The sequence below is a fragment of the Nansenia antarctica genome (genome assembly GCF_963989245.1).
Source record: "Nansenia antarctica genome assembly, chromosome: 11".
Taxonomy (NCBI): domain Eukaryota; kingdom Metazoa; phylum Chordata; class Actinopteri; order Argentiniformes; family Microstomatidae; genus Nansenia; species Nansenia antarctica.
In genome coordinates this window covers 16,861,763-17,005,941 of record NC_137681.1, presented here as the reverse complement: position 1 = coordinate 17,005,941, position 144,179 = coordinate 16,861,763, and the positions used below count along the sequence as shown (strand labels likewise).

The following is a 144,179-nucleotide window of genomic DNA, read 5'->3' as shown; positions in this document are numbered from 1 at the left end:
ATTCCTCATTCGATTCCATGCATTACAATAAGCCTGTCCACCGATTTTCTACCTCCATGGTTGGAACCACGAGACTAGACACTACATGGTCATGGATGTGCCTAGGGACACAGCAAGCATGACCAGGGAAAGTTGTCTCCACAGGACCTGAAGCACAAAGCACCAATTCAGTTCAAGAAAAGAGAAAGAGTAGAGAAATGTATGCTTGTTACACAGAAAGTGTTAAAAAATAAAACTGACGTCATAATCTGCCCTCTAGGGCCAGCATCAGGTGCAGATCAAGCGTCAAGGGGGTTACTATCGTTGAACAGAGAATAGTGGCTTTAAGATGGCACAGACAAGGCTCGTCTGAAAGTAAAACATCAAAATATCGAGGGCATTAGTTATAAGTTACCCCTAATGGGCCAGCATCAGGTGCAAATGAAAAGTAACATTATTTTAAAAAAAATATTGACATACGGTCACTGAGTACTGCAGAGTACTATTTTTGTTGCTTTAATAAAGGCTGGCAGTCTTTAATTTAACTGTTGTTGGTGTGGACTATATACTGGGGAGGTATTTGAATGAATGAATGGTCTTTATTGTCATTGCTACAGTACAGGTACCAAACAACGAAATTTAGGAGGGGTGGCTCCCCTGGTGTTAGGAAGAAAAAAAAAAAATATATATATATAATATTCAGGGGTCAAAAAATGTATACAAATATCGGATCGGTATCGGTATCGCCGATACCCGAAGCCCAGGTATCGGTATCGGTATCGGTAGTGAAAAAGTGGGATCGGGACATCCCTAGCTAAAATGTTGTCAGCGTTCATGGACCAAATTGGATGTGTCGATCCATGGCGCTTCCAATTTCCTCACGATAAAAAATTCTCGTTTTTTTCACACGTCCACCATTCGTATAGCAGAATTGATTACTTCTTTATAGACAGAACACTACTTCCCTTTGTCAAAAACGTAGAATATTCAACCATAATTGAATCTGACCATGCCCCAGTACTATTGGATCTGTCCTTCCCACTTAACTACTCTGACCGCGCTCCATGGAGACTTGATACCACACTACTAACAGATAAAGAATTCTGCCAAATGATTTCAACTGCCATAGACAATTTCTTGGAAACCAATAGGGACGACACTGTTTCTCCCTCCCTGCTCTGGCAGACCCTTAAAGTAGTAATAAGGGGGGACATTATTGCATACACATCTAGGCTGAACAAAGCTAGGAGGCAAGAACAGGAGCAACTTCTCAACTCAATGATTGACATAGATCATCAATACTCTGACTCTCCCACCCCGGAGCTTTACAAAAATAAGCTGAATCTCAAAGCCAAATACGAGTTATTAACATCCGATAAGACAGAACGTATGCTGCTGAAATCACGAGGCTTTGTTTATGAGCATGGGGAAAAGGCTGGTAGAATGTTAGCGCATCAATTAAAATGTAAATCCTCTGACCAACAGATTCCACAAATTAAAAGAGAAAATGGGGAGCTTACAACTGACCCCCTCGAAATCAATGAGACTTTTAGGGCATTTTATTCCAAATTGTACACTTCTGAGGCACCCAATGATGATACCAATATGCAACATTTCTTCACAAATTTAAATGCCCCTGTTATCAACCCTGTTCATAAAGCAGAACTTGAACTACCCTTCCAAGACACCGACATTTATAATGCAATCACAGCTATGCAAAGTAGTAAGGCCCCGGGCCCTGATGGATACCCCATCGAATTCTACAAAAAATTCTCAACCAAATTAACTCCGCTCATCTTAGAAATGTTCAATGACTCAATGGATAATGAGGCCCTGCCACAGACGCTAACAGAGGCATTCATAACCCTTTTACCGAAACCAGGGAAAGATAGAACGGAGTGTGGTTCACATCGCCCCATCTCGCTGCTCAACAGCGATGTCAAGATATTAGCTAAAGCACTCGCCCGGCGTCTAGAGTCCGTCACAGACGAGGTGATCTCCCCTGATCAAACTGGCTTCATGCTGGGCCGCCACTCATTCTCTAACATCCGAAACCTTCTAAATGTCGTACATTCTCCTACGTCCGAGGAGGTACCTGAGGTGGTTCTCTCCCTGGATGCGGAGAAGGCTTTTGACAGAGTGGAGTGGGCGTACTTATTTGAATGTCTGAAAGCTTTTGGCTTTGGACCCACTTTTATTGCATGGATCAGACTACTATACTCATCTCCTAAGGCAGGGGTCGGCAATTAGGTTTGGCCTCGGGCCAATTTTTTTTTGAGCCACTAGATGGCGGGCCCGAACATAATCAAAGGCTAATTTAAGTAATTGATTGTTTTAAAATGTGACACGTTCTAATGCTTTGACTTTTCTTTCGACTGTACACATCGCTAGTCAACTAACACAGCTTGTTTTGTGAACCTGCTAACAATGTAAAGTAGTGTTCTAGTTAACTAGGTAGCTGTCCAATCCATTATGTTGCAGTATTTTGGCTTGATTAGCGAGTTTGTGTTGTGATTCTCAACAACGTTGAAACGTAGTTTCACACTTTTCCATATTTTTGAATAATAAATGTGTGGACTGACGATGTAGCGTAGCCTAACTTATTCTAATAATTATGTAACAGTTTCATTCTGATAATTATTCCCCCCTCCTCCCAGACAAGGTCACATTATTATTATTGGATTGGTTGTTTGCGTGCCGGGTGAAGTTAGCCAAACATTTAACCTGCTAGCAAGAGAAACATAATGTCACTCTCCAAAGGTCTAAAGAGGAAAGTTGACGGTGGAAACAGGGCATTTAAAGAGGAATGGACAGCGAACTATACGTTCATCCTACCTGGTTTCATCAATGCAAAGCCGTTGTGAGAGACATTTTCCGTGCTCACAATGTTCCCTTTCTATACGCGAGTCGTCCTTTTCGTCAATGAATGCGATAAAGACGCACGAGAGGAATCGATGGATGCATAAAAACCTTGAGAACTGCCTGTGGATTAAAGTGACGTCAATATCACCAGATATCAAGCAAATACTGACCGATGGGAGATGCTTTTTGTTTGCGCCGATTTTGTTTTCAATGTTTTTCAGAAAATTAAACAGAATTTGCGTTGTTACTGTTCATATGTGTGTTGCAGTCACATATACGTAAACATTACGTTTGAATGGCTTACTGAGCTCGTGTTATTTTGTTCAAACCACACACGGTATGTCGGCTATTTCAGCACCGTGACGCGTTGTCCACCTGCTTATGATTCACTCTGAGGGGTTCAGCGTCAGTGCGCTTCGGTGCACCTTGCTGCCTGATTGTCTGTCCCTGTGTCATTCACTCTCAACATGGATAAAAGTACAATAAGCATTATTCAGGTGGAGTTCGATTCTCTATTCGGACATTATAGGCGCTATATGTGGGACTGTCGGTCCGATATTATTATAAAAAAATAAAAAAAATAAAAAATAAAAAGTGGATTCTCAAAATAATCTGCTGGGCCAAATATTATTGGTGACGGGCCAGCAATGGCCCACGGGCCGCCTATTGCCGACCCCTGTCCTAAGGCATCGGTAGTTACGAACGGGAAACGCTCCACATTTTTCTCATTGTCGAGAGGGACACGCCAGGGGTGCCCGCTGAGCCCACTCCTATTCTCATTCGCCATCGAACCTCTGTCTATCATGTTAAAATCTTCTCCAATAATAAATGGAATTTCTAGATGGGGGAAGGAACACAAGGTGGCGCTATATGCCGACGACTTACTGTTGTATGTATCTGAACCGGTGCAATGCATTTCCCATATAGTTCAGATGCTGCATAGATTTGGTAGCTTTTCGGGATACAAGATCAACCTCACTAAGAGCGAATGTTTTCCAGTGAACAACCTAGATCTCGCAATCCCACAATGTGACTTGCCCTTCCATTTGTCTAAATCTGGCTTCAAATATTTGGGAATTAATATTACACGGTCCTTCTCTAAACTACATGAAAAAAACTTCACGCCCCTTGTTAATAAATTAAAAGATGATTTACAGAAATGGAGGTCCATTAATTTATCACTGGCAGGGAAGATCAACTGTATTAAGCATTAAGATGAACGTTCTACCCCGATTCCTCTACCTTTTCCAATGTCTCCCTATATTCCTCCCAAAGTCCTTCTTCTCGTCCATAGATAAGTCCATATCATCTTTCATTTGGGGGGGGTAAAGTCCCTAGAATACAGAAAAGACTTCTACAGCGACATCGGTCCCAGGGCGGACTGGGCCTACCAAATTTGCTTTATTATCACTGGGCTGCCAATATTCAGAAAATCATATACTGGGTCCATTCACCACAGCCGTCTTGGTGCGAAATAGAAAATGAGTCATGTCTTTCAACATCCCTCTCCGCCTTGATTACCTCCAAACTCCCTCTATCTGCCCCCACACTACACCTCTAACCCTGTTGTTGTTAATACATTACGAATATGGTCACAATTTCGACGCCACTTTGGTTTAAAAGATTTCTCCAACCTAGCCCCTATCTGCAATAACCACCTTTTTGTCCCCGCCAGAATAGACAATGCTTTCGCCTTATGGAAAAGACTCGGTCTCTCCAAATTTAAAGATCTCTATACTGAGGGCGTCTTCTCGACCTTTAATCACCTCTCTCAAAAATTCAACCTTCCCCGCTCAAGTTATTTTCGATACCTCCAGGTCCGACATTTCATTAAAAGTTTGGATCCAAACTTCCCAAATGCACCACAACCTTCTGCTATAGATGATATCCTCCAAATTCCTCCCAATCTAAAAGGCCTAATATCAAGTATTTACTCTAGCATATCATCCCTCGGAGACACTTCCCTCCACAAAATTAAAGAGAAATGGCAGGAGGAGCTAGGGGACGTAATACCCGATGACTCCTGGACTGAGGCTCTGACGAGAGTTAACGGGAGCACATCATGTGCTAGACTAGGCGTAATCCAATTTAAGGTCTTGCACCGAATTCACCTTTCCAAATCTAGGCTAGCCAGAATCTATCCTGACGTGGATGAGAATTGTAGCAGATGTCATAACGCTCCGGCAACGCTAACACACATGTTTTGGTCATGTCCCTTATTATTTGATTAGTGGTCAGCAGTTTTCAGGACCCTCTCACAGGCACTAGATCTGAACCTGCAACCTAACGCCTACTCAGCTATCTTTGGCATAGCGCCAACTGACCAACAGATTATTAACAAGCATAAAGACATTGTGGCATTTGCCACTCTACTTGCTCGACGGAGGATTTTGCTTTGTTGGACATCCCCCAAACCACCGAATTCCTCCTTATGGTTGACTGACCTTATGCTTCACTTGAAACTTGAAAAGATTAAATATACACTTAGGGGGTCCAAAGACCGCTTTTATTTCACCTGGAACCCAATAATATCCTATTTCAACAAACTAAAAACCCTCCCTGACAATGCAAGTGCGCTGGATGCTGAGTGATGACATATGTTGTGAATCTATTTATCAGGATAAACCCCTAGAGATACATCATCTCGTTCTAGAGAGGGACATATTACAATCATAACAGACATGGTATCACAGACCAACACGACCATCTCATCTATCCTCACTTACAAATGAATTGCACTTTATTTCTCTTTATCTCTTTGATTACTTACCTGTACTGTCTTCATTACCTATCACCACTGTTATTATTATTATTATTATTTATTGTTGTTTATTTATATCCTTCGTCCTGGGATGCACCACTTGGGATTTTGTGGGGGGGGGGGGGGGGGGGGGGGGGTTGGGACATGTTTGTGTTTTGTGTAAAAACAAACCAAAACTGAAAAGTATTATTTTTGTATATCTGTAACATCTCAATAAAAAGAAAGTAAAAAAATTATTTTAAAAAATAAAATAGAAACCATTAGACAAGGCGTTTTCAAGGCAAGCTCTTCTGTGTCAGGCAATTTAGAATGTTGAAGTTTTTCCAATTGTCCCATTGTGATGCAATAAGAAACTATTACAACATTTGCAACATTTGACAGTGCTACAAAAACACTGTGTGCATTGGCCATTGAGATAATATAGAGATATTGAGATATTGAAAGTACTGGGATTCATCTTAATTATGTATTTTCCAGTTTTGGATATACTGCCAATGCTGAGGTAGGTGTGGGATGCATTAAATGCTAATCAAATGTTGGTGGAACAACAGTCACAGTCACTTTCTGTAAGATTTCCCAAACATCAATACCTATGTTGTGTGTGCGTGTGCGTGCATATGTGCATGTGTGTTTATGTAACAGGGAGACTGAGGACCTGGACCTGAACATCCAGTGTGAGGCCTTTGAGGATTCCATGGCCGAGGATGCGGAGGAGATGGAGAGGGTGTACGGAGGCATCGACATGAGCAGTCACCAGGAGGTCTTCACCTCCCTCCTCACCAAAGTGAGCAGCTCCCCAGCCTCTGTCCAGCTGCTGTCCATCCTGCAGGCTCTGCTGCTGGTGGCTCCAGGACGGGGAGACGTGTGGCTGACCCTGGAGGCCCTGGCTGTCCGTGCCACTCTGCTGGCCCACGACTCACAAATGGACTCCGCTGAACGTTTGATGGAGCGCCTGCTCTCTTCCAAGAGACAACAGATCTCAGCCAGTCCCAAGACCAAGACCACCAACAGGGCAATCCAGACAGACTTGCTCGGCAGCACAACCAACCAATCAGACATGGCTTCCGTAACTCCCCCTCCTCCCCCTCCTCCCCCTCCACTTCCTGCTGCTACCCCAAACCCTCCTCCTCCCCCACCCCCACCCCTGCCAGGCACCACTTATGGTGCACCCCCACCACCTCCTCCTTTACCTGGGATGCCACCTCCTCCTCCACCACCTCTACCAGGGATGGGGCAGGGAGGTCCACCTCCTCCCCCTCCCCTGCCTGGTATGGGCCCCCCACCTCCCCCTCCCCTGCCTGGTATGGGCCCCCCACCTCCCCCTCCCCTGCCTGGTATGGGCCCCCCTCCCCCACCACCCCCTCCCCCAGGTATTGGAGGAGGTATTATTGTGCCCCAGAACGCTCCTCTCCCCAAGGCCAGCCGCTGTCCCACACTGCGCATGAAGAAGCTCAACTGGCAGAAGCTGCCCTCCAGAGTGGTGTCTGAAAGCCAATCCATGTGGTCGTCAGTGCAGTCTGATTCCCTGGAACCTGACTACTCCAGCATTGAGGAGCTCTTCTGTCTGCCAGTGACTGACTCAAAGGCCAAAAGTACCAACACTACGGTCAAACGAGAGCCCAAAGAGATATCCTTCATTGATGCCAAGAAAAATCTAGATTTGAACATATTCTTGAAGCAGTTCAGATGCTCACATAAAGACTTTGTAGCTATGATCCAAAATGGGGACCGTTCCAAGTTTGACGTCGAGGTGCTGAAACAGATGCAGACGTTACTGCCGGAGAAACATGAGATTGAGAACCTCAAGTCATACCAAGGGGAGATAGAGAAGCTGGCCGGTGTGGATCGGTTCTACCTCGAGCTCCTATCAGTTTCATGCTACACCATGAGGATCGAGTGCATGCTTCTCTGTGAGGAGACCCCTTCTGTGTTAAAGATGCTGCAACCCAAAGCTGAGCTGCTGGACGCAGCCTGTGAGAGTTTGAAGGAGAGCACCCGCCTTCCAAGTTTCTGCAAGCTCATACTTGACATTGGAAACTTCCTCAACTATGGGAGTCACATAGGCAATGCAGATGGCTTCAAGATCAGCACCTTGCTGAAGCTCACAGATACCAAAGCCAACAAGTCCCGTATCACATTGCTCCATCACATCCTGGAGGAGGCGGAGAAAACCCATGCTGACTTGCTGAACCTTCCGGATGATCTAGAGATCTGTGAAAAGGCTGCTAGAATAAATGTGGATTCTATTCAGGCAGAGTCGAGCTCACTGGTCAAACGGTTGAAGGGTTCTGAGAAAAAAGTGTCCTCTTCTTCTCAGGAGGATATCAAGCAGCAGTATCTCACTGCTATGAAGGGGAACCTGGAGGCCTGTGAGAAGCTGCAGGAGCTCTTTGCCTCCATCAAAAAGAAGAAGGAAGAGCTAGCAGAGTATCTGTGTGAGGACACGTCCCGCCTCTCACTAGAGGAGCTGTTCAACACCATCAAGACCTTCAGAGGACTCTTCCTTAAAGCAATCAAGGAAAACCAGACCTGGAGAGAGCAGGCCATCAAGGCAGAGAAGAGGAAGAAACAGCAAGAGGAGGATGACGCCAAGAGACCGAGGGGGGAGAACGGAAAAATAATTCGTAAAGCCCCCCCAGTCCAGGAGGAGGGCTGCATCATGTTGGACCACCTGTTGGCTATGATGAAGGGCAATGCACTAAGGAAGACCACCAGGGCCCAGGCAGACAGGGGCAGCCTGCCCTCTAATGACAAGAAAAGGGATAGCACCCAGCCTGAACATGCCAAGCTTGAGCGATCATCAGCCGTAGATACCCAATATGGCATAGAAGTGGACAAGGTGGCATCAACCATTCAGCAAGGATCGCAGGACAGACTGCCACACACAGGGGAGTCCACATCAGGCCTTCCAACAGGACTCAAACTGGATTAATCAGAGACCATCGCCCCCCTCAATCCTGGATTGGATCCCCTGCTCAAGGAGGGATCTTCAGAGAGAGATGAGGGCATCAGTGGCGGCTCCTGCCAAATCTCTCAGGGGGGGCAATTGTTGCGTTGATGGTTAAGGTGACACGTTCAAGGGTAAATTCACCTAAATCAGCGGGCTTAAATAAATTGACTCTCACAGCCAAAAAATAAATAATAAAAATAAAAAAAAGCTCTTTGGTCTTGCCCATTGTGGAGAGGTTGGGGTCTGATTGATTGAGTGTGTGGAGTGTGTCTTTTATAAAGGTAACGAGTTCAAACTGGTGCAGTTAATACAGGTAATGAGTGGAGAATAGGAGGGCTTCTTAAAGAAAAACTAACAGGTCTGTGAGAGCTGGAATTATTACTGGTTGGTAGGTGATCAAATACTTATTTCATACAATAAAATGCAAATTAATTATTTAAAAGTCATACAATGTGATTTTCTGGATTTTTGTTTTAGATTCCGTCTCTCACAGTTGAAGTGTACCTATGATAAAAATTACAGACCTCTACATTCTTTCTAAGTGGGAAAACCTGCAAAATCAGCAGTGTATCAAATACTTGTTCTCCCCACTGTAGTTACCGAAATAAAACACAGATCAAAAGATTTAATGTACGATTCAAGTAGCCGATGTCCTTGACAACTGGTAAATGTGGTGGAGCAGGATTTAGCTTCTCTGAGGAGTTAAGTAGAGAGAGCAGCCTGTGGCTGTGGAAAGGATTGGGCTTAAATTGAGGATACACTAAAACGTGAAACTGACAAGCGCCAAAAAAGCTCCCCTGCCAGTTCCTGCCAACAGAGACTTGTTGAGACCAGCGTGCAGGGGGTTGGCACGGGTTCACACCGAGGCTGGTTGAGGCAGAAATCGAAGGACGTCGTGTGTTTTTATATTCCTCATTCGATTCCATGCATTACAATAAGCCTGTCCACCGATTTTCTACCTCCATGGTTGGAACCACGAGACTAGACACTACATGGTCATGGATGTGCCTAGGGACACAGCAAGCATGACCAGGGAAAGTTGTCTCCACAGGACCTGAAGCACAAAGCACCAATTCAGTTCAAGAAAAGAGAAAGAGTAGAGAAATGTATGCTTGTTACACAGAAAGTGTTAAAAAATAAAACTGACGTCATAATCTGCCCTCTAGGGCCAGCATCAGGTGCAGATCAAGCGTCAAGGGGGTTACTATCGTTGAACAGAGAATAGTGGCTTTAAGATGGCACAGACAAGGCTCGTCTGAAAGTAAAACATCAAAATATCGAGGGCATTAGTTATAAGTTACCCCTAATGGGCCAGCATCAGGTGCAAATGAAAAGTAACATTATTTTAAAAAAAATATTGACATACGGTCACTGAGTACTGCAGAGTACTATTTTTGTTGCTTTAATAAAGGCTGGCAGTCTTTAATTTAACTGTTGTTGGTGTGGACTATATACTGGGGAGGTATTTGAATGAATGAATGGTCTTTATTGTCATTGCTACAGTACAGGTACCAAACAACGAAATTTAGGAGGGGTGGCTCCCCTGGTGTTAGGAAGAAAAAAAAAATATATATATATATAATATTCAGGGGTCAAAAAATGTATACAAATATCGGATCGGTATCGGTATCGCCGATACCCGAAGCCCAGGTATCGGTATCGGTATCGGTAGTGAAAAAGTGGGATCGGGACATCCCTAGCTAAAATGTTGTCAGCGTTCATGGACCAAATTGGATGTGTCGATCCATGGCGCTTCCAATTTCCTCACGATAAAAAATTCTCGTTTTTTTCACACGTCCACCATTCGTATAGCAGAATTGATTACTTCTTTATAGACAGAACACTACTTCCCTTTGTCAAAAACGTAGAATATTCAACCATAATTGAATCTGACCATGCCCCAGTACTATTGGATCTGTCCTTCCCACTTAACTACTCTGACCGCGCTCCATGGAGACTTGATACCACACTACTAACAGATAAAGAATTCTGCCAAATGATTTCAACTGCCATAGACAATTTCTTGGAAACCAATAGGGACGACACTGTTTCTCCCTCCCTGCTCTGGCAGACCCTTAAAGTAGTAATAAGGGGGGACATTATTGCATACACATCTAGGCTGAACAAAGCTAGGAGGCAAGAACAGGAGCAACTTCTCAACTCAATGATTGACATAGATCATCAATACTCTGACTCTCCCACCCCGGAGCTTTACAAAAATAAGCTGAATCTCAAAGCCAAATACGAGTTATTAACATCCGATAAGACAGAACGTATGCTGCTGAAATCACGAGGCTTTGTTTATGAGCATGGGGAAAAGGCTGGTAGAATGTTAGCGCATCAATTAAAATGTAAATCCTCTGACCAACAGATTCCACAAATTAAAAGAGAAAATGGGGAGCTTACAACTGACCCCCTCGAAATCAATGAGACTTTTAGGGCATTTTATTCCAAATTGTACACTTCTGAGGCACCCAATGATGATACCAATATGCAACATTTCTTCACAAATTTAAATGCCCCTGTTATCAACCCTGTTCATAAAGCAGAACTTGAACTACCCTTCCAAGACACCGACATTTATAATGCAATCACAGCTATGCAAAGTAGTAAGGCCCCGGGCCCTGATGGATACCCCATCGAATTCTACAAAAAATTCTCAACCAAATTAACTCCGCTCATCTTAGAAATGTTCAATGACTCAATGGATAATGAGGCCCTGCCACAGACGCTAACAGAGGCATTCATAACCCTTTTACCGAAACCAGGGAAAGACAGAACGGAGTGTGGTTCACATCGCCCCATCTCGCTGCTCAACAGCGATGTCAAGATATTAGCTAAAGCACTCGCCCGGCGTCTAGAGTCCGTCACAGACGAGGTGATCTCCCCTGATCAAACTGGCTTCATGCTGGGCCGCCACTCATTCTCTAACATCCGAAACCTTCTAAATGTCGTACATTCTCCTACGTCCGAGGAGGTACCTGAGGTAGTTCTCTCCCTGGATGCGGAGAAGGCTTTTGACAGAGTGGAGTGGGCGTACTTATTTGAATGTCTGAAAGCTTTTGGCTTTGGACCCACTTTTATTGCATGGATCAGACTACTATACTCATCTCCTAAGGCAGGGGTCGGCAATTAGGTTTGGCCTCGGGCCAATTTTTTTTTGAGCCACTAGATGGCGGGCCCGAACATAATCAAAGGCTAATTTAAGTAATTGATTGTTTTAAAATGTGACACGTTCTAATGCTTTGACTTTTCTTTCGACTGTACACATCGCTAGTCAACTAACACAGCTTGTTTTGTGAACCTGCTAACAATGTAAAGTAGTGTTCTAGTTAACTAGGTAGCTGTCCAATCCATTATGTTGCAGTATTTTGGCTTGATTAGCGAGTTTGTGTTGTGATTCTCAACAACGTTGAAACGTAGTTTCACACTTTTCCATATTTTTGAATAATAAATGTGTGGACTGACGATGTAGCGTAGCCTAACTTATTCTAATAATTATGTAACAGTTTCATTCTGATAATTATTCCCCCCTCCTCCCAGACAAGGTCACATTATTATTATTGGATTGGTTGTTTGCGTGCCGGGTGAAGTTAGCCAAACATTTAACCTGCTAGCAAGAGAAACATAATGTCACTCTCCAAAGGTCTAAAGAGGAAAGTTGACGGTGGAAACAGGGCATTTAAAGAGGAATGGACAGCGAACTATACGTTCATCCTACCTGGTTTCATCAATGCAAAGCCGTTGTGAGAGACATTTTCCGTGCTCACAATGTTCCCTTTCTATACGCGAGTCGTCCTTTTCGTCAATGAATGCGATAAAGACGCACGAGAGGAATCGATGGATGCATAAAAACCTTGAGAACTGCCTGTGGATTAAAGTGACGTCAATATCACCAGATATCAAGCAAATACTGACCGATGGGAGATGCTTTTTGTTTGCGCCGATTTTGTTTTCAATGTTTTTCAGAAAATTAAACAGAATTTGCGTTGTTACTGTTCATATGTGTGTTGCAGTCACATATACGTAAACATTACGTTTGAATGGCTTACTGAGCTCGTGTTATTTTGTTCAAACCACACACGGTATGTCGGCTATTTCAGCACCGTGACGCGTTGTCCACCTGCTTATGATTCACTCTGAGGGGTTCAGCGTCAGTGCGCTTCGGTGCACCTTGCTGCCTGATTGTCTGTCCCTGTGTCATTCACTCTCAACATGGATAAAAGTACAATAAGCATTATTCAGGTGGAGTTCGATTCTCTATTCGGACATTATAGGCGCTATATGTGGGACTGTCGGTCCGATATTATTATAAAAAAATAAAAAAAATAAAAAATAAAAAGTGGATTCTCAAAATAATCTGCTGGGCCAAATATTATTGGTGACGGGCCAGCAATGGCCCACGGGCCGCCTATTGCCGACCCCTGTCCTAAGGCATCGGTAGTTACGAACGGGAAACGCTCCACATTTTTCTCATTGTCGAGAGGGACACGCCAGGGGTGCCCGCTGAGCCCACTCCTATTCTCATTCGCCATCGAACCTCTGTCTATCATGTTAAAATCTTCTCCAATAATAAATGGAATTTCTAGATGGGGGAAGGAACACAAGGTGGCGCTATATGCCGACGACTTACTGTTGTATGTATCTGAACCGGTGCAATGCATTTCCCATATAGTTCAGATGCTGCATAGATTTGGTAGCTTTTCGGGATACAAGATCAACCTCACTAAGAGCGAATGTTTTCCAGTGAACAACCTAGATCTCGCAATCCCACAATGTGACTTGCCCTTCCATTTGTCTAAATCTGGCTTCAAATATTTGGGAATTAATATTACACGGTCCTTCTCTAAACTACATGAAAAAAACTTCACGCCCCTTGTTAATAAATTAAAAGATGATTTACAGAAATGGAGGTCCATTAATTTATCACTTGCAGGGAAGATCAACTGTATTAAGCATTAAGATGAACGTTCTACCCCGATTCCTCTACCTTTTCCAATGTCTCCCTATATTCCTCCCAAAGTCCTTCTTCTCGTCCATAGATAAGTCCATATCATCTTTCATTTGGGGGGGGTAAAGTCCCTAGAATACAGAAAAGACTTCTACAGCGACATCGGTCCCAGGGCGGACTGGGCCTACCAAATTTGCTTTATTATCACTGGGCTGCCAATATTCAGAAAATCATATACTGGGTCCATTCACCACAGCCGTCTTGGTGCGAAATAGAAAATGAGTCATGTCTTTCAACATCCCTCTCCGCCTTGATTACCTCCAAACTCCCTCTATCTGCCCCCACACTACACCTCTAACCCTGTTGTTGTTAATACATTACGAATATGGTCACAATTTCGACGCCACTTTGGTTTAAAAGATTTCTCCAACCTAGCCCCTATCTGCAATAACCACCTTTTTGTCCCCGCCAGAATAGACAATGCTTTCGCCTTATGGAAAAGACTCGGTCTCTCCAAATTTAAAGATCTCTATACTGAGGGCGTCTTCTCGACCTTTAATCACCTCTCTCAAAAATTCAACCTTCCCCGCTCAAGTTATTTTCGATACCTCCAGGTCCGACATTTCATTAAAAGTTTGGATCCAAACTTCCCAAATGCACCACAACCTTCTGCTATAGATGATATCCTCCAAATTCCTCCCAATCTAAAAGGCCTAATATCAAGTATTTACTCTAGCATATCATCCCTCGGAGACACTTCCCTCCACAAAATTAAAGAGAAATGGCAGGAGGAGCTAGGGGACGTAATACCCGATGACTCCTGGACTGAGGCTCTGACGAGAGTTAACGGGAGCACATCATGTGCTAGACTAGGCGTAATCCAATTTAAGGTCTTGCACCGAATTCACCTTTCCAAATCTAGGCTAGCCAGAATCTATCCTGACGTGGATGAGAATTGTAGCAGATGTCATAACGCTCCGGCAACGCTAACACACATGTTTTGGTCATGTCCCTTATTATTTGATTAGTGGTCAGCAGTTTTCAGGACCCTCTCACAGGCACTAGATCTGAACCTGCAACCTAACGCCTACTCAGCTATCTTTGGCATAGCGCCAACTGACCAACAGATTATTAACAAGCATAAAGACATTGTGGCATTTGCCACTCTACTTGCTCGACGGAGGATTTTGCTTTGTTGGACATCCCCCAAACCACCGAATTCCTCCTTATGGTTGACTGACCTTATGCTTCACTTGAAACTTGAAAAGATTAAATATACACTTAGGGGGTCCAAAGACCGCTTTTATTTCACCTGGAACCCAATAATATCCTATTTCAACAAACTAAAAACCCTCCCTGACAATGCAAGTGCGCTGGATGCTGAGTGATGACATATGTTGTGAATCTATTTATCAGGATAAACCCCTAGAGATACATCATCTCGTTCTAGAGAGGGACATATTACAATCATAACAGACATGGTATCACAGACCAACACGACCATCTCATCTATCCTCACTTACAAATGAATTGCACTTTATTTCTCTTTATCTCTTTGATTACTTACCTGTACTGTCTTCATTACCTATCACCACTGTTATTATTATTATTATTATTTATTGTTGTTTATTTATATCCTTCGTCCTGGGATGCACCACTTGGGATTTTGTGGGGGGGGGGGGGGGGGGGGGGGGGGGGTTGGGACATGTTTGTGTTTTGTGTAAAAACAAACCAAAACTGAAAAGTATTATTTTTGTATATCTGTAACATCTCAATAAAAAGAAAGTAAAAAAATTATTTTAAAAAATAAAATAGAAACCATTAGACAAGGCGTTTTCAAGGCAAGCTCTTCTGTGTCAGGCAATTTAGAATGTTGAAGTTTTTCCAATTGTCCCATTGTGATGCAATAAGAAACTATTACAACATTTGCAACATTTGACAGTGCTACAAAAACACTGTGTGCATTGGCCATTGAGATAATATAGAGATATTGAGATATTGAAAGTACTGGGATTCATCTTAATTATGTATTTTCCAGTTTTGGATATACTGCCAATGCTGAGGTAGGTGTGGGATGCATTAAATGCTAATCAAATGTTGGTGGAACAACAGTCACAGTCACTTTCTGTAAGATTTCCCAAACATCAATACCTATGTTGTGTGTGCGTGTGCGTGCATATGTGCATGTGTGTTTATGTAACAGGGAGACTGAGGACCTGGACCTGAACATCCAGTGTGAGGCCTTTGAGGATTCCATGGCCGAGGATGCGGAGGAGATGGAGAGGGTGTACGGAGGCATCGACATGAGCAGTCACCAGGAGGTCTTCACCTCCCTCCTCACCAAAGTGAGCAGCTCCCCAGCCTCTGTCCAGCTGCTGTCCATCCTGCAGGCTCTGCTGCTGGTGGCTCCAGGACGGGGAGACGTGTGGCTGACCCTGGAGGCCCTGGCTGTCCGTGCCACTCTGCTGGCCCACGACTCACAAATGGACTCCGCTGAACGTTTGATGGAGCGCCTGCTCTCTTCCAAGAGACAACAGATCTCAGCCAGTCCCAAGACCAAGACCACCAACAGGGCAATCCAGACAGACTTGCTCGGCAGCACAACCAACCAATCAGACATGGCTTCCGTAACTCCCCCTCCTCCCCCTCCTCCCCCTCCACTTCCTGCTGCTACCCCAAACCCTCCTCCTCCCCCACCCCCACCCCTGCCAGGCACCACTTATGGTGCACCCCCACCACCTCCTCCTTTACCTGGGATGCCACCTCCTCCTCCACCACCTCTACCAGGGATGGGGCAGGGAGGTCCACCTCCTCCCCCTCCCCTGCCTGGTATGGGCCCCCCACCTCCCCCTCCCCTGCCTGGTATGGGCCCCCCTCCCCCACCACCCCCTCCCCCAGGTATTGGAGGAGGTATTATTGTGCCCCAGAACGCTCCTCTCCCCAAGGCCAGCCGCTGTCCCACACTGCGCATGAAGAAGCTCAACTGGCAGAAGCTGCCCTCCAGAGTGGTGTCTGAAAGCCAATCCATGTGGTCGTCAGTGCAGTCTGATTCCCTGGAACCTGACTACTCCAGCATTGAGGAGCTCTTCTGTCTGCCAGTGACTGACTCAAAGGCCAAAAGTACCAACACTACGGTCAAACGAGAGCCCAAAGAGATATCCTTCATTGATGCCAAGAAAAATCTAGATTTGAACATATTCTTGAAGCAGTTCAGATGCTCACATAAAGACTTTGTAGCTATGATCCAAAATGGGGACCGTTCCAAGTTTGACGTCGAGGTGCTGAAACAGATGCAGACGTTACTGCCGGAGAAACATGAGATTGAGAACCTCAAGTCATACCAAGGGGAGATAGAGAAGCTGGCCGGTGTGGATCGGTTCTACCTCGAGCTCCTATCAGTTTCATGCTACACCATGAGGATCGAGTGCATGCTTCTCTGTGAGGAGACCCCTTCTGTGTTAAAGATGCTGCAACCCAAAGCTGAGCTGCTGGACGCAGCCTGTGAGAGTTTGAAGGAGAGCACCCGCCTTCCAAGTTTCTGCAAGCTCATACTTGACATTGGAAACTTCCTCAACTATGGGAGTCACATAGGCAATGCAGATGGCTTCAAGATCAGCACCTTGCTGAAGCTCACAGATACCAAAGCCAACAAGTCCCGTATCACATTGCTCCATCACATCCTGGAGGAGGCGGAGAAAACCCATGCTGACTTGCTGAACCTTCCGGATGATCTAGAGATCTGTGAAAAGGCTGCTAGAATAAATGTGGATTCTATTCAGGCAGAGTCGAGCTCACTGGTCAAACGGTTGAAGGGTTCTGAGAAAAAAGTGTCCTCTTCTTCTCAGGAGGATATCAAGCAGCAGTATCTCACTGCTATGAAGGGGAACCTGGAGGCCTGTGAGAAGCTGCAGGAGCTCTTTGCCTCCATCAAAAAGAAGAAGGAAGAGCTAGCAGAGTATCTGTGTGAGGACACGTCCCGCCTCTCACTAGAGGAGCTGTTCAACACCATCAAGACCTTCAGAGGACTCTTCCTTAAAGCAATCAAGGAAAACCAGACCTGGAGAGAGCAGGCCATCAAGGCAGAGAAGAGGAAGAAACAGCAAGAGGAGGATGACGCCAAGAGACCGAGGGGGGAGAACGGAAAAATAATTCGTAAAGCCCCCCCAGTCCAGGAGGAGGGCTGCATCATGTTGGACCACCTGTTGGCTATGATGAAGGGCAATGCACTAAGGAAGACCACCAGGGCCCAGGCAGACAGGGGCAGCCTGCCCTCTAATGACAAGAAAAGGGATAGCACCCAGCCTGAACATGCCAAGCTTGAGCGATCATCAGCCGTAGATACCCAATATGGCATAGAAGTGGACAAGGTGGCATCAACCATTCAGCAAGGATCGCAGGACAGACTGCCACACACAGGGGAGTCCACATCAGGCCTTCCAACAGGACTCAAACTGGATTAATCAGAGACCATCGCCCCCCTCAATCCTGGATTGGATCCCCTGCTCAAGGAGGGATCTTCAGAGAGAGATGAGGGCATCAGTGGCGGCTCCTGCCAAATCTCTCAGGGGGGGCAATTGTTGCGTTGATGGTTAAGGTGACACGTTCAAGGGTAAATTCACCTAAATCAGCGGGCTTAAATAAATTGACTCTCACAGCCAAAAAATAAATAATAAAAATAAAAAAAAGCTCTTTGGTCTTGCCCATTGTGGAGAGGTTGGGGTCTGATTGATTGAGTGTGTGGAGTGTGTCTTTTATAAAGGTAACGAGTTCAAACTGGTGCAGTTAATACAGGTAATGAGTGGAGAATAGGAGGGCTTCTTAAAGAAAAACTAACAGGTCTGTGAGAGCTGGAATTATTACTGGTTGGTAGGTGATCAAATACTTATTTCATACAATAAAATGCAAATTAATTATTTAAAAGTCATACAATGTGATTTTCTGGATTTTTGTTTTAGATTCCGTCTCTCACAGTTGAAGTGTACCTATGATAAAAATTACAGACCTCTACATTCTTTCTAAGTGGGAAAACCTGCAAAATCAGCAGTGTATCAAATACTTGTTCTCCCCACTGTAGTTACCGAAATAAAACACAGATCAAAAGATTTAATGTACGATTCAAGTAGCCGATGTCCTTGACAACTGGTAAATGTGGTGGAGCAGGATTTAGCTTCTCTGAGGAGTTAAGTAGAGAGAGCAGCCTGTGGCTGTGGAAAGGATTGGGCTTAAATTGAGGATACACTAAAACGTGAAACTGACAAGCGCCAAAAAAGCTCCCCTGCCAGTTCCTGCCAACAGAGACTTGTTGAGACCAGCGTGCAGGGGGTTGGCACGGGTTCACACCGAGGCTGGTTGAGGCAGAAATCGAAGGACGTCGTGTGTTTTTATATTCCTCATTCGATTCCATGCATTACAATAAGCCTGTCCACCGATTTTCTACCTCCATGGTTGGAACCACGAGACTAGACACTACATGGTCATGGATGTGCCTAGGGACACAGCAAGCATGACCAGGGAAAGTTGTCTCCACAGGACCTGAAGCACAAAGCACCAATTCAGTTCAAGAAAAGAGAAAGAGTAGAGAAATGTATGCTTGTTACACAGAAAGTGTTAAAAAATAAAACTGACGTCATAATCTGCCCTCTAGGGCCAGCATCAGGTGCAGATCAAGCGTCAAGGGGGTTACTATCGTTGAACAGAGAATAGTGGCTTTAAGATGGCACAGACAAGGCTCGTCTGAAAGTAAAACATCAAAATATCGAGGGCATTAGTTATAAGTTACCCCTAATGGGCCAGCATCAGGTGCAAATGAAAAGTAACATTATTTTAAAAAAAATATTGACATACGGTCACTGAGTACTGCAGAGTACTATTTTTGTTGCTTTAATAAAGGCTGGCAGTCTTTAATTTAACTGTTGTTGGTGTGGACTATATACTGGGGAGGTATTTGAATGAATGAATGGTCTTTATTGTCATTGCTACAGTACAGGTACCAAACAACGAAATTTAGGAGGGGTGGCTCCCCTGGTGTTAGGAAGAAAAAAAAATATATATATATATAATATTCAGGGGTCAAAAAATGTATACAAATATCGGATCGGTATCGGTATCGCCGATACCCGAAGCCCAGGTATCGGTATCGGTATCGGTAGTGAAAAAGTGGGATCGGGACATCCCTAGCTAAAATGTTGTCAGCGTTCATGGACCAAATTGGATGTGTCGATCCATGGCGCTTCCAATTTCCTCACGATAAAAAATTCTCGTTTTTTTCACACGTCCACCATTCGTATAGCAGAATTGATTACTTCTTTATAGACAGAACACTACTTCCCTTTGTCAAAAACGTAGAATATTCAACCATAATTGAATCTGACCATGCCCCAGTACTATTGGATCTGTCCTTCCCACTTAACTACTCTGACCGCGCTCCATGGAGACTTGATACCACACTACTAACAGATAAAGAATTCTGCCAAATGATTTCAACTGCCATAGACAATTTCTTGGAAACCAATAGGGACGACACTGTTTCTCCCTCCCTGCTCTGGCAGACCCTTAAAGTAGTAATAAGGGGGGACATTATTGCATACACATCTAGGCTGAACAAAGCTAGGAGGCAAGAACAGGAGCAACTTCTCAACTCAATGATTGACATAGATCATCAATACTCTGACTCTCCCACCCCGGAGCTTTACAAAAATAAGCTGAATCTCAAAGCCAAATACGAGTTATTAACATCCGATAAGACAGAACGTATGCTGCTGAAATCACGAGGCTTTGTTTATGAGCATGGGGAAAAGGCTGGTAGAATGTTAGCGCATCAATTAAAATGTAAATCCTCTGACCAACAGATTCCACAAATTAAAAGAGAAAATGGGGAGCTTACAACTGACCCCCTCGAAATCAATGAGACTTTTAGGGCATTTTATTCCAAATTGTACACTTCTGAGGCACCCAATGATGATACCAATATGCAACATTTCTTCACAAATTTAAATGCCCCTGTTATCAACCCTGTTCATAAAGCAGAACTTGAACTACCCTTCCAAGACACCGACATTTATAATGCAATCACAGCTATGCAAAGTAGTAAGGCCCCGGGCCCTGATGGATACCCCATCGAATTCTACAAAAAATTCTCAACCAAATTAACTCCGCTCATCTTAGAAATGTTCAATGACTCAATGGATAATGAGGCCCTGCCACAGACGCTAACAGAGGCATTCATAACCCTTTTACCGAAACCAGGGAAAGACAGAACGGAGTGTGGTTCACATCGCCCCATCTCGCTGCTCAACAGCGATGTCAAGATATTAGCTAAAGCACTCGCCCGGCGTCTAGAGTCCGTCACAGACGAGGTGATCTCCCCTGATCAAACTGGCTTCATGCTGGGCCGCCACTCATTCTCTAACATCCGAAACCTTCTAAATGTCGTACATTCTCCTACGTCCGAGGAGGTACCTGAGGTGGTTCTCTCCCTGGATGCGGAGAAGGCTTTTGACAGAGTGGAGTGGGCGTACTTATTTGAATGTCTGAAAGCTTTTGGCTTTGGACCCACTTTTATTGCATGGATCAGACTACTATACTCATCTCCTAAGGCAGGGGTCGGCAATTAGGTTTGGCCTCGGGCCAATTTTTTTTTGAGCCACTAGATGGCGGGCCCGAACATAATCAAAGGCTAATTTAAGTAATTGATTGTTTTAAAATGTGACACGTTCTAATGCTTTGACTTTTCTTTCGACTGTACACATCGCTAGTCAACTAACACAGCTTGTTTTGTGAACCTGCTAACAATGTAAAGTAGTGTTCTAGTTAACTAGGTAGCTGTCCAATCCATTATGTTGCAGTATTTTGGCTTGATTAGCGAGTTTGTGTTGTGATTCTCAACAACGTTGAAACGTAGTTTCACACTTTTCCATATTTTTGAATAATAAATGTGTGGACTGACGATGTAGCGTAGCCTAACTTATTCTAATAATTATGTAACAGTTTCATTCTGATAATTATTCCCCCCTCCTCCCAGACAAGGTCACATTATTATTATTGGATTGGTTGTTTGCGTGCCGGGTGAAGTTAGCCAAACATTTAACCTGCTAGCAAGAGAAACATAATGTCACTCTCCAAAGGTCTAAAGAGGAAAGTTGACGGTGGAAACAGGGCATTTAAAGAGGAATGGACAGCGAACTATACGTTCATCCTACCTGGTTTCATCAATGCAAAGCCGTTGTGAGAGACATTTTCCGTGCTCACAATGTTCCCTTTCTATACGCGAGTCGTCCTTTTCGTCAATGAATGCGATAAAGACGCACGAGAGGAATCGATGGATGCATAAAAACCTTGAGAACTGCCTGTGGATTAAAGTGACGTCAATATCACCAGATATCAAGCAAATACTGACCGATGGGAGATGCTTTTTGTTTGCGCCGATTTTGTTTTCAATGTTTTTCAGAAAATTAAACAGAATTTGCGTTGTTACTGTTCATATGTGTGTTGCAGTCACATATACGTAAACATTACGTTTGAATGCTTACTGAGCTCGTGTTATTTTGTTCAAACCACACACGGTATGTCGGCTATTTCAGCACCGTGACGCGTTGTCCACCTGCTTATGATTCACTCTGAGGGGTTCAGCGTCAGTGCGCTTCGGTGCACCTTGCTGCCTGATTGTCTGTCCCTGTGTCATTCACTCTCAACATGGATAAAAGTACAATAAGCATTATTCAGGTGGAGTTCGATTCTCTATTCGGACATTATAGGCGCTATATGTGGGACTGTCGGTCCGATATTATTATAAAAAAATAAAAAAAATAAAAAATAAAAAGTGGATTCTCAAAATAATCTGCTGGGCCAAATATTATTGGTGACGGGCCAGCAATGGCCCACGGGCCGCCTATTGCCGACCCCTGTCCTAAGGCATCGGTAGTTACGAACGGGAAACGCTCCACATTTTTCTCATTGTCGAGAGGGACACGCCAGGGGTGCCCGCTGAGCCCACTCCTATTCTCATTCGCCATCGAACCTCTGTCTATCATGTTAAAATCTTCTCCAATAATAAATGGAATTTCTAGATGGGGGAAGGAACACAAGGTGGCGCTATATGCCGACGACTTACTGTTGTATGTATCTGAACCGGTGCAATGCATTTCCCATATAGTTCAGATGCTGCATAGATTTGGTAGCTTTTCGGGATACAAGATCAACCTCACTAAGAGCGAATGTTTTCCAGTGAACAACCTAGATCTCGCAATCCCACAATGTGACTTGCCCTTCCATTTGTCTAAATCTGGCTTCAAATATTTGGGAATTAATATTACACGGTCCTTCTCTAAACTACATGAAAAAAACTTCACGCCCCTTGTTAATAAATTAAAAGATGATTTACAGAAATGGAGGTCCATTAATTTATCACTGGCAGGGAAGATCAACTGTATTAAGCATTAAGATGAACGTTCTACCCCGATTCCTCTACCTTTTCCAATGTCTCCCTATATTCCTCCCAAAGTCCTTCTTCTCGTCCATAGATAAGTCCATATCATCTTTCATTTGGGGGGGGTAAAGTCCCTAGAATACAGAAAAGACTTCTACAGCGACATCGGTCCCAGGGCGGACTGGGCCTACCAAATTTGCTTTATTATCACTGGGCTGCCAATATTCAGAAAATCATATACTGGGTCCATTCACCACAGCCGTCTTGGTGCGAAATAGAAAATGAGTCATGTCTTTCAACATCCCTCTCCGCCTTGATTACCTCCAAACTCCCTCTATCTGCCCCACACTACACCTCTAACCCTGTTGTTGTTAATACATTACGAATATGGTCACAATTTCGACGCCACTTTGGTTTAAAAGATTTCTCCAACCTAGCCCCTATCTGCAATAACCACCTTTTTGTCCCCGCCAGAATAGACAATGCTTTCGCCTTATGGAAAAGACTCGGTCTCTCCAAATTTAAAGATCTCTATACTGAGGGCGTCTTCTCGACCTTTAATCACCTCTCTCAAAAATTCAACCTTCCCCGCTCAAGTTATTTTCGATACCTCCAGGTCCGACATTTCATTAAAAGTTTGGATCCAAACTTCCCAAATGCACCACAACCTTCTGCTATAGATGATATCCTCCAAATTCCTCCCAATCTAAAAGGCCTAATATCAAGTATTTACTCTAGCATATCATCCCTCGGAGACACTTCCCTCCACAAAATTAAAGAGAAATGGCAGGAGGAGCTAGGGGACGTAATACCCGATGACTCCTGGACTGAGGCTCTGACGAGAGTTAACGGGAGCACATCATGTGCTAGACTAGGCGTAATCCAATTTAAGGTCTTGCACCGAATTCACCTTTCCAAATCTAGGCTAGCCAGAATCTATCCTGACGTGGATGAGAATTGTAGCAGATGTCATAACGCTCCGGCAACGCTAACACACATGTTTTGGTCATGTCCCTTATTATTTGATTATTGGTCAGCAGTTTTCAGGACCCTCTCACAGGCACTAGATCTGAACCTGCAACCTAACGCCTACTCAGCTATCTTTGGCATAGCGCCAACTGACCAACAGATTATTAACAAGCATAAAGACATTGTGGCATTTGCCACTCTACTTGCTCGACGGAGGATTTTGCTTTGTTGGACATCCCCCAAACCACCGAATTCCTCCTTATGGTTGACTGACCTTATGCTTCACTTGAAACTTGAAAAGATTAAATATACACTTAGGGGGTCCAAAGACCGCTTTTATTTCACCTGGAACCCAATAATATCCTATTTCAACAAACTAAAAACCCTCCCTGACAATGCAAGTGCGCTGGATGCTGAGTGATGACATATGTTGTGAATCTATTTATCAGGATAAACCCCTAGAGATACATCATCTCGTTCTAGAGAGGGACATATTACAATCATAACAGACATGGTATCACAGACCAACACGACCATCTCATCTATCCTCACTTACAAATGAATTGCACTTTATTTCTCTTTATCTCTTTGATTACTTACCTGTACTGTCTTCATTACCTATCACCACTGTTATTATTATTATTATTATTTATTGTTGTTTATTTATATCCTTCGTCCTGGGATGCACCACTTGGGATTTTGTGGGGGGGGGGGGGGGGGGGGGTTGGGACATGTTTGTGTTTTGTGTAAAAACAAACCAAAACTGAAAAGTATTATTTTTGTATATCTGTAACATCTCAATAAAAAGAAAGTAAAAAAAATATTTAAAAAAATAAAATAGAAACCATTAGACAAGGCGTTTTCAAGGCAAGCTCTTCTGTGTCAGGCAATTTAGAATGTTGAAGTTTTTCCAATTGTCCCATTGTGATGCAATAAGAAACTATTACAACATTTGCAACATTTGACAGTGCTACAAAAACACTGTGTGCATTGGCCATTGAGATAATATAGAGATATTGAGATATTGAAAGTACTGGGATTCATCTTAATTATGTATTTTCCAGTTTTGGATATACTGCCAATGCTGAGGTAGGTGTGGGATGCATTAAATGCTAATCAAATGTTGGTGGAACAACAGTCACAGTCACTTTCTGTAAGATTTCCCAAACATCAATACCTATGTTGTGTGTGCGTGTGCGTGCATATGTGCATGTGTGTTTATGTAACAGGGAGACTGAGGACCTGGACCTGAACATCCAGTGTGAGGCCTTTGAGGATTCCATGGCCGAGGATGCGGAGGAGATGGAGAGGGTGTACGGAGGCATCGACATGAGCAGTCACCAGGAGGTCTTCACCTCCCTCCTCACCAAAGTGAGCAGCTCCCCAGCCTCTGTCCAGCTGCTGTCCATCCTGCAGGCTCTGCTGCTGGTGGCTCCAGGACGGGGAGACGTGTGGCTGACCCTGGAGGCCCTGGCTGTCCGTGCCACTCTGCTGGCCCACGACTCACAAATGGACTCCGCTGAACGTTTGATGGAGCGCCTGCTCTCTTCCAAGAGACAACAGATCTCAGCCAGTCCCAAGACCAAGACCACCAACAGGGCAATCCAGACAGACTTGCTCGGCAGCACAACCAACCAATCAGACATGGCTTCCGTAACTCCCCCTCCTCCCCCTCCTCCCCCTCCACTTCCTGCTGCTACCCCAAACCCTCCTCCTCCCCCACCCCCACCCCTGCCAGGCACCACTTATGGTGCACCCCCACCACCTCCTCCTTTACCTGGGATGCCACCTCCTCCTCCACCACCTCTACCAGGGATGGGGCAGGGAGGTCCACCTCCTCCCCCTCCCCTGCCTGGTATGGGCCCCCCACCTCCCCCTCCCCTGCCTGGTATGGGCCCCCCACCTCCCCCTCCCCTGCCTGGTATGGGCCCCCCTCCCCCACCACCCCCTCCCCCAGGTATTGGAGGAGGTATTATTGTGCCCCAGAACGCTCCTCTCCCCAAGGCCAGCCGCTGTCCCACACTGCGCATGAAGAAGCTCAACTGGCAGAAGCTGCCCTCCAGAGTGGTGTCTGAAAGCCAATCCATGTGGTCGTCAGTGCAGTCTGATTCCCTGGAACCTGACTACTCCAGCATTGAGGAGCTCTTCTGTCTGCCAGTGACTGACTCAAAGGCCAAAAGTACCAACACTACGGTCAAACGAGAGCCCAAAGAGATATCCTTCATTGATGCCAAGAAAAATCTAGATTTGAACATATTCTTGAAGCAGTTCAGATGCTCACATAAAGACTTTGTAGCTATGATCCAAAATGGGGACCGTTCCAAGTTTGACGTCGAGGTGCTGAAACAGATGCAGACGTTACTGCCGGAGAAACATGAGATTGAGAACCTCAAGTCATACCAAGGGGAGATAGAGAAGCTGGCCGGTGTGGATCGGTTCTACCTCGAGCTCCTATCAGTTTCATGCTACACCATGAGGATCGAGTGCATGCTTCTCTGTGAGGAGACCCCTTCTGTGTTAAAGATGCTGCAACCCAAAGCTGAGCTGCTGGACGCAGCCTGTGAGAGTTTGAAGGAGAGCACCCGCCTTCCAAGTTTCTGCAAGCTCATACTTGACATTGGAAACTTCCTCAACTATGGGAGTCACATAGGCAATGCAGATGGCTTCAAGATCAGCACCTTGCTGAAGCTCACAGATACCAAAGCCAACAAGTCCCGTATCACATTGCTCCATCACATCCTGGAGGAGGCGGAGAAAACCCATGCTGACTTGCTGAACCTTCCGGATGATCTAGAGATCTGTGAAAAGGCTGCTAGAATAAATGTGGATTCTATTCAGGCAGAGTCGAGCTCACTGGTCAAACGGTTGAAGGGTTCTGAGAAAAAAGTGTCCTCTTCTTCTCAGGAGGATATCAAGCAGCAGTATCTCACTGCTATGAAGGGGAACCTGGAGGCCTGTGAGAAGCTGCAGGAGCTCTTTGCCTCCATCAAAAAGAAGAAGGAAGAGCTAGCAGAGTATCTGTGTGAGGACACGTCCCGCCTCTCACTAGAGGAGCTGTTCAACACCATCAAGACCTTCAGAGGACTCTTCCTTAAAGCAATCAAGGAAAACCAGACCTGGAGAGAGCAGGCCATCAAGGCAGAGAAGAGGAAGAAACAGCAAGAGGAGGATGACGCCAAGAGACCGAGGGGGGAGAACGGAAAAATAATTCGTAAAGCCCCCCCAGTCCAGGAGGAGGGCTGCATCATGTTGGACCACCTGTTGGCTATGATGAAGGGCAATGCACTAAGGAAGACCACCAGGGCCCAGGCAGACAGGGGCAGCCTGCCCTCTAATGACAAGAAAAGGGATAGCACCCAGCCTGAACATGCCAAGCTTGAGCGATCATCAGCCGTAGATACCCAATATGGCATAGAAGTGGACAAGGTGGCATCAACCATTCAGCAAGGATCGCAGGACAGACTGCCACACACAGGGGAGTCCACATCAGGCCTTCCAACAGGACTCAAACTGGATTAATCAGAGACCATCGCCCCCCTCAATCCTGGATTGGATCCCCTGCTCAAGGAGGGATCTTCAGAGAGAGATGAGGGCATCAGTGGCGGCTCCTGCCAAATCTCTTAGGGGGGGCAATTGTTGCGTTGATGGTTAAGGTGACACGTTCAAGGGTAAATTCACCTAAATCAGCGGGCTTAAATAAATTGACTCTCACAGCCAAAAAATAAATAATAAAAATAAAAAAAAGCTCTTTGGTCTTGCCCATTGTGGAGAGGTTGGGGTCTGATTGATTGAGTGTGTGGAGTGTGTCTTTTATAAAGGTAACGAGTTCAAACTGGTGCAGTTAATACAGGTAATGAGTGGAGAATAGGAGGGCTTCTTAAAGAAAAACTAACAGGTCTGTGAGAGCTGGAATTATTACTGGTTGGTAGGTGATCAAATACTTATTTCATACAATAAAATGCAAATTAATTATTTAAAAGTCATACAATGTGATTTTCTGGATTTTTGTTTTAGATTCCGTCTCTCACAGTTGAAGTGTACCTATGATAAAAATTACAGACCTCTACATTCTTTCTAAGTGGGAAAACCTGCAAAATCAGCAGTGTATCAAATACTTGTTCTCCCCACTGTAGTTACCGAAATAAAACACAGATCAAAAGATTTAATGTACGATTCAAGTAGCCGATGTCCTTGACAACTGGTAAATGTGGTGGAGCAGGATTTAGCTTCTCTGAGGAGTTAAGTAGAGAGAGCAGCCTGTGGCTGTGGAAAGGATTGGGCTTAAATTGAGGATACACTAAAACGTGAAACTGACAAGCGCCAAAAAAGCTCCCCTGCCAGTTCCTGCCAACAGAGACTTGTTGAGACCAGCGTGCAGGGGGTTGGCACGGGTTCACACCGAGGCTGGTTGAGGCAGAAATCGAAGGACGTCGTGTGTTTTTATATTCCTCATTCGATTCCATGCATTACAATAAGCCTGTCCACCGATTTTCTACCTCCATGGTTGGAACCACGAGACTAGACACTACATGGTCATGGATGTGCCTAGGGACACAGCAAGCATGACCAGGGAAAGTTGTCTCCACAGGACCTGAAGCACAAAGCACCAATTCAGTTCAAGAAAAGAGAAAGAGTAGAGAAATGTATGCTTGTTACACAGAAAGTGTTAAAAAATAAAACTGACGTCATAATCTGCCCTCTAGGGCCAGCATCAGGTGCAGATCAAGCGTCAAGGGGGTTACTATCGTTGAACAGAGAATAGTGGCTTTAAGATGGCACAGACAAGGCTCGTCTGAAAGTAAAACATCAAAATATCGAGGGCATTAGTTATAAGTTACCCCTAATGGGCCAGCATCAGGTGCAAATGAAAAGTAACATTATTTTAAAAAATATATTGACATACGGTCACTGAGTACTGCAGAGTACTATTTTTGTTGCTTTAATAAAGGCTGGCAGTCTTTAATTTAACTGTTGTTGGTGTGGACTATATACTGGGGAGGTATTTGAATGAATGAATGAATGAATGGTCTTTATTGTCATTGCTACAGTACAGGTACCAAACAACGAAATTTAGGAGGGGTGGCTCCCCTGGTGTTAGGAAGAAAAAAAAAATATATATATATATAATATTCAGGGGTCAAAAAATGTATACAAATATCGGATCGGTATCGGTATCGCCGATACCCGAAGCCCAGGTATCGGTATCGGTATCGGTAGTGAAAAAGTGGGATCGGGACATCCCTAGCTAAAATGTTGTCAGCGTTCATGGACCAAATTGGATGTGTCGATCCATGGCGCTTCCAATTTCCTCACGATAAAAAATTCTCGTTTTTTTCACACGTCCACCATTCGTATAGCAGAATTGATTACTTCTTTATAGACAGAACACTACTTCCCTTTGTCAAAAACGTAGAATATTCAACCATAATTGAATCTGACCATGCCCCAGTACTATTGGATCTGTCCTTCCCACTTAACTACTCTGACCGCGCTCCATGGAGACTTGATACCACACTACTAACAGATAAAGAATTCTGCCAAATGATTTCAACTGCCATAGACAATTTCTTGGAAACCAATAGGGACGACACTGTTTCTCCCTCCCTGCTCTGGCAGACCCTTAAAGTAGTAATAAGGGGGGACATTATTGCATACACATCTAGGCTGAACAAAGCTAGGAGGCAAGAACAGGAGCAACTTCTCAACTCAATGATTGACATAGATCATCAATACTCTGACTCTCCCACCCCGGAGCTTTACAAAAATAAGCTGAATCTCAAAGCCAAATACGAGTTATTAACATCCGATAAGACAGAACGTATGCTGCTGAAATCACGAGGCTTTGTTTATGAGCATGGGGAAAAGGCTGGTAGAATGTTAGCGCATCAATTAAAATGTAAATCCTCTGACCAACAGATTCCACAAATTAAAAGAGAAAATGGGGAGCTTACAACTGACCCCCTCGAAATCAATGAGACTTTTAGGGCATTTTATTCCAAATTGTACACTTCTGAGGCACCCAATGATGATACCAATATGCAACATTTCTTCACAAATTTAAATGCCCCTGTTATCAACCCTGTTCATAAAGCAGAACTTGAACTACCCTTCCAAGACACCGACATTTATAATGCAATCACAGCTATGCAAAGTAGTAAGGCCCCGGGCCCTGATGGATACCCCATCGAATTCTACAAAAAATTCTCAACCAAATTAACTCCGCTCATCTTAGAAATGTTCAATGACTCAATGGATAATGAGGCCCTGCCACAGACGCTAACAGAGGCATTCATAACCCTTTTACCGAAACCAGGGAAAGACAGAACGGAGTGTGGTTCACATCGCCCCATCTCGCTGCTCAACAGCGATGTCAAGATATTAGCTAAAGCACTCGCCCGGCGTCTAGAGTCCGTCACAGACGAGGTGATCTCCCCTGATCAAACTGGCTTCATGCTGGGCCGCCACTCATTCTCTAACATCCGAAACCTTCTAAATGTCGTACATTCTCCTACGTCCGAGGAGGTACCTGAGGTGGTTCTCTCCCTGGATGCGGAGAAGGCTCTTGACAGAGTGGAGTGGGCGTACTTATTTGAATGTCTGAAAGCTTTTGGCTTTGGACCCACTTTTATTGCATGGATCAGACTACTATACTCATCTCCTAAGGCAGGGGTCGGCAATTAGGTTTGGCCTCGGGCCAATTTTTTTTTGAGCCACTAGATGGCGGGCCCGAACATAATCAAAGGCTAATTTAAGTAATTGATTGTTTTAAAATGTGACACGTTCTAATGCTTTGACTTTTCTTTCGACTGTACACATCGCTAGTCAACTAACACAGCTTGTTTTGTGAACCTGCTAACAATGTAAAGTAGTGTTCTAGTTAACTAGGTAGCTGTCCAATCCATTATGTTGCAGTATTTTGGCTTGATTAGCGAGTTTGTGTTGTGATTCTCAACAACGTTGAAACGTAGTTTCACACTTTTCCATATTTTTGAATAATAAATGTGTGGACTGACGATGTAGCGTAGCCTAACTTATTCTAATAATTATGTAACAGTTTCATTCTGATAATTATTCCCCCCTCCTCCCAGACAAGGTCACATTATTATTATTGGATTGGTTGTTTGCGTGCCGGGTGAAGTTAGCCAAACATTTAACCTGCTAGCAAGAGAAACATAATGTCACTCTCCAAAGGTCTAAAGAGGAAAGTTGACGGTGGAAACAGGGCATTTAAAGAGGAATGGACAGCGAACTATACGTTCATCCTACCTGGTTTCATCAATGCAAAGCCGTTGTGAGAGACATTTTCCGTGCTCACAATGTTCCCTTTCTATACGCGAGTCGTCCTTTTCGTCAATGAATGCGATAAAGACGCACGAGAGGAATCGATGGATGCATAAAAACCTTGAGAACTGCCTGTGGATTAAAGTGACGTCAATATCACCAGATATCAAGCAAATACTGACCGATGGGAGATGCTTTTTGTTTGCGCCGATTTTGTTTTCAATGTTTTTCAGAAAATTAAACAGAATTTGCGTTGTTACTGTTCATATGTGTGTTGCAGTCACATATACGTAAACATTACGTTTGAATGGCTTACTGAGCTCGTGTTATTTTGTTCAAACCACACACGGTATGTCGGCTATTTCAGCACCGTGACGCGTTGTCCACCTGCTTATGATTCACTCTGAGGGGTTCAGCGTCAGTGCGCTTCGGTGCACCTTGCTGCCTGATTGTCTGTCCCTGTGTCATTCACTCTCAACATGGATAAAAGTACAATAAGCATTATTCAGGTGGAGTTCGATTCTCTATTCGGACATTATAGGCGCTATATGTGGGACTGTCGGTCCGATATTATTATAAAAAAATAAAAAAAATAAAAAATAAAAAGTGGATTCTCAAAATAATCTGCTGGGCCAAATATTATTGGTGACGGGCCAGCAATGGCCCACGGGCCGCCTATTGCCGACCCCTGTCCTAAGGCATCGGTAGTTACGAACGGGAAACGCTCCACATTTTTCTCATTGTCGAGAGGGACACGCCAGGGGTGCCCGCTGAGCCCACTCCTATTCTCATTCGCCATCGAACCTCTGTCTATCATGTTAAAATCTTCTCCAATAATAAATGGAATTTCTAGATGGGGGAAGGAACACAAGGTGGCGCTATATGCCGACGACTTACTGTTGTATGTATCTGAACCGGTGCAATGCATTTCCCATATAGTTCAGATGCTGCATAGATTTGGTAGCTTTTCGGGATACAAGATCAACCTCACTAAGAGCGAATGTTTTCCAGTGAACAACCTAGATCTCGCAATCCCACAATGTGACTTGCCCTTCCATTTGTCTAAATCTGGCTTCAAATATTTGGGAATTAATATTACACGGTCCTTCTCTAAACTACATGAAAAAAACTTCACGCCCCTTGTTAATAAATTAAAAGATGATTTACAGAAATGGAGGTCCATTAATTTATCACTGGCAGGGAAGATCAACTGTATTAAGCATTAAGATGAACGTTCTACCCCGATTCCTCTACCTTTTCCAATGTCTCCCTATATTCCTCCCAAAGTCCTTCTTCTCGTCCATAGATAAGTCCATATCATCTTTCATTTGGGGGGGGTAAAGTCCCTAGAATACAGAAAAGACTTCTACAGCGACATCGGTCCCAGGGCGGACTGGGCCTACCAAATTTGCTTTATTATCACTGGGCTGCCAATATTCAGAAAATCATATACTGGGTCCATTCACCACAGCCGTCTTGGTGCGAAATAGAAAATGAGTCATGTCTTTCAACATCCCTCTCCGCCTTGATTACCTCCAAACTCCCTCTATCTGCCCCACACTACACCTCTAACCCTGTTGTTGTTAATACATTACGAATATGGTCACAATTTCGACGCCACTTTGGTTTAAAAGATTTCTCCAACCTAGCCCCTATCTGCAATAACCACCTTTTTGTCCCCGCCAGAATAGACAATGCTTTCGCCTTATGGAAAAGACTCGGTCTCTCCAAATTTAAAGATCTCTATACTGAGGGCGTCTTCTCGACCTTTAATCACCTCTCTCAAAAATTCAACCTTCCCCGCTCAAGTTATTTTCGATACCTCCAGGTCCGACATTTCATTAAAAGTTTGGATCCAAACTTCCCAAATGCACCACAACCTTCTGCTATAGATGATATCCTCCAAATTCCTCCCAATCTAAAAGGCCTAATATCAAGTATTTACTCTAGCATATCATCCCTCGGAGACACTTCCCTCCACAAAATTAAAGAGAAATGGCAGGAGGAGCTAGGGGACGTAATACCCGATGACTCCTGGACTGAGGCTCTGACGAGAGTTAACGGGAGCACATCATGTGCTAGACTAGGCGTAATCCAATTTAAGGTCTTGCACCGAATTCACCTTTCCAAATCTAGGCTAGCCAGAATCTATCCTGACGTGGATGAGAATTGTAGCAGATGTCATAACGCTCCGGCAACGCTAACACACATGTTTTGGTCATGTCCCTTATTATTTGATTATTGGTCAGCAGTTTTCAGGACCCTCTCACAGGCACTAGATCTGAACCTGCAACCTAACGCCTACTCAGCTATCTTTGGCATAGCGCCAACTGACCAACAGATTATTAACAAGCATAAAGACATTGTGGCATTTGCCACTCTACTTGCTCGACGGAGGATTTTGCTTTGTTGGACATCCCCCAAACCACCGAATTCCTCCTTATGGTTGACTGACCTTATGCTTCACTTGAAACTTGAAAACATTAAATATACACTTAGGGGGTCCAAAGACCGCTTTTATTTCACCTGGAACCCAATAATATCCTATTTCAACAAACTAAAAACCCTCCCTGACAATGCAAGTGCGCTGGATGCTGAGTGATGACATATGTTGTGAATCTATTTATCAGGATAAACCCCTAGAGATACATCATCTCGTTCTAGAGAGGGACATATTACAATCATAACAGACATGGTATCACAGACCAACACGACCATCTCATCTATCCTCACTTACAAATGAATTGCACTTTATTTCTCTTTATCTCTTTGATTACTTACCTGTACTGTCTTCATTACCTATCACCACTGTTATTATTATTATTATTATTTATTGTTGTTTATTTATATCCTTCGTCCTGGGATGCACCACTTGGGATTTTGTGGGGGGGGGGGGGGGGGGGGGGGGTTGGGACATGTTTGTGTTTTGTGTAAAAACAAACCAAAACTGAAAAGTATTATTTTTGTATATCTGTAACATCTCAATAAAAAGAAAGTAAAAAAAATATTTTAAAAAATAAAATAGAAACCATTAGACAAGGCGTTTTCAAGGCAAGCTCTTCTGTGTCAGGCAATTTAGAATGTTGAAGTTTTTCCAATTGTCCCATTGTGATGCAATAAGAAACTATTACAACATTTGCAACATTTGACAGTGCTACAAAAACACTGTGTGCATTGGCCATTGAGATAATATAGAGATATTGAGATATTGAAAGTACTGGGATTCATCTTAATTATGTATTTTCCAGTTTTGGATATACTGCCAATGCTGAGGTAGGTGTGGGATGCATTAAATGCTAATCAAATGTTGGTGGAACAACAGTCACAGTCACTTTCTGTAAGATTTCCCAAACATCAATACCTATGTTGTGTGTGCGTGTGCGTGCATATGTGCATGTGTGTTTATGTAACAGGGAGACTGAGGACCTGGACCTGAACATCCAGTGTGAGGCCTTTGAGGATTCCATGGCCGAGGATGCGGAGGAGATGGAGAGGGTGTACGGAGGCATCGACATGAGCAGTCACCAGGAGGTCTTCACCTCCCTCCTCACCAAAGTGAGCAGCTCCCCAGCCTCTGTCCAGCTGCTGTCCATCCTGCAGGCTCTGCTGCTGGTGGCTCCAGGACGGGGAGACGTGTGGCTGACCCTGGAGGCCCTGGCTGTCCGTGCCACTCTGCTGGCCCACGACTCACAAATGGACTCCGCTGAACGTTTGATGGAGCGCCTGCTCTCTTCCAAGAGACAACAGATCTCAGCCAGTCCCAAGACCAAGACCACCAACAGGGCAATCCAGACAGACTTGCTCGGCAGCACAACCAACCAATCAGACATGGCTTCCGTAACTCCCCCTCCTCCCCCTCCTCCCCCTCCACTTCCTGCTGCTACCCCAAACCCTCCTCCTCCCCCACCCCCACCCCTGCCAGGCACCACTTATGGTGCACCCCCACCACCTCCTCCTTTACCTGGGATGCCACCTCCTCCTCCACCACCTCTACCAGGGATGGGGCAGGGAGGTCCACCTCCTCCCCCTCCCCTGCCTGGTATGGGCCCCCCACCTCCCCCTCCCCTGCCTGGTATGGGCCCCCCACCTCCCCCTCCCCTGCCTGGTATGGGCCCCCCTCCCCCACCACCCCCTCCCCCAGGTATTGGAGGAGGTATTATTGTGCCCCAGAACGCTCCTCTCCCCAAGGCCAGCCGCTGTCCCACACTGCGCATGAAGAAGCTCAACTGGCAGAAGCTGCCCTCCAGAGTGGTGTCTGAAAGCCAATCCATGTGGTCGTCAGTGCAGTCTGATTCCCTGGAACCTGACTACTCCAGCATTGAGGAGCTCTTCTGTCTGCCAGTGACTGACTCAAAGGCCAAAAGTACCAACACTACGGTCAAACGAGAGCCCAAAGAGATATCCTTCATTGATGCCAAGAAAAATCTAGATTTGAACATATTCTTGAAGCAGTTCAGATGCTCACATAAAGACTTTGTAGCTATGATCCAAAATGGGGACCGTTCCAAGTTTGACGTCGAGGTGCTGAAACAGATGCAGACGTTACTGCCGGAGAAACATGAGATTGAGAACCTCAAGTCATACCAAGGGGAGATAGAGAAGCTGGCCGGTGTGGATCGGTTCTACCTCGAGCTCCTATCAGTTTCATGCTACACCATGAGGATCGAGTGCATGCTTCTCTGTGAGGAGACCCCTTCTGTGTTAAAGATGCTGCAACCCAAAGCTGAGCTGCTGGACGCAGCCTGTGAGAGTTTGAAGGAGAGCACCCGCCTTCCAAGTTTCTGCAAGCTCATACTTGACATTGGAAACTTCCTCAACTATGGGAGTCACATAGGCAATGCAGATGGCTTCAAGATCAGCACCTTGCTGAAGCTCACAGATACCAAAGCCAACAAGTCCCGTATCACATTGCTCCATCACATCCTGGAGGAGGCGGAGAAAACCCATGCTGACTTGCTGAACCTTCCGGATGATCTAGAGATCTGTGAAAAGGCTGCTAGAATAAATGTGGATTCTATTCAGGCAGAGTCGAGCTCACTGGTCAAACGGTTGAAGGGTTCTGAGAAAAAAGTGTCCTCTTCTTCTCAGGAGGATATCAAGCAGCAGTATCTCACTGCTATGAAGGGGAACCTGGAGGCCTGTGAGAAGCTGCAGGAGCTCTTTGCCTCCATCAAAAAGAAGAAGGAAGAGCTAGCAGAGTATCTGTGTGAGGACACGTCCCGCCTCTCACTAGAGGAGCTGTTCAACACCATCAAGACCTTCAGAGGACTCTTCCTTAAAGCAATCAAGGAAAACCAGACCTGGAGAGAGCAGGCCATCAAGGCAGAGAAGAGGAAGAAACAGCAAGAGGAGGATGACGCCAAGAGACCGAGGGGGGAGAACGGAAAAATAATTCGTAAAGCCCCCCCAGTCCAGGAGGAGGGCTGCATCATGTTGGACCACCTGTTGGCTATGATGAAGGGCAATGCACTAAGGAAGACCACCAGGGCCCAGGCAGACAGGGGCAGCCTGCCCTCTAATGACAAGAAAAGGGATAGCACCCAGCCTGAACATGCCAAGCTTGAGCGATCATCAGCCGTAGATACCCAATATGGCATAGAAGTGGACAAGGTGGCATCAACCATTCAGCAAGGATCGCAGGACAGACTGCCACACACAGGGGAGTCCACATCAGGCCTTCCAACAGGACTCAAACTGGATTAATCAGAGACCATCGCCCCCCTCAATCCTGGATTGGATCCCCTGCTCAAGGAGGGATCTTCAGAGAGAGATGAGGGCATCAGTGGCGGGCTGGCGGCTCCTGCCAAATCTCTCAGGGGGGGCAATTGTTGCGTTGATGGTTAAGGTGACACGTTCAAGGGTAAATTCACCTAAATCAGCGGGCTTAAATAAATTGACTCTCACAGCCAAAAAATAAATAATAAAAATAAAAAAAAGCTCTTTGGTCTTGCCCATTGTGGAGAGGTTGGGGTCTGATTGATTGAGTGTGTGGAGTGTGTCTTTTATAAAGGTAACGAGTTCAAACTGGTGCAGTTAATACAGGTAATGAGTGGAGAATAGGAGGGCTTCTTAAAGAAAAACTAACAGGTCTGTGAGAGCTGGAATTATTACTGGTTGGTAGGTGATCAAATACTTATTTCATACAATAAAATGCAAATTAATTATTTAAAAGTCATACAATGTGATTTTCTGGATTTTTGTTTTAGATTCCGTCTCTCACAGTTGAAGTGTACCTATGATAAAAATTACAGACCTCTACATTCTTTCTAAGTGGGAAAACCTGCAAAATCAGCAGTGTATCAAATACTTGTTCTCCCCACTGTAGTTACCGAAATAAAACACAGATCAAAAGATTTAATGTACGATTCAAGTAGCCGATGTCCTTGACAACTGGTAAATGTGGTGGAGCAGGATTTAGCTTCTCTGAGGAGTTAAGTAGAGAGAGCAGCCTGTGGCTGTGGAAAGGATTGGGCTTAAATTGAGGATACACTAAAACGTGAAACTGACAAGCGCCAAAAAAGCTCCCCTGCCAGTTCCTGCCAACAGAGACTTGTTGAGACCAGCGTGCAGGGGGTTGGCACGGGTTCACACCGAGGCTGGTTGAGGCAGAAATCGAAGGACGTCGTGTGTTTTTATATTCCTCATTCGATTCCATGCATTACAATAAGCCTGTCCACCGATTTTCTACCTCCATGGTTGGAACCACGAGACTAGACACTACATGGTCATGGATGTGCCTAGGGACACAGCAAGCATGACCAGGGAAAGTTGTCTCCACAGGACCTGAAGCACAAAGCACCAATTCAGTTCAAGAAAAGAGAAAGAGTAGAGAAATGTATGCTTGTTACACAGAAAGTGTTAAAAAATAAAACTGACGTCATAATCTGCCCTCTAGGGCCAGCATCAGGTGCAGATCAAGCGTCAAGGGGGTTACTATCGTTGAACAGAGAATAGTGGCTTTAAGATGGCACAGACAAGGCTCGTCTGAAAGTAAAACATCAAAATATCGAGGGCATTAGTTATAAGTTACCCCTAATGGGCCAGCATCAGGTGCAAATGAAAAGTAACATTATTTTAAAAAAAATATTGACATACGGTCACTGAGTACTGCAGAGTACTATTTTTGTTGCTTTAATAAAGGCTGGCAGTCTTTAATTTAACTGTTGTTGGTGTGGACTATATACTGGGGAGGTATTTGAATGAATGAATGAATGAATGGTCTTTATTGTCATTGCTACAGTACAGGTACCAAACAACGAAATTTAGGAGGGGTGGCTCCCCTGGTGTTAGGAAAAAAAAAAAATATATATATATATATAATATTCAGGGGTCAAAAAATGTATACAAATATCGGATCGGTATCGGTATCGCCGATACCCGAAGCCCAGGTATCGGTATCGGTAGTGAAAAAGTGGGATCGGGACATCCCTAGCTAAAATGTTGTCAGCGTTCATGGACCAAATTGGATGTGTCGATCCATGGCGCTTCCAATTTCCTCACGATAAAAAATTCTCGTTTTTTTCACACGTCCACCATTCGTATAGCAGAATTGATTACTTCTTTATAGACAGAACACTACTTCCCTTTGTCAAAAACGTAGAATATTCAACCATAATTGAATCTGACCATGCCCCAGTACTATTGGATCTGTCCTTCCCACTTAACTACTCTGACCGCGCTCCATGGAGACTTGATACCACACTACTAACAGATAAAGAATTCTGCCAAATGATTTCAACTGCCATAGACAATTTCTTGGAAACCAATAGGGACGACACTGTTTCTCCCTCCCTGCTCTGGCAGACCCTTAAAGTAGTAATAAGGGGGGACATTATTGCATACACATCTAGGCTGAACAAAGCTAGGAGGCAAGAACAGGAGCAACTTCTCAACTCAATGATTGACATAGATCATCAATACTCTGACTCTCCCACCCCGGAGCTTTACAAAAATAAGCTGAATCTCAAAGCCAAATACGAGTTATTAACATCCGATAAGACAGAACGTATGCTGCTGAAATCACGAGGCTTTGTTTATGAGCATGGGGAAAAGGCTGGTAGAATGTTAGCGCATCAATTAAAATGTAAATCCTCTGACCAACAGATTCCACAAATTAAAAGAGAAAATGGGGAGCTTACAACTGACCCCCTCGAAATCAATGAGACTTTTAGGGCATTTTATTCCAAATTGTACACTTCTGAGGCACCCAATGATGATACCAATATGCAACATTTCTTCACAAATTTAAATGCCCCTGTTATCAACCCTGTTCATAAAGCAGAACTTGAACTACCCTTCCAAGACACCGACATTTATAATGCAATCACAGCTATGCAAAGTAGTAAGGCCCCGGGCCCTGATGGATACCCCATCGAATTCTACAAAAAATTCTCAACCAAATTAACTCCGCTCATCTTAGAAATGTTCAATGACTCAATGGATAATGAGGCCCTGCCACAGACGCTAACAGAGGCATTCATAACCCTTTTACCGAAACCAGGGAAAGACAGAACGGAGTGTGGTTCACATCGCCCCATCTCGCTGCTCAACAGCGATGTCAAGATATTAGCTAAAGCACTCGCCCGGCGTCTAGAGTCCGTCACAGACGAGGTGATCTCCCCTGATCATGCTGGGCCGCCACTCATTCTCTAACATCCGAAACCTTCTAAATGTCGTACATTCTCCTACGTCCGAGGAGGTACCTGAGGTGGTTCTCTCCCTGGATGCGGAGAAGGCTTTTGACAGAGTGGAGTGGGCGTACTTATTTGAATGTCTGAAAGCTTTTGGCTTTGGACCCACTTTTATTGCATGGATCAGACTACTATACTCATCTCCTAAGGCAGGGGTCGGCAATTAGGTTTGGCCTCGGGCCAATTTTTTTTTGAGCCACTAGATGGCGGGCCCGAACATAATCAAAGGCTAATTTAAGTAATTGATTGTTTTAAAATGTGACACGTTCTAATGCTTTGACTTTTCTTTCGACTGTACACATCGCTAGTCAACTAACACAGCTTGTTTTGTGAACCTGCTAACAATGTAAAGTAGTGTTCTAGTTAACTAGGTAGCTGTCCAATCCATTATGTTGCAGTATTTTGGCTTGATTAGCGAGTTTGTGTTGTGATTCTCAACAACGTTGAAACGTAGTTTCACACTTTTCCATATTTTTGAATAATAAATGTGTGGACTGACGATGTAGCGTAGCCTAACTTATTCTAATAATTATGTAACAGTTTCATTCTGATAATTATTCCCCCCTCCTCCCAGACAAGGTCACATTATTATTATTGGATTGGTTGTTTGCGTGCCGGGTGAAGTTAGCCAAACATTTAACCTGCTAGCAAGAGAAACATAATGTCACTCTCCAAAGGTCTAAAGAGGAAAGTTGACGGTGGAAACAGGGCATTTAAAGAGGAATGGACAGCGAACTATACGTTCATCCTACCTGGTTTCATCAATGCAAAGCCGTTGTGAGAGACATTTTCCGTGCTCACAATGTTCCCTTTCTATACGCGAGTCGTCCTTTTCGTCAATGAATGCGATAAAGACGCACGAGAGGAATCGATGGATGCATAAAAACCTTGAGAACTGCCTGTGGATTAAAGTGACGTCAATATCACCAGATATCAAGCAAATACTGACCGATGGGAGATGCTTTTTGTTTGCGCCGATTTTGTTTTCAATGTTTTTCAGAAAATTAAACAGAATTTGCGTTGTTACTGTTCATATGTGTGTTGCAGTCACATATACGTAAACATTACGTTTGAATGGCTTACTGAGCTCGTGTTATTTTGTTCAAACCACACACGGTATGTCGGCTATTTCAGCACCGTGACGCGTTGTCCACCTGCTTATGATTCACTCTGAGGGGTTCAGCGTCAGTGCGCTTCGGTGCACCTTGCTGCCTGATTGTCTGTCCCTGTGTCATTCACTCTCAACATGGATAAAAGTACAATAAGCATTATTCAGGTGGAGTTCGATTCTCTATTCGGACATTATAGGCGCTATATGTGGGACTGTCGGTCCGATATTATTATAAAAAAATAAAAAAAATAAAAAATAAAAAGTGGATTCTCAAAATAATCTGCTGGGCCAAATATTATTGGTGACGGGCCAGCAATGGCCCACGGGCCGCCTATTGCCGACCCCTGTCCTAAGGCATCGGTAGTTACGAACGGGAAACGCTCCACATTTTTCTCATTGTCGAGAGGGACACGCCAGGGGTGCCCGCTGAGCCCACTCCTATTCTCATTCGCCATCGAACCTCTGTCTATCATGTTAATACATAGATAGACAGATATATGTTAATACGCTATACAAATAAAATTTGATTTGATTTGATTTGATTTAAAATCTTCTCCAATAATAAATGGAATTTCTAGATGGGGGAAGGAACACAAGGTGGCGCTATATGCCGACGACTTACTGTTGTATGTATCTGAACCGGTGCAATGCATTTCCCATATAGTTCAGATGCTGCATAGATTTGGTAGCTTTTCGGGATACAAGATCAACCTCACTAAGAGCGAATGTTTTCCAGTGAACAACCTAGATCTCGCAATCCCACAATGTGACTTGCCCTTCCATTTGTCTAAATCTGGCTTCAAATATTTGGGAATTAATATTACACGGTCCTTCTCTAAACTACATGAAAAAAACTTCACGCCCCTTGTTAATAAATTAAAAGATGATTTACAGAAATGGAGGTCCATTAATTTATCACTGGCAGGGAAGATCAACTGTATTAAGCATTAAGATGAACGTTCTACCCCGATTCCTCTACCTTTTCCAATGTCTCCCTATATTCCTCCCAAAGTCCTTCTTCTCGTCCATAGATAAGTCCATATCATCTTTCATTTGGGGGGGGTAAAGTCCCTAGAATACAGAAAATACTTCTACAGCGACATCGGTCCCAGGGCGGACTGGGCCTACCAAATTTGCTTTATTATCACTGGGCTGCCAATATTCAGAAAATCATATACTGGGTCCATTCACCACAGCCGTCTTGGTGCGAAATAGAAAATGAGTCATGTCTTTCAACATCCCTCTCCGCCTTGATTACCTCCAAACTCCCTCTATCTGCCCCACACTACACCTCTAACCCTGTTGTTGTTAATACATTACGAATATGGTCACAATTTCGACGCCACTTTGGTTTAAAAGATTTCTCCAACCTAGCCCCTATCTGCAATAACCACCTTTTTGTCCCCGCCAGAATAGACAATGCTTTCGCCTTATGGAAAAGACTCGGTCTCTCCAAATTTAAAGATCTCTATACTGAGGGCGTCTTCTCGACCTTTAATCACCTCTCTCAAAAATTCAACCTTCCCCGCTCAAGTTATTTTCGATACCTCCAGGTCCGACATTTCATTAAAAGTTTGGATCCAAACTTCCCAAATGCACCACAACCTTCTGCTATAGATGATATCCTCCAAATTCCTCCCAATCTAAAAGGCCTAATATCAAGTATTTACTCTAGCATATCATCCCTCGGAGACACTTCCCTCCACAAAATTAAAGAGAAATGGCAGGAGGAGCTAGGGGACGTAATACCCGATGACTCCTGGACTGAGGCTCTGACGAGAGTTAACGGGAGCACATCATGTGCTAGACTAGGCGTAATCCAATTTAAGGTCTTGCACCGAATTCACCTTTCCAAATCTAGGCTAGCCAGAATCTATCCTGACGTGGATGAGAATTGTAGCAGATGTCATAACGCTCCGGCAACGCTAACACACATGTTTTGGTCATGTCCCTTATTATTTGATTATTGGTCAGCAGTTTTCAGGACCCTCTCACAGGCACTAGATCTGAACCTGCAACCTAACGCCTACTCAGCTATCTTTGGCATAGCGCCAACTGACCAACAGATTATTAACAAGCATAAAGACATTGTGGCATTTGCCACTCTACTTGCTCGACGGAGGATTTTGCTTTGTTGGACATCCCCCAAACCACCGAATTCCTCCTTATGGTTGACTGACCTTATGCTTCACTTGAAACTTGAAAAGATTAAATATACACTTAGGGGGTCCAAAGACCGCTTTTATTTCACCTGGAACCCAATAATATCCTATTTCAACAAACTAAAAACCCTCCCTGACAATGCAAGTGCGCTGGATGCTGAGTGATGACATATGTTGTGAATCTATTTATCAGGATAAACCCCTAGAGATACATCATCTCGTTCTAGAGAGGGACATATTACAATCATAACAGACATGGTATCACAGACCAACACGACCATCTCATCTATCCTCACTTACAAATGAATTGCACTTTATTTCTCTTTATCTCTTTGATTACTTACCTGTACTGTCTTCATTACCTATCACCACTGTTATTATTATTATTATTATTTATTGTTGTTTATTTATATCCTTCGTCCTGGGATGCACCACTTGGGATTTTGTGGGGGGGGGGGGGGGGGGGGGTTGGGACATGTTTGTGTTTTGTGTAAAAACAAACCAAAACTGAAAAGTATTATTTTTGTATATCTGTAACATCTCAATAAAAAGAAAGTAAAAAAAATATTTAAAAAAATAAAATAGAAACCATTAGACAAGGCGTTTTCAAGGCAAGCTCTTCTGTGTCAGGCAATTTAGAATGTTGAAGTTTTTCCAATTGTCCCATTGTGATGCAATAAGAAACTATTACAACATTTGCAACATTTGACAGTGCTACAAAAACACTGTGTGCATTGGCCATTGAGATAATATAGAGATATTGAGATATTGAAAGTACTGGGATTCATCTTAATTATGTATTTTCCAGTTTTGGATATACTGCCAATGCTGAGGTAGGTGTGGGATGCATTAAATGCTAATCAAATGTTGGTGGAACAACAGTCACAGTCACTTTCTGTAAGATTTCCCAAACATCAATACCTATGTTGTGTGTGCGTGTGCGTGCATATGTGCATGTGTGTTTATGTAACAGGGAGACTGAGGACCTGGACCTGAACATCCAGTGTGAGGCCTTTGAGGATTCCATGGCCGAGGATGCGGAGGAGATGGAGAGGGTGTACGGAGGCATCGACATGAGCAGTCACCAGGAGGTCTTCACCTCCCTCCTCACCAAAGTGAGCAGCTCCCCAGCCTCTGTCCAGCTGCTGTCCATCCTGCAGGCTCTGCTGCTGGTGGCTCCAGGACGGGGAGACGTGTGGCTGACCCTGGAGGCCCTGGCTGTCCGTGCCACTCTGCTGGCCCACGACTCACAAATGGACTCCGCTGAACGTTTGATGGAGCGCCTGCTCTCTTCCAAGAGACAACAGATCTCAGCCAGTCCCAAGACCAAGACCACCAACAGGGCAATCCAGACAGACTTGCTCGGCAGCACAACCAACCAATCAGACATGGCTTCCGTAACTCCCCCTCCTCCCCCTCCTCCCCCTCCACTTCCTGCTGCTACCCCAAACCCTCCTCCTCCCCCACCCCCACCCCTGCCAGGCACCACTTATGGTGCACCCCCACCACCTCCTCCTTTACCTGGGATGCCACCTCCTCCTCCACCACCTCTACCAGGGATGGGGCAGGGAGGTCCACCTCCTCCCCCTCCCCTGCCTGGTATGGGCCCCCCACCTCCCCCTCCCCTGCCTGGTATGGGCCCCCCACCTCCCCCTCCCCTGCCTGGTATGGGCCCCCCTCCCCCACCACCCCCTCCCCCAGGTATTGGAGGAGGTATTATTGTGCCCCAGAACGCTCCTCTCCCCAAGGCCAGCCGCTGTCCCACACTGCGCATGAAGAAGCTCAACTGGCAGAAGCTGCCCTCCAGAGTGGTGTCTGAAAGCCAATCCATGTGGTCGTCAGTGCAGTCTGATTCCCTGGAACCTGACTACTCCAGCATTGAGGAGCTCTTCTGTCTGCCAGTGACTGACTCAAAGGCCAAAAGTACCAACACTACGGTCAAACGAGAGCCCAAAGAGATATCCTTCATTGATGCCAAGAAAAATCTAGATTTGAACATATTCTTGAAGCAGTTCAGATGCTCACATAAAGACTTTGTAGCTATGATCCAAAATGGGGACCGTTCCAAGTTTGACGTCGAGGTGCTGAAACAGATGCAGACGTTACTGCCGGAGAAACATGAGATTGAGAACCTCAAGTCATACCAAGGGGAGATAGAGAAGCTGGCCGGTGTGGATCGGTTCTACCTCGAGCTCCTATCAGTTTCATGCTACACCATGAGGATCGAGTGCATGCTTCTCTGTGAGGAGACCCCTTCTGTGTTAAAGATGCTGCAACCCAAAGCTGAGCTGCTGGACGCAGCCTGTGAGAGTTTGAAGGAGAGCACCCGCCTTCCAAGTTTCTGCAAGCTCATACTTGACATTGGAAACTTCCTCAACTATGGGAGTCACATAGGCAATGCAGATGGCTTCAAGATCAGCACCTTGCTGAAGCTCACAGATACCAAAGCCAACAAGTCCCGTATCACATTGCTCCATCACATCCTGGAGGAGGCGGAGAAAACCCATGCTGACTTGCTGAACCTTCCGGATGATCTAGAGATCTGTGAAAAGGCTGCTAGAATAAATGTGGATTCTATTCAGGCAGAGTCGAGCTCACTGGTCAAACGGTTGAAGGGTTCTGAGAAAAAAGTGTCCTCTTCTTCTCAGGAGGATATCAAGCAGCAGTATCTCACTGCTATGAAGGGGAACCTGGAGGCCTGTGAGAAGCTGCAGGAGCTCTTTGCCTCCATCAAAAAGAAGAAGGAAGAGCTAGCAGAGTATCTGTGTGAGGACACGTCCCGCCTCTCACTAGAGGAGCTGTTCAACACCATCAAGACCTTCAGAGGACTCTTCCTTAAAGCAATCAAGGAAAACCAGACCTGGAGAGAGCAGGCCATCAAGGCAGAGAAGAGGAAGAAACAGCAAGAGGAGGATGACGCCAAGAGACCGAGGGGGGAGAACGGAAAAATAATTCGTAAAGCCCCCCCAGTCCAGGAGGAGGGCTGCATCATGTTGGACCACCTGTTGGCTATGATGAAGGGCAATGCACTAAGGAAGACCACCAGGGCCCAGGCAGACAGGGGCAGCCTGCCCTCTAATGACAAGAAAAGGGATAGCACCCAGCCTGAACATGCCAAGCTTGAGCGATCATCAGCCGTAGATACCCAATATGGCATAGAAGTGGACAAGGTGGCATCAACCATTCAGCAAGGATCGCAGGACAGACTGCCACACACAGGGGAGTCCACATCAGGCCTTCCAACAGGACTCAAACTGGATTAATCAGAGACCATCGCCCCCCTCAATCCTGGATTGGATCCCCTGCTCAAGGAGGGATCTTCAGAGAGAGATGAGGGCATCAGTGGCGGCTCCTGCCAAATCTCTCAGGGGGGGCAATTGTTGCGTTGATGGTTAAGGTGACACGTTCAAGGGTAAATTCACCTAAATCAGCGGGCTTAAATAAATTGACTCTCACAGCCAAAAAATAAATAATAAAAATAAAAAAAAGCTCTTTGGTCTTGCCCATTGTGGAGAGGTTGGGGTCTGATTGATTGAGTGTGTGGAGTGTGTCTTTTATAAAGGTAACGAGTTCAAACTGGTGCAGTTAATACAGGTAATGAGTGGAGAATAGGAGGGCTTCTTAAAGAAAAACTAACAGGTCTGTGAGAGCTGGAATTATTACTGGTTGGTAGGTGATCAAATACTTATTTCATACAATAAAATGCAAATTAATTATTTAAAAGTCATACAATGTGATTTTCTGGATTTTTGTTTTAGATTCCGTCTCTCACAGTTGAAGTGTACCTATGATAAAAATTACAGACCTCTACATTCTTTCTAAGTGGGAAAACCTGCAAAATCAGCAGTGTATCAAATACTTGTTCTCCCCACTGTAGTTACCGAAATAAAACACAGATCAAAAGATTTAATGTACGATTCAAGTAGCCGATGTCCTTGACAACTGGTAAATGTGGTGGAGCAGGATTTAGCTTCTCTGAGGAGTTAAGTAGAGAGAGCAGCCTGTGGCTGTGGAAAGGATTGGGCTTAAATTGAGGATACACTAAAACGTGAAACTGACAAGCGCCAAAAAAGCTCCCCTGCCAGTTCCTGCCAACAGAGACTTGTTGAGACCAGCGTGCAGGGGGTTGGCACGGGTTCACACCGAGGCTGGTTGAGGCAGAAATCGAAGGACGTCGTGTGTTTTTATATTCCTCATTCGATTCCATGCATTACAATAAGCCTGTCCACCGATTTTCTACCTCCATGGTTGGAACCACGAGACTAGACACTACATGGTCATGGATGTGCCTAGGGACACAGCAAGCATGACCAGGGAAAGTTGTCTCCACAGGACCTGAAGCACAAAGCACCAATTCAGTTCAAGAAAAGAGAAAGAGTAGAGAAATGTATGCTTGTTACACAGAAAGTGTTAAAAAATAAAACTGACGTCATAATCTGCCCTCTAGGGCCAGCATCAGGTGCAGATCAAGCGTCAAGGGGGTTACTATCGTTGAACAGAGAATAGTGGCTTTAAGATGGCACAGACAAGGCTCGTCTGAAAGTAAAACATCAAAATATCGAGGGCATTAGTTATAAGTTACCCCTAATGGGCCAGCATCAGGTGCAAATGAAAAGTAACATTATTTAAAAAAAAATATTGACATACGGTCACTGAGTACTGCAGAGTACTATTTTTGTTGCTTTAATAAAGGCTGGCAGTCTTTAATTTAACTGTTGTTGGTGTGGACTATATACTGGGGAGGTATTTGAATGAATGAATGAATGAATGGTCTTTATTGTCATTGCTACAGTACAGGTACCAAACAACGAAATTTAGGAGGGGTGGCTCCCCTGGTGTTAGGAAAAAAAAAAAATATATATATATATAATATTCAGGGGTCAAAAAATGTATACAAATATCGGATCGGTATCGGTATCGCCGATACCCGAAGCCCAGGTATCGGTATCGGTAGTGAAAAAGTGGGATCGGGACATCCCTAGCTAAAATGTTGTCAGCGTTCATGGACCAAATTGGATGTGTCGATCCATGGCGCTTCCAATTTCCTCACGATAAAAAATTGTCGTTTTTTTCACACGTCCACCATTCGTATAGCAGAATTGATTACTTCTTTATAGACAGAACACTACTTCCCTTTGTCAAAAACGTAGAATATTCAACCATAATTGAATCTGACCATGCCCCAGTACTATTGGATCTGTCCTTCCCACTTAACTACTCTGACCGCGCTCCATGGAGACTTGATACCACACTACTAACAGATAAAGAATTCTGCCAAATGATTTCAACTGCCATAGACAATTTCTTGGAAACCAATAGGGACGACACTGTTTCTCCCTCCCTGCTCTGGCAGACCCTTAAAGTAGTAATAAGGGGGGACATTATTGCATACACATCTAGGCTGAACAAAGCTAGGAGGCAAGAACAGGAGCAACTTCTCAACTCAATGATTGACATAGATCATCAATACTCTGACTCTCCCACCCCGGAGCTTTACAAAAATAAGCTGAATCTCAAAGCCAAATACGAGTTATTAACATCCGATAAGACAGAACGTATGCTGCTGAAATCACGAGGCTTTGTTTATGAGCATGGGGAAAAGGCTGGTAGAATGTTAGCGCATCAATTAAAATGTAAATCCTCTGACCAACAGATTCCACAAATTAAAAGAGAAAATGGGGAGCTTACAACTGACCCCCTCGAAATCAATGAGACTTTTAGGGCATTTTATTCCAAATTGTACACTTCTGAGGCACCCAATGATGATACCAATATGCAACATTTCTTCACAAATTTAAATGCCCCTGTTATCAACCCTGTTCATAAAGCAGAACTTGAACTACCCTTCCAAGACACCGACATTTATAATGCAATCACAGCTATGCAAAGTAGTAAGGCCCCGGGCCCTGATGGATACCCCATCGAATTCTACAAAAAATTCTCAACCAAATTAACTCCGCTCATCTTAGAAATGTTCAATGACTCAATGGATAATGAGGCCCTGCCACAGACGCTAACAGAGGCATTCATAACCCTTTTACCGAAACCAGGGAAAGACAGAACGGAGTGTGGTTCACATCGCCCCCATCTCGCTGCTCAAGATATTAGCTAAAGCACTCGCCCGGCGTCTAGAGTCCGTCACAGACGAGGTGATCTCCCCTGATCAAACTGGCTTCATGCTGGGCCGCCACTCATTCTCTAACATCCGAAACCTTCTAAATGTCGTACATTCTCCTACGTCCGAGGAGGTACCTGAGGTGGTTCTCTCCCTGGATGCGGAGAAGGCTTTTGACAGAGTGGAGTGGGCGTACTTATTTGAATGTCTGAAAGCTTTTGGCTTTGGACCCACTTTTATTGCATGGATCAGACTACTATACTCATCTCCTAAGGCAGGGGTCGGCAATTAGGTTTGGCCTCGGGCCAATTTTTTTTTGAGCCACTAGATGGCGGGCCCGAACATAATCAAAGGCTAATTTAAGTAATTGATTGTTTTAAAATGTGACACGTTCTAATGCTTTGACTTTTCTTTCGACTGTACACATCGCTAGTCAACTAACACAGCTTGTTTTGTGAACCTGCTAACAATGTAAAGTAGTGTTCTAGTTAACTAGGTAGCTGTCCAATCCATTATGTTGCAGTATTTTGGCTTGATTAGCGAGTTTGTGTTGTGATTCTCAACAACGTTGAAACGTAGTTTCACACTTTTCCATATTTTTGAATAATAAATGTGTGGACTGACGATGTAGCGTAGCCTAACTTATTCTAATAATTATGTAACAGTTTCATTCTGATAATTATTCCCCCCTCCTCCCAGACAAGGTCACATTATTATTATTGGATTGGTTGTTTGCGTGCCGGGTGAAGTTAGCCAAACATTTAACCTGCTAGCAAGAGAAACATAATGTCACTCTCCAAAGGTCTAAAGAGGAAAGTTGACGGTGGAAACAGGGCATTTAAAGAGGAATGGACAGCGAACTATACGTTCATCCTACCTGGTTTCATCAATGCAAAGCCGTTGTGAGAGACATTTTCCGTGCTCACAATGTTCCCTTTCTATACGCGAGTCGTCCTTTTCGTCAATGAATGCGATAAAGACGCACGAGAGGAATCGATGGATGCATAAAAACCTTGAGAACTGCCTGTGGATTAAAGTGACGTCAATATCACCAGATATCAAGCAAATACTGACCGATGGGAGATGCTTTTTGTTTGCGCCGATTTTGTTTTCAATGTTTTTCAGAAAATTAAACAGAATTTGCGTTGTTACTGTTCATATGTGTGTTGCAGTCACATATACGTAAACATTACGTTTGAATGGCTTACTGAGCTCGTGTTATTTTGTTCAAACCACACACGGTATGTCGGCTATTTCAGCACCGTGACGCGTTGTCCACCTGCTTATGATTCACTCTGAGGGGTTCAGCGTCAGTGCGCTTCGGTGCACCTTGCTGCCTGATTGTCTGTCCCTGTGTCATTCACTCTCAACATGGATAAAAGTACAATAAGCATTATTCAGGTGGAGTTCGATTCTCTATTCGGACATTATAGGCGCTATATGTGGGACTGTCGGTCCGATATTATTATAAAAAAATAAAAAAAATAAAAAATAAAAAGTGGATTCTCAAAATAATCTGCTGGGCCAAATATTATTGGTGACGGGCCAGCAATGGCCCACGGGCCGCCTATTGCCGACCCCTGTCCTAAGGCATCGGTAGTTACGAACGGGAAACGCTCCACATTTTTCTCATTGTCGAGAGGGACACGCCAGGGGTGCCCGCTGAGCCCACTCCTATTCTCATTCGCCATCGAACCTCTGTCTATCATGTTAAAATCTTCTCCAATAATAAATGGAATTTCTAGATGGGGGAAGGAACACAAGGTGGCGCTATATGCCGACGACTTACTGTTGTATGTATCTGAACCGGTGCAATGCATTTCCCATATAGTTCAGATGCTGCATAGATTTGGTAGCTTTTCGGGATACAAGATCAACCTCACTAAGAGCGAATGTTTTCCAGTGAACAACCTAGATCTCGCAATCCCACAATGTGACTTGCCCTTCCATTTGTCTAAATCTGGCTTCAAATATTTGGGAATTAATATTACACGGTCCTTCTCTAAACTACATGAAAAAAACTTCACGCCCCTTGTTAATAAATTAAAAGATGATTTACAGAAATGGAGGTCCATTAATTTATCACTTGCAGGGAAGATCAACTGTATTAAGCATTAAGATGAACGTTCTACCCCGATTCCTCTACCTTTTCCAATGTCTCCCTATATTCCTCCCAAAGTCCTTCTTCTCGTCCATAGATAAGTCCATATCATCTTTCATTTGGGGGGGGTAAAGTCCCTAGAATACAGAAAAGACTTCTACAGCGACATCGGTCCCAGGGCGGACTGGGCCTACCAAATTTGCTTTATTATCACTGGGCTGCCAATATTCAGAAAATCATATACTGGGTCCATTCACCACAGCCGTCTTGGTGCGAAATAGAAAATGAGTCATGTCTTTCAACATCCCTCTCCGCCTTGATTACCTCCAAACTCCCTCTATCTGCCCCCACACTACACCTCTAACCCTGTTGTTGTTAATACATTACGAATATGGTCACAATTTCGACGCCACTTTGGTTTAAAAGATTTCTCCAACCTAGCCCCTATCTGCAATAACCACCTTTTTGTCCCCGCCAGAATAGACAATGCTTTCGCCTTATGGAAAAGACTCGGTCTCTCCAAATTTAAAGATCTCTATACTGAGGGCGTCTTCTCGACCTTTAATCACCTCTCTCAAAAATTCAACCTTCCCCGCTCAAGTTATTTTCGATACCTCCAGGTCCGACATTTCATTAAAAGTTTGGATCCAAACTTCCCAAATGCACCACAACCTTCTGCTATAGATGATATCCTCCAAATTCCTCCCAATCTAAAAGGCCTAATATCAAGTATTTACTCTAGCATATCATCCCTCGGAGACACTTCCCTCCACAAAATTAAAGAGAAATGGCAGGAGGAGCTAGGGGACGTAATACCCGATGACTCCTGGACTGAGGCTCTGACGAGAGTTAACGGGAGCACATCATGTGCTAGACTAGGCGTAATCCAATTTAAGGTCTTGCACCGAATTCACCTTTCCAAATCTAGGCTAGCCAGAATCTATCCTGACGTGGATGAGAATTGTAGCAGATGTCATAACGCTCCGGCAACGCTAACACACATGTTTTGGTCATGTCCCTTATTATTTGATTAGTGGTCAGCAGTTTTCAGGACCCTCTCACAGGCACTAGATCTGAACCTGCAACCTAACGCCTACTCAGCTATCTTTGGCATAGCGCCAACTGACCAACAGATTATTAACAAGCATAAAGACATTGTGGCATTTGCCACTCTACTTGCTCGACGGAGGATTTTGCTTTGTTGGACATCCCCCAAACCACCGAATTCCTCCTTATGGTTGACTGACCTTATGCTTCACTTGAAACTTGAAAAGATTAAATATACACTTAGGGGGTCCAAAGACCGCTTTTATTTCACCTGGAACCCAATAATATCCTATTTCAACAAACTAAAAACCCTCCCTGACAATGCAAGTGCGCTGGATGCTGAGTGATGACATATGTTGTGAATCTATTTATCAGGATAAACCCCTAGAGATACATCATCTCGTTCTAGAGAGGGACATATTACAATCATAACAGACATGGTATCACAGACCAACACGACCATCTCATCTATCCTCACTTACAAATGAATTGCACTTTATTTCTCTTTATCTCTTTGATTACTTACCTGTACTGTCTTCATTACCTATCACCACTGTTATTATTATTATTATTATTTATTGTTGTTTATTTATATCCTTCGTCCTGGGATGCACCACTTGGGATTTTGTGGGGGGGGGGGGGGGGGGGGGGGGGGTTGGGACATGTTTGTGTTTTGTGTAAAAACAAACCAAAACTGAAAAGTATTATTTTTGTATATCTGTAACATCTCAATAAAAAGAAAGTAAAAAAATTATTTTAAAAAATAAAATAGAAACCATTAGACAAGGCGTTTTCAAGGCAAGCTCTTCTGTGTCAGGCAATTTAGAATGTTGAAGTTTTTCCAATTGTCCCATTGTGATGCAATAAGAAACTATTACAACATTTGCAACATTTGACAGTGCTACAAAAACACTGTGTGCATTGGCCATTGAGATAATATAGAGATATTGAGATATTGAAAGTACTGGGATTCATCTTAATTATGTATTTTCCAGTTTTGGATATACTGCCAATGCTGAGGTAGGTGTGGGATGCATTAAATGCTAATCAAATGTTGGTGGAACAACAGTCACAGTCACTTTCTGTAAGATTTCCCAAACATCAATACCTATGTTGTGTGTGCGTGTGCGTGCATATGTGCATGTGTGTTTATGTAACAGGGAGACTGAGGACCTGGACCTGAACATCCAGTGTGAGGCCTTTGAGGATTCCATGGCCGAGGATGCGGAGGAGATGGAGAGGGTGTACGGAGGCATCGACATGAGCAGTCACCAGGAGGTCTTCACCTCCCTCCTCACCAAAGTGAGCAGCTCCCCAGCCTCTGTCCAGCTGCTGTCCATCCTGCAGGCTCTGCTGCTGGTGGCTCCAGGACGGGGAGACGTGTGGCTGACCCTGGAGGCCCTGGCTGTCCGTGCCACTCTGCTGGCCCACGACTCACAAATGGACTCCGCTGAACGTTTGATGGAGCGCCTGCTCTCTTCCAAGAGACAACAGATCTCAGCCAGTCCCAAGACCAAGACCACCAACAGGGCAATCCAGACAGACTTGCTCGGCAGCACAACCAACCAATCAGACATGGCTTCCGTAACTCCCCCTCCTCCCCCTCCTCCCCCTCCACTTCCTGCTGCTACCCCAAACCCTCCTCCTCCCCCACCCCCACCCCTGCCAGGCACCACTTATGGTGCACCCCCACCACCTCCTCCTTTACCTGGGATGCCACCTCCTCCTCCACCACCTCTACCAGGGATGGGGCAGGGAGGTCCACCTCCTCCCCCTCCCCTGCCTGGTATGGGCCCCCCACCTCCCCCTCCCCTGCCTGGTATGGGCCCCCCACCTCCCCCTCCCCTGCCTGGTATGGGCCCCCCTCCCCCACCACCCCCTCCCCCAGGTATTGGAGGAGGTATTATTGTGCCCCAGAACGCTCCTCTCCCCAAGGCCAGCCGCTGTCCCACACTGCGCATGAAGAAGCTCAACTGGCAGAAGCTGCCCTCCAGAGTGGTGTCTGAAAGCCAATCCATGTGGTCGTCAGTGCAGTCTGATTCCCTGGAACCTGACTACTCCAGCATTGAGGAGCTCTTCTGTCTGCCAGTGACTGACTCAAAGGCCAAAAGTACCAACACTACGGTCAAACGAGAGCCCAAAGAGATATCCTTCATTGATGCCAAGAAAAATCTAGATTTGAACATATTCTTGAAGCAGTTCAGATGCTCACATAAAGACTTTGTAGCTATGATCCAAAATGGGGACCGTTCCAAGTTTGACGTCGAGGTGCTGAAACAGATGCAGACGTTACTGCCGGAGAAACATGAGATTGAGAACCTCAAGTCATACCAAGGGGAGATAGAGAAGCTGGCCGGTGTGGATCGGTTCTACCTCGAGCTCCTATCAGTTTCATGCTACACCATGAGGATCGAGTGCATGCTTCTCTGTGAGGAGACCCCTTCTGTGTTAAAGATGCTGCAACCCAAAGCTGAGCTGCTGGACGCAGCCTGTGAGAGTTTGAAGGAGAGCACCCGCCTTCCAAGTTTCTGCAAGCTCATACTTGACATTGGAAACTTCCTCAACTATGGGAGTCACATAGGCAATGTAGATGGCTTCAAGATCAGCACCTTGCTGAAGCTCACAGATACCAAAGCCAACAAGTCCCGTATCACATTGCTCCATCACATCCTGGAGGAGGCGGAGAAAACCCATGCTGACTTGCTGAACCTTCCGGATGATCTAGAGATCTGTGAAAAGGCTGCTAGAATAAATGTGGATTCTATTCAGGCAGAGTCGAGCTCACTGGTCAAACGGTTGAAGGGTTCTGAGAAAAAAGTGTCCTCTTCTTCTCAGGAGGATATCAAGCAGCAGTATCTCACTGCTATGAAGGGGAACCTGGAGGCCTGTGAGAAGCTGCAGGAGCTCTTTGCCTCCATCAAAAAGAAGAAGGAAGAGCTAGCAGAGTATCTGTGTGAGGACACGTCCCGCCTCTCACTAGAGGAGCTGTTCAACACCATCAAGACCGTCAGAGGACTCTTCCTTAAAGCAATCAAGGAAAACCAGACCTGGAGAGAGCAGGCCATCAAGGCAGAGAAGAGGAAGAAACAGCAAGAGGAGGATGACGCCAAGAGACCGAGGGGGGAGAACGGAAAAATAATTCGTAAAGCCCCCCCAGTCCAGGAGGAGGGCTGCATCATGTTGGACCACCTGTTGGCTATGATGAAGGGCAATGCACTAAGGAAGACCACCAGGGCCCAGGCAGACAGGGGCAGCCTGCCCTCTAATGACAAGAAAAGGGATAGCACCCAGCCTGAACATGCCAAGCTTGAGCGATCATCAGCCGTAGATACCCAATATGGCATAGAAGTGGACAAGGTGGCATCAACCATTCAGCAAGGATCGCAGGACAGACTGCCACACACAGGGGAGTCCACATCAGGCCTTCCAACAGGACTCAAACTGGATTAATCAGAGACCATCGCCCCCCTCAATCCTGGATTGGATCCCCTGCTCAAGGAGGGATCTTCAGAGAGAGATGAGGGCATCAGTGGCGGCTCCTGCCAAATCTCTCAGGGGGGGCAATTGTTGCGTTGATGGTTAAGGTGACACGTTCAAGGGTAAATTCACCTAAATCAGCGGGCTTAAATAAATTGACTCTCACAGCCAAAAAATAAATAATAAAAATAAAAAAAAGCTCTTTGGTCTTGCCCATTGTGGAGAGGTTGGGGTCTGATTGATTGAGTGTGTGGAGTGTGTCTTTTATAAAGGTAACGAGTTCAAACTGGTGCAGTTAATACAGGTAATGAGTGGAGAATAGGAGGGCTTCTTAAAGAAAAACTAACAGGTCTGTGAGAGCTGGAATTATTACTGGTTGGTAGGTGATCAAATACTTATTTCATACAATAAAATGCAAATTAATTATTTAAAAGTCATACAATGTGATTTTCTGGATTTTTGTTTTAGATTCCGTCTCTCACAGTTGAAGTGTACCTATGATAAAAATTACAGACCTCTACATTCTTTCTAAGTGGGAAAACCTGCAAAATCAGCAGTGTATCAAATACTTGTTCTCCCCACTGTAGTTACCGAAATAAAACACAGATCAAAAGATTTAATGTACGATTCAAGTAGCCGATGTCCTTGACAACTGGTAAATGTGGTGGAGCAGGATTTAGCTTCTCTGAGGAGTTAAGTAGAGAGAGCAGCCTGTGGCTGTGGAAAGGATTGGGCTTAAATTGAGGATACACTAAAACGTGAAACTGACAAGCGCCAAAAAAGCTCCCCTGCCAGTTCCTGCCAACAGAGACTTGTTGAGACCAGCGTGCAGGGGGTTGGCACGGGTTCACACCGAGGCTGGTTGAGGCAGAAATCGAAGGACGTCGTGTGTTTTTATATTCCTCATTCGATTCCATGCATTACAATAAGCCTGTCCACCGATTTTCTACCTCCATGGTTGGAACCACGAGACTAGACACTACATGGTCATGGATGTGCCTAGGGACACAGCAAGCATGACCAGGGAAAGTTGTCTCCACAGGACCTGAAGCACAAAGCACCAATTCAGTTCAAGAAAAGAGAAAGAGTAGAGAAATGTATGCTTGTTACACAGAAAGTGTTAAAAAATAAAACTGACGTCATAATCTGCCCTCTAGGGCCAGCATCAGGTGCAGATCAAGCGTCAAGGGGGTTACTATCGTTGAACAGAGAATAGTGGCTTTAAGATGGCACAGACAAGGCTCGTCTGAAAGTAAAACATCAAAATATCGAGGGCATTAGTTATAAGTTACCCCTAATGGGCCAGCATCAGGTGCAAATGAAAAGTAACATTATTTTAAAAAAAATATTGACATACGGTCACTGAGTACTGCAGAGTACTATTTTTGTTGCTTTAATAAAGGCTGGCAGTCTTTAATTTAACTGTTGTTGGTGTGGACTATATACTGGGGAGGTATTTGAATGAATGAATGGTCTTTATTGTCATTGCTACAGTACAGGTACCAAACAACGAAATTTAGGAGGGGTGGCTCCCCTGGTGTTAGGAAGAAAAAAAATATATATATATATATAATATTCAGGGGTCAAAAAATGTATACAAATATCGGATCGGTATCGGTATCGCCGATACCCGAAGCCCAGGTATCGGTATCGGTATCGGTAGTGAAAAAGTGGGATCGGGACATCCCTAGCTAAAATGTTGTCAGCGTTCATGGACCAAATTGGATGTGTCGATCCATGGCGCTTCCAATTTCCTCACGATAAAAAATTCTCGTTTTTTTCACACGTCCACCATTCGTATAGCAGAATTGATTACTTCTTTATAGACAGAACACTACTTCCCTTTGTCAAAAACGTAGAATATTCAACCATAATTGAATCTGACCATGCCCCAGTACTATTGGATCTGTCCTTCCCACTTAACTACTCTGACCGCGCTCCATGGAGACTTGATACCACACTACTAACAGATAAAGAATTCTGCCAAATGATTTCAACTGCCATAGACAATTTCTTGGAAACCAATAGGGACGACACTGTTTCTCCCTCCCTGCTCTGGCAGACCCTTAAAGTAGTAATAAGGGGGGACATTATTGCATACACATCTAGGCTGAACAAAGCTAGGAGGCAAGAACAGGAGCAACTTCTCAACTCAATGATTGACATAGATCATCAATACTCTGACTCTCCCACCCCGGAGCTTTACAAAAATAAGCTGAATCTCAAAGCCAAATACGAGTTATTAACATCCGATAAGACAGAACGTATGCTGCTGAAATCACGAGGCTTTGTTTATGAGCATGGGGAAAAGGCTGGTAGAATGTTAGCGCATCAATTAAAATGTAAATCCTCTGACCAACAGATTCCACAAATTAAAAGAGAAAATGGGGAGCTTACAACTGACCCCCTCGAAATCAATGAGACTTTTAGGGCATTTTATTCCAAATTGTACACTTCTGAGGCACCCAATGATGATACCAATATGCAACATTTCTTCACAAATTTAAATGCCCCTGTTATCAACCCTGTTCATAAAGCAGAACTTGAACTACCCTTCCAAGACACCGACATTTATAATGCAATCACAGCTATGCAAAGTAGTAAGGCCCCGGGCCCTGATGGATACCCCATCGAATTCTACAAAAAATTCTCAACCAAATTAACTCCGCTCATCTTAGAAATGTTCAATGACTCAATGGATAATGAGGCCCTGCCACAGACGCTAACAGAGGCATTCATAACCCTTTTACCGAAACCAGGGAAAGACAGAACGGAGTGTGGTTCACATCGCCCCATCTCGCTGCTCAACAGCGATGTCAAGATATTAGCTAAAGCACTCGCCCGGCGTCTAGAGTCCGTCACAGACGAGGTGATCTCCCCTGATCAAACTGGCTTCATGCTGGGCCGCCACTCATTCTCTAACATCCGAAACCTTCTAAATGTCGTACATTCTCCTACGTCCGAGGAGGTACCTGAGGTGGTTCTCTCCCTGGATGCGGAGAAGGCTTTTGACAGAGTGGAGTGGGCGTACTTATTTGAATGTCTGAAAGCTTTTGGCTTTGGACCCACTTTTATTGCATGGATCAGACTACTATACTCATCTCCTAAGGCAGGGGTCGGCAATTAGGTTTGGCCTCGGGCCAAATTTTTTTTGAGCCACTAGATGGCGGGCCCGAACATAATCAAAGGCTAATTTAAGTAATTGATTGTTTTAAAATGTGACACGTTCTAATGCTTTGACTTTTCTTTCGACTGTACACATCGCTAGTCAACTAACACAGCTTGTTTTGTGAACCTGCTAACAATGTAAAGTAGTGTTCTAGTTAACTAGGTAGCTGTCCAATCCATTATGTTGCAGTATTTTGGCTTGATTAGCGAGTTTGTGTTGTGATTCTCAACAACGTTGAAACGTAGTTTCACACTTTTCCATATTTTTGAATAATAAATGTGTGGACTGACGATGTAGCGTAGCCTAACTTATTCTAATAATTATGTAACAGTTTCATTCTGATAATTATTCCCCCCTCCTCCCAGACAAGGGCACATTATTATTATTGGATTGGTTGTTTGCGTGCCGGGTGAAGTTAGCCAAACATTTAACCTGCTAGCAAGAGAAACATAATGTCACTCTCCAAAGGTCTAAAGAGGAAAGTTGACGGTGGAAACAGGGCATTTAAAGAGGAATGGACAGCGAACTATACGTTCATCCTACCTGGTTTCATCAATGCAAAGCCGTTGTGAGAGACATTTTCCGTGCTCACAATGTTCCCTTTCTATACGCGAGTCGTCCTTTTCGTCAATGAATGCGATAAAGACGCACGAGAGGAATCGATGGATGCATAAAAACCTTGAGAACTGCCTGTGGATTAAAGTGACGTCAATATCACCAGATATCAAGCAAATACTGACCGATGGGAGATGCTTTTTGTTTGCGCCGATTTTGTTTTCAATGTTTTTCAGAAAATTAAACAGAATTTGCGTTGTTACTGTTCATATGTGTGTTGCAGTCACATATACGTAAACATTACGTTTGAATGGCTTACTGAGCTCGTGTTATTTTGTTCAAACCACACACGGTATGTCGGCTATTTCAGCACCGTGACGCGTTGTCCACCTGCTTATGATTCACTCTGAGGGGTTCAGCGTCAGTGCGCTTCGGTGCACCTTGCTGCCTGATTGTCTGTCCCTGTGTCATTCACTCTCAACATGGATAAAAGTACAATAAGCATTATTCAGGTGGAGTTCGATTCTCTATTCGGACATTATAGGCGCTATATGTGGGACTGTCGGTCCGATATTATTATAAAAAAATAAAAAAAATAAAAAATAAAAAGTGGATTCTCAAAATAATCTGCTGGGCCAAATATTATTGGTGACGGGCCAGCAATGGCCCACGGGCCGCCTATTGCCGACCCCTGTCCTAAGGCATCGGTAGTTACGAACGGGAAACGCTCCACATTTTTCTCATTGTCGAGAGGGACACGCCAGGGGTGCCCGCTGAGCCCACTCCTATTCTCATTCGCCATCGAACCTCTGTCTATCATGTTAAAATCTTCTCCAATAATAAATGGAATTTCTAGATGGGGGAAGGAACACAAGGTGGCGCTATATGCCGACGACTTACTGTTGTATGTATCTGAACCGGTGCAATGCATTTCCCATATAGTTCAGATGCTGCATAGATTTGGTAGCTTTTCGGGATACAAGATCAACCTCACTAAGAGCGAATGTTTTCCAGTGAACAACCTAGATCTCGCAATCCCACAATGTGACTTGCCCTTCCATTTGTCTAAATCTGGCTTCAAATATTTGGGAATTAATATTACACGGTCCTTCTCTAAACTACATGAAAAAAACTTCACGCCCCTTGTTAATAAATTAAAAGATGATTTACAGAAATGGAGGTCCATTAATTTATCACTGGCAGGGAAGATCAACTGTATTAAGCATTAAGATGAACGTTCTACCCCGATTCCTCTACCTTTTCCAATGTCTCCCTATATTCCTCCCAAAGTCCTTCTTCTCGTCCATAGATAAGTCCATATCATCTTTCATTTGGGGGGGGTAAAGTCCCTAGAATACAGAAAAGACTTCTACAGCGACATCGGTCCCAGGGCGGACTGGGCCTACCAAATTTGCTTTATTATCACTGGGCTGCCAATATTCAGAAAATCATATACTGGGTCCATTCACCACAGCCGTCTTGGTGCGAAATAGAAAATGAGTCATGTCTTTCAACATCCCTCTCCGCCTTGATTACCTCCAAACTCCCTCTATCTGCCCCACACTACACCTCTAACCCTGTTGTTGTTAATACATTACGAATATGGTCACAATTTCGACGCCACTTTGGTTTAAAAGATTTCTCCAACCTAGCCCCTATCTGCAATAACCACCTTTTTGTCCCCGCCAGAATAGACAATGCTTTCGCCTTATGGAAAAGACTCGGTCTCTCCAAATTTAAAGATCTCTATACTGAGGGCGTCTTCTCGACCTTTAATCACCTCTCTCAAAAATTCAACCTTCCCCGCTCAAGTTATTTTCGATACCTCCAGGTCCGACATTTCATTAAAAGTTTGGATCCAAACTTCCCAAATGCACCACAACCTTCTGCTATAGATGATATCCTCCAAATTCCTCCCAATCTAAAAGGCCTAATATCAAGTATTTACTCTAGCATATCATCCCTCGGAGACACTTCCCTCCACAAAATTAAAGAGAAATGGCAGGAGGAGCTAGGGGACGTAATACCCGATGACTCCTGGACTGAGGCTCTGACGAGAGTTAACGGGAGCACATCATGTGCTAGACTAGGCGTAATCCAATTTAAGGTCTTGCACCGAATTCACCTTTCCAAATCTAGGCTAGCCAGAATCTATCCTGACGTGGATGAGAATTGTAGCAGATGTCATAACGCTCCGGCAACGCTAACACACATGTTTTGGTCATGTCCCTTATTATTTGATTATTGGTCAGCAGTTTTCAGGACCCTCTCACAGGCACTAGATCTGAACCTGCAACCTAACGCCTACTCAGCTATCTTTGGCATAGCGCCAACTGACCAACAGATTATTAACAAGCATAAAGACATTGTGGCATTTGCCACTCTACTTGCTCGACGGAGGATTTTGCTTTGTTGGACATCCCCCAAACCACCGAATTCCTCCTTATGGTTGACTGACCTTATGCTTCACTTGAAACTTGAAAAGATTAAATATACACTTAGGGGGTCCAAAGACCGCTTTTATTTCACCTGGAACCCAATAATATCCTATTTCAACAAACTAAAAACCCTCCCTGACAATGCAAGTGCGCTGGATGCTGAGTGATGACATATGTTGTGAATCTATTTATCAGGATAAACCCCTAGAGATACATCATCTCGTTCTAGAGAGGGACATATTACAATCATAACAGACATGGTATCACAGACCAACACGACCATCTCATCTATCCTCACTTACAAATGAATTGCACTTTATTTCTCTTTATCTCTTTGATTACTTACCTGTACTGTCTTCATTACCTATCACCACTGTTATTATTATTATTATTATTTATTGTTGTTTATTTATATCCTTCGTCCTGGGATGCACCACTTGGGATTTTGTGGGGGGGGGGGGGGGGGGGGGGTTGGGACATGTTTGTGTTTTGTGTAAAAACAAACCAAAACTGAAAAGTATTATTTTTGTATATCTGTAACATCTCAATAAAAAGAAAGTAAAAAAAATATTTAAAAAAATAAAATAGAAACCATTAGACAAGGCGTTTTCAAGGCAAGCTCTTCTGTGTCAGGCAATTTAGAATGTTGAAGTTTTTCCAATTGTCCCATTGTGATGCAATAAGAAACTATTACAACATTTGCAACATTTGACAGTGCTACAAAAACACTGTGTGCATTGGCCATTGAGATAATATAGAGATATTGAGATATTGAAAGTACTGGGATTCATCTTAATTATGTATTTTCCAGTTTTGGATATACTGCCAATGCTGAGGTAGGTGTGGGATGCATTAAATGCTAATCAAATGTTGGTGGAACAACAGTCACAGTCACTTTCTGTAAGATTTCCCAAACATCAATACCTATGTTGTGTGTGCGTGTGCGTGCATATGTGCATGTGTGTTTATGTAACAGGGAGACTGAGGACCTGGACCTGAACATCCAGTGTGAGGCCTTTGAGGATTCCATGGCCGAGGATGCGGAGGAGATGGAGAGGGTGTACGGAGGCATCGACATGAGCAGTCACCAGGAGGTCTTCACCTCCCTCCTCACCAAAGTGAGCAGCTCCCCAGCCTCTGTCCAGCTGCTGTCCATCCTGCAGGCTCTGCTGCTGGTGGCTCCAGGACGGGGAGACGTGTGGCTGACCCTGGAGGCCCTGGCTGTCCGTGCCACTCTGCTGGCCCACGACTCACAAATGGACTCCGCTGAACGTTTGATGGAGCGCCTGCTCTCTTCCAAGAGACAACAGATCTCAGCCAGTCCCAAGACCAAGACCACCAACAGGGCAATCCAGACAGACTTGCTCGGCAGCACAACCAACCAATCAGACATGGCTTCCGTAACTCCCCCTCCTCCCCCTCCTCCCCCTCCACTTCCTGCTGCTACCCCAAACCCTCCTCCTCCCCCACCCCCACCCCTGCCAGGCACCACTTATGGTGCACCCCCACCACCTCCTCCTTTACCTGGGATGCCACCTCCTCCTCCACCACCTCTACCAGGGATGGGGCAGGGAGGTCCACCTCCTCCCCCTCCCCTGCCTGGTATGGGCCCCCCACCTCCCCCTCCCCTGCCTGGTATGGGCCCCCCACCTCCCCCTCCCCTGCCTGGTATGGGCCCCCCTCCCCCACCACCCCCTCCCCCAGGTATTGGAGGAGGTATTATTGTGCCCCAGAACGCTCCTCTCCCCAAGGCCAGCCGCTGTCCCACACTGCGCATGAAGAAGCTCAACTGGCAGAAGCTGCCCTCCAGAGTGGTGTCTGAAAGCCAATCCATGTGGTCGTCAGTGCAGTCTGATTCCCTGGAACCTGACTACTCCAGCATTGAGGAGCTCTTCTGTCTGCCAGTGACTGACTCAAAGGCCAAAAGTACCAACACTACGGTCAAACGAGAGCCCAAAGAGATATCCTTCATTGATGCCAAGAAAAATCTAGATTTGAACATATTCTTGAAGCAGTTCAGATGCTCACATAAAGACTTTGTAGCTATGATCCAAAATGGGGACCGTTCCAAGTTTGACGTCGAGGTGCTGAAACAGATGCAGACGTTACTGCCGGAGAAACATGAGATTGAGAACCTCAAGTCATACCAAGGGGAGATAGAGAAGCTGGCCGGTGTGGATCGGTTCTACCTCGAGCTCCTATCAGTTTCATGCTACACCATGAGGATCGAGTGCATGCTTCTCTGTGAGGAGACCCCTTCTGTGTTAAAGATGCTGCAACCCAAAGCTGAGCTGCTGGACGCAGCCTGTGAGAGTTTGAAGGAGAGCACCCGCCTTCCAAGTTTCTGCAAGCTCATACTTGACATTGGAAACTTCCTCAACTATGGGAGTCACATAGGCAATGCAGATGGCTTCAAGATCAGCACCTTGCTGAAGCTCACAGATACCAAAGCCAACAAGTCCCGTATCACATTGCTCCATCACATCCTGGAGGAGGCGGAGAAAACCCATGCTGACTTGCTGAACCTTCCGGATGATCTAGAGATCTGTGAAAAGGCTGCTAGAATAAATGTGGATTCTATTCAGGCAGAGTCGAGCTCACTGGTCAAACGGTTGAAGGGTTCTGAGAAAAAAGTGTCCTCTTCTTCTCAGGAGGATATCAAGCAGCAGTATCTCACTGCTATGAAGGGGAACCTGGAGGCCTGTGAGAAGCTGCAGGAGCTCTTTGCCTCCATCAAAAAGAAGAAGGAAGAGCTAGCAGAGTATCTGTGTGAGGACACGTCCCGCCTCTCACTAGAGGAGCTGTTCAACACCATCAAGACCTTCAGAGGACTCTTCCTTAAAGCAATCAAGGAAAACCAGACCTGGAGAGAGCAGGCCATCAAGGCAGAGAAGAGGAAGAAACAGCAAGAGGAGGATGACGCCAAGAGACCGAGGGGGGAGAACGGAAAAATAATTCGTAAAGCCCCCCCAGTCCAGGAGGAGGGCTGCATCATGTTGGACCACCTGTTGGCTATGATGAAGGGCAATGCACTAAGGAAGACCACCAGGGCCCAGGCAGACAGGGGCAGCCTGCCCTCTAATGACAAGAAAAGGGATAGCACCCAGCCTGAACATGCCAAGCTTGAGCGATCATCAGCCGTAGATACCCAATATGGCATAGAAGTGGACAAGGTGGCATCAACCATTCAGCAAGGATCGCAGGACAGACTGCCACACACAGGGGAGTCCACATCAGGCCTTCCAACAGGACTCAAACTGGATTAATCAGAGACCATCGCCCCCCTCAATCCTGGATTGGATCCCCTGCTCAAGGAGGGATCTTCAGAGAGAGATGAGGGCATCAGTGGCGGCTCCTGCCAAATCTCTCAGGGGGGGCAATTGTTGCGTTGATGGTTAAGGTGACACGTTCAAGGGTAAATTCACCTAAATCAGCGGGCTTAAATAAATTGACTCTCACAGCCAAAAAATAAATAATAAAAATAAAAAAAAGCTCTTTGGTCTTGCCCATTGTGGAGAGGTTGGGGTCTGATTGATTGAGTGTGTGGAGTGTGTCTTTTATAAAGGTAACGAGTTCAAACTGGTGCAGTTAATACAGGTAATGAGTGGAGAATAGGAGGGCTTCTTAAAGAAAAACTAACAGGTCTGTGAGAGCTGGAATTATTACTGGTTGGTAGGTGATCAAATACTTATTTCATACAATAAAATGCAAATTAATTATTTAAAAGTCATACAATGTGATTTTCTGGATTTTTGTTTTAGATTCCGTCTCTCACAGTTGAAGTGTACCTATGATAAAAATTACAGACCTCTACATTCTTTCTAAGTGGGAAAACCTGCAAAATCAGCAGTGTATCAAATACTTGTTCTCCCCACTGTAGTTACCGAAATAAAACACAGATCAAAAGATTTAATGTACGATTCAAGTAGCCGATGTCCTTGACAACTGGTAAATGTGGTGGAGCAGGATTTAGCTTCTCTGAGGAGTTAAGTAGAGAGAGCAGCCTGTGGCTGTGGAAAGGATTGGGCTTAAATTGAGGATACACTAAAACGTGAAACTGACAAGCGCCAAAAAAGCTCCCCTGCCAGTTCCTGCCAACAGAGACTTGTTGAGACCAGCGTGCAGGGGGTTGGCACGGGTTCACACCGAGGCTGGTTGAGGCAGAAATCGAAGGACGTCGTGTGTTTTTATATTCCTCATTCGATTCCATGCATTACAATAAGCCTGTCCACCGATTTTCTACCTCCATGGTTGGAACCACGAGACTAGACACTACATGGTCATGGATGTGCCTAGGGACACAGCAAGCATGACCAGGGAAAGTTGTCTCCACAGGACCTGAAGCACAAAGCACCAATTCAGTTCAAGAAAAGAGAAAGAGTAGAGAAATGTATGCTTGTTACACAGAAAGTGTTAAAAAATAAAACTGACGTCATAATCTGCCCTCTAGGGCCAGCATCAGGTGCAGATCAAGCGTCAAGGGGGTTACTATCGTTGAACAGAGAATAGTGGCTTTAAGATGGCACAGACAAGGCTCGTCTGAAAGTAAAACATCAAAATATCGAGGGCATTAGTTATAAGTTACCCCTAATGGGCCAGCATCAGGTGCAAATGAAAAGTAACATTATTTTAAAAAAAATATTGACATACGGTCACTGAGTACTGCAGAGTACTATTTTTGTTGCTTTAATAAAGGCTGGCAGTCTTTAATTTAACTGTTGTTGGTGTGGACTATATACTGGGGAGGTATTTGAATGAATGAATGAATGAATGGTCTTTATTGTCATTGCTACAGTACAGGTACCAAACAACGAAATTTAGGAGGGGTGGCTCCCCTGGTGTTAGGAAAAAAAAAAAATATATATATATATAATATTCAGGGGTCAAAAAATGTATACAAATATCGGATCGGTATCGGTATCGCCGATACCCGAAGCCCAGGTATCGGTATCGGTAGTGAAAAAGTGGGATCGGGACATCCCTAGCTAAAATGTTGTCAGCGTTCATGGACCAAATTGGATGTGTCGATCCATGGCGCTTCCAATTTCCTCACGATAAAAAATTCTCGTTTTTTTCACACGTCCACCATTCGTATAGCAGAATTGATTACTTCTTTATAGACAGAACACTACTTCCCTTTGTCAAAAACGTAGAATATTCAACCATAATTGAATCTGACCATGCCCCAGTACTATTGGATCTGTCCTTCCCACTTAACTACTCTGACCGCGCTCCATGGAGACTTGATACCACACTACTAACAGATAAAGAATTCTGCCAAATGATTTCAACTGCCATAGACAATTTCTTGGAAACCAATAGGGACGACACTGTTTCTCCCTCCCTGCTCTGGCAGACCCTTAAAGTAGTAATAAGGGGGGACATTATTGCATACACATCTAGGCTGAACAAAGCTAGGAGGCAAGAACAGGAGCAACTTCTCAACTCAATGATTGACATAGATCATCAATACTCTGACTCTCCCACCCCGGAGCTTTACAAAAATAAGCTGAATCTCAAAGCCAAATACGAGTTATTAACATCCGATAAGACAGAACGTATGCTGCTGAAATCACGAGGCTTTGTTTATGAGCATGGGGAAAAGGCTGGTAGAATGTTAGCGCATCAATTAAAATGTAAATCCTCTGACCAACAGATTCCACAAATTAAAAGAGAAAATGGGGAGCTTACAACTGACCCCCTCGAAATCAATGAGACTTTTAGGGCATTTTATTCCAAATTGTACACTTCTGAGGCACCCAATGATGATACCAATATGCAACATTTCTTCACAAATTTAAATGCCCCTGTTATCAACCCTGTTCATAAAGCAGAACTTGAACTACCCTTCCAAGACACCGACATTTATAATGCAATCACAGCTATGCAAAGTAGTAAGGCCCCGGGCCCTGATGGATACCCCATCGAATTCTACAAAAAATTCTCAACCAAATTAACTCCGCTCATCTTAGAAATGTTCAATGACTCAATGGATAATGAGGCCCTGCCACAGACGCTAACAGAGGCATTCATAACCCTTTTACCGAAACCAGGGAAAGACAGAACGGAGTGTGGTTCACATCGCCCCATCTCGCTGCTCAACAGCGATGTCAAGATATTAGCTAAAGCACTCGCCCGGCGTCTAGAGTCCGTCACAGACGAGGTGATCTCCCCTGATCAAACTGGCTTCATGCTGGGCCGCCACTCATTCTCTAACATCCGAAACCTTCTAAATGTCGTACATTCTCCTACGTCCGAGGAGGTACCTGAGGTGGTTCTCTCCCTGGATGCGGAGAAGGCTTTTGACAGAGTGGAGTGGGCGTACTTATTTGAATGTCTGAAAGCTTTTGGCTTTGGACCCACTTTTATTGCATGGATCAGACTACTATACTCATCTCCTAAGGCAGGGGTCGGCAATTAGGTTTGGCCTCGGGCCAATTTTTTTTTGAGCCACTAGATGGCGGGCCCGAACATAATCAAAGGCTAATTTAAGTAATTGATTGTTTTAAAATGTGACACGTTCTAATGCTTTGACTTTTCTTTCGACTGTACACATCGCTAGTCAACTAACACAGCTTGTTTTGTGAACCTGCTAACAATGTAAAGTAGTGTTCTAGTTAACTAGGTAGCTGTCCAATCCATTATGTTGCAGTATTTTGGCTTGATTAGCGAGTTTGTGTTGTGATTCTCAACAACGTTGAAACGTAGTTTCACACTTTTCCATATTTTTGAATAATAAATGTGTGGACTGACGATGTAGCGTAGCCTAACTTATTCTAATAATTATGTAACAGTTTCATTCTGATAATTATTCCCCCCTCCTCCCAGACAAGGTCACATTATTATTATTGGATTGGTTGTTTGCGTGCCGGGTGAAGTTAGCCAAACATTTAACCTGCTAGCAAGAGAAACATAATGTCACTCTCCAAAGGTCTAAAGAGGAAAGTTGACGGTGGAAACAGGGCATTTAAAGAGGAATGGACAGCGAACTATACGTTCATCCTACCTGGTTTCATCAATGCAAAGCCGTTGTGAGAGACATTTTCCGTGCTCACAATGTTCCCTTTCTATACGCGAGTCGTCCTTTTCGTCAATGAATGCGATAAAGACGCACGAGAGGAATCGATGGATGCATAAAAACCTTGAGAACTGCCTGTGGATTAAAGTGACGTCAATATCACCAGATATCAAGCAAATACTGACCGATGGGAGATGCTTTTTGTTTGCGCCGATTTTGTTTTCAATGTTTTTCAGAAAATTAAACAGAATTTGCGTTGTTACTGTTCATATGTGTGTTGCAGTCACATATACGTAAACATTACGTTTGAATGGCTTACTGAGCTCGTGTTATTTTGTTCAAACCACACACGGTATGTCGGCTATTTCAGCACCGTGACGCGTTGTCCACCTGCTTATGATTCACTCTGAGGGGTTCAGCGTCAGTGCGCTTCGGTGCACCTTGCTGCCTGATTGTCTGTCCCTGTGTCATTCACTCTCAACATGGATAAAAGTACAATAAGCATTATTCAGGTGGAGTTCGATTCTCTATTCGGACATTATAGGCGCTATATGTGGGACTGTCGGTCCGATATTATTATAAAAAAATAAAAAAAATAAAAAATAAAAAGTGGATTCTCAAAATAATCTGCTGGGCCAAATATTATTGGTGACGGGCCAGCAATGGCCCACGGGCCGCCTATTGCCGACCCCTGTCCTAAGGCATCGGTAGTTACGAACGGGAAACGCTCCACATTTTTCTCATTGTCGAGAGGGACACGCCAGGGGTGCCCGCTGAGCCCACTCCTATTCTCATTCGCCATCGAACCTCTGTCTATCATGTTAAAATCTTCTCCAATAATAAATGGAATTTCTAGATGGGGGAAGGAACACAAGGTGGCGCTATATGCCGACGACTTACTGTTGTATGTATCTGAACCGGTGCAATGCATTTCCCATATAGTTCAGATGCTGCATAGATTTGGTAGCTTTTCGGGATACAAGATCAACCTCACTAAGAGCGAATGTTTTCCAGTGAACAACCTAGATCTCGCAATCCCACAATGTGACTTGCCCTTCCATTTGTCTAAATCTGGCTTCAAATATTTGGGAATTAATATTACACGGTCCTTCTCTAAACTACATGAAAAAAACTTCACGCCCCTTGTTAATAAATTAAAAGATGATTTACAGAAATGGAGGTCCATTAATTTATCACTGGCAGGGAAGATCAACTGTATTAAGCATTAAGATGAACGTTCTACCCCGATTCCTCTACCTTTTCCAATGTCTCCCTATATTCCTCCCAAAGTCCTTCTTCTCGTCCATAGATAAGTCCATATCATCTTTCATTTGGGGGGGGTAAAGTCCCTAGAATACAGAAAAGACTTCTACAGCGACATCGGTCCCAGGGCGGACTGGGCCTACCAAATTTGCTTTATTATCACTGGGCTGCCAATATTCAGAAAATCATATACTGGGTCCATTCACCACAGCCGTCTTGGTGCGAAATAGAAAATGAGTCATGTCTTTCAACATCCCTCTCCGCCTTGATTACCTCCAAACTCCCTCTATCTGCCCCACACTACACCTCTAACCCTGTTGTTGTTAATACATTACGAATATGGTCACAATTTCGACGCCACTTTGGTTTAAAAGATTTCTCCAACCTAGCCCCTATCTGCAATAACCACCTTTTTGTCCCCGCCAGAATAGACAATGCTTTCGCCTTATGGAAAAGACTCGGTCTCTCCAAATTTAAAGATCTCTATACTGAGGGCGTCTTCTCGACCTTTAATCACCTCTCTCAAAAATTCAACCTTCCCCGCTCAAGTTATTTTCGATACCTCCAGGTCCGACATTTCATTAAAAGTTTGGATCCAAACTTCCCAAATGCACCACAACCTTCTGCTATAGATGATATCCTCCAAATTCCTCCCAATCTAAAAGGCCTAATATCAAGTATTTACTCTAGCATATCATCCCTCGGAGACACTTCCCTCCACAAAATTAAAGAGAAATGGCAGGAGGAGCTAGGGGACGTAATACCCGATGACTCCTGGACTGAGGCTCTGACGAGAGTTAACGGGAGCACATCATGTGCTAGACTAGGCGTAATCCAATTTAAGGTCTTGCACCGAATTCACCTTTCCAAATCTAGGCTAGCCAGAATCTATCCTGACGTGGATGAGAATTGTAGCAGATGTCATAACGCTCCGGCAACGCTAACACACATGTTTTGGTCATGTCCCTTATTATTTGATTATTGGTCAGCAGTTTTCAGGACCCTCTCACAGGCACTAGATCTGAACCTGCAACCTAACGCCTACTCAGCTATCTTTGGCATAGCGCCAACTGACCAACAGATTATTAACAAGCATAAAGACATTGTGGCATTTGCCACTCTACTTGCTCGACGGAGGATTTTGCTTTGTTGGACATCCCCCAAACCACCGAATTCCTCCTTATGGTTGACTGACCTTATGCTTCACTTGAAACTTGAAAAGATTAAATATACACTTAGGGGGTCCAAAGACCGCTTTTATTTCACCTGGAACCCAATAATATCCTATTTCAACAAACTAAAAACCCTCCCTGACAATGCAAGTGCGCTGGATGCTGAGTGATGACATATGTTGTGAATCTATTTATCAGGATAAACCCCTAGAGATACATCATCTCGTTCTAGAGAGGGACATATTACAATCATAACAGACATGGTATCACAGACCAACACGACCATCTCATCTATCCTCACTTACAAATGAATTGCACTTTATTTCTCTTTATCTCTTTGATTACTTACCTGTACTGTCTTCATTACCTATCACCACTGTTATTATTATTATTATTATTATTAATTGTTGTTTATTTATATCCTTCGTCCTGGGATGCACCACTTGGGATTTTGTGGGGGGGGGGGGGGGGGGGGGGGTTGGGACATGTTTGTGTTTTGTGTAAAAACAAACCAAAACTGAAAAGTATTATTTTTGTATATCTGTAACATCTCAATAAAAAGAAAGTAAAAAAATTATTTAAAAAAATAAAATAGAAACCATTAGACAAGGCGTTTTCAAGGCAAGCTCTTCTGTGTCAGGCAATTTAGAATGTTGAAGTTTTTCCAATTGTCCCATTGTGATGCAATAAGAAACTATTACAACATTTGCAACATTTGACAGTGCTACAAAAACACTGTGTGCATTGGCCATTGAGATAATATAGAGATATTGAGATATTGAAAGTACTGGGATTCATCTTAATTATGTATTTTCCAGTTTTGGATATACTGCCAATGCTGAGGTAGGTGTGGGATGCATTAAATGCTAATCAAATGTTGGTGGAACAACAGTCACAGTCACTTTCTGTAAGATTTCCCAAACATCAATACCTATGTTGTGTGTGCGTGTGCGTGCATATGTGCATGTGTGTTTATGTAACAGGGAGACTGAGGACCTGGACCTGAACATCCAGTGTGAGGCCTTTGAGGATTCCATGGCCGAGGATGCGGAGGAGATGGAGAGGGTGTACGGAGGCATCGACATGAGCAGTCACCAGGAGGTCTTCACCTCCCTCCTCACCAAAGTGAGCAGCTCCCCAGCCTCTGTCCAGCTGCTGTCCATCCTGCAGGCTCTGCTGCTGGTGGCTCCAGGACGGGGAGACGTGTGGCTGACCCTGGAGGCCCTGGCTGTCCGTGCCACTCTGCTGGCCCACGACTCACAAATGGACTCCGCTGAACGTTTGATGGAGCGCCTGCTCTCTTCCAAGAGACAACAGATCTCAGCCAGTCCCAAGACCAAGACCACCAACAGGGCAATCCAGACAGACTTGCTCGGCAGCACAACCAACCAATCAGACATGGCTTCCGTAACTCCCCCTCCTCCCCCTCCTCCCCCTCCACTTCCTGCTGCTACCCCAAACCCTCCTCCTCCCCCACCCCCACCCCTGCCAGGCACCACTTATGGTGCACCCCCACCACCTCCTCCTTTACCTGGGATGCCACCTCCTCCTCCACCACCTCTACCAGGGATGGGGCAGGGAGGTCCACCTCCTCCCCCTCCCCTGCCTGGTATGGGCCCCCCACCTCCCCCTCCCCTGCCTGGTATGGGCCCCCCACCTCCCCCTCCCCTGCCTGGTATGGGCCCCCCTCCCCCACCACCCCCTCCCCCAGGTATTGGAGGAGGTATTATTGTGCCCCAGAACGCTCCTCTCCCCAAGGCCAGCCGCTGTCCCACACTGCGCATGAAGAAGCTCAACTGGCAGAAGCTGCCCTCCAGAGTGGTGTCTGAAAGCCAATCCATGTGGTCGTCAGTGCAGTCTGATTCCCTGGAACCTGACTACTCCAGCATTGAGGAGCTCTTCTGTCTGCCAGTGACTGACTCAAAGGCCAAAAGTACCAACACTACGGTCAAACGAGAGCCCAAAGAGATATCCTTCATTGATGCCAAGAAAAATCTAGATTTGAACATATTCTTGAAGCAGTTCAGATGCTCACATAAAGACTTTGTAGCTATGATCCAAAATGGGGACCGTTCCAAGTTTGACGTCGAGGTGCTGAAACAGATGCAGACGTTACTGCCGGAGAAACATGAGATTGAGAACCTCAAGTCATACCAAGGGGAGATAGAGAAGCTGGCCGGTGTGGATCGGTTCTACCTCGAGCTCCTATCAGTTTCATGCTACACCATGAGGATCGAGTGCATGCTTCTCTGTGAGGAGACCCCTTCTGTGTTAAAGATGCTGCAACCCAAAGCTGAGCTGCTGGACGCAGCCTGTGAGAGTTTGAAGGAGAGCACCCGCCTTCCAAGTTTCTGCAAGCTCATACTTGACATTGGAAACTTCCTCAACTATGGGAGTCACATAGGCAATGCAGATGGCTTCAAGATCAGCACCTTGCTGAAGCTCACAGATACCAAAGCCAACAAGTCCCGTATCACATTGCTCCATCACATCCTGGAGGAGGCGGAGAAAACCCATGCTGACTTGCTGAACCTTCCGGATGATCTAGAGATCTGTGAAAAGGCTGCTAGAATAAATGTGGATTCTATTCAGGCAGAGTCGAGCTCACTGGTCAAACGGTTGAAGGGTTCTGAGAAAAAAGTGTCCTCTTCTTCTCAGGAGGATATCAAGCAGCAGTATCTCACTGCTATGAAGGGGAACCTGGAGGCCTGTGAGAAGCTGCAGGAGCTCTTTGCCTCCATCAAAAAGAAGAAGGAAGAGCTAGCAGAGTATCTGTGTGAGGACACGTCCCGCCTCTCACTAGAGGAGCTGTTCAACACCATCAAGACCTTCAGAGGACTCTTCCTTAAAGCAATCAAGGAAAACCAGACCTGGAGAGAGCAGGCCATCAAGGCAGAGAAGAGGAAGAAACAGCAAGAGGAGGATGACGCCAAGAGACCGAGGGGGGAGAACGGAAAAATAATTCGTAAAGCCCCCCCAGTCCAGGAGGAGGGCTGCATCATGTTGGACCACCTGTTGGCTATGATGAAGGGCAATGCACTAAGGAAGACCACCAGGGCCCAGGCAGACAGGGGCAGCCTGCCCTCTAATGACAAGAAAAGGGATAGCACCCAGCCTGAACATGCCAAGCTTGAGCGATCATCAGCCGTAGATACCCAATATGGCATAGAAGTGGACAAGGTGGCATCAACCATTCAGCAAGGATCGCAGGACAGACTGCCACACACAGGGGAGTCCACATCAGGCCTTCCAACAGGACTCAAACTGGATTAATCAGAGACCATCGCCCCCCTCAATCCTGGATTGGATCCCCTGCTCAAGGAGGGATCTTCAGAGAGAGATGAGGGCATCAGTGGCGGGCTGGCGGCTCCTGCCAAATCTCTCAGGGGGGGCAATTGTTGCGTTGATGGTTAAGGTGACACGTTCAAGGGTAAATTCACCTAAATCAGCGGGCTTAAATAAATTGACTCTCACAGCCAAAAAATAAATAATAAAAATAAAAAAAAGCTCTTTGGTCTTGCCCATTGTGGAGAGGTTGGGGTCTGATTGATTGAGTGTGTGGAGTGTGTCTTTTATAAAGGTAACGAGTTCAAACTGGTGCAGTTAATACAGGTAATGAGTGGAGAATAGGAGGGCTTCTTAAAGAAAAACTAACAGGTCTGTGAGAGCTGGAATTATTACTGGTTGGTAGGTGATCAAATACTTATTTCATACAATAAAATGCAAATTAATTATTTAAAAGTCATACAATGTGATTTTCTGGATTTTTGTTTTAGATTCCGTCTCTCACAGTTGAAGTGTACCTATGATAAAAATTACAGACCTCTACATTCTTTCTAAGTGGGAAAACCTGCAAAATCAGCAGTGTATCAAATACTTGTTCTCCCCACTGTAGTTACCGAAATAAAACACAGATCAAAAGATTTAATGTACGATTCAAGTAGCCGATGTCCTTGACAACTGGTAAATGTGGTGGAGCAGGATTTAGCTTCTCTGAGGAGTTAAGTAGAGAGAGCAGCCTGTGGCTGTGGAAAGGATTGGGCTTAAATTGAGGATACACTAAAACGTGAAACTGACAAGCGCCAAAAAAGCTCCCCTGCCAGTTCCTGCCAACAGAGACTTGTTGAGACCAGCGTGCAGGGGGTTGGCACGGGTTCACACCGAGGCTGGTTGAGGCAGAAATCGAAGGACGTCGTGTGTTTTTATATTCCTCATTCGATTCCATGCATTACAATAAGCCTGTCCACCGATTTTCTACCTCCATGGTTGGAACCACGAGACTAGACACTACATGGTCATGGATGTGCCTAGGGACACAGCAAGCATGACCAGGGAAAGTTGTCTCCACAGGACCTGAAGCACAAAGCACCAATTCAGTTCAAGAAAAGAGAAAGAGTAGAGAAATGTATGCTTGTTACACAGAAAGTGTTAAAAAATAAAACTGACGTCATAATCTGCCCTCTAGGGCCAGCATCAGGTGCAGATCAAGCGTCAAGGGGGTTACTATCGTTGAACAGAGAATAGTGGCTTTAAGATGGCACAGACAAGGCTCGTCTGAAAGTAAAACATCAAAATATCGAGGGCATTAGTTATAAGTTACCCCTAATGGGCCAGCATCAGGTGCAAATGAAAAGTAACATTATTTTAAAAAAAATATTGACATACGGTCACTGAGTACTGCAGAGTACTATTTTTGTTGCTTTAATAAAGGCTGGCAGTCTTTAATTTAACTGTTGTTGGTGTGGACTATATACTGGGGAGGTATTTGAATGAATGAATGGTCTTTATTGTCATTGCTACAGTACAGGTACCAAACAACGAAATTTAGGAGGGGTGGCTCCCCTGGTGTTAGGAAGAAAAAAAAAAAATATATATATATAATATTCAGGGGTCAAAAAATGTATACAAATATCGGATCGGTATCGGTATCGCCGATACCCGAAGCCCAGGTATCGGTATCGGTATCGGTAGTGAAAAAGTGGGATCGGGACATCCCTAGCTAAAATGTTGTCAGCGTTCATGGACCAAATTGGATGTGTCGATCCATGGCGCTTCCAATTTCCTCACGATAAAAAATTCTCGTTTTTTTCACACGTCCACCATTCGTATAGCAGAATTGATTACTTCTTTATAGACAGAACACTACTTCCCTTTGTCAAAAACGTAGAATATTCAACCATAATTGAATCTGACCATGCCCCAGTACTATTGGATCTGTCCTTCCCACTTAACTACTCTGACCGCGCTCCATGGAGACTTGATACCACACTACTAACAGATAAAGAATTCTGCCAAATGATTTCAACTGCCATAGACAATTTCTTGGAAACCAATAGGGACGACACTGTTTCTCCCTCCCTGCTCTGGCAGACCCTTAAAGTAGTAATAAGGGGGGACATTATTGCATACACATCTAGGCTGAACAAAGCTAGGAGGCAAGAACAGGAGCAACTTCTCAACTCAATGATTGACATAGATCATCAATACTCTGACTCTCCCACCCCGGAGCTTTACAAAAATAAGCTGAATCTCAAAGCCAAATACGAGTTATTAACATCCGATAAGACAGAACGTATGCTGCTGAAATCACGAGGCTTTGTTTATGAGCATGGGGAAAAGGCTGGTAGAATGTTAGCGCATCAATTAAAATGTAAATCCTCTGACCAACAGATTCCACAAATTAAAAGAGAAAATGGGGAGCTTACAACTGACCCCCTCGAAATCAATGAGACTTTTAGGGCATTTTATTCCAAATTGTACACTTCTGAGGCACCCAATGATGATACCAATATGCAACATTTCTTCACAAATTTAAATGCCCCTGTTATCAACCCTGTTCATAAAGCAGAACTTGAACTACCCTTCCAAGACACCGACATTTATAATGCAATCACAGCTATGCAAAGTAGTAAGGCCCCGGGCCCTGATGGATACCCCATCGAATTCTACAAAAAATTCTCAACCAAATTAACTCCGCTCATCTTAGAAATGTTCAATGACTCAATGGATAATGAGGCCCTGCCACAGACGCTAACAGAGGCATTCATAACCCTTTTACCGAAACCAGGGAAAGACAGAACGGAGTGTGGTTCACATCGCCCCATCTCGCTGCTCAACAGCGATGTCAAGATATTAGCTAAAGCACTCGCCCGGCGTCTAGAGTCCGTCACAGACGAGGTGATCTCCCCTGATCAAACTGGCTTCATGCTGGGCCGCCACTCATTCTCTAACATCCGAAACCTTCTAAATGTCGTACATTCTCCTACGTCCGAGGAGGTACCTGAGGTGGTTCTCTCCCTGGATGCGGAGAAGGCTTTTGACAGAGTGGAGTGGGCGTACTTATTTGAATGTCTGAAAGCTTTTGGCTTTGGACCCACTTTTATTGCATGGATCAGACTACTATACTCATCTCCTAAGGCAGGGGTCGGCAATTAGGTTTGGCCTCGGGCCAATTTTTTTTTGAGCCACTAGATGGCGGGCCCGAACATAATCAAAGGCTAATTTAAGTAATTGATTGTTTTAAAATGTGACACGTTCTAATGCTTTGACTTTTCTTTCGACTGTACACATCGCTAGTCAACTAACACAGCTTGTTTTGTGAACCTGCTAACAATGTAAAGTAGTGTTCTAGTTAACTAAGTAGCTGTCCAATCCATTATGTTGCAGTATTTTGGCTTGATTAGCGAGTTTGTGTTGTGATTCTCAACAACGTTGAAACGTAGTTTCACACTTTTCCATATTTTTGAATAATAAATGTGTGGACTGACGATGTAGCGTAGCCTAACTTATTCTAATAATTATGTAACAGTTTCATTCTGATAATTATTCCCCCCTCCTCCCAGACAAGGTCACATTATTATTATTGGATTGGTTGTTTGCGTGCCGGGTGAAGTTAGCCAAACATTTAACCTGCTAGCAAGAGAAACATAATGTCACTCTCCAAAGGTCTAAAGAGGAAAGTTGACGGTGGAAACAGGGCATTTAAAGAGGAATGGACAGCGAACTATACGTTCATCCTACCTGGTTTCATCAATGCAAAGCCGTTGTGAGAGACATTTTCCGTGCTCACAATGTTCCCTTTCTATACGCGAGTCGTCCTTTTCGTCAATGAATGCGATAAAGACGCACGAGAGGAATCGATGGATGCATAAAAACCTTGAGAACTGCCTGTGGATTAAAGTGACGTCAATATCACCAGATATCAAGCAAATACTGACCGATGGGAGATGCTTTTTGTTTGCGCCGATTTTGTTTTCAATGTTTTTCAGAAAATTAAACAGAATTTGCGTTGTTACTGTTCATATGTGTGTTGCAGTCACATATACGTAAACATTACGTTTGAATGGCTTACTGAGCTCGTGTTATTTTGTTCAAACCACACACGGTATGTCGGCTATTTCAGCACCGTGACGCGTTGTCCACCTGCTTATGATTCACTCTGAGGGGTTCAGCGTCAGTGCGCTTCGGTGCACCTTGCTGCCTGATTGTCTGTCCCTGTGTCATTCACTCTCAACATGGATAAAAGTACAATAAGCATTATTCAGGTGGAGTTCGATTCTCTATTCGGACATTATAGGCGCTATATGTGGGACTGTCGGTCCGATATTATTATAAAAAAATAAAAAAAATAAAAAATAAAAAGTGGATTCTCAAAATAATCTGCTGGGCCAAATATTATTGGTGACGGGCCAGCAATGGCCCACGGGCCGCCTATTGCCGACCCCTGTCCTAAGGCATCGGTAGTTACGAACGGGAAACGCTCCACATTTTTCTCATTGTCGAGAGGGACACGCCAGGGGTGCCCGCTGAGCCCACTCCTATTCTCATTCGCCATCGAACCTCTGTCTATCATGTTAAAATCTTCTCCAATAATAAATGGAATTTCTAGATGGGGGAAGGAACACAAGGTGGCGCTATATGCCGACGACTTACTGTTGTATGTATCTGAACCGGTGCAATGCATTTCCCATATAGTTCAGATGCTGCATAGATTTGGTAGCTTTTCGGGATACAAGATCAACCTCACTAAGAGCGAATGTTTTCCAGTGAACAACCTAGATCTCGCAATCCCACAATGTGACTTGCCCTTCCATTTGTCTAAATCTGGCTTCAAATATTTGGGAATTAATATTACACGGTCCTTCTCTAAACTACATGAAAAAAACTTCACGCCCCTTGTTAATAAATTAAAAGATGATTTACAGAAATGGAGGTCCATTAATTTATCACTTGCAGGGAAGATCAACTGTATTAAGCATTAAGATGAACGTTCTACCCCGATTCCTCTACCTTTTCCAATGTCTCCCTATATTCCTCCCAAAGTCCTTCTTCTCGTCCATAGATAAGTCCATATCATCTTTCATTTGGGGGGGGTAAAGTCCCTAGAATACAGAAAAGACTTCTACAGCGACATCGGTCCCAGGGCGGACTGGGCCTACCAAATTTGCTTTATTATCACTGGGCTGCCAATATTCAGAAAATCATATACTGGGTCCATTCACCACAGCCGTCTTGGTGCGAAATAGAAAATGAGTCATGTCTTTCAACATCCCTCTCCGCCTTGATTACCTCCAAACTCCCTCTATCTGCCCCCACACTACACCTCTAACCCTGTTGTTGTTAATACATTACGAATATGGTCACAATTTCGACGCCACTTTGGTTTAAAAGATTTCTCCAACCTAGCCCCTATCTGCAATAACCACCTTTTTGTCCCCGCCAGAATAGACAATGCTTTCGCCTTATGGAAAAGACTCGGTCTCTCCAAATTTAAAGATCTCTATACTGAGGGCGTCTTCTCGACCTTTAATCACCTCTCTCAAAAATTCAACCTTCCCCGCTCAAGTTATTTTCGATACCTCCAGGTCCGACATTTCATTAAAAGTTTGGATCCAAACTTCCCAAATGCACCACAACCTTCTGCTATAGATGATATCCTCCAAATTCCTCCCAATCTAAAAGGCCTAATATCAAGTATTTACTCTAGCATATCATCCCTCGGAGACACTTCCCTCCACAAAATTAAAGAGAAATGGCAGGAGGAGCTAGGGGACGTAATACCCGATGACTCCTGGACTGAGGCTCTGACGAGAGTTAACGGGAGCACATCATGTGCTAGACTAGGCGTAATCCAATTTAAGGTCTTGCACCGAATTCACCTTTCCAAATCTAGGCTAGCCAGAATCTATCCTGACGTGGATGAGAATTGTAGCAGATGTCATAACGCTCCGGCAACGCTAACACACATGTTTTGGTCATGTCCCTTATTATTTGATTAGTGGTCAGCAGTTTTCAGGACCCTCTCACAGGCACTAGATCTGAACCTGCAACCTAACGCCTACTCAGCTATCTTTGGCATAGCGCCAACTGACCAACAGATTATTAACAAGCATAAAGACATTGTGGCATTTGCCACTCTACTTGCTCGACGGAGGATTTTGCTTTGTTGGACATCCCCCAAACCACCGAATTCCTCCTTATGGTTGACTGACCTTATGCTTCACTTGAAACTTGAAAAGATTAAATATACACTTAGGGGGTCCAAAGACCGCTTTTATTTCACCTGGAACCCAATAATATCCTATTTCAACAAACTAAAAACCCTCCCTGACAATGCAAGTGCGCTGGATGCTGAGTGATGACATATGTTGTGAATCTATTTATCAGGATAAACCCCTAGAGATACATCATCTCGTTCTAGAGAGGGACATATTACAATCATAACAGACATGGTATCACAGACCAACACGACCATCTCATCTATCCTCACTTACAAATGAATTGCACTTTATTTCTCTTTATCTCTTTGATTACTTACCTGTACTGTCTTCATTACCTATCACCACTGTTATTATTATTATTATTATTTATTGTTGTTTATTTATATCCTTCGTCCTGGGATGCACCACTTGGGATTTTGTGGGGGGGGGGGGGGGGGGGGGGGGGGGGGGGTTGGGACATGTTTGTGTTTTGTGTAAAAACAAACCAAAACTGAAAAGTATTATTTTTGTATATCTGTAACATCTCAATAAAAAGAAAGTAAAAAAATTATTTTAAAAAATAAAATAGAAACCATTAGACAAGGCGTTTTCAAGGCAAGCTCTTCTGTGTCAGGCAATTTAGAATGTTGAAGTTTTTCCAATTGTCCCATTGTGATGCAATAAGAAACTATTACAACATTTGCAACATTTGACAGTGCTACAAAAACACTGTGTGCATTGGCCATTGAGATAATATAGAGATATTGAGATATTGAAAGTACTGGGATTCATCTTAATTATGTATTTTCCAGTTTTGGATATACTGCCAATGCTGAGGTAGGTGTGGGATGCATTAAATGCTAATCAAATGTTGGTGGAACAACAGTCACAGTCACTTTCTGTAAGATTTCCCAAACATCAATACCTATGTTGTGTGTGCGTGTGCGTGCATATGTGCATGTGTGTTTATGTAACAGGGAGACTGAGGACCTGGACCTGAACATCCAGTGTGAGGCCTTTGAGGATTCCATGGCCGAGGATGCGGAGGAGATGGAGAGGGTGTACGGAGGCATCGACATGAGCAGTCACCAGGAGGTCTTCACCTCCCTCCTCACCAAAGTGAGCAGCTCCCCAGCCTCTGTCCAGCTGCTGTCCATCCTGCAGGCTCTGCTGCTGGTGGCTCCAGGACGGGGAGACGTGTGGCTGACCCTGGAGGCCCTGGCTGTCCGTGCCACTCTGCTGGCCCACGACTCACAAATGGACTCCGCTGAACGTTTGATGGAGCGCCTGCTCTCTTCCAAGAGACAACAGATCTCAGCCAGTCCCAAGACCAAGACCACCAACAGGGCAATCCAGACAGACTTGCTCGGCAGCACAACCAACCAATCAGACATGGCTTCCGTAACTCCCCCTCCTCCCCCTCCTCCCCCTCCACTTCCTGCTGCTACCCCAAACCCTCCTCCTCCCCCACCCCCACCCCTGCCAGGCACCACTTATGGTGCACCCCCACCACCTCCTCCTTTACCTGGGATGCCACCTCCTCCTCCACCACCTCTACCAGGGATGGGGCAGGGAGGTCCACCTCCTCCCCCTCCCCTGCCTGGTATGGGCCCCCCACCTCCCCCTCCCCTGCCTGGTATGGGCCCCCCTCCCCCACCACCCCCTCCCCCAGGTATTGGAGGAGGTATTATTGTGCCCCAGAACGCTCCTCTCCCCAAGGCCAGCCGCTGTCCCACACTGCGCATGAAGAAGCTCAACTGGCAGAAGCTGCCCTCCAGAGTGGTGTCTGAAAGCCAATCCATGTGGTCGTCAGTGCAGTCTGATTCCCTGGAACCTGACTACTCCAGCATTGAGGAGCTCTTCTGTCTGCCAGTGACTGACTCAAAGGCCAAAAGTACCAACACTACGGTCAAACGAGAGCCCAAAGAGATATCCTTCATTGATGCCAAGAAAAATCTAGATTTGAACATATTCTTGAAGCAGTTCAGATGCTCACATAAAGACTTTGTAGCTATGATCCAAAATGGGGACCGTTCCAAGTTTGACGTCGAGGTGCTGAAACAGATGCAGACGTTACTGCCGGAGAAACATGAGATTGAGAACCTCAAGTCATACCAAGGGGAGATAGAGAAGCTGGCCGGTGTGGATCGGTTCTACCTCGAGCTCCTATCAGTTTCATGCTACACCATGAGGATCGAGTGCATGCTTCTCTGTGAGGAGACCCCTTCTGTGTTAAAGATGCTGCAACCCAAAGCTGAGCTGCTGGACGCAGCCTGTGAGAGTTTGAAGGAGAGCACCCGCCTTCCAAGTTTCTGCAAGCTCATACTTGACATTGGAAACTTCCTCAACTATGGGAGTCACATAGGCAATGCAGATGGCTTCAAGATCAGCACCTTGCTGAAGCTCACAGATACCAAAGCCAACAAGTCCCGTATCACATTGCTCCATCACATCCTGGAGGAGGCGGAGAAAACCCATGCTGACTTGCTGAACCTTCCGGATGATCTAGAGATCTGTGAAAAGGCTGCTAGAATAAATGTGGATTCTATTCAGGCAGAGTCGAGCTCACTGGTCAAACGGTTGAAGGGTTCTGAGAAAAAAGTGTCCTCTTCTTCTCAGGAGGATATCAAGCAGCAGTATCTCACTGCTATGAAGGGGAACCTGGAGGCCTGTGAGAAGCTGCAGGAGCTCTTTGCCTCCATCAAAAAGAAGAAGGAAGAGCTAGCAGAGTATCTGTGTGAGGACACGTCCCGCCTCTCACTAGAGGAGCTGTTCAACACCATCAAGACCTTCAGAGGACTCTTCCTTAAAGCAATCAAGGAAAACCAGACCTGGAGAGAGCAGGCCATCAAGGCAGAGAAGAGGAAGAAACAGCAAGAGGAGGATGACGCCAAGAGACCGAGGGGGGAGAACGGAAAAATAATTCGTAAAGCCCCCCCAGTCCAGGAGGAGGGCTGCATCATGTTGGACCACCTGTTGGCTATGATGAAGGGCAATGCACTAAGGAAGACCACCAGGGCCCAGGCAGACAGGGGCAGCCTGCCCTCTAATGACAAGAAAAGGGATAGCACCCAGCCTGAACATGCCAAGCTTGAGCGATCATCAGCCGTAGATACCCAATATGGCATAGAAGTGGACAAGGTGGCATCAACCATTCAGCAAGGATCGCAGGACAGACTGCCACACACAGGGGAGTCCACATCAGGCCTTCCAACAGGACTCAAACTGGATTAATCAGAGACCATCGCCCCCCTCAATCCTGGATTGGATCCCCTGCTCAAGGAGGGATCTTCAGAGAGAGATGAGGGCATCAGTGGCGGCTCCTGCCAAATCTCTCAGGGGGGGCAATTGTTGCGTTGATGGTTAAGGTGACACGTTCAAGGGTAAATTCACCTAAATCAGCGGGCTTAAATAAATTGACTCTCACAGCCAAAAAATAAATAATAAAAATAAAAAAAAGCTCTTTGGTCTTGCCCATTGTGGAGAGGTTGGGGTCTGATTGATTGAGTGTGTGGAGTGTGTCTTTTATAAAGGTAACGAGTTCAAACTGGTGCAGTTAATACAGGTAATGAGTGGAGAATAGGAGGGCTTCTTAAAGAAAAACTAACAGGTCTGTGAGAGCTGGAATTATTACTGGTTGGTAGGTGATCAAATACTTATTTCATACAATAAAATGCAAATTAATTATTTAAAAGTCATACAATGTGATTTTCTGGATTTTTGTTTTAGATTCCGTCTCTCACAGTTGAAGTGTACCTATGATAAAAATTACAGACCTCTACATTCTTTCTAAGTGGGAAAACCTGCAAAATCAGCAGTGTATCAAATACTTGTTCTCCCCACTGTAGTTACCGAAATAAAACACAGATCAAAAGATTTAATGTACGATTCAAGTAGCCGATGTCCTTGACAACTGGTAAATGTGGTGGAGCAGGATTTAGCTTCTCTGAGGAGTTAAGTAGAGAGAGCAGCCTGTGGCTGTGGAAAGGATTGGGCTTAAATTGAGGATACACTAAAACGTGAAACTGACAAGCGCCAAAAAAGCTCCCCTGCCAGTTCCTGCCAACAGAGACTTGTTGAGACCAGCGTGCAGGGGGTTGGCACGGGTTCACACCGAGGCTGGTTGAGGCAGAAATCGAAGGACGTCGTGTGTTTTTATATTCCTCATTCGATTCCATGCATTACAATAAGCCTGTCCACCGATTTTCTACCTCCATGGTTGGAACCACGAGACTAGACACTACATGGTCATGGATGTGCCTAGGGACACAGCAAGCATGACCAGGGAAAGTTGTCTCCACAGGACCTGAAGCACAAAGCACCAATTCAGTTCAAGAAAAGAGAAAGAGTAGAGAAATGTATGCTTGTTACACAGAAAGTGTTAAAAAATAAAACTGACGTCATAATCTGCCCTCTAGGGCCAGCATCAGGTGCAGATCAAGCGTCAAGGGGGTTACTATCGTTGAACAGAGAATAGTGGCTTTAAGATGGCACAGACAAGGCTCGTCTGAAAGTAAAACATCAAAATATCGAGGGCATTAGTTATAAGTTACCCCTAATGGGCCAGCATCAGGTGCAAATGAAAAGTAACATTATTTAAAAAAAAATATTGACATACGGTCACTGAGTACTGCAGAGTACTATTTTTGTTGCTTTAATAAAGGCTGGCAGTCTTTAATTTAACTGTTGTTGGTGTGGACTATATACTGGGGAGGTATTTGAATGAATGAATGGTCTTTATTGTCATTGCTACAGTACAGGTACCAAACAACGAAATTTAGGAGGGGTGGCTCCCCTGGTGTTAGGAAGAAAAAAAAAATATATATATATAATATTCAGGGGTCAAAAAATGTATACAAATATCGGATCGGTATCGGTATCGCCGATACCCGAAGCCCAGGTATCGGTATCGGTATCGGTAGTGAAAAAGTGGGATCGGGACATCCCTAGCTAAAATGTTGTCAGCGTTCATGGACCAAATTGGATGTGTCGATCCATGGCGCTTCCAATTTCCTCACGATAAAAAATTCTCGTTTTTTTCACACGTCCACCATTCGTATAGCAGAATTGATTACTTCTTTATAGACAGAACACTACTTCCCTTTGTCAAAAACGTAGAATATTCAACCATAATTGAATCTGACCATGCCCCAGTACTATTGGATCTGTCCTTCCCACTTAACTACTCTGACCGCGCTCCATGGAGACTTGATACCACACTACTAACAGATAAAGAATTCTGCCAAATGATTTCAACTGCCATAGACAATTTCTTGGAAACCAATAGGGACGACACTGTTTCTCCCTCCCTGCTCTGGCAGACCCTTAAAGTAGTAATAAGGGGGGACATTATTGCATACACATCTAGGCTGAACAAAGCTAGGAGGCAAGAACAGGAGCAACTTCTCAACTCAATGATTGACATAGATCATCAATACTCTGACTCTCCCACCCCGGAGCTTTACAAAAATAAGCTGAATCTCAAAGCCAAATACGAGTTATTAACATCCGATAAGACAGAACGTATGCTGCTGAAATCACGAGGCTTTGTTTATGAGCATGGGGAAAAGGCTGGTAGAATGTTAGCGCATCAATTAAAATGTAAATCCTCTGACCAACAGATTCCACAAATTAAAAGAGAAAATGGGGAGCTTACAACTGACCCCCTCGAAATCAATGAGACTTTTAGGGCATTTTATTCCAAATTGTACACTTCTGAGGCACCCAATGATGATACCAATATGCAACATTTCTTCACAAATTTAAATGCCCCTGTTATCAACCCTGTTCATAAAGCAGAACTTGAACTACCCTTCCAAGACACCGACATTTATAATGCAATCACAGCTATGCAAAGTAGTAAGGCCCCGGGCCCTGATGGATACCCCATCGAATTCTACAAAAAATTCTCAACCAAATTAACTCCGCTCATCTTAGAAATGTTCAATGACTCAATGGATAATGAGGCCCTGCCACAGACGCTAACAGAGGCATTCATAACCCTTTTACCGAAACCAGGGAAAGACAGAACGGAGTGTGGTTCACATCGCCCCATCTCGCTGCTCAACAGCGATGTCAAGATATTAGCTAAAGCACTCGCCCGGCGTCTAGAGTCCGTCACAGACGAGGTGATCTCCCCTGATCAAACTGGCTTCATGCTGGGCCGCCACTCATTCTCTAACATCCGAAACCTTCTAAATGTCGTACATTCTCCTACGTCCGAGGAGGTACCTGAGGTGGTTCTCTCCCTGGATGCGGAGAAGGCTTTTGACAGAGTGGAGTGGGCGTACTTATTTGAATGTCTGAAAGCTTTTGGCTTTGGACCCACTTTTATTGCATGGATCAGACTACTATACTCATCTCCTAAGGCAGGGGTCGGCAATTAGGTTTGGCCTCGGGCCAAATTTTTTTTGAGCCACTAGATGGCGGGCCCGAACATAATCAAAGGCTAATTTAAGTAATTGATTGTTTTAAAATGTGACACGTTCTAATGCTTTGACTTTTCTTTCGACTGTACACATCGCTAGTCAACTAACACAGCTTGTTTTGTGAACCTGCTAACAATGTAAAGTAGTGTTCTAGTTAACTAGGTAGCTGTCCAATCCATTATGTTGCAGTATTTTGGCTTGATTAGCGAGTTTGTGTTGTGATTCTCAACAACGTTGAAACGTAGTTTCACACTTTTCCATATTTTTGAATAATAAATGTGTGGACTGACGATGTAGCGTAGCCTAACTTATTCTAATAATTATGTAACAGTTTCATTCTGATAATTATTCCCCCCTCCTCCCAGACAAGGTCACATTATTATTATTGGATTGGTTGTTTGCGTGCCGGGTGAAGTTAGCCAAACATTTAACCTGCTAGCAAGAGAAACATAATGTCACTCTCCAAAGGTCTAAAGAGGAAAGTTGACGGTGGAAACAGGGCATTTAAAGAGGAATGGACAGCGAACTATACGTTCATCCTACCTGGTTTCATCAATGCAAAGCCGTTGTGAGAGACATTTTCCGTGCTCACAATGTTCCCTTTCTATACGCGAGTCGTCCTTTTCGTCAATGAATGCGATAAAGACGCACGAGAGGAATCGATGGATGCATAAAAACCTTGAGAACTGCCTGTGGATTAAAGTGACGTCAATATCACCAGATATCAAGCAAATACTGACCGATGGGAGATGCTTTTTGTTTGCGCCGATTTTGTTTTCAATGTTTTTCAGAAAATTAAACAGAATTTGCGTTGTTACTGTTCATATGTGTGTTGCAGTCACATATACGTAAACATTACGTTTGAATGGCTTACTGAGCTCGTGTTATTTTGTTCAAACCACACACGGTATGTCGGCTATTTCAGCACCGTGACGCGTTGTCCACCTGCTTATGATTCACTCTGAGGGGTTCAGCGTCAGTGCGCTTCGGTGCACCTTGCTGCCTGATTGTCTGTCCCTGTGTCATTCACTCTCAACATGGATAAAAGTACAATAAGCATTATTCAGGTGGAGTTCGATTCTCTATTCGGACATTATAGGCGCTATATGTGGGACTGTCGGTCCGATATTATTATAAAAAAATAAAAAAAATAAAAAATAAAAAGTGGATTCTCAAAATAATCTGCTGGGCCAAATATTATTGGTGACGGGCCAGCAATGGCCCACGGGCCGCCTATTGCCGACCCCTGTCCTAAGGCATCGGTAGTTACGAACGGGAAACGCTCCACATTTTTCTCATTGTCGAGAGGGACACGCCAGGGGTGCCCGCTGAGCCCACTCCTATTCTCATTCGCCATCGAACCTCTGTCTATCATGTTAAAATCTTCTCCAATAATAAATGGAATTTCTAGATGGGGGAAGGAACACAAGGTGGCGCTATATGCCGACGACTTACTGTTGTATGTATCTGAACCGGTGCAATGCATTTCCCATATAGTTCAGATGCTGCATAGATTTGGTAGCTTTTCGGGATACAAGATCAACCTCACTAAGAGCGAATGTTTTCCAGTGAACAACCTAGATCTCGCAATCCCACAATGTGACTTGCCCTTCCATTTGTCTAAATCTGGCTTCAAATATTTGGGAATTAATATTACACGGTCCTTCTCTAAACTACATGAAAAAAACTTCACGCCCCTTGTTAATAAATTAAAAGATGATTTACAGAAATGGAGGTCCATTAATTTATCACTGGCAGGGAAGATCAACTGTATTAAGCATTAAGATGAACGTTCTACCCCGATTCCTCTACCTTTTCCAATGTCTCCCTATATTCCTCCCAAAGTCCTTCTTCTCGTCCATAGATAAGTCCATATCATCTTTCATTTGGGGGGGGTAAAGTCCCTAGAATACAGAAAAGACTTCTACAGCGACATCGGTCCCAGGGCGGACTGGGCCTACCAAATTTGCTTTATTATCACTGGGCTGCCAATATTCAGAAAATCATATACTGGGTCCATTCACCACAGCCGTCTTGGTGCGAAATAGAAAATGAGTCATGTCTTTCAACATCCCTCTCCGCCTTGATTACCTCCAAACTCCCTCTATCTGCCCCACACTACACCTCTAACCCTGTTGTTGTTAATACATTACGAATATGGTCACAATTTCGACGCCACTTTGGTTTAAAAGATTTCTCCAACCTAGCCCCTATCTGCAATAACCACCTTTTTGTCCCCGCCAGAATAGACAATGCTTTCGCCTTATGGAAAAGACTCGGTCTCTCCAAATTTAAAGATCTCTATACTGAGGGCGTCTTCTCGACCTTTAATCACCTCTCTCAAAAATTCAACCTTCCCCGCTCAAGTTATTTTCGATACCTCCAGGTCCGACATTTCATTAAAAGTTTGGATCCAAACTTCCCAAATGCACCACAACCTTCTGCTATAGATGATATCCTCCAAATTCCTCCCAATCTAAAAGGCCTAATATCAAGTATTTACTCTAGCATATCATCCCTCGGAGACACTTCCCTCCACAAAATTAAAGAGAAATGGCAGGAGGAGCTAGGGGACGTAATACCCGATGACTCCTGGACTGAGGCTCTGACGAGAGTTAACGGGAGCACATCATGTGCTAGACTAGGCGTAATCCAATTTAAGGTCTTGCACCGAATTCACCTTTCCAAATCTAGGCTAGCCAGAATCTATCCTGACGTGGATGAGAATTGTAGCAGATGTCATAACGCTCCGGCAACGCTAACACACATGTTTTGGTCATGTCCCTTATTATTTGATTATTGGTCAGCAGTTTTCAGGACCCTCTCACAGGCACTAGATCTGAACCTGCAACCTAACGCCTACTCAGCTATCTTTGGCATAGCGCCAACTGACCAACAGATTATTAACAAGCATAAAGACATTGTGGCATTTGCCACTCTACTTGCTCGACGGAGGATTTTGCTTTGTTGGACATCCCCCAAACCACCGAATTCCTCCTTATGGTTGACTGACCTTATGCTTCACTTGAAACTTGAAAAGATTAAATATACACTTAGGGGGTCCAAAGACCGCTTTTATTTCACCTGGAACCCAATAATATCCTATTTCAACAAACTAAAAACCCTCCCTGACAATGCAAGTGCGCTGGATGCTGAGTGATGACATATGTTGTGAATCTATTTATCAGGATAAACCCCTAGAGATACATCATCTCGTTCTAGAGAGGGACATATTACAATCATAACAGACATGGTATCACAGACCAACACGACCATCTCATCTATCCTCACTTACAAATGAATTGCACTTTATTTCTCTTTATCTCTTTGATTACTTACCTGTACTGTCTTCATTACCTATCACCACTGTTATTATTATTATTATTATTTATTGTTGTTTATTTATATCCTTCGTCCTGGGATGCACCACTTGGGATTTTGTGGGGGGGGGGGGGGGGGGGGGTTGGGACATGTTTGTGTTTTGTGTAAAAACAAACCAAAACTGAAAAGTATTATTTTTGTATATCTGTAACATCTCAATAAAAAGAAAGTAAAAAAAATATTTAAAAAAATAAAATAGAAACCATTAGACAAGGCGTTTTCAAGGCAAGCTCTTCTGTGTCAGGCAATTTAGAATGTTGAAGTTTTTCCAATTGTCCCATTGTGATGCAATAAGAAACTATTACAACATTTGCAACATTTGACAGTGCTACAAAAACACTGTGTGCATTGGCCATTGAGATAATATAGAGATATTGAGATATTGAAAGTACTGGGATTCATCTTAATTATGTATTTTCCAGTTTTGGATATACTGCCAATGCTGAGGTAGGTGTGGGATGCATTAAATGCTAATCAAATGTTGGTGGAACAACAGTCACAGTCACTTTCTGTAAGATTTCCCAAACATCAATACCTATGTTGTGTGTGCGTGTGCGTGCATATGTGCATGTGTGTTTATGTAACAGGGAGACTGAGGACCTGGACCTGAACATCCAGTGTGAGGCCTTTGAGGATTCCATGGCCGAGGATGCGGAGGAGATGGAGAGGGTGTACGGAGGCATCGACATGAGCAGTCACCAGGAGGTCTTCACCTCCCTCCTCACCAAAGTGAGCAGCTCCCCAGCCTCTGTCCAGCTGCTGTCCATCCTGCAGGCTCTGCTGCTGGTGGCTCCAGGACGGGGAGACGTGTGGCTGACCCTGGAGGCCCTGGCTGTCCGTGCCACTCTGCTGGCCCACGACTCACAAATGGACTCCGCTGAACGTTTGATGGAGCGCCTGCTCTCTTCCAAGAGACAACAGATCTCAGCCAGTCCCAAGACCAAGACCACCAACAGGGCAATCCAGACAGACTTGCTCGGCAGCACAACCAACCAATCAGACGTGGCTTCCGTAACTCCCCCTCCTCCCCCTCCTCCCCCTCCACTTCCTGCTGCTACCCCAAACCCTCCTCCTCCCCCACCCCCACCCCTGCCAGGCACCACTTATGGTGCACCCCCACCACCTCCTCCTTTACCTGGGATGCCACCTCCTCCTCCACCACCTCTACCAGGGATGGGGCAGGGAGGTCCACCTCCTCCCCCTCCCCTGCCTGGTATGGGCCCCCCACCTCCCCCTCCCCTGCCTGGTATGGGCCCCCCACCTCCCCCTCCCCTGCCTGGTATGGGCCCCCCTCCCCCACCACCCCCTCCCCCAGGTATTGGAGGAGGTATTATTGTGCCCCAGAACGCTCCTCTCCCCAAGGCCAGCCGCTGTCCCACACTGCGCATGAAGAAGCTCAACTGGCAGAAGCTGCCCTCCAGAGTGGTGTCTGAAAGCCAATCCATGTGGTCGTCAGTGCAGTCTGATTCCCTGGAACCTGACTACTCCAGCATTGAGGAGCTCTTCTGTCTGCCAGTGACTGACTCAAAGGCCAAAAGTACCAACACTACGGTCAAACGAGAGCCCAAAGAGATATCCTTCATTGATGCCAAGAAAAATCTAGATTTGAACATATTCTTGAAGCAGTTCAGATGCTCACATAAAGACTTTGTAGCTATGATCCAAAATGGGGACCGTTCCAAGTTTGACGTCGAGGTGCTGAAACAGATGCAGACGTTACTGCCGGAGAAACATGAGATTGAGAACCTCAAGTCATACCAAGGGGAGATAGAGAAGCTGGCCGGTGTGGATCGGTTCTACCTCGAGCTCCTATCAGTTTCATGCTACACCATGAGGATCGAGTGCATGCTTCTCTGTGAGGAGACCCCTTCTGTGTTAAAGATGCTGCAACCCAAAGCTGAGCTGCTGGACGCAGCCTGTGAGAGTTTGAAGGAGAGCACCCGCCTTCCAAGTTTCTGCAAGCTCATACTTGACATTGGAAACTTCCTCAACTATGGGAGTCACATAGGCAATGCAGATGGCTTCAAGATCAGCACCTTGCTGAAGCTCACAGATACCAAAGCCAACAAGTCCCGTATCACATTGCTCCATCACATCCTGGAGGAGGCGGAGAAAACCCATGCTGACTTGCTGAACCTTCCGGATGATCTAGAGATCTGTGAAAAGGCTGCTAGAATAAATGTGGATTCTATTCAGGCAGAGTCGAGCTCACTGGTCAAACGGTTGAAGGGTTCTGAGAAAAAAGTGTCCTCTTCTTCTCAGGAGGATATCAAGCAGCAGTATCTCACTGCTATGAAGGGGAACCTGGAGGCCTGTGAGAAGCTGCAGGAGCTCTTTGCCTCCATCAAAAAGAAGAAGGAAGAGCTAGCAGAGTATCTGTGTGAGGACACGTCCCGCCTCTCACTAGAGGAGCTGTTCAACACCATCAAGACCTTCAGAGGACTCTTCCTTAAAGCAATCAAGGAAAACCAGACCTGGAGAGAGCAGGCCATCAAGGCAGAGAAGAGGAAGAAACAGCAAGAGGAGGATGACGCCAAGAGACCGAGGGGGGAGAACGGAAAAATAATTCGTAAAGCCCCCCCAGTCCAGGAGGAGGGCTGCATCATGTTGGACCACCTGTTGGCTATGATGAAGGGCAATGCACTAAGGAAGACCACCAGGGCCCAGGCAGACAGGGGCAGCCTGCCCTCTAATGACAAGAAAAGGGATAGCACCCAGCCTGAACATGCCAAGCTTGAGCGATCATCAGCCGTAGATACCCAATATGGCATAGAAGTGGACAAGGTGGCATCAACCATTCAGCAAGGATCGCAGGACAGACTGCCACACACAGGGGAGTCCACATCAGGCCTTCCAACAGGACTCAAACTGGATTAATCAGAGACCATCGCCCCCCTCAATCCTGGATTGGATCCCCTGCTCAAGGAGGGATCTTCAGAGAGAGATGAGGGCATCAGTGGCGGCTCCTGCCAAATCTCTCAGGGGGGGCAATTGTTGCGTTGATGGTTAAGGTGACACGTTCAAGGGTAAATTCACCTAAATCAGCGGGCTTAAATAAATTGACTCTCACAGCCAAAAAATAAATAATAAAAATAAAAAAAAGCTCTTTGGTCTTGCCCATTGTGGAGAGGTTGGGGTCTGATTGATTGAGTGTGTGGAGTGTGTCTTTTATAAAGGTAACGAGTTCAAACTGGTGCAGTTAATACAGGTAATGAGTGGAGAATAGGAGGGCTTCTTAAAGAAAAACTAACAGGTCTGTGAGAGCTGGAATTATTACTGGTTGGTAGGTGATCAAATACTTATTTCATACAATAAAATGCAAATTAATTATTTAAAAGTCATACAATGTGATTTTCTGGATTTTTGTTTTAGATTCCGTCTCTCACAGTTGAAGTGTACCTATGATAAAAATTACAGACCTCTACATTCTTTCTAAGTGGGAAAACCTGCAAAATCAGCAGTGTATCAAATACTTGTTCTCCCCACTGTAGTTACCGAAATAAAACACAGATCAAAAGATTTAATGTACGATTCAAGTAGCCGATGTCCTTGACAACTGGTAAATGTGGTGGAGCAGGATTTAGCTTCTCTGAGGAGTTAAGTAGAGAGAGCAGCCTGTGGCTGTGGAAAGGATTGGGCTTAAATTGAGGATACACTAAAACGTGAAACTGACAAGCGCCAAAAAAGCTCCCCTGCCAGTTCCTGCCAACAGAGACTTGTTGAGACCAGCGTGCAGGGGGTTGGCACGGGTTCACACCGAGGCTGGTTGAGGCAGAAATCGAAGGACGTCGTGTGTTTTTATATTCCTCATTCGATTCCATGCATTACAATAAGCCTGTCCACCGATTTTCTACCTCCATGGTTGGAACCACGAGACTAGACACTACATGGTCATGGATGTGCCTAGGGACACAGCAAGCATGACCAGGGAAAGTTGTCTCCACAGGACCTGAAGCACAAAGCACCAATTCAGTTCAAGAAAAGAGAAAGAGTAGAGAAATGTATGCTTGTTACACAGAAAGTGTTAAAAAATAAAACTGACGTCATAATCTGCCCTCTAGGGCCAGCATCAGGTGCAGATCAAGCGTCAAGGGGGTTACTATCGTTGAACAGAGAATAGTGGCTTTAAGATGGCACAGACAAGGCTCGTCTGAAAGTAAAACATCAAAATATCGAGGGCATTAGTTATAAGTTACCCCTAATGGGCCAGCATCAGGTGCAAATGAAAAGTAACATTATTTTAAAAAAAATATTGACATACGGTCACTGAGTACTGCAGAGTACTATTTTTGTTGCTTTAATAAAGGCTGGCAGTCTTTAATTTAACTGTTGTTGGTGTGGACTATATACTGGGGAGGTATTTGAATGAATGAATGAATGAATGGTCTTTATTGTCATTGCTACAGTACAGGTACCAAACAACGAAATTTAGGAGGGGTGGCTCCCCTGGTGTTAGGAAAAAAAAATATATATATATATATAATATTCAGGGGTCAAAAAATGTATACAAATATCGGATCGGTATCGGTATCGCCGATACCCGAAGCCCAGGTATCGGTATCGGTAGTGAAAAAGTGGGATCGGGACATCCCTAGCTAAAATGTTGTCAGCGTTCATGGACCAAATTGGATGTGTCGATCCATGGCGCTTCCAATTTCCTCACGATAAAAAATTCTCGTTTTTTTCACACGTCCACCATTCGTATAGCAGAATTGATTACTTCTTTATAGACAGAACACTACTTCCCTTTGTCAAAAACGTAGAATATTCAACCATAATTGAATCTGACCATGCCCCAGTACTATTGGATCTGTCCTTCCCACTTAACTACTCTGACCGCGCTCCATGGAGACTTGATACCACACTACTAACAGATAAAGAATTCTGCCAAATGATTTCAACTGCCATAGACAATTTCTTGGAAACCAATAGGGACGACACTGTTTCTCCCTCCCTGCTCTGGCAGACCCTTAAAGTAGTAATAAGGGGGGACATTATTGCATACACATCTAGGCTGAACAAAGCTAGGAGGCAAGAACAGGAGCAACTTCTCAACTCAATGATTGACATAGATCATCAATACTCTGACTCTCCCACCCCGGAGCTTTACAAAAATAAGCTGAATCTCAAAGCCAAATACGAGTTATTAACATCCGATAAGACAGAACGTATGCTGCTGAAATCACGAGGCTTTGTTTATGAGCATGGGGAAAAGGCTGGTAGAATGTTAGCGCATCAATTAAAATGTAAATCCTCTGACCAACAGATTCCACAAATTAAAAGAGAAAATGGGGAGCTTACAACTGACCCCCTCGAAATCAATGAGACTTTTAGGGCATTTTATTCCAAATTGTACACTTCTGAGGCACCCAATGATGATACCAATATGCAACATTTCTTCACAAATTTAAATGCCCCTGTTATCAACCCTGTTCATAAAGCAGAACTTGAACTACCCTTCCAAGACACCGACATTTATAATGCAATCACAGCTATGCAAAGTAGTAAGGCCCCGGGCCCTGATGGATACCCCATCGAATTCTACAAAAAATTCTCAACCAAATTAACTCCGCTCATCTTAGAAATGTTCAATGACTCAATGGATAATGAGGCCCTGCCACAGACGCTAACAGAGGCATTCATAACCCTTTTACCGAAACCAGGGAAAGACAGAACGGAGTGTGGTTCACATCGCCCCATCTCGCTGCTCAACAGCGATGTCAAGATATTAGCTAAAGCACTCGCCCGGCGTCTAGAGTCCGTCACAGACGAGGTGATCTCCCCTGATCAAACTGGCTTCATGCTGGGCCGCCACTCATTCTCTAACATCCGAAACCTTCTAAATGTCGTACATTCTCCTACGTCCGAGGAGGTACCTGAGGTGGTTCTCTCCCTGGATGCGGAGAAGGCTCTTGACAGAGTGGAGTGGGCGTACTTATTTGAATGTCTGAAAGCTTTTGGCTTTGGACCCACTTTTATTGCATGGATCAGACTACTATACTCATCTCCTAAGGCAGGGGTCGGCAATTAGGTTTGGCCTCGGGCCAATTTTTTTTTGAGCCACTAGATGGCGGGCCCGAACATAATCAAAGGCTAATTTAAGTAATTGATTGTTTTAAAATGTGACACGTTCTAATGCTTTGACTTTTCTTTCGACTGTACACATCGCTAGTCAACTAACACAGCTTGTTTTGTGAACCTGCTAACAATGTAAAGTAGTGTTCTAGTTAACTAGGTAGCTGTCCAATCCATTATGTTGCAGTATTTTGGCTTGATTAGCGAGTTTGTGTTGTGATTCTCAACAACGTTGAAACGTAGTTTCACACTTTTCCATATTTTTGAATAATAAATGTGTGGACTGACGATGTAGCGTAGCCTAACTTATTCTAATAATTATGTAACAGTTTCATTCTGATAATTATTCCCCCCTCCTCCCAGACAAGGTCACATTATTATTATTGGATTGGTTGTTTGCGTGCCGGGTGAAGTTAGCCAAACATTTAACCTGCTAGCAAGAGAAACATAATGTCACTCTCCAAAGGTCTAAAGAGGAAAGTTGACGGTGGAAACAGGGCATTTAAAGAGGAATGGACAGCGAACTATACGTTCATCCTACCTGGTTTCATCAATGCAAAGCCGTTGTGAGAGACATTTTCCGTGCTCACAATGTTCCCTTTCTATACGCGAGTCGTCCTTTTCGTCAATGAATGCGATAAAGACGCACGAGAGGAATCGATGGATGCATAAAAACCTTGAGAACTGCCTGTGGATTAAAGTGACGTCAATATCACCAGATATCAAGCAAATACTGACCGATGGGAGATGCTTTTTGTTTGCGCCGATTTTGTTTTCAATGTTTTTCAGAAAATTAAACAGAATTTGCGTTGTTACTGTTCATATGTGTGTTGCAGTCACATATACGTAAACATTACGTTTGAATGGCTTACTGAGCTCGTGTTATTTTGTTCAAACCACACACGGTATGTCGGCTATTTCAGCACCGTGACGCGTTGTCCACCTGCTTATGATTCACTCTGAGGGGTTCAGCGTCAGTGCGCTTCGGTGCACCTTGCTGCCTGATTGTCTGTCCCTGTGTCATTCACTCTCAACATGGATAAAAGTACAATAAGCATTATTCAGGTGGAGTTCGATTCTCTATTCGGACATTATAGGCGCTATATGTGGGACTGTCGGTCCGATATTATTATAAAAAAATAAAAAAAATAAAAAATAAAAAGTGGATTCTCAAAATAATCTGCTGGGCCAAATATTATTGGTGACGGGCCAGCAATGGCCCACGGGCCGCCTATTGCCGACCCCTGTCCTAAGGCATCGGTAGTTACGAACGGGAAACGCTCCACATTTTTCTCATTGTCGAGAGGGACACGCCAGGGGTGCCCGCTGAGCCCACTCCTATTCTCATTCGCCATCGAACCTCTGTCTATCATGTTAAAATCTTCTCCAATAATAAATGGAATTTCTAGATGGGGGAAGGAACACAAGGTGGCGCTATATGCCGACGACTTACTGTTGTATGTATCTGAACCGGTGCAATGCATTTCCCATATAGTTCAGATGCTGCATAGATTTGGTAGCTTTTCGGGATACAAGATCAACCTCACTAAGAGCGAATGTTTTCCAGTGAACAACCTAGATCTCGCAATCCCACAATGTGACTTGCCCTTCCATTTGTCTAAATCTGGCTTCAAATATTTGGGAATTAATATTACACGGTCCTTCTCTAAACTACATGAAAAAAACTTCACGCCCCTTGTTAATAAATTAAAAGATGATTTACAGAAATGGAGGTCCATTAATTTATCACTGGCAGGGAAGATCAACTGTATTAAGCATTAAGATGAACGTTCTACCCCGATTCCTCTACCTTTTCCAATGTCTCCCTATATTCCTCCCAAAGTCCTTCTTCTCGTCCATAGATAAGTCCATATCATCTTTCATTTGGGGGGGGTAAAGTCCCTAGAATACAGAAAAGACTTCTACAGCGACATCGGTCCCAGGGCGGACTGGGCCTACCAAATTTGCTTTATTATCACTGGGCTGCCAATATTCAGAAAATCATATACTGGGTCCATTCACCACAGCCGTCTTGGTGCGAAATAGAAAATGAGTCATGTCTTTCAACATCCCTCTCCGCCTTGATTACCTCCAAACTCCCTCTATCTGCCCCACACTACACCTCTAACCCTGTTGTTGTTAATACATTACGAATATGGTCACAATTTCGACGCCACTTTGGTTTAAAAGATTTCTCCAACCTAGCCCCTATCTGCAATAACCACCTTTTTGTCCCCGCCAGAATAGACAATGCTTTCGCCTTATGGAAAAGACTCGGTCTCTCCAAATTTAAAGATCTCTATACTGAGGGCGTCTTCTCGACCTTTAATCACCTCTCTCAAAAATTCAACCTTCCCCGCTCAAGTTATTTTCGATACCTCCAGGTCCGACATTTCATTAAAAGTTTGGATCCAAACTTCCCAAATGCACCACAACCTTCTGCTATAGATGATATCCTCCAAATTCCTCCCAATCTAAAAGGCCTAATATCAAGTATTTACTCTAGCATATCATCCCTCGGAGACACTTCCCTCCACAAAATTAAAGAGAAATGGCAGGAGGAGCTAGGGGACGTAATACCCGATGACTCCTGGACTGAGGCTCTGACGAGAGTTAACGGGAGCACATCATGTGCTAGACTAGGCGTAATCCAATTTAAGGTCTTGCACCGAATTCACCTTTCCAAATCTAGGCTAGCCAGAATCTATCCTGACGTGGATGAGAATTGTAGCAGATGTCATAACGCTCCGGCAACGCTAACACACATGTTTTGGTCATGTCCCTTATTATTTGATTATTGGTCAGCAGTTTTCAGGACCCTCTCACAGGCACTAGATCTGAACCTGCAACCTAACGCCTACTCAGCTATCTTTGGCATAGCGCCAACTGACCAACAGATTATTAACAAGCATAAAGACATTGTGGCATTTGCCACTCTACTTGCTCGACGGAGGATTTTGCTTTGTTGGACATCCCCCAAACCACCGAATTCCTCCTTATGGTTGACTGACCTTATGCTTCACTTGAAACTTGAAAACATTAAATATACACTTAGGGGGTCCAAAGACCGCTTTTATTTCACCTGGAACCCAATAATATCCTATTTCAACAAACTAAAAACCCTCCCTGACAATGCAAGTGCGCTGGATGCTGAGTGATGACATATGTTGTGAATCTATTTATCAGGATAAACCCCTAGAGATACATCATCTCGTTCTAGAGAGGGACATATTACAATCATAACAGACATGGTATCACAGACCAACACGACCATCTCATCTATCCTCACTTACAAATGAATTGCACTTTATTTCTCTTTATCTCTTTGATTACTTACCTGTACTGTCTTCATTACCTATCACCACTGTTATTATTATTATTATTATTTATTGTTGTTTATTTATATCCTTCGTCCTGGGATGCACCACTTGGGATTTTGTGGGGGGGGGGGGGGGTTGGGACATGTTTGTGTTTTGTGTAAAAACAAACCAAAACTGAAAAGTATTATTTTTGTATATCTGTAACATCTCAATAAAAAGAAAGTAAAAAAATTATTTAAAAAAATAAAATAGAAACCATTAGACAAGGCGTTTTCAAGGCAAGCTCTTCTGTGTCAGGCAATTTAGAATGTTGAAGTTTTTCCAATTGTCCCATTGTGATGCAATAAGAAACTATTACAACATTTGCAACATTTGACAGTGCTACAAAAACACTGTGTGCATTGGCCATTGAGATAATATAGAGATATTGAGATATTGAAAGTACTGGGATTCATCTTAATTATGTATTTTCCAGTTTTGGATATACTGCCAATGCTGAGGTAGGTGTGGGATGCATTAAATGCTAATCAAATGTTGGTGGAACAACAGTCACAGTCACTTTCTGTAAGATTTCCCAAACATCAATACCTATGTTGTGTGTGCGTGTGCGTGCATATGTGCATGTGTGTTTATGTAACAGGGAGACTGAGGACCTGGACCTGAACATCCAGTGTGAGGCCTTTGAGGATTCCATGGCCGAGGATGCGGAGGAGATGGAGAGGGTGTACGGAGGCATCGACATGAGCAGTCACCAGGAGGTCTTCACCTCCCTCCTCACCAAAGTGAGCAGCTCCCCAGCCTCTGTCCAGCTGCTGTCCATCCTGCAGGCTCTGCTGCTGGTGGCTCCAGGACGGGGAGACGTGTGGCTGACCCTGGAGGCCCTGGCTGTCCGTGCCACTCTGCTGGCCCACGACTCACAAATGGACTCCGCTGAACGTTTGATGGAGCGCCTGCTCTCTTCCAAGAGACAACAGATCTCAGCCAGTCCCAAGACCAAGACCACCAACAGGGCAATCCAGACAGACTTGCTCGGCAGCACAACCAACCAATCAGACATGGCTTCCGTAACTCCCCCTCCTCCCCCTCCTCCCCCTCCACTTCCTGCTGCTACCCCAAACCCTCCTCCTCCCCCACCCCCACCCCTGCCAGGCACCACTTATGGTGCACCCCCACCACCTCCTCCTTTACCTGGGATGCCACCTCCTCCTCCACCACCTCTACCAGGGATGGGGCAGGGAGGTCCACCTCCTCCCCCTCCCCTGCCTGGTATGGGCCCCCCACCTCCCCCTCCCCTGCCTGGTATGGGCCCCCCACCTCCCCCTCCCCTGCCTGGTATGGGCCCCCCTCCCCCACCACCCCCTCCCCCAGGTATTGGAGGAGGTATTATTGTGCCCCAGAACGCTCCTCTCCCCAAGGCCAGCCGCTGTCCCACACTGCGCATGAAGAAGCTCAACTGGCAGAAGCTGCCCTCCAGAGTGGTGTCTGAAAGCCAATCCATGTGGTCGTCAGTGCAGTCTGATTCCCTGGAACCTGACTACTCCAGCATTGAGGAGCTCTTCTGTCTGCCAGTGACTGACTCAAAGGCCAAAAGTACCAACACTACGGTCAAACGAGAGCCCAAAGAGATATCCTTCATTGATGCCAAGAAAAATCTAGATTTGAACATATTCTTGAAGCAGTTCAGATGCTCACATAAAGACTTTGTAGCTATGATCCAAAATGGGGACCGTTCCAAGTTTGACGTCGAGGTGCTGAAACAGATGCAGACGTTACTGCCGGAGAAACATGAGATTGAGAACCTCAAGTCATACCAAGGGGAGATAGAGAAGCTGGCCGGTGTGGATCGGTTCTACCTCGAGCTCCTATCAGTTTCATGCTACACCATGAGGATCGAGTGCATGCTTCTCTGTGAGGAGACCCCTTCTGTGTTAAAGATGCTGCAACCCAAAGCTGAGCTGCTGGACGCAGCCTGTGAGAGTTTGAAGGAGAGCACCCGCCTTCCAAGTTTCTGCAAGCTCATACTTGACATTGGAAACTTCCTCAACTATGGGAGTCACATAGGCAATGCAGATGGCTTCAAGATCAGCACCTTGCTGAAGCTCACAGATACCAAAGCCAACAAGTCCCGTATCACATTGCTCCATCACATCCTGGAGGAGGCGGAGAAAACCCATGCTGACTTGCTGAACCTTCCGGATGATCTAGAGATCTGTGAAAAGGCTGCTAGAATAAATGTGGATTCTATTCAGGCAGAGTCGAGCTCACTGGTCAAACGGTTGAAGGGTTCTGAGAAAAAAGTGTCCTCTTCTTCTCAGGAGGATATCAAGCAGCAGTATCTCACTGCTATGAAGGGGAACCTGGAGGCCTGTGAGAAGCTGCAGGAGCTCTTTGCCTCCATCAAAAAGAAGAAGGAAGAGCTAGCAGAGTATCTGTGTGAGGACACGTCCCGCCTCTCACTAGAGGAGCTGTTCAACACCATCAAGACCTTCAGAGGACTCTTCCTTAAAGCAATCAAGGAAAACCAGACCTGGAGAGAGCAGGCCATCAAGGCAGAGAAGAGGAAGAAACAGCAAGAGGAGGATGACGCCAAGAGACCGAGGGGGGAGAACGGAAAAATAATTCGTAAAGCCCCCCCAGTCCAGGAGGAGGGCTGCATCATGTTGGACCACCTGTTGGCTATGATGAAGGGCAATGCACTAAGGAAGACCACCAGGGCCCAGGCAGACAGGGGCAGCCTGCCCTCTAATGACAAGAAAAGGGATAGCACCCAGCCTGAACATGCCAAGCTTGAGCGATCATCAGCCGTAGATACCCAATATGGCATAGAAGTGGACAAGGTGGCATCAACCATTCAGCAAGGATCGCAGGACAGACTGCCACACACAGGGGAGTCCACATCAGGCCTTCCAACAGGACTCAAACTGGATTAATCAGAGACCATCGCCCCCCTCAATCCTGGATTGGATCCCCTGCTCAAGGAGGGATCTTCAGAGAGAGATGAGGGCATCAGTGGCGGGCTGGCGGCTCCTGCCAAATCTCTCAGGGGGGGCAATTGTTGCGTTGATGGTTAAGGTGACACGTTCAAGGGTAAATTCACCTAAATCAGCGGGCTTAAATAAATTGACTCTCACAGCCAAAAAATAAATAATAAAAATAAAAAAAAGCTCTTTGGTCTTGCCCATTGTGGAGAGGTTGGGGTCTGATTGATTGAGTGTGTGGAGTGTGTCTTTTATAAAGGTAACGAGTTCAAACTGGTGCAGTTAATACAGGTAATGAGTGGAGAATAGGAGGGCTTCTTAAAGAAAAACTAACAGGTCTGTGAGAGCTGGAATTATTACTGGTTGGTAGGTGATCAAATACTTATTTCATACAATAAAATGCAAATTAATTATTTAAAAGTCATACAATGTGATTTTCTGGATTTTTGTTTTAGATTCCGTCTCTCACAGTTGAAGTGTACCTATGATAAAAATTACAGACCTCTACATTCTTTCTAAGTGGGAAAACCTGCAAAATCAGCAGTGTATCAAATACTTGTTCTCCCCACTGTAGTTACCGAAATAAAACACAGATCAAAAGATTTAATGTACGATTCAAGTAGCCGATGTCCTTGACAACTGGTAAATGTGGTGGAGCAGGATTTAGCTTCTCTGAGGAGTTAAGTAGAGAGAGCAGCCTGTGGCTGTGGAAAGGATTGGGCTTAAATTGAGGATACACTAAAACGTGAAACTGACAAGCGCCAAAAAAGCTCCCCTGCCAGTTCCTGCCAACAGAGACTTGTTGAGACCAGCGTGCAGGGGGTTGGCACGGGTTCACACCGAGGCTGGTTGAGGCAGAAATCGAAGGACGTCGTGTGTTTTTATATTCCTCATTCGATTCCATGCATTACAATAAGCCTGTCCACCGATTTTCTACCTCCATGGTTGGAACCACGAGACTAGACACTACATGGTCATGGATGTGCCTAGGGACACAGCAAGCATGACCAGGGAAAGTTGTCTCCACAGGACCTGAAGCACAAAGCACCAATTCAGTTCAAGAAAAGAGAAAGAGTAGAGAAATGTATGCTTGTTACACAGAAAGTGTTAAAAAATAAAACTGACGTCATAATCTGCCCTCTAGGGCCAGCATCAGGTGCAGATCAAGCGTCAAGGGGGTTACTATCGTTGAACAGAGAATAGTGGCTTTAAGATGGCACAGACAAGGCTCGTCTGAAAGTAAAACATCAAAATATCGAGGGCATTAGTTATAAGTTACCCCTAATGGGCCAGCATCAGGTGCAAATGAAAAGTAACATTATTTTAAAAAAAATATTGACATACGGTCACTGAGTACTGCAGAGTACTATTTTTGTTGCTTTAATAAAGGCTGGCAGTCTTTAATTTAACTGTTGTTGGTGTGGACTATATACTGGGGAGGTATTTGAATGAATGAATGGTCTTTATTGTCATTGCTACAGTACAGGTACCAAACAACGAAATTTAGGAGGGGTGGCTCCCCTGGTGTTAGGAAGAAAAAAAAAATATATATATATATAATATTCAGGGGTCAAAAAATGTATACAAATATCGGATCGGTATCGGTATCGCCGATACCCGAAGCCCAGGTATCGGTATCGGTATCGGTAGTGAAAAAGTGGGATCGGGACATCCCTAGCTAAAATGTTGTCAGCGTTCATGGACCAAATTGGATGTGTCGATCCATGGCGCTTCCAATTTCCTCACGATAAAAAATTCTCGTTTTTTTCACACGTCCACCATTCGTATAGCAGAATTGATTACTTCTTTATAGACAGAACACTACTTCCCTTTGTCAAAAACGTAGAATATTCAACCATAATTGAATCTGACCATGCCCCAGTACTATTGGATCTGTCCTTCCCACTTAACTACTCTGACCGCGCTCCATGGAGACTTGATACCACACTACTAACAGATAAAGAATTCTGCCAAATGATTTCAACTGCCATAGACAATTTCTTGGAAACCAATAGGGACGACACTGTTTCTCCCTCCCTGCTCTGGCAGACCCTTAAAGTAGTAATAAGGGGGGACATTATTGCATACACATCTAGGCTGAACAAAGCTAGGAGGCAAGAACAGGAGCAACTTCTCAACTCAATGATTGACATAGATCATCAATACTCTGACTCTCCCACCCCGGAGCTTTACAAAAATAAGCTGAATCTCAAAGCCAAATACGAGTTATTAACATCCGATAAGACAGAACGTATGCTGCTGAAATCACGAGGCTTTGTTTATGAGCATGGGGAAAAGGCTGGTAGAATGTTAGCGCATCAATTAAAATGTAAATCCTCTGACCAACAGATTCCACAAATTAAAAGAGAAAATGGGGAGCTTACAACTGACCCCCTCGAAATCAATGAGACTTTTAGGGCATTTTATTCCAAATTGTACACTTCTGAGGCACCCAATGATGATACCAATATGCAACATTTCTTCACAAATTTAAATGCCCCTGTTATCAACCCTGTTCATAAAGCAGAACTTGAACTACCCTTCCAAGACACCGACATTTATAATGCAATCACAGCTATGCAAAGTAGTAAGGCCCCGGGCCCTGATGGATACCCCATCGAATTCTACAAAAAATTCTCAACCAAATTAACTCCGCTCATCTTAGAAATGTTCAATGACTCAATGGATAATGAGGCCCTGCCACAGACGCTAACAGAGGCATTCATAACCCTTTTACCGAAACCAGGGAAAGACAGAACGGAGTGTGGTTCACATCGCCCCATCTCGCTGCTCAACAGCGATGTCAAGATATTAGCTAAAGCACTCGCCCGGCGTCTAGAGTCCGTCACAGACGAGGTGATCTCCCCTGATCAAACTGGCTTCATGCTGGGCCGCCACTCATTCTCTAACATCCGAAACCTTCTAAATGTCGTACATTCTCCTACGTCCGAGGAGGTACCTGAGGTGGTTCTCTCCCTGGATGCGGAGAAGGCTTTTGACAGAGTGGAGTGGGCGTACTTATTTGAATGTCTGAAAGCTTTTGGCTTTGGACCCACTTTTATTGCATGGATCAGACTACTATACTCATCTCCTAAGGCAGGGGTCGGCAATTAGGTTTGGCCTCGGGCCAATTTTTTTTTGAGCCACTAGATGGCGGGCCCGAACATAATCAAAGGCTAATTTAAGTAATTGATTGTTTTAAAATGTGACACGTTCTAATGCTTTGACTTTTCTTTCGACTGTACACATCGCTAGTCAACTAACACAGCTTGTTTTGTGAACCTGCTAACAATGTAAAGTAGTGTTCTAGTTAACTAGGTAGCTGTCCAATCCATTATGTTGCAGTATTTTGGCTTGATTAGCGAGTTTGTGTTGTGATTCTCAACAACGTTGAAACGTAGTTTCACACTTTTCCATATTTTTGAATAATAAATGTGTGGACTGACGATGTAGCGTAGCCTAACTTATTCTAATAATTATGTAACAGTTTCATTCTGATAATTATTCCCCCCTCCTCCCAGACAAGGTCACATTATTATTATTGGATTGGTTGTTTGCGTGCCGGGTGAAGTTAGCCAAACATTTAACCTGCTAGCAAGAGAAACATAATGTCACTCTCCAAAGGTCTAAAGAGGAAAGTTGACGGTGGAAACAGGGCATTTAAAGAGGAATGGACAGCGAACTATACGTTCATCCTACCTGGTTTCATCAATGCAAAGCCGTTGTGAGAGACATTTTCCGTGCTCACAATGTTCCCTTTCTATACGCGAGTCGTCCTTTTCGTCAATGAATGCGATAAAGACGCACGAGAGGAATCGATGGATGCATAAAAACCTTGAGAACTGCCTGTGGATTAAAGTGACGTCAATATCACCAGATATCAAGCAAATACTGACCGATGGGAGATGCTTTTTGTTTGCGCCGATTTTGTTTTCAATGTTTTTCAGAAAATTAAACAGAATTTGCGTTGTTACTGTTCATATGTGTGTTGCAGTCACATATACGTAAACATTACGTTTGAATGGCTTACTGAGCTCGTGTTATTTTGTTCAAACCACACACGGTATGTCGGCTATTTCAGCACCGTGACGCGTTGTCCACCTGCTTATGATTCACTCTGAGGGGTTCAGCGTCAGTGCGCTTCGGTGCACCTTGCTGCCTGATTGTCTGTCCCTGTGTCATTCACTCTCAACATGGATAAAAGTACAATAAGCATTATTCAGGTGGAGTTCGATTCTCTATTCGGACATTATAGGCGCTATATGTGGGACTGTCGGTCCGATATTATTATAAAAAAATAAAAAAAATAAAAAATAAAAAGTGGATTCTCAAAATAATCTGCTGGGCCAAATATTATTGGTGACGGGCCAGCAATGGCCCACGGGCCGCCTATTGCCGACCCCTGTCCTAAGGCATCGGTAGTTACGAACGGGAAACGCTCCACATTTTTCTCATTGTCGAGAGGGACACGCCAGGGGTGCCCGCTGAGCCCACTCCTATTCTCATTCGCCATCGAACCTCTGTCTATCATGTTAAAATCTTCTCCAATAATAAATGGAATTTCTAGATGGGGGAAGGAACACAAGGTGGCGCTATATGCCGACGACTTACTGTTGTATGTATCTGAACCGGTGCAATGCATTTCCCATATAGTTCAGATGCTGCATAGATTTGGTAGCTTTTCGGGATACAAGATCAACCTCACTAAGAGCGAATGTTTTCCAGTGAACAACCTAGATCTCGCAATCCCACAATGTGACTTGCCCTTCCATTTGTCTAAATCTGGCTTCAAATATTTGGGAATTAATATTACACGGTCCTTCTCTAAACTACATGAAAAAAACTTCACGCCCCTTGTTAATAAATTAAAAGATGATTTACAGAAATGGAGGTCCATTAATTTATCACTGGCAGGGAAGATCAACTGTATTAAGCATTAAGATGAACGTTCTACCCCGATTCCTCTACCTTTTCCAATGTCTCCCTATATTCCTCCCAAAGTCCTTCTTCTCGTCCATAGATAAGTCCATATCATCTTTCATTTGGGGGGGGTAAAGTCCCTAGAATACAGAAAAGACTTCTACAGCGACATCGGTCCCAGGGCGGACTGGGCCTACCAAATTTGCTTTATTATCACTGGGCTGCCAATATTCAGAAAATCATATACTGGGTCCATTCACCACAGCCGTCTTGGTGCGAAATAGAAAATGAGTCATGTCTTTCAACATCCCTCTCCGCCTTGATTACCTCCAAACTCCCTCTATCTGCCCCACACTACACCTCTAACCCTGTTGTTGTTAATACATTACGAATATGGTCACAATTTCGACGCCACTTTGGTTTAAAAGATTTCTCCAACCTAGCCCCTATCTGCAATAACCACCTTTTTGTCCCCGCCAGAATAGACAATGCTTTCGCCTTATGGAAAAGACTCGGTCTCTCCAAATTTAAAGATCTCTATACTGAGGGCGTCTTCTCGACCTTTAATCACCTCTCTCAAAAATTCAACCTTCCCCGCTCAAGTTATTTTCGATACCTCCAGGTCCGACATTTCATTAAAAGTTTGGATCCAAACTTCCCAAATGCACCACAACCTTCTGCTATAGATGATATCCTCCAAATTCCTCCCAATCTAAAAGGCCTAATATCAAGTATTTACTCTAGCATATCATCCCTCGGAGACACTTCCCTCCACAAAATTAAAGAGAAATGGCAGGAGGAGCTAGGGGACGTAATACCCGATGACTCCTGGACTGAGGCTCTGACGAGAGTTAACGGGAGCACATCATGTGCTAGACTAGGCGTAATCCAATTTAAGGTCTTGCACCGAATTCACCTTTCCAAATCTAGGCTAGCCAGAATCTATCCTGACGTGGATGAGAATTGTAGCAGATGTCATAACGCTCCGGCAACGCTAACACACATGTTTTGGTCATGTCCCTTATTATTTGATTATTGGTCAGCAGTTTTCAGGACCCTCTCACAGGCACTAGATCTGAACCTGCAACCTAACGCCTACTCAGCTATCTTTGGCATAGCGCCAACTGACCAACAGATTATTAACAAGCATAAAGACATTGTGGCATTTGCCACTCTACTTGCTCGACGGAGGATTTTGCTTTGTTGGACATCCCCCAAACCACCGAATTCCTCCTTATGGTTGACTGACCTTATGCTTCACTTGAAACTTGAAAAGATTAAATATACACTTAGGGGGTCCAAAGACCGCTTTTATTTCACCTGGAACCCAATAATATCCTATTTCAACAAACTAAAAACCCTCCCTGACAATGCAAGTGCGCTGGATGCTGAGTGATGACATATGTTGTGAATCTATTTATCAGGATAAACCCCTAGAGATACATCATCTCGTTCTAGAGAGGGACATATTACAATCATAACAGACATGGTATCACAGACCAACACGACCATCTCATCTATCCTCACTTACAAATGAATTGCACTTTATTTCTCTTTATCTCTTTGATTACTTACCTGTACTGTCTTCATTACCTATCACCACTGTTATTATTATTATTATTATTTATTGTTGTTTATTTATATCCTTCGTCCTGGGATGCACCACTTGGGATTTTGTGGGGGGGGGGGGGGGGGGGGGGGTTGGGACATGTTTGTGTTTTGTGTAAAAACAAACCAAAACTGAAAAGTATTATTTTTGTATATCTGTAACATCTCAATAAAAAGAAAGTAAAAAAATTATTTAAAAAAATAAAATAGAAACCATTAGACAAGGCGTTTTCAAGGCAAGCTCTTCTGTGTCAGGCAATTTAGAATGTTGAAGTTTTTCCAATTGTCCCATTGTGATGCAATAAGAAACTATTACAACATTTGCAACATTTGACAGTGCTACAAAAACACTGTGTGCATTGGCCATTGAGATAATATAGAGATATTGAGATATTGAAAGTACTGGGATTCATCTTAATTATGTATTTTCCAGTTTTGGATATACTGCCAATGCTGAGGTAGGTGTGGGATGCATTAAATGCTAATCAAATGTTGGTGGAACAACAGTCACAGTCACTTTCTGTAAGATTTCCCAAACATCAATACCTATGTTGTGTGTGCGTGTGCGTGCATATGTGCATGTGTGTTTATGTAACAGGGAGACTGAGGACCTGGACCTGAACATCCAGTGTGAGGCCTTTGAGGATTCCATGGCCGAGGATGCGGAGGAGATGGAGAGGGTGTACGGAGGCATCGACATGAGCAGTCACCAGGAGGTCTTCACCTCCCTCCTCACCAAAGTGAGCAGCTCCCCAGCCTCTGTCCAGCTGCTGTCCATCCTGCAGGCTCTGCTGCTGGTGGCTCCAGGACGGGGAGACGTGTGGCTGACCCTGGAGGCCCTGGCTGTCCGTGCCACTCTGCTGGCCCACGACTCACAAATGGACTCCGCTGAACGTTTGATGGAGCGCCTGCTCTCTTCCAAGAGACAACAGATCTCAGCCAGTCCCAAGACCAAGACCACCAACAGGGCAATCCAGACAGACTTGCTCGGCAGCACAACCAACCAATCAGACATGGCTTCCGTAACTCCCCCTCCTCCCCCTCCTCCCCCTCCACTTCCTGCTGCTACCCCAAACCCTCCTCCTCCCCCACCCCCACCCCTGCCAGGCACCACTTATGGTGCACCCCCACCACCTCCTCCTTTACCTGGGATGCCACCTCCTCCTCCACCACCTCTACCAGGGATGGGGCAGGGAGGTCCACCTCCTCCCCCTCCCCTGCCTGGTATGGGCCCCCCACCTCCCCCTCCCCTGCCTGGTATGGGCCCCCCACCTCCCCCTCCCCTGCCTGGTATGGGCCCCCCTCCCCCACCACCCCCTCCCCCAGGTATTGGAGGAGGTATTATTGTGCCCCAGAACGCTCCTCTCCCCAAGGCCAGCCGCTGTCCCACACTGCGCATGAAGAAGCTCAACTGGCAGAAGCTGCCCTCCAGAGTGGTGTCTGAAAGCCAATCCATGTGGTCGTCAGTGCAGTCTGATTCCCTGGAACCTGACTACTCCAGCATTGAGGAGCTCTTCTGTCTGCCAGTGACTGACTCAAAGGCCAAAAGTACCAACACTACGGTCAAACGAGAGCCCAAAGAGATATCCTTCATTGATGCCAAGAAAAATCTAGATTTGAACATATTCTTGAAGCAGTTCAGATGCTCACATAAAGACTTTGTAGCTATGATCCAAAATGGGGACCGTTCCAAGTTTGACGTCGAGGTGCTGAAACAGATGCAGACGTTACTGCCGGAGAAACATGAGATTGAGAACCTCAAGTCATACCAAGGGGAGATAGAGAAGCTGGCCGGTGTGGATCGGTTCTACCTCGAGCTCCTATCAGTTTCATGCTACACCATGAGGATCGAGTGCATGCTTCTCTGTGAGGAGACCCCTTCTGTGTTAAAGATGCTGCAACCCAAAGCTGAGCTGCTGGACGCAGCCTGTGAGAGTTTGAAGGAGAGCACCCGCCTTCCAAGTTTCTGCAAGCTCATACTTGACATTGGAAACTTCCTCAACTATGGGAGTCACATAGGCAATGCAGATGGCTTCAAGATCAGCACCTTGCTGAAGCTCACAGATACCAAAGCCAACAAGTCCCGTATCACATTGCTCCATCACATCCTGGAGGAGGCGGAGAAAACCCATGCTGACTTGCTGAACCTTCCGGATGATCTAGAGATCTGTGAAAAGGCTGCTAGAATAAATGTGGATTCTATTCAGGCAGAGTCGAGCTCACTGGTCAAACGGTTGAAGGGTTCTGAGAAAAAAGTGTCCTCTTCTTCTCAGGAGGATATCAAGCAGCAGTATCTCACTGCTATGAAGGGGAACCTGGAGGCCTGTGAGAAGCTGCAGGAGCTCTTTGCCTCCATCAAAAAGAAGAAGGAAGAGCTAGCAGAGTATCTGTGTGAGGACACGTCCCGCCTCTCACTAGAGGAGCTGTTCAACACCATCAAGACCTTCAGAGGACTCTTCCTTAAAGCAATCAAGGAAAACCAGACCTGGAGAGAGCAGGCCATCAAGGCAGAGAAGAGGAAGAAACAGCAAGAGGAGGATGACGCCAAGAGACCGAGGGGGGAGAACGGAAAAATAATTCGTAAAGCCCCCCCAGTCCAGGAGGAGGGCTGCATCATGTTGGACCACCTGTTGGCTATGATGAAGGGCAATGCACTAAGGAAGACCACCAGGGCCCAGGCAGACAGGGGCAGCCTGCCCTCTAATGACAAGAAAAGGGATAGCACCCAGCCTGAACATGCCAAGCTTGAGCGATCATCAGCCGTAGATACCCAATATGGCATAGAAGTGGACAAGGTGGCATCAACCATTCAGCAAGGATCGCAGGACAGACTGCCACACACAGGGGAGTCCACATCAGGCCTTCCAACAGGACTCAAACTGGATTAATCAGAGACCATCGCCCCCCTCAATCCTGGATTGGATCCCCTGCTCAAGGAGGGATCTTCAGAGAGAGATGAGGGCATCAGTGGCGGCTCCTGCCAAATCTCTCAGGGGGGGCAATTGTTGCGTTGATGGTTAAGGTGACACGTTCAAGGGTAAATTCACCTAAATCAGCGGGCTTAAATAAATTGACTCTCACAGCCAAAAAATAAATAATAAAAATAAAAAAAAGCTCTTTGGTCTTGCCCATTGTGGAGAGGTTGGGGTCTGATTGATTGAGTGTGTGGAGTGTGTCTTTTATAAAGGTAACGAGTTCAAACTGGTGCAGTTAATACAGGTAATGAGTGGAGAATAGGAGGGCTTCTTAAAGAAAAACTAACAGGTCTGTGAGAGCTGGAATTATTACTGGTTGGTAGGTGATCAAATACTTATTTCATACAATAAAATGCAAATTAATTATTTAAAAGTCATACAATGTGATTTTCTGGATTTTTGTTTTAGATTCCGTCTCTCACAGTTGAAGTGTACCTATGATAAAAAATACAGACCTCTACATTCTTTCTAAGTGGGAAAACCTGCAAAATCAGCAGTGTATCAAATACTTGTTCTCCCCACTGTAGTTACCGAAATAAAACACAGATCAAAAGATTTAATGTACGATTCAAGTAGCCGATGTCCTTGACAACTGGTAAATGTGGTGGAGCAGGATTTAGCTTCTCTGAGGAGTTAAGTAGAGAGAGCAGCCTGTGGCTGTGGAAAGGATTGGGCTTAAATTGAGGATACACTAAAACGTGAAACTGACAAGCGCCAAAAAAGCTCCCCTGCCAGTTCCTGCCAACAGAGACTTGTTGAGACCAGCGTGCAGGGGGTTGGCACGGGTTCACACCGAGGCTGGTTGAGGCAGAAATCGAAGGACGTCGTGTGTTTTTATATTCCTCATTCGATTCCATGCATTACAATAAGCCTGTCCACCGATTTTCTACCTCCATGGTTGGAACCACGAGACTAGACACTACATGGTCATGGATGTGCCTAGGGACACAGCAAGCATGACCAGGGAAAGTTGTCTCCACAGGACCTGAAGCACAAAGCACCAATTCAGTTCAAGAAAAGAGAAAGAGTAGAGAAATGTATGCTTGTTACACAGAAAGTGTTAAAAAATAAAACTGACGTCATAATCTGCCCTCTAGGGCCAGCATCAGGTGCAGATCAAGCGTCAAGGGGGTTACTATCGTTGAACAGAGAATAGTGGCTTTAAGATGGCACAGACAAGGCTCGTCTGAAAGTAAAACATCAAAATATCGAGGGCATTAGTTATAAGTTACCCCTAATGGGCCAGCATCAGGTGCAAATGAAAAGTAACATTATTTTAAAAAAAATATTGACATACGGTCACTGAGTACTGCAGAGTACTATTTTTGTTGCTTTAATAAAGGCTGGCAGTCTTTAATTTAACTGTTGTTGGTGTGGACTATATACTGGGGAGGTATTTGAATGAATGAATGGTCTTTATTGTCATTGCTACAGTACAGGTACCAAACAACGAAATTTAGGAGGGGTGGCTCCCCTGGTGTTAGGAAGAAAAAAAAAAAATATATATATATAATATTCAGGGGTCAAAAAATGTATACAAATATCGGATCGGTATCGGTATCGCCGATACCCGACGCCCAGGTATCGGTATCGGTATCGGTAGTGAAAAAGTGGGATCGGGACATCCCTAGCTAAAATGTTGTCAGCGTTCATGGACCAAATTGGATGTGTCGATCCATGGCGCTTCCAATTTCCTCACGATAAAAAATTCTCGTTTTTTTCACACGTCCACCATTCGTATAGCAGAATTGATTACTTCTTTATAGACAGAACACTACTTCCCTTTGTCAAAAACGTAGAATATTCAACCATAATTGAATCTGACCATGCCCCAGTACTATTGGATCTGTCCTTCCCACTTAACTACTCTGACCGCGCTCCATGGAGACTTGATACCACACTACTAACAGATAAAGAATTCTGCCAAATGATTTCAACTGCCATAGACAATTTCTTGGAAACCAATAGGGACGACACTGTTTCTCCCTCCCTGCTCTGGCAGACCCTTAAAGTAGTAATAAGGGGGGACATTATTGCATACACATCTAGGCTGAACAAAGCTAGGAGGCAAGAACAGGAGCAACTTCTCAACTCAATGATTGACATAGATCATCAATACTCTGACTCTCCCACCCCGGAGCTTTACAAAAATAAGCTGAATCTCAAAGCCAAATACGAGTTATTAACATCCGATAAGACAGAACGTATGCTGCTGAAATCACGAGGCTTTGTTTATGAGCATGGGGAAAAGGCTGGTAGAATGTTAGCGCATCAATTAAAATGTAAATCCTCTGACCAACAGATTCCACAAATTAAAAGAGAAAATGGGGAGCTTACAACTGACCCCCTCGAAATCAATGAGACTTTTAGGGCATTTTATTCCAAATTGTACACTTCTGAGGCACCCAATGATGATACCAATATGCAACATTTCTTCACAAATTTAAATGCCCCTGTTATCAACCCTGTTCATAAAGCAGAACTTGAACTACCCTTCCAAGACACCGACATTTATAATGCAATCACAGCTATGCAAAGTAGTAAGGCCCCGGGCCCTGATGGATACCCCATCGAATTCTACAAAAAATTCTCAACCAAATTAACTCCGCTCATCTTAGAAATGTTCAATGACTCAATGGATAATGAGGCCCTGCCACAGACGCTAACAGAGGCATTCATAACCCTTTTACCGAAACCAGGGAAAGACAGAACGGAGTGTGGTTCACATCGCCCCATCTCGCTGCTCAACAGCGATGTCAAGATATTAGCTAAAGCACTCGCCCGGCGTCTAGAGTCCGTCACAGACGAGGTGATCTCCCCTGATCAAACTGGCTTCATGCTGGGCCGCCACTCATTCTCTAACATCCGAAACCTTCTAAATGTCGTACATTCTCCTACGTCCGAGGAGGTACCTGAGGTGGTTCTCTCCCTGGATGCGGAGAAGGCTTTTGACAGAGTGGAGTGGGCGTACTTATTTGAATGTCTGAAAGCTTTTGGCTTTGGACCCACTTTTATTGCATGGATCAGACTACTATACTCATCTCCTAAGGCAGGGGTCGGCAATTAGGTTTGGCCTCGGGCCAATTTTTTTTTGAGCCACTAGATGGCGGGCCCGAACATAATCAAAGGCTAATTTAAGTAATTGATTGTTTTAAAATGTGACACGTTCTAATGCTTTGACTTTTCTTTCGACTGTACACATCGCTAGTCAACTAACACAGCTTGTTTTGTGAACCTGCTAACAATGTAAAGTAGTGTTCTAGTTAACTAGGTAGCTGTCCAATCCATTATGTTGCAGTATTTTGGCTTGATTAGCGAGTTTGTGTTGTGATTCTCAACAACGTTGAAACGTAGTTTCACACTTTTCCATATTTTTGAATAATAAATGTGTGGACTGACGATGTAGCGTAGCCTAACTTATTCTAATAATTATGTAACAGTTTCATTCTGATAATTATTCCCCCCTCCTCCCAGACAAGGTCACATTATTATTATTGGATTGGTTGTTTGCGTGCCGGGTGAAGTTAGCCAAACATTTAACCTGCTAGCAAGAGAAACATAATGTCACTCTCCAAAGGTCTAAAGAGGAAAGTTGACGGTGGAAACAGGGCATTTAAAGAGGAATGGACAGCGAACTATACGTTCATCCTACCTGGTTTCATCAATGCAAAGCCGTTGTGAGAGACATTTTCCGTGCTCACAATGTTCCCTTTCTATACGCGAGTCGTCCTTTTCGTCAATGAATGCGATAAAGACGCACGAGAGGAATCGATGGATGCATAAAAACCTTGAGAACTGCCTGTGGATTAAAGTGACGTCAATATCACCAGATATCAAGCAAATACTGACCGATGGGAGATGCTTTTTGTTTGCGCCGATTTTGTTTTCAATGTTTTTCAGAAAATTAAACAGAATTTGCGTTGTTACTGTTCATATGTGTGTTGCAGTCACATATACGTAAACATTACGTTTGAATGGCTTACTGAGCTCGTGTTATTTTGTTCAAACCACACACGGTATGTCGGCTATTTCAGCACCGTGACGCGTTGTCCACCTGCTTATGATTCACTCTGAGGGGTTCAGCGTCAGTGCGCTTCGGTGCACCTTGCTGCCTGATTGTCTGTCCCTGTGTCATTCACTCTCAACATGGATAAAAGTACAATAAGCATTATTCAGGTGGAGTTCGATTCTCTATTCGGACATTATAGGCGCTATATGTGGGACTGTCGGTCCGATATTATTATAAAAAAATAAAAAAAATAAAAAATAAAAAGTGGATTCTCAAAATAATCTGCTGGGCCAAATATTATTGGTGACGGGCCAGCAATGGCCCACGGGCCGCCTATTGCCGACCCCTGTCCTAAGGCATCGGTAGTTACGAACGGGAAACGCTCCACATTTTTCTCATTGTCGAGAGGGACACGCCAGGGGTGCCCGCTGAGCCCACTCCTATTCTCATTCGCCATCGAACCTCTGTCTATCATGTTAAAATCTTCTCCAATAATAAATGGAATTTCTAGATGGGGGAAGGAACACAAGGTGGCGCTATATGCCGACGACTTACTGTTGTATGTATCTGAACCGGTGCAATGCATTTCCCATATAGTTCAGATGCTGCATAGATTTGGTAGCTTTTCGGGATACAAGATCAACCTCACTAAGAGCGAATGTTTTCCAGTGAACAACCTAGATCTCGCAATCCCACAATGTGACTTGCCCTTCCATTTGTCTAAATCTGGCTTCAAATATTTGGGAATTAATATTACACGGTCCTTCTCTAAACTACATGAAAAAAACTTCACGCCCCTTGTTAATAAATTAAAAGATGATTTACAGAAATGGAGGTCCATTAATTTATCACTGGCAGGGAAGATCAACTGTATTAAGCATTAAGATGAACGTTCTACCCCGATTCCTCTACCTTTTCCAATGTCTCCCTATATTCCTCCCAAAGTCCTTCTTCTCGTCCATAGATAAGTCCATATCATCTTTCATTTGGGGGGGGTAAAGTCCCTAGAATACAGAAAAGACTTCTACAGCGACATCGGTCCCAGGGCGGACTGGGCCTACCAAATTTGCTTTATTATCACTGGGCTGCCAATATTCAGAAAATCATATACTGGGTCCATTCACCACAGCCGTCTTGGTGCGAAATAGAAAATGAGTCATGTCTTTCAACATCCCTCTCCGCCTTGATTACCTCCAAACTCCCTCTATCTGCCCCCACACTACACCTCTAACCCTGTTGTTGTTAATACATTACGAATATGGTCACAATTTCGACGCCACTTTGGTTTAAAAGATTTCTCCAACCTAGCCCCTATCTGCAATAACCACCTTTTTGTCCCCGCCAGAATAGACAATGCTTTCGCCTTATGGAAAAGACTCGGTCTCTCCAAATTTAAAGATCTCTATACTGAGGGCGTCTTCTCGACCTTTAATCACCTCTCTCAAAAATTCAACCTTCCCCGCTCAAGTTATTTTCGATACCTCCAGGTCCGACATTTCATTAAAAGTTTGGATCCAAACTTCCCAAATGCACCACAACCTTCTGCTATAGATGATATCCTCCAAATTCCTCCCAATCTAAAAGGCCTAATATCAAGTATTTACTCTAGCATATCATCCCTCGGAGACACTTCCCTCCACAAAATTAAAGAGAAATGGCAGGAGGAGCTAGGGGACGTAATACCCGATGACTCCTGGACTGAGGCTCTGACGAGAGTTAACGGGAGCACATCATGTGCTAGACTAGGCGTAATCCAATTTAAGGTCTTGCACCGAATTCACCTTTCCAAATCTAGGCTAGCCAGAATCTATCCTGACGTGGATGAGAATTGTAGCAGATGTCATAACGCTCCGGCAACGCTAACACACATGTTTTGGTCATGTCCCTTATTATTTGATTAGTGGTCAGCAGTTTTCAGGACCCTCTCACAGGCACTAGATCTGAACCTGCAACCTAACGCCTACTCAGCTATCTTTGGCATAGCGCCAACTGACCAACAGATTATTAACAAGCATAAAGACATTGTGGCATTTGCCACTCTACTTGCTCGACGGAGGATTTTGCTTTGTTGGACATCCCCCAAACCACCGAATTCCTCCTTATGGTTGACTGACCTTATGCTTCACTTGAAACTTGAAAAGATTAAATATACACTTAGGGGGTCCAAAGACCGCTTTTATTTCACCTGGAACCCAATAATATCCTATTTCAACAAACTAAAAACCCTCCCTGACAATGCAAGTGCGCTGGATGCTGAGTGATGACATATGTTGTGAATCTATTTATCAGGATAAACCCCTAGAGATACATCATCTCGTTCTAGAGAGGGACATATTACAATCATAACAGACATGGTATCACAGACCAACACGACCATCTCATCTATCCTCACTTACAAATGAATTGCACTTTATTTCTCTTTATCTCTTTGATTACTTACCTGTACTGTCTTCATTACCTATCACCACTGTTATTATTATTATTATTATTTATTGTTGTTTATTTATATCCTTCGTCCTGGGATGCACCACTTGGGATTTTGTGGGGGGGGGGGGGGGGGGGGGGGGGTTGGGACATGTTTGTGTTTTGTGTAAAAACAAACCAAAACTGAAAAGTATTATTTTTGTATATCTGTAACATCTCAATAAAAAGAAAGTAAAAAAATTATTTTAAAAAATAAAATAGAAACCATTAGACAAGGCGTTTTCAAGGCAAGCTCTTCTGTGTCAGGCAATTTAGAATGTTGAAGTTTTTCCAATTGTCCCATTGTGATGCAATAAGAAACTATTACAACATTTGCAACATTTGACAGTGCTACAAAAACACTGTGTGCATTGGCCATTGAGATAATATAGAGATATTGAGATATTGAAAGTACTGGGATTCATCTTAATTATGTATTTTCCAGTTTTGGATATACTGCCAATGCTGAGGTAGGTGTGGGATGCATTAAATGCTAATCAAATGTTGGTGGAACAACAGTCACAGTCACTTTCTGTAAGATTTCCCAAACATCAATACCTATGTTGTGTGTGCGTGTGCGTGCATATGTGCATGTGTGTTTATGTAACAGGGAGACTGAGGACCTGGACCTGAACATCCAGTGTGAGGCCTTTGAGGATTCCATGGCCGAGGATGCGGAGGAGATGGAGAGGGTGTACGGAGGCATCGACATGAGCAGTCACCAGGAGGTCTTCACCTCCCTCCTCACCAAAGTGAGCAGCTCCCCAGCCTCTGTCCAGCTGCTGTCCATCCTGCAGGCTCTGCTGCTGGTGGCTCCAGGACGGGGAGACGTGTGGCTGACCCTGGAGGCCCTGGCTGTCCGTGCCACTCTGCTGGCCCACGACTCACAAATGGACTCCGCTGAACGTTTGATGGAGCGCCTGCTCTCTTCCAAGAGACAACAGATCTCAGCCAGTCCCAAGACCAAGACCACCAACAGGGCAATCCAGACAGACTTGCTCGGCAGCACAACCAACCAATCAGACATGGCTTCCGTAACTCCCCCTCCTCCCCCTCCTCCCCCTCCACTTCCTGCTGCTACCCCAAACCCTCCTCCTCCCCCACCCCCACCCCTGCCAGGCACCACTTATGGTGCACCCCCACCACCTCCTCCTTTACCTGGGATGCCACCTCCTCCTCCACCACCTCTACCAGGGATGGGGCAGGGAGGTCCACCTCCTCCCCCTCCCCTGCCTGGTATGGGCCCCCCACCTCCCCCTCCCCTGCCTGGTATGGGCCCCCCACCTCCCCCTCCCCTGCCTGGTATGGGCCCCCCTCCCCCACCACCCCCTCCCCCAGGTATTGGAGGAGGTATTATTGTGCCCCAGAACGCTCCTCTCCCCAAGGCCAGCCGCTGTCCCACACTGCGCATGAAGAAGCTCAACTGGCAGAAGCTGCCCTCCAGAGTGGTGTCTGAAAGCCAATCCATGTGGTCGTCAGTGCAGTCTGATTCCCTGGAACCTGACTACTCCAGCATTGAGGAGCTCTTCTGTCTGCCAGTGACTGACTCAAAGGCCAAAAGTACCAACACTACGGTCAAACGAGAGCCCAAAGAGATATCCTTCATTGATGCCAAGAAAAATCTAGATTTGAACATATTCTTGAAGCAGTTCAGATGCTCACATAAAGACTTTGTAGCTATGATCCAAAATGGGGACCGTTCCAAGTTTGACGTTGAGGTGCTGAAACAGATGCAGACGTTACTGCCGGAGAAACATGAGATTGAGAACCTCAAGTCATACCAAGGGGAGATAGAGAAGCTGGCCGGTGTGGATCGGTTCTACCTCGAGCTCCTATCAGTTTCATGCTACACCATGAGGATCGAGTGCATGCTTCTCTGTGAGGAGACCCCTTCTGTGTTAAAGATGCTGCAACCCAAAGCTGAGCTGCTGGACGCAGCCTGTGAGAGTTTGAAGGAGAGCACCCGCCTTCCAAGTTTCTGCAAGCTCATACTTGACATTGGAAACTTCCTCAACTATGGGAGTCACATAGGCAATGCAGATGGCTTCAAGATCAGCACCTTGCTGAAGCTCACAGATACCAAAGCCAACAAGTCCCGTATCACATTGCTCCATCACATCCTGGAGGAGGCGGAGAAAACCCATGCTGACTTGCTGAACCTTCCGGATGATCTAGAGATCTGTGAAAAGGCTGCTAGAATAAATGTGGATTCTATTCAGGCAGAGTCGAGCTCACTGGTCAAACGGTTGAAGGGTTCTGAGAAAAAAGTGTCCTCTTCTTCTCAGGAGGATATCAAGCAGCAGTATCTCACTGCTATGAAGGGGAACCTGGAGGCCTGTGAGAAGCTGCAGGAGCTCTTTGCCTCCATCAAAAAGAAGAAGGAAGAGCTAGCAGAGTATCTGTGTGAGGACACGTCCCGCCTCTCACTAGAGGAGCTGTTCAACACCATCAAGACCTTCAGAGGACTCTTCCTTAAAGCAATCAAGGAAAACCAGACCTGGAGAGAGCAGGCCATCAAGGCAGAGAAGAGGAAGAAACAGCAAGAGGAGGATGACGCCAAGAGACCGAGGGGGGAGAACGGAAAAATAATTCGTAAAGCCCCCCCAGTCCAGGAGGAGGGCTGCATCATGTTGGACCACCTGTTGGCTATGATGAAGGGCAATGCACTAAGGAAGACCACCAGGGCCCAGGCAGACAGGGGCAGCCTGCCCTCTAATGACAAGAAAAGGGATAGCACCCAGCCTGAACATGCCAAGCTTGAGCGATCATCAGCCGTAGATACCCAATATGGCATAGAAGTGGACAAGGTGGCATCAACCATTCAGCAAGGATCGCAGGACAGACTGCCACACACAGGGGAGTCCACATCAGGCCTTCCAACAGGACTCAAACTGGATTAATCAGAGACCATCGCCCCCCTCAATCCTGGATTGGATCCCCTGCTCAAGGAGGGATCTTCAGAGAGAGATGAGGGCATCAGTGGCGGCTCCTGCCAAATCTCTCAGGGGGGGCAATTGTTGCGTTGATGGTTAAGGTGACACGTTCAAGGGTAAATTCACCTAAATCAGCGGGCTTAAATAAATTGACTCTCACAGCCAAAAAATAAATAATAAAAATAAAAAAAAGCTCTTTGGTCTTGCCCATTGTGGAGAGGTTGGGGTCTGATTGATTGAGTGTGTGGAGTGTGTCTTTTATAAAGGTAACGAGTTCAAACTGGTGCAGTTAATACAGGTAATGAGTGGAGAATAGGAGGGCTTCTTAAAGAAAAACTAACAGGTCTGTGAGAGCTGGAATTATTACTGGTTGGTAGGTGATCAAATACTTATTTCATACAATAAAATGCAAATTAATTATTTAAAAGTCATACAATGTGATTTTCTGGATTTTTGTTTTAGATTCCGTCTCTCACAGTTGAAGTGTACCTATGATAAAAATTACAGACCTCTACATTCTTTCTAAGTGGGAAAACCTGCAAAATCAGCAGTGTATCAAATACTTGTTCTCCCCACTGTAGTTACCGAAATAAAACACAGATCAAAAGATTTAATGTACGATTCAAGTAGCCGATGTCCTTGACAACTGGTAAATGTGGTGGAGCAGGATTTAGCTTCTCTGAGGAGTTAAGTAGAGAGAGCAGCCTGTGGCTGTGGAAAGGATTGGGCTTAAATTGAGGATACACTAAAACGTGAAACTGACAAGCGCCAAAAAAGCTCCCCTGCCAGTTCCTGCCAACAGAGACTTGTTGAGACCAGCGTGCAGGGGGTTGGCACGGGTTCACACCGAGGCTGGTTGAGGCAGAAATCGAAGGACGTCGTGTGTTTTTATATTCCTCATTCGATTCCATGCATTACAATAAGCCTGTCCACCGATTTTCTACCTCCATGGTTGGAACCACGAGACTAGACACTACATGGTCATGGATGTGCCTAGGGACACAGCAAGCATGACCAGGGAAAGTTGTCTCCACAGGACCTGAAGCACAAAGCACCAATTCAGTTCAAGAAAAGAGAAAGAGTAGAGAAATGTATGCTTGTTACACAGAAAGTGTTAAAAAATAAAACTGACGTCATAATCTGCCCTCTAGGGCCAGCATCAGGTGCAGATCAAGCGTCAAGGGGGTTACTATCGTTGAACAGAGAATAGTGGCTTTAAGATGGCACAGACAAGGCTCGTCTGAAAGTAAAACATCAAAATATCGAGGGCATTAGTTATAAGTTACCCCTAATGGGCCAGCATCAGGTGCAAATGAAAAGTAACATTATTTTAAAAAAAATATTGACATACGGTCACTGAGTACTGCAGAGTACTATTTTTGTTGCTTTAATAAAGGCTGGCAGTCTTTAATTTAACTGTTGTTGGTGTGGACTATATACTGGGGAGGTATTTGAATGAATGAATGGTCTTTATTGTCATTGCTACAGTACAGGTACCAAACAACGAAATTTAGGAGGGGTGGCTCCCCTGGTGTTAGGAAGAAAAAAAATATATATATATATATAATATTCAGGGGTCAAAAAATGTATACAAATATCGGATCGGTATCGGTATCGCCGATACCCGAAGCCCAGGTATCGGTATCGGTATCGGTAGTGAAAAAGTGGGATCGGGACATCCCTAGCTAAAATGTTGTCAGCGTTCATGGACCAAATTGGATGTGTCGATCCATGGCGCTTCCAATTTCCTCACGATAAAAAATTCTCGTTTTTTTCACACGTCCACCATTCGTATAGCAGAATTGATTACTTCTTTATAGACAGAACACTACTTCCCTTTGTCAAAAACGTAGAATATTCAACCATAATTGAATCTGACCATGCCCCAGTACTATTGGATCTGTCCTTCCCACTTAACTACTCTGACCGCGCTCCATGGAGACTTGATACCACACTACTAACAGATAAAGAATTCTGCCAAATGATTTCAACTGCCATAGACAATTTCTTGGAAACCAATAGGGACGACACTGTTTCTCCCTCCCTGCTCTGGCAGACCCTTAAAGTAGTAATAAGGGGGGACATTATTGCATACACATCTAGGCTGAACAAAGCTAGGAGGCAAGAACAGGAGCAACTTCTCAACTCAATGATTGACATAGATCATCAATACTCTGACTCTCCCACCCCGGAGCTTTACAAAAATAAGCTGAATCTCAAAGCCAAATACGAGTTATTAACATCCGATAAGACAGAACGTATGCTGCTGAAATCACGAGGCTTTGTTTATGAGCATGGGGAAAAGGCTGGTAGAATGTTAGCGCATCAATTAAAATGTAAATCCTCTGACCAACAGATTCCACAAATTAAAAGAGAAAATGGGGAGCTTACAACTGACCCCCTCGAAATCAATGAGACTTTTAGGGCATTTTATTCCAAATTGTACACTTCTGAGGCACCCAATGATGATACCAATATGCAACATTTCTTCACAAATTTAAATGCCCCTGTTATCAACCCTGTTCATAAAGCAGAACTTGAACTACCCTTCCAAGACACCGACATTTATAATGCAATCACAGCTATGCAAAGTAGTAAGGCCCCGGGCCCTGATGGATACCCCATCGAATTCTACAAAAAATTCTCAACCAAATTAACTCCGCTCATCTTAGAAATGTTCAATGACTCAATGGATAATGAGGCCCTGCCACAGACGCTAACAGAGGCATTCATAACCCTTTTACCGAAACCAGGGAAAGACAGAACGGAGTGTGGTTCACATCGCCCCATCTCGCTGCTCAACAGCGATGTCAAGATATTAGCTAAAGCACTCGCCCGGCGTCTAGAGTCCGTCACAGACGAGGTGATCTCCCCTGATCAAACTGGCTTCATGCTGGGCCGCCACTCATTCTCTAACATCCGAAACCTTCTAAATGTCGTACATTCTCCTACGTCCGAGGAGGTACCTGAGGTGGTTCTCTCCCTGGATGCGGAGAAGGCTTTTGACAGAGTGGAGTGGGCGTACTTATTTGAATGTCTGAAAGCTTTTGGCTTTGGACCCACTTTTATTGCATGGATCAGACTACTATACTCATCTCCTAAGGCAGGGGTCGGCAATTAGGTTTGGCCTCGGGCCAATTTTTTTTTGAGCCACTAGATGGCGGGCCCGAACATAATCAAAGGCTAATTTAAGTAATTGATTGTTTTAAAATGTGACACGTTCTAATGCTTTGACTTTTCTTTCGACTGTACACATCGCTAGTCAACTAACACAGCTTGTTTTGTGAACCTGCTAACAATGTAAAGTAGTGTTCTAGTTAACTAGGTAGCTGTCCAATCCATTATGTTGCAGTATTTTGGCTTGATTAGCGAGTTTGTGTTGTGATTCTCAACAACGTTGAAACGTAGTTTCACACTTTTCCATATTTTTGAATAATAAATGTGTGGACTGACGATGTAGCGTAGCCTAACTTATTCTAATAATTATGTAACAGTTTCATTCTGATAATTATTCCCCCCTCCTCCCAGACAAGGTCACATTATTATTATTGGATTGGTTGTTTGCGTGCCGGGTGAAGTTAGCCAAACATTTAACCTGCTAGCAAGAGAAACATAATGTCACTCTCCAAAGGTCTAAAGAGGAAAGTTGACGGTGGAAACAGGGCATTTAAAGAGGAATGGACAGCGAACTATACGTTCATCCTACCTGGTTTCATCAATGCAAAGCCGTTGTGAGAGACATTTTCCGTGCTCACAATGTTCCCTTTCTATACGCGAGTCGTCCTTTTCGTCAATGAATGCGATAAAGACGCACGAGAGGAATCGATGGATGCATAAAAACCTTGAGAACTGCCTGTGGATTAAAGTGACGTCAATATCACCAGATATCAAGCAAATACTGACCGATGGGAGATGCTTTTTGTTTGCGCCGATTTTGTTTTCAATGTTTTTCAGAAAATTAAACAGAATTTGCGTTGTTACTGTTCATATGTGTGTTGCAGTCACATATACGTAAACATTACGTTTGAATGGCTTACTGAGCTCGTGTTATTTTGTTCAAACCACACACGGTATGTCGGCTATTTCAGCACCGTGACGCGTTGTCCACCTGCTTATGATTCACTCTGAGGGGTTCAGCGTCAGTGCGCTTCGGTGCACCTTGCTGCCTGATTGTCTGTCCCTGTGTCATTCACTCTCAACATGGATAAAAGTACAATAAGCATTATTCAGGTGGAGTTCGATTCTCTATTCGGACATTATAGGCGCTATATGTGGGACTGTCGGTCCGATATTATTATAAAAAAATAAAAAAAATAAAAAATAAAAAGTGGATTCTCAAAATAATCTGCTGGGCCAAATATTATTGGTGACGGGCCAGCAATGGCCCACGGGCCGCCTATTGCCGACCCCTGTCCTAAGGCATCGGTAGTTACGAACGGGAAACGCTCCACATTTTTCTCATTGTCGAGAGGGACACGCCAGGGGTGCCCGCTGAGCCCACTCCTATTCTCATTCGCCATCGAACCTCTGTCTATCATGTTAAAATCTTCTCCAATAATAAATGGAATTTCTAGATGGGGGAAGGAACACAAGGTGGCGCTATATGCCGACGACTTACTGTTGTATGTATCTGAACCGGTGCAATGCATTTCCCATATAGTTCAGATGCTGCATAGATTTGGTAGCTTTTCGGGATACAAGATCAACCTCACTAAGAGCGAATGTTTTCCAGTGAACAACCTAGATCTCGCAATCCCACAATGTGACTTGCCCTTCCATTTGTCTAAATCTGGCTTCAAATATTTGGGAATTAATATTACACGGTCCTAAACTACATGAAAAAAACTTCACGCCCCTTGTTAATAAATTAAAAGATGATTTACAGAAATGGAGGTCCATTAATTTATCACTGGCAGGGAAGATCAACTGTATTAAGCATTAAGATGAACGTTCTACCCCGATTCCTCTACCTTTTCCAATGTCTCCCTATATTCCTCCCAAAGTCCTTCTTCTCGTCCATAGATAAGTCCATATCATCTTTCATTTGGGGGGGGTAAAGTCCCTAGAATACAGAAAAGACTTCTACAGCGACATCGGTCCCAGGGCGGACTGGGCCTACCAAATTTGCTTTATTATCACTGGGCTGCCAATATTCAGAAAATCATATACTGGGTCCATTCACCACAGCCGTCTTGGTGCGAAATAGAAAATGAGTCATGTCTTTCAACATCCCTCTCCGCCTTGATTACCTCCAAACTCCCTCTATCTGCCCCCACACTACACCTCTAACCCTGTTGTTGTTAATACATTACGAATATGGTCACAATTTCGACGCCACTTTGGTTTAAAAGATTTCTCCAACCTAGCCCCTATCTGCAATAACCACCTTTTTGTCCCCGCCAGAATAGACAATGCTTTCGCCTTATGGAAAAGACTCGGTCTCTCCAAATTTAAAGATCTCTATACTGAGGGCGTCTTCTCGACCTTTAATCACCTCTCTCAAAAATTCAACCTTCCCCGCTCAAGTTATTTTCGATACCTCCAGGTCCGACATTTCATTAAAAGTTTGGATCCAAACTTCCCAAATGCACCACAACCTTCTGCTATAGATGATATCCTCCAAATTCCTCCCAATCTAAAAGGCCTAATATCAAGTATTTACTCTAGCATATCATCCCTCGGAGACACTTCCCTCCACAAAATTAAAGAGAAATGGCAGGAGGAGCTAGGGGACGTAATACCCGATGACTCCTGGACTGAGGCTCTGACGAGAGTTAACGGGAGCACATCATGTGCTAGACTAGGCGTAATCCAATTTAAGGTCTTGCACCGAATTCACCTTTCCAAATCTAGGCTAGCCAGAATCTATCCTGACGTGGATGAGAATTGTAGCAGATGTCATAACGCTCCGGCAACGCTAACACACATGTTTTGGTCATGTCCCTTATTATTTGATTAGTGGTCAGCAGTTTTCAGGACCCTCTCACAGGCACTAGATCTGAACCTGCAACCTAACGCCTACTCAGCTATCTTTGGCATAGCGCCAACTGACCAACAGATTATTAACAAGCATAAAGACATTGTGGCATTTGCCACTCTACTTGCTCGACGGAGGATTTTGCTTTGTTGGACATCCCCCAAACCACCGAATTCCTCCTTATGGTTGACTGACCTTATGCTTCACTTGAAACTTGAAAAGATTAAATATACACTTAGGGGGTCCAAAGACCGCTTTTATTTCACCTGGAACCCAATAATATCCTATTTCAACAAACTAAAAACCCTCCCTGACAATGCAAGTGCGCTGGATGCTGAGTGATGACATATGTTGTGAATCTATTTATCAGGATAAACCCCTAGAGATACATCATCTCGTTCTAGAGAGGGACATATTACAATCATAACAGACATGGTATCACAGACCAACACGACCATCTCATCTATCCTCACTTACAAATGAATTGCACTTTATTTCTCTTTATCTCTTTGATTACTTACCTGTACTGTCTTCATTACCTATCACCACTGTTATTATTATTATTATTATTATTATTTATTGTTGTTTATTTATATCCTTCGTCCTGGGATGCACCACTTGGGATTTTGTGGGGGGGGGGGGGGGGGGGGGTTGGGACATGTTTGTGTTTTGTGTAAAAACAAACCAAAACTGAAAAGTATTATTTTTGTATATCTGTAACATCTCAATAAAAAGAAAGTAAAAAAAATATTTTAAAAAATAAAATAGAAACCATTAGACAAGGCGTTTTCAAGGCAAGCTCTTCTGTGTCAGGCAATTTAGAATGTTGAAGTTTTTCCAATTGTCCCATTGTGATGCAATAAGAAACTATTACAACATTTGCAACATTTGACAGTGCTACAAAAACACTGTGTGCATTGGCCATTGAGATAATATAGAGATATTGAGATATTGAAAGTACTGGGATTCATCTTAATTATGTATTTTCCAGTTTTGGATATACTGCCAATGCTGAGGTAGGTGTGGGATGCATTAAATGCTAATCAAATGTTGGTGGAACAACAGTCACAGTCACTTTCTGTAAGATTTCCCAAACATCAATACCTATGTTGTGTGTGCGTGTGCGTGCATATGTGCATGTGTGTTTATGTAACAGGGAGACTGAGGACCTGGACCTGAACATCCAGTGTGAGGCCTTTGAGGATTCCATGGCCGAGGATGCGGAGGAGATGGAGAGGGTGTACGGAGGCATCGACATGAGCAGTCACCAGGAGGTCTTCACCTCCCTCCTCACCAAAGTGAGCAGCTCCCCAGCCTCTGTCCAGCTGCTGTCCATCCTGCAGGCTCTGCTGCTGGTGGCTCCAGGACGGGGAGACGTGTGGCTGACCCTGGAGGCCCTGGCTGTCCGTGCCACTCTGCTGGCCCACGACTCACAAATGGACTCCGCTGAACGTTTGATGGAGCGCCTGCTCTCTTCCAAGAGACAACAGATCTCAGCCAGTCCCAAGACCAAGACCACCAACAGGGCAATCCAGACAGACTTGCTCGGCAGCACAACCAACCAATCAGACATGGCTTCCGTAACTCCCCCTCCTCCCCCTCCTCCCCCTCCACTTCCTGCTGCTACCCCAAACCCTCCTCCTCCCCCACCCCCACCCCTGCCAGGCACCACTTATGGTGCACCCCCACCACCTCCTCCTTTACCTGGGATGCCACCTCCTCCTCCACCACCTCTACCAGGGATGGGGCAGGGAGGTCCACCTCCTCCCCCTCCCCTGCCTGGTATGGGCCCCCCACCTCCCCCTCCCCTGCCTGGTATGGGCCCCCCACCTCCCCCTCCCCTGCCTGGTATGGGCCCCCCTCCCCCACCACCCCCTCCCCCAGGTATTGGAGGAGGTATTATTGTGCCCCAGAACGCTCCTCTCCCCAAGGCCAGCCGCTGTCCCACACTGCGCATGAAGAAGCTCAACTGGCAGAAGCTGCCCTCCAGAGTGGTGTCTGAAAGCCAATCCATGTGGTCGTCAGTGCAGTCTGATTCCCTGGAACCTGACTACTCCAGCATTGAGGAGCTCTTCTGTCTGCCAGTGACTGACTCAAAGGCCAAAAGTACCAACACTACGGTCAAACGAGAGCCCAAAGAGATATCCTTCATTGATGCCAAGAAAAATCTAGATTTGAACATATTCTTGAAGCAGTTCAGATGCTCACATAAAGACTTTGTAGCTATGATCCAAAATGGGGACCGTTCCAAGTTTGACGTCGAGGTGCTGAAACAGATGCAGACGTTACTGCCGGAGAAACATGAGATTGAGAACCTCAAGTCATACCAAGGGGAGATAGAGAAGCTGGCCGGTGTGGATCGGTTCTACCTCGAGCTCCTATCAGTTTCATGCTACACCATGAGGATCGAGTGCATGCTTCTCTGTGAGGAGACCCCTTCTGTGTTAAAGATGCTGCAACCCAAAGCTGAGCTGCTGGACGCAGCCTGTGAGAGTTTGAAGGAGAGCACCCGCCTTCCAAGTTTCTGCAAGCTCATACTTGACATTGGAAACTTCCTCAACTATGGGAGTCACATAGGCAATGCAGATGGCTTCAAGATCAGCACCTTGCTGAAGCTCACAGATACCAAAGCCAACAAGTCCCGTATCACATTGCTCCATCACATCCTGGAGGAGGCGGAGAAAACCCATGCTGACTTGCTGAACCTTCCGGATGATCTAGAGATCTGTGAAAAGGCTGCTAGAATAAATGTGGATTCTATTCAGGCAGAGTCGAGCTCACTGGTCAAACGGTTGAAGGGTTCTGAGAAAAAAGTGTCCTCTTCTTCTCAGGAGGATATCAAGCAGCAGTATCTCACTGCTATGAAGGGGAACCTGGAGGCCTGTGAGAAGCTGCAGGAGCTCTTTGCCTCCATCAAAAAGAAGAAGGAAGAGCTAGCAGAGTATCTGTGTGAGGACACGTCCCGCCTCTCACTAGAGGAGCTGTTCAACACCATCAAGACCTTCAGAGGACTCTTCCTTAAAGCAATCAAGGAAAACCAGACCTGGAGAGAGCAGGCCATCAAGGCAGAGAAGAGGAAGAAACAGCAAGAGGAGGATGACGCCAAGAGACCGAGGGGGGAGAACGGAAAAATAATTCGTAAAGCCCCCCCAGTCCAGGAGGAGGGCTGCATCATGTTGGACCACCTGTTGGCTATGATGAAGGGCAATGCACTAAGGAAGACCACCAGGGCCCAGGCAGACAGGGGCAGCCTGCCCTCTAATGACAAGAAAAGGGATAGCACCCAGCCTGAACATGCCAAGCTTGAGCGATCATCAGCCGTAGATACCCAATATGGCATAGAAGTGGACAAGGTGGCATCAACCATTCAGCAAGGATCGCAGGACAGACTGCCACACACAGGGGAGTCCACATCAGGCCTTCCAACAGGACTCAAACTGGATTAATCAGAGACCATCGCCCCCCTCAATCCTGGATTGGATCCCCTGCTCAAGGAGGGATCTTCAGAGAGAGATGAGGGCATCAGTGGCGGCTCCTGCCAAATCTCTCAGGGGGGGCAATTGTTGCGTTGATGGTTAAGGTGACACGTTCAAGGGTAAATTCACCTAAATCAGCGGGCTTAAATAAATTGACTCTCACAGCCAAAAAATAAATAATAAAAATAAAAAAAAGCTCTTTGGTCTTGCCCATTGTGGAGAGGTTGGGGTCTGATTGATTGAGTGTGTGGAGTGTGTCTTTTATAAAGGTAACGAGTTCAAACTGGTGCAGTTAATACAGGTAATGAGTGGAGAATAGGAGGGCTTCTTAAAGAAAAACTAACAGGTCTGTGAGAGCTGGAATTATTACTGGTTGGTAGGTGATCAAATACTTATTTCATACAATAAAATGCAAATTAATTATTTAAAAGTCATACAATGTGATTTTCTGGATTTTTGTTTTAGATTCCGTCTCTCACAGTTGAAGTGTACCTATGATAAAAATTACAGACCTCTACATTCTTTCTAAGTGGGAAAACCTGCAAAATCAGCAGTGTATCAAATACTTGTTCTCCCCACTGTAGTTACCGAAATAAAACACAGATCAAAAGATTTAATGTACGATTCAAGTAGCCGATGTCCTTGACAACTGGTAAATGTGGTGGAGCAGGATTTAGCTTCTCTGAGGAGTTAAGTAGAGAGAGCAGCCTGTGGCTGTGGAAAGGATTGGGCTTAAATTGAGGATATACTAAAACGTGAAACTGACAAGCGCCAAAAAAGCTCCCCTGCCAGTTCCTGCCAACAGAGACTTGTTGAGACCAGCGTGCAGGGGGTTGGCACGGGTTCACACCGAGGCTGGTTGAGGCAGAAATCGAAGGACGTCGTGTGTTTTTATATTCCTCATTCGATTCCATGCATTACAATAAGCCTGTCCACCGATTTTCTACCTCCATGGTTGGAACCACGAGACTAGACACTACATGGTCATGGATGTGCCTAGGGACACAGCAAGCATGACCAGGGAAAGTTGTCTCCACAGGACCTGAAGCACAAAGCACCAATTCAGTTCAAGAAAAGAGAAAGAGTAGAGAAATGTATGCTTGTTACACAGAAAGTGTTAAAAAATAAAACTGACGTCATAATCTGCCCTCTAGGGCCAGCATCAGGTGCAGATCAAGCGTCAAGGGGGTTACTATCGTTGAACAGAGAATAGTGGCTTTAAGATGGCACAGACAAGGCTCGTCTGAAAGTAAAACATCAAAATATCGAGGGCATTAGTTATAAGTTACCCCTAATGGGCCAGCATCAGGTGCAAATGAAAAGTAACATTATTTAAAAAAAAATATTGACATACGGTCACTGAGTACTGCAGAGTACTATTTTTGTTGCTTTAATAAAGGCTGGCAGTCTTTAATTTAACTGTTGTTGGTGTGGACTATATACTGGGGAGGTATTTGAATGAATGAATGGTCTTTATTGTCATTGCTACAGTACAGGTACCAAACAACGAAATTTAGGAGGGGTGGCTCCCCTGGTGTTAGGAAGAAAAAATATATATATATATATATAATATTCAGGGGTCAAAAAATGTATACAAATATCGGATCGGTATCGGTATCGCCGATACCCGAAGCCCAGGTATCGGTATCGGTATCGGTAGTGAAAAAGTGGGATCGGGACATCCCTAGCTAAAATGTTGTCAGCGTTCATGGACCAAATTGGATGTGTCGATCCATGGCGCTTCCAATTTCCTCACGATAAAAAATTCTCGTTTTTTTCACACGTCCACCATTCGTATAGCAGAATTGATTACTTCTTTATAGACAGAACACTACTTCCCTTTGTCAAAAACGTAGAATATTCAACCATAATTGAATCTGACCATGCCCCAGTACTATTGGATCTGTCCTTCCCACTTAACTACTCTGACCGCGCTCCATGGAGACTTGATACCACACTACTAACAGATAAAGAATTCTGCCAAATGATTTCAACTGCCATAGACAATTTCTTGGAAACCAATAGGGACGACACTGTTTCTCCCTCCCTGCTCTGGCAGACCCTTAAAGTAGTAATAAGGGGGGACATTATTGCATACACATCTAGGCTGAACAAAGCTAGGAGGCAAGAACAGGAGCAACTTCTCAACTCAATGATTGACATAGATCATCAATACTCTGACTCTCCCACCCCGGAGCTTTACAAAAATAAGCTGAATCTCAAAGCCAAATACGAGTTATTAACATCCGATAAGACAGAACGTATGCTGCTGAAATCACGAGGCTTTGTTTATGAGCATGGGGAAAAGGCTGGTAGAATGTTAGCGCATCAATTAAAATGTAAATCCTCTGACCAACAGATTCCACAAATTAAAAGAGAAAATGGGGAGCTTACAACTGACCCCCTCGAAATCAATGAGACTTTTAGGGCATTTTATTCCAAATTGTACACTTCTGAGGCACCCAATGATGATACCAATATGCAACATTTCTTCACAAATTTAAATGCCCCTGTTATCAACCCTGTTCATAAAGCAGAACTTGAACTACCCTTCCAAGACACCGACATTTATAATGCAATCACAGCTATGCAAAGTAGTAAGGCCCCGGGCCCTGATGGATACCCCATCGAATTCTACAAAAAATTCTCAACCAAATTAACTCCGCTCATCTTAGAAATGTTCAATGACTCAATGGATAATGAGGCCCTGCCACAGACGCTAACAGAGGCATTCATAACCCTTTTACCGAAACCAGGGAAAGACAGAACGGAGTGTGGTTCACATCGCCCCATCTCGCTGCTCAACAGCGATGTCAAGATATTAGCTAAAGCACTCGCCCGGCGTCTAGAGTCCGTCACAGACGAGGTGATCTCCCCTGATCAAACTGGCTTCATGCTGGGCCGCCACTCATTCTCTAACATCCGAAACCTTCTAAATGTCGTACATTCTCCTACGTCCGAGGAGGTACCTGAGGTGGTTCTCTCCCTGGATGCGGAGAAGGCTTTTGACAGAGTGGAGTGGGCGTACTTATTTGAATGTCTGAAAGCTTTTGGCTTTGGACCCACTTTTATTGCATGGATCAGACTACTATACTCATCTCCTAAGGCAGGGGTCGGCAATTAGGTTTGGCCTCGGGCCAATTTTTTTTTGAGCCACTAGATGGCGGGCCCGAACATAATCAAAGGCTAATTTAAGTAATTGATTGTTTTAAAATGTGACACGTTCTAATGCTTTGACTTTTCTTTCGACTGTACACATCGCTAGTCAACTAACACAGCTTGTTTTGTGAACCTGCTAACAATGTAAAGTAGTGTTCTAGTTAACTAGGTAGCTGTCCAATCCATTATGTTGCAGTATTTTGGCTTGATTAGCGAGTTTGTGTTGTGATTCTCAACAACGTTGAAACGTAGTTTCACACTTTTCCATATTTTTGAATAATAAATGTGTGGACTGACGATGTAGCGTAGCCTAACTTATTCTAATAATTATGTAACAGTTTCATTCTGATAATTATTCCCCCCTCCTCCCAGACAAGGTCACATTATTATTATTGGATTGGTTGTTTGCGTGCCGGGTGAAGTTAGCCAAACATTTAACCTGCTAGCAAGAGAAACATAATGTCACTCTCCAAAGGTCTAAAGAGGAAAGTTGACGGTGGAAACAGGGCATTTAAAGAGGAATGGACAGCGAACTATACGTTCATCCTACCTGGTTTCATCAATGCAAAGCCGTTGTGAGAGACATTTTCCGTGCTCACAATGTTCCCTTTCTATACGCGAGTCGTCCTTTTCGTCAATGAATGCGATAAAGACGCACGAGAGGAATCGATGGATGCATAAAAACCTTGAGAACTGCCTGTGGATTAAAGTGACGTCAATATCACCAGATATCAAGCAAATACTGACCGATGGGAGATGCTTTTTGTTTGCGCCGATTTTGTTTTCAATGTTTTTCAGAAAATTAAACAGAATTTGCGTTGTTACTGTTCATATGTGTGTTGCAGTCACATATACGTAAACATTACGTTTGAATGGCTTACTGAGCTCGTGTTATTTTGTTCAAACCACACACGGTATGTCGGCTATTTCAGCACCGTGACGCGTTGTCCACCTGCTTATGATTCACTCTGAGGGGTTCAGCGTCAGTGCGCTTCGGTGCACCTTGCTGCCTGATTGTCTGTCCCTGTGTCATTCACTCTCAACATGGATAAAAGTACAATAAGCATTATTCAGGTGGAGTTCGATTCTCTATTCGGACATTATAGGCGCTATATGTGGGACTGTCGGTCCGATATTATTATAAAAAAATAAAAAAAATAAAAAATAAAAAGTGGATTCTCAAAATAATCTGCTGGGCCAAATATTATTGGTGACGGGCCAGCAATGGCCCACGGGCCGCCTATTGCCGACCCCTGTCCTAAGGCATCGGTAGTTACGAACGGGAAACGCTCCACATTTTTCTCATTGTCGAGAGGGACACGCCAGGGGTGCCCGCTGAGCCCACTCCTATTCTCATTCGCCATCGAACCTCTGTCTATCATGTTAAAATCTTCTCCAATAATAAATGGAATTTCTAGATGGGGGAAGGAACACAAGGTGGCGCTATATGCCGACGACTTACTGTTGTATGTATCTGAACCGGTGCAATGCATTTCCCATATAGTTCAGATGCTGCATAGATTTGGTAGCTTTTCGGGATACAAGATCAACCTCACTAAGAGCGAATGTTTTCCAGTGAACAACCTAGATCTCGCAATCCCACAATGTGACTTGACCTTCCATTTGTCTAAATCTGGCTTCAAATATTTGGGAATTAATATTACACGGTCCTTCTCTAAACTACATGAAAAAAACTTCACGCCCCTTGTTAATAAATTAAAAGATGATTTACAGAAATGGAGGTCCATTAATTTATCACTGGCAGGGAAGATCAACTGTATTAAGCATTAAGATGAACGTTCTACCCCGATTCCTCTACCTTTTCCAATGTCTCCCTATATTCCTCCCAAAGTCCTTCTTCTCGTCCATAGATAAGTCCATATCATCTTTCATTTGGGGGGGGTAAAGTCCCTAGAATACAGAAAAGACTTCTACAGCGACATCGGTCCCAGGGCGGACTGGGCCTACCAAATTTGCTTTATTATCACTGGGCTGCCAATATTCAGAAAATCATATACTGGGTCCATTCACCACAGCCGTCTTGGTGCGAAATAGAAAATGAGTCATGTCTTTCAACATCCCTCTCCGCCTTGATTACCTCCAAACTCCCTCTATCTGCCCCACACTACACCTCTAACCCTGTTGTTGTTAATACATTACGAATATGGTCACAATTTCGACGCCACTTTGGTTTAAAAGATTTCTCCAACCTAGCCCCTATCTGCAATAACCACCTTTTTGTCCCCGCCAGAATAGACAATGCTTTCGCCTTATGGAAAAGACTCGGTCTCTCCAAATTTAAAGATCTCTATACTGAGGGCGTCTTCTCGACCTTTAATCACCTCTCTCAAAAATTCAACCTTCCCCGCTCAAGTTATTTTCGATACCTCCAGGTCCGACATTTCATTAAAAGTTTGGATCCAAACTTCCCAAATGCACCACAACCTTCTGCTATAGATGATATCCTCCAAATTCCTCCCAATCTAAAAGGCCTAATATCAAGTATTTACTCTAGCATATCATCCCTCGGAGACACTTCCCTCCACAAAATTAAAGAGAAATGGCAGGAGGAGCTAGGGGACGTAATACCCGATGACTCCTGGACTGAGGCTCTGACGAGAGTTAACGGGAGCACATCATGTGCTAGACTAGGCGTAATCCAATTTAAGGTCTTGCACCGAATTCACCTTTCCAAATCTAGGCTAGCCAGAATCTATCCTGACGTGGATGAGAATTGTAGCAGATGTCATAACGCTCCGGCAACGCTAACACACATGTTTTGGTCATGTCCCTTATTATTTGATTATTGGTCAGCAGTTTTCAGGACCCTCTCACAGGCACTAGATCTGAACCTGCAACCTAACGCCTACTCAGCTATCTTTGGCATAGCGCCAACTGACCAACAGATTATTAACAAGCATAAAGACATTGTGGCATTTGCCACTCTACTTGCTCGACGGAGGATTTTGCTTTGTTGGACATCCCCCAAACCACCGAATTCCTCCTTATGGTTGACTGACCTTATGCTTCACTTGAAACTTGAAAAGATTAAATATACACTTAGGGGGTCCAAAGACCGCTTTTATTTCACCTGGAACCCAATAATATCCTATTTCAACAAACTAAAAACCCTCCCTGACAATGCAAGTGCGCTGGATGCTGAGTGATGACATATGTTGTGAATCTATTTATCAGGATAAACCCCTAGAGATACATCATCTCGTTCTAGAGAGGGACATATTACAATCATAACAGACATGGTATCACAGACCAACACGACCATCTCATCTATCCTCACTTACAAATGAATTGCACTTTATTTCTCTTTATCTCTTTGATTACTTACCTGTACTGTCTTCATTACCTATCACCACTGTTATTATTATTATTATTATTATTATTTATTGTTGTTTATTTATATCCTTCGTCCTGGGATGCACCACTTGGGATTTTGTGGGGGGGGGGGGGGGGGGGGGTTGGGACATGTTTGTGTTTTGTGTAAAAACAAACCAAAACTGAAAAGTATTATTTTTGTATATCTGTAACATCTCAATAAAAAGAAAGTAAAAAAAATATTTAAAAAAATAAAATAGAAACCATTAGACAAGGCGTTTTCAAGGCAAGCTCTTCTGTGTCAGGCAATTTAGAATGTTGAAGTTTTTCCAATTGTCCCATTGTGATGCAATAAGAAACTATTACAACATTTGCAACATTTGACAGTGCTACAAAAACACTGTGTGCATTGGCCATTGAGATAATATAGAGATATTGAGATATTGAAAGTACTGGGATTCATCTTAATTATGTATTTTCCAGTTTTGGATATACTGCCAATGCTGAGGTAGGTGTGGGATGCATTAAATGCTAATCAAATGTTGGTGGAACAACAGTCACAGTCACTTTCTGTAAGATTTCCCAAACATCAATACCTATGTTGTGTGTGCGTGTGCGTGCATATGTGCATGTGTGTTTATGTAACAGGGAGACTGAGGACCTGGACCTGAACATCCAGTGTGAGGCCTTTGAGGATTCCATGGCCGAGGATGCGGAGGAGATGGAGAGGGTGTACGGAGGCATCGACATGAGCAGTCACCAGGAGGTCTTCACCTCCCTCCTCACCAAAGTGAGCAGCTCCCCAGCCTCTGTCCAGCTGCTGTCCATCCTGCAGGCTCTGCTGCTGGTGGCTCCAGGACGGGGAGACGTGTGGCTGACCCTGGAGGCCCTGGCTGTCCGTGCCACTCTGCTGGCCCACGACTCACAAATGGACTCCGCTGAACGTTTGATGGAGCGCCTGCTCTCTTCCAAGAGACAACAGATCTCAGCCAGTCCCAAGACCAAGACCACCAACAGGGCAATCCAGACAGACTTGCTCGGCAGCACAACCAACCAATCAGACATGGCTTCCGTAACTCCCCCTCCTCCCCCTCCTCCCCCTCCACTTCCTGCTGCTACCCCAAACCCTCCTCCTCCCCCACCCCCACCCCTGCCAGGCACCACTTATGGTGCACCCCCACCACCTCCTCCTTTACCTGGGATGCCACCTCCTCCTCCACCACCTCTACCAGGGATGGGGCAGGGAGGTCCACCTCCTCCCCCTCCCCTGCCTGGTATGGGCCCCCCACCTCCCCCTCCCCTGCCTGGTATGGGCCCCCCACCTCCCCCTCCCCTGCCTGGTATGGGCCCCCCTCCCCCACCACCCCCTCCCCCAGGTATTGGAGGAGGTATTATTGTGCCCCAGAACGCTCCTCTCCCCAAGGCCAGCCGCTGTCCCACACTGCGCATGAAGAAGCTCAACTGGCAGAAGCTGCCCTCCAGAGTGGTGTCTGAAAGCCAATCCATGTGGTCGTCAGTGCAGTCTGATTCCCTGGAACCTGACTACTCCAGCATTGAGGAGCTCTTCTGTCTGCCAGTGACTGACTCAAAGGCCAAAAGTACCAACACTACGGTCAAACGAGAGCCCAAAGAGATATCCTTCATTGATGCCAAGAAAAATCTAGATTTGAACATATTCTTGAAGCAGTTCAGATGCTCACATAAAGACTTTGTAGCTATGATCCAAAATGGGGACCGTTCCAAGTTTGACGTCGAGGTGCTGAAACAGATGCAGACGTTACTGCCGGAGAAACATGAGATTGAGAACCTCAAGTCATACCAAGGGGAGATAGAGAAGCTGGCCGGTGTGGATCGGTTCTACCTCGAGCTCCTATCAGTTTCATGCTACACCATGAGGATCGAGTGCATGCTTCTCTGTGAGGAGACCCCTTCTGTGTTAAAGATGCTGCAACCCAAAGCTGAGCTGCTGGACGCAGCCTGTGAGAGTTTGAAGGAGAGCACCCGCCTTCCAAGTTTCTGCAAGCTCATACTTGACATTGGAAACTTCCTCAACTATGGGAGTCACATAGGCAATGCAGATGGCTTCAAGATCAGCACCTTGCTGAAGCTCACAGATACCAAAGCCAACAAGTCCCGTATCACATTGCTCCATCACATCCTGGAGGAGGCGGAGAAAACCCATGCTGACTTGCTGAACCTTCCGGATGATCTAGAGATCTGTGAAAAGGCTGCTAGAATAAATGTGGATTCTATTCAGGCAGAGTCGAGCTCACTGGTCAAACGGTTGAAGGGTTCTGAGAAAAAAGTGTCCTCTTCTTCTCAGGAGGATATCAAGCAGCAGTATCTCACTGCTATGAAGGGGAACCTGGAGGCCTGTGAGAAGCTGCAGGAGCTCTTTGCCTCCATCAAAAAGAAGAAGGAAGAGCTAGCAGAGTATCTGTGTGAGGACACGTCCCGCCTCTCACTAGAGGAGCTGTTCAACACCATCAAGACCTTCAGAGGACTCTTCCTTAAAGCAATCAAGGAAAACCAGACCTGGAGAGAGCAGGCCATCAAGGCAGAGAAGAGGAAGAAACAGCAAGAGGAGGATGACGCCAAGAGACCGAGGGGGGAGAACGGAAAAATAATTCGTAAAGCCCCCCCAGTCCAGGAGGAGGGCTGCATCATGTTGGACCACCTGTTGGCTATGATGAAGGGCAATGCACTAAGGAAGACCACCAGGGCCCAGGCAGACAGGGGCAGCCTGCCCTCTAATGACAAGAAAAGGGATAGCACCCAGCCTGAACATGCCAAGCTTGAGCGATCATCAGCCGTAGATACCCAATATGGCATAGAAGTGGACAAGGTGGCATCAACCATTCAGCAAGGATCGCAGGACAGACTGCCACACACAGGGGAGTCCACATCAGGCCTTCCAACAGGACTCAAACTGGATTAATCAGAGACCATCGCCCCCCTCAATCCTGGATTGGATCCCCTGCTCAAGGAGGGATCTTCAGAGAGAGATGAGGGCATCAGTGGCGGCTCCTGCCAAATCTCTCAGGGGGGGCAATTGTTGCGTTGATGGTTAAGGTGACACGTTCAAGGGTAAATTCACCTAAATCAGCGGGCTTAAATAAATTGACTCTCACAGCCAAAAAATAAATAATAAAAATAAAAAAAAGCTCTTTGGTCTTGCCCATTGTGGAGAGGTTGGGGTCTGATTGATTGAGTGTGTGGAGTGTGTCTTTTATAAAGGTAACGAGTTCAAACTGGTGCAGTTAATACAGGTAATGAGTGGAGAATAGGAGGGCTTCTTAAAGAAAAACTAACAGGTCTGTGAGAGCTGGAATTATTACTGGTTGGTAGGTGATCAAATACTTATTTCATACAATAAAATGCAAATTAATTATTTAAAAGTCATACAATGTGATTTTCTGGATTTTTGTTTTAGATTCCGTCTCTCACAGTTGAAGTGTACCTATGATAAAAATTACAGACCTCTACATTCTTTCTAAGTGGGAAAACCTGCAAAATCAGCAGTGTATCAAATACTTGTTCTCCCCACTGTAGTTACCGAAATAAAACACAGATCAAAAGATTTAATGTACGATTCAAGTAGCCGATGTCCTTGACAACTGGTAAATGTGGTGGAGCAGGATTTAGCTTCTCTGAGGAGTTAAGTAGAGAGAGCAGCCTGTGGCTGTGGAAAGGATTGGGCTTAAATTGAGGATACACTAAAACGTGAAACTGACAAGCGCCAAAAAAGCTCCCCTGCCAGTTCCTGCCAACAGAGACTTGTTGAGACCAGCGTGCAGGGGGTTGGCACGGGTTCACACCGAGGCTGGTTGAGGCAGAAATCGAAGGACGTCGTGTGTTTTTATATTCCTCATTCGATTCCATGCATTACAATAAGCCTGTCCACCGATTTTCTACCTCCATGGTTGGAACCACGAGACTAGACACTACATGGTCATGGATGTGCCTAGGGACACAGCAAGCATGACCAGGGAAAGTTGTCTCCACAGGACCTGAAGCACAAAGCACCAATTCAGTTCAAGAAAAGAGAAAGAGTAGAGAAATGTATGCTTGTTACACAGAAAGTGTTAAAAAATAAAACTGACGTCATAATCTGCCCTCTAGGGCCAGCATCAGGTGCAGATCAAGCGTCAAGGGGGTTACTATCGTTGAACAGAGAATAGTGGCTTTAAGATGGCACAGACAAGGCTCGTCTGAAAGTAAAACATCAAAATATCGAGGGCATTAGTTATAAGTTACCCCTAATGGGCCAGCATCAGGTGCAAATGAAAAGTAACATTATTTTTAAAAAAATATTGACATACGGTCACTGAGTACTGCAGAGTACTATTTTTGTTGCTTTAATAAAGGCTGGCAGTCTTTAATTTAACTGTTGTTGGTGTGGACTATATACTGGGGAGGTATTTGAATGAATGAATGAATGAATGGTCTTTATTGTCATTGCTACAGTACAGGTACCAAACAACGAAATTTAGGAGGGGTGGCTCCCCTGGTGTTAGGAAAAAATAAATAAATATATATATATAATATTCAGGGGTCAAAAAATGTATACAAATATCGGATCGGTATCGGTATCGCCGATACCCGAAGCCCAGGTATCGGTATCGGTAGTGAAAAAGTGGGATCGGGACATCCCTAGCTAAAATGTTGTCAGCGTTCATGGACCAAATTGGATGTGTCGATCCATGGCGCTTCCAATTTCCTCACGATAAAAAATTCTCGTTTTTTTCACACGTCCACCATTCGTATAGCAGAATTGATTACTTCTTTATAGACAGAACACTACTTCCCTTTGTCAAAAACGTAGAATATTCAACCATAATTGAATCTGACCATGCCCCAGTACTATTGGATCTGTCCTTCCCACTTAACTACTCTGACCGCGCTCCATGGAGACTTGATACCACACTACTAACAGATAAAGAATTCTGCCAAATGATTTCAACTGCCATAGACAATTTCTTGGAAACCAATAGGGACGACACTGTTTCTCCCTCCCTGCTCTGGCAGACCCTTAAAGTAGTAATAAGGGGGGACATTATTGCATACACATCTAGGCTGAACAAAGCTAGGAGGCAAGAACAGGAGCAACTTCTCAACTCAATGATTGACATAGATCATCAATACTCTGACTCTCCCACCCCGGAGCTTTACAAAAATAAGCTGAATCTCAAAGCCAAATACGAGTTATTAACATCCGATAAGACAGAACGTATGCTGCTGAAATCACGAGGCTTTGTTTATGAGCATGGGGAAAAGGCTGGTAGAATGTTAGCGCATCAATTAAAATGTAAATCCTCTGACCAACAGATTCCACAAATTAAAAGAGAAAATGGGGAGCTTACAACTGACCCCCTCGAAATCAATGAGACTTTTAGGGCATTTTATTCCAAATTGTACACTTCTGAGGCACCCAATGATGATACCAATATGCAACATTTCTTCACAAATTTAAATGCCCCTGTTATCAACCCTGTTCATAAAGCAGAACTTGAACTACCCTTCCAAGACACCGACATTTATAATGCAATCACAGCTATGCAAAGTAGTAAGGCCCCGGGCCCTGATGGATACCCCATCGAATTCTACAAAAAATTCTCAACCAAATTAACTCCGCTCATCTTAGAAATGTTCAATGACTCAATGGATAATGAGGCCCTGCCACAGACGCTAACAGAGGTATTCATAACCCTTTTACCGAAACCAGGGAAAGACAGAACGGAGTGTGGTTCACATCGCCCCATCTCGCTGCTCAACAGCGATGTCAAGATATTAGCTAAAGCACTCGCCCGGCGTCTAGAGTCCGTCACAGACGAGGTGATCTCCCCTGATCAAACTGGCTTCATGCTGGGCCGCCACTCATTCTCTAACATCCGAAACCTTCTAAATGTCGTACATTCTCCTACGTCCGAGGAGGTACCTGAGGTGGTTCTCTCCCAGGATGCGGAGAAGGCTTTTGACAGAGTGGAGTGGGCGTACTTATTTGAATGTCTGAAAGCTTTTGGCTTTGGACCCACTTTTATTGCATGGATCAGACTACTATACTCATCTCCTAAGGCAGGGGTCGGCAATTAGGTTTGGCCTCGGGCCAATTTTTTTTTGAGCCACTAGATGGCGGGCCCGAACATAATCAAAGGCTAATTTAAGTAATT

General features: G+C 44.7%; 14 protein-coding genes across 14 annotated transcripts in view; all 14 read left to right on the top strand.

Moving 5' to 3' along the window:
• Positions 1-307, top strand: part of LOC308167893 (inverted formin-2-like) — a gene marked incomplete at its 3' end in the record, with an annotated part of 3,518 nt that extends 3,211 nt beyond the window's left edge. The window contains exon 2 of the mRNA XM_080542371.1: positions 260-307. Coding sequence (XP_080398497.1) covers positions 260-307 — 48 coding nt within the window. The remainder of the gene's footprint in view (positions 1-259) is intronic.
• Positions 308-6,248: 5,941 nt separating this feature from the next.
• On the top strand, positions 6,249-9,766 carry LOC308167892 (inverted formin-2-like; the record flags this gene model as incomplete). Its single annotated transcript, XM_080542370.1, has 2 exons — positions 6,249-8,408; positions 9,719-9,766. Exons 1-2 carry the CDS (start codon positions 6,297-6,299, stop codon positions 9,764-9,766), a joined length of 2,160 nt encoding a protein of 719 aa, XP_080398496.1. The 5' UTR covers positions 6,249-6,296.
• A 5,944-nt stretch (positions 9,767-15,710) lies between these two features.
• On the top strand, positions 15,711-28,647 carry LOC308167891 (inverted formin-2-like; the record flags this gene model as incomplete). Its single annotated transcript, XM_080542369.1, has 3 exons — positions 15,711-15,983; positions 25,130-27,322; positions 28,600-28,647. Exons 1-3 carry the CDS (start codon positions 15,759-15,761, stop codon positions 28,645-28,647), a joined length of 2,466 nt encoding a protein of 821 aa, XP_080398495.1. The 5' UTR covers positions 15,711-15,758.
• Positions 28,648-34,594: 5,947 nt separating this feature from the next.
• LOC308167890 (uncharacterized protein) lies at positions 34,595-47,635 on the top strand (the record flags this gene model as incomplete). The annotated part of the gene is made up of 3 exons (XM_080542368.1): positions 34,595-36,718; positions 44,118-46,277; positions 47,588-47,635. The coding sequence occupies exons 1-3, from the start codon at positions 34,643-34,645 to the stop codon at positions 47,633-47,635; spliced, it is 4,284 nt and encodes a 1,427-aa protein (XP_080398494.1). The 5' UTR covers positions 34,595-34,642.
• Positions 47,636-53,567: 5,932 nt separating this feature from the next.
• LOC308167888 (inverted formin-2-like) lies at positions 53,568-57,085 on the top strand (the record flags this gene model as incomplete). The annotated part of the gene is made up of 3 exons (XM_080542365.1): positions 53,568-53,921; positions 54,000-55,760; positions 57,038-57,085. The coding sequence occupies exons 1-3, from the start codon at positions 53,616-53,618 to the stop codon at positions 57,083-57,085; spliced, it is 2,115 nt and encodes a 704-aa protein (XP_080398491.1). The 5' UTR covers positions 53,568-53,615.
• Positions 57,086-63,022: 5,937 nt separating this feature from the next.
• LOC308167887 (inverted formin-2-like) lies at positions 63,023-66,540 on the top strand (the record flags this gene model as incomplete). Its single annotated transcript, XM_080542364.1, has 2 exons — positions 63,023-65,215; positions 66,493-66,540. The coding sequence occupies exons 1-2, from the start codon at positions 63,071-63,073 to the stop codon at positions 66,538-66,540; spliced, it is 2,193 nt and encodes a 730-aa protein (XP_080398490.1). The 5' UTR covers positions 63,023-63,070.
• A 5,942-nt stretch (positions 66,541-72,482) lies between these two features.
• Positions 72,483-85,440, top strand: LOC308167886 (inverted formin-2-like; the record flags this gene model as incomplete). Its single annotated transcript, XM_080542363.1, has 3 exons — positions 72,483-74,510; positions 82,388-83,998; positions 85,393-85,440. Exons 1-3 carry the CDS (start codon positions 72,531-72,533, stop codon positions 85,438-85,440), a joined length of 3,639 nt encoding a protein of 1,212 aa, XP_080398489.1. The 5' UTR covers positions 72,483-72,530.
• Positions 85,441-85,461: 21 nt separating this feature from the next.
• LOC308167885 (inverted formin-2-like) lies at positions 85,462-94,892 on the top strand (the record flags this gene model as incomplete). The annotated part of the gene is made up of 3 exons (XM_080542362.1): positions 85,462-85,475; positions 91,371-93,450; positions 94,845-94,892. 3 exons carry the CDS (start codon positions 85,462-85,464, stop codon positions 94,890-94,892), a joined length of 2,142 nt encoding a protein of 713 aa, XP_080398488.1.
• A 21-nt stretch (positions 94,893-94,913) lies between these two features.
• LOC308167884 (inverted formin-2-like) lies at positions 94,914-104,348 on the top strand (the record flags this gene model as incomplete). The annotated part of the gene is made up of 4 exons (XM_080542361.1): positions 94,914-94,927; positions 100,819-101,101; positions 101,597-102,898; positions 104,301-104,348. 4 exons carry the CDS (start codon positions 94,914-94,916, stop codon positions 104,346-104,348), a joined length of 1,647 nt encoding a protein of 548 aa, XP_080398487.1.
• A 21-nt stretch (positions 104,349-104,369) lies between these two features.
• LOC308167883 (inverted formin-2-like) lies at positions 104,370-113,804 on the top strand (the record flags this gene model as incomplete). The annotated part of the gene is made up of 4 exons (XM_080542360.1): positions 104,370-104,383; positions 110,283-110,607; positions 111,175-112,278; positions 113,757-113,804. 4 exons carry the CDS (start codon positions 104,370-104,372, stop codon positions 113,802-113,804), a joined length of 1,491 nt encoding a protein of 496 aa, XP_080398486.1.
• Positions 113,805-113,825: 21 nt separating this feature from the next.
• Positions 113,826-123,263, top strand: LOC308167882 (inverted formin-2-like; the record flags this gene model as incomplete). Its single annotated transcript, XM_080542359.1, has 4 exons — positions 113,826-113,839; positions 119,742-120,066; positions 120,304-121,821; positions 123,216-123,263. The coding sequence occupies 4 exons, from the start codon at positions 113,826-113,828 to the stop codon at positions 123,261-123,263; spliced, it is 1,905 nt and encodes a 634-aa protein (XP_080398485.1).
• Positions 123,264-123,284: 21 nt separating this feature from the next.
• Positions 123,285-132,719, top strand: LOC308167881 (inverted formin-2-like; the record flags this gene model as incomplete). Its single annotated transcript, XM_080542358.1, has 3 exons — positions 123,285-123,298; positions 129,198-131,361; positions 132,672-132,719. The coding sequence occupies 3 exons, from the start codon at positions 123,285-123,287 to the stop codon at positions 132,717-132,719; spliced, it is 2,226 nt and encodes a 741-aa protein (XP_080398484.1).
• A 5,942-nt stretch (positions 132,720-138,661) lies between these two features.
• Positions 138,662-142,179, top strand: LOC308167880 (inverted formin-2-like; the record flags this gene model as incomplete). The annotated part of the gene is made up of 3 exons (XM_080542357.1): positions 138,662-138,967; positions 139,190-140,737; positions 142,132-142,179. The coding sequence occupies exons 1-3, from the start codon at positions 138,710-138,712 to the stop codon at positions 142,177-142,179; spliced, it is 1,854 nt and encodes a 617-aa protein (XP_080398483.1). The 5' UTR covers positions 138,662-138,709.
• Positions 142,180-143,670: 1,491 nt separating this feature from the next.
• The window catches only part of LOC308167879 (inverted formin-2-like), a gene marked incomplete at both ends in the record, with an annotated part of 7,978 nt that continues 7,469 nt past the window's right edge, over positions 143,671-144,179 (top strand). The window contains one exon of the mRNA XM_080542356.1: positions 143,671-143,996. Within this exon, the coding sequence (XP_080398482.1) occupies positions 143,671-143,996 (326 nt within the window). The remainder of the gene's footprint in view (positions 143,997-144,179) is intronic.